Source organism: Lutjanus erythropterus, chromosome 1, assembly GCF_056507025.1.
Source record: "Lutjanus erythropterus isolate fLutEry1 chromosome 1, fLutEry1.hap2, whole genome shotgun sequence".
Classification (NCBI taxonomy): Eukaryota; Metazoa; Chordata; class Actinopteri; order Lutjaniformes; family Lutjanidae; genus Lutjanus; species Lutjanus erythropterus.
The window spans coordinates 22760629-22878847 of record NC_139317.1 but is presented as its reverse complement, the minus strand read 5'-3'; the positions used below and the strand labels follow the sequence as shown (position 1 = coordinate 22878847).

The following is a 118219-nucleotide window of genomic DNA, read 5'->3' as shown; positions in this document are numbered from 1 at the left end:
CGTTGATGTAAGAAAAGTTTTCTTTTAAAGCGCATTCAGGAGAATATCAGTCAGACTGGTGATGTTTATTCATTTTAATATATTTTTTCATTCATTCATTCATTCAACCTTAATTTACTTCTTTGGGATACACTGAGGGGTGGCCCTCATTTTCAGTGATGCCGAGATTACATTAGTCAACAAAAACCGAAATACAACAAAAACAAAACAGGAAAAAACATAAAGGCAATAAAAATAATAATAAAGAAGAGACAATGAGAACTCAAAAACAGTTGGTTAAGATAATACCTTGTTAAAGCGTCTGTATGTAAGAACATCAGGATTTCTAAGTGTAACTTTAAAATCTCCCAAAGTGCATCATAAATTATTCCATGAGTCAGGAGCGCAGAACCTAAAAGCAGTTTTCCCAAGTTCAGAATTGACACGAGGAACATGAAGTGAAGTCCAGTCCTGAGAGCAGCTTCGATAAACTCCTGTCCTGAAGTGTAATAGTGAGGTAAGTTGGTCATTTCTTTAGGAAAGTTGTTTAATCAGATTGTTATGAACGTTGTAAGTGAATTAATCATCAGTCCAGATGCCCAGATATTTGTAGTGTGAGACACTTTCAATAGCAGTTCCTGATATAGTGCTGATGTGATATATATACTGTAATTGATTTTCTTAGCTCTTGTGAATATGGAATGGTGTTTTTCTGTCTGTTTGTAAATGATTTCCACAAATAGAATTGATAATGAATAATGAAGTGGAACAAAATTGCAATTCAGTCTGATTATTGGGTTTGTGTAAAGTTGTCAAGAGAACAAACATCAAATCAAGTTTTATTCCAAGTGTTCCTCGCAAAACAACTTTTCAAATCAGAATCAGCAGGAATAATATCAGTTGACTGACAAATTCAACTGTTAATCAATGATTAAAAAACAATTTCTAGCTGTTTTGGAGCTTTTTAAATACAAAATCTTCCTCGCTTGCCGAGCTGTCCTGGTGCTGTAGATGCGTAAATCACCATCTTTCTGAGCACAGTGTGAACTTAAAGAAACTACTATTTTCCATGTCAAGAATGAATTTTAAAGCCAACAAGAATGAGAATTCCTTAAAGTGCTCAGTCAAACTGAATTTTGAATATCTGAATTTAAACTCGCTCTTCTGAGGAAGATGCCTTGTCAGTGTTGTTTGTTCAGCTGCTGTTTCCAAGGTTAAGATTCAGCTGTCATATTCAACAGTTCACCAATAGTTTGTTGAATTATTTGTATCCAAGTGATTGTACACAGCTCATGGACAGTATGTGAAATGCGGTGTGCTAAAAATTCCCTCTGCCTGCAAGCCAACATGCTACCATTCTGACCCATCAGGGAGAATTAATGCACAGGCTATTCTAGGCTGCAGTTTCGGGGCCCTACGAGTGCGATGGCCCTGGATTATTTTTAATTTTTTGAATTTAATTAACCCATATTGGTCGATAAAAGCATATGGGCCACATCTGCCCAATCATCTGCTGGCTACATCATGTGGTCTGATTCTTGAGGTCAATTTGTTCAGATAGAATACAGCTCCACAGTGAATACCTTTTTTCTGTAGGATTGCTGTTGTATAGTAAAGACTGTCTCAATGAGAGTGTGGGAACCAGTACACCCTGAATGTGTGCCGTCTAATATTCCTGCAGCACTGGTAAAGCATGATGAGTAAGGGGGACCCCACTCACTGAGTAGCCTAGCAGCTCATGACCACCTTAATCTGCTGCTGCTGACCTACGATACTCTGCAGCAGAAGACACGTCACATTGGCTAAGAGAGCACAGACAGATTAACTGTGTTCCAGAGTGAATATTTTTTATTTTTTACGTAAAATATTGCGCAGACTGCGGCAGATGAAGGAGCAGAAGAGTCAAATCAATGTTAGAAAAACTAGCAGGTCCCAATCTTTTGCATACTGCATGCAACAGTAAATACTATGTAAGGATAATGTAGGCACCATGTTTTTACAAGTAAGAAGCATGCCTTGGATTAAAAAAGATAACATCTCTGGCTCTGCTGCTTTGATTTTGGTCCCTTTTTTCCATTGCAAGTGCAACAGTGTTACAGGAGTAAAATGTTAAATCAGCGCAGAACTCTTTTAAAACCCTGAACATCAACTTAAAGCAAAATAACGTTGTTTGGTTTATCTGAAAAGTCTGAAAAACTATCTTGTCATTACTCAAATGAACAAGTTGCAGGTGACACAGACATCTGACCTCTATCTCTGTTGTTATTTTAAGGGGAAAGTTGTCCATTATACAAACATCATTCCGTGGAGGTCTAAAGATTAGAGAGGGATAAATGTGGCTGAATACAATGAAATAGCTCATTAACCTGCCTATTAGCAGTGGAGCTGCTCTTAAGCCACCAGATCAGACTGTGGTTATTTTGGGCAGACTTTGAGTGTGAATGTAACTGTGGAAAAGAGTACATAGTATTGAAACTCCCCTGGTTAAGTAAAAGTTTAAGATATGTTTTTTATCAGCATAGCTACATCTCCACAATGATCTGACAATAGCAGCAAAGGAACGATTAACATTTCCACACAACATAGCACCAAGTAGAGGAACTTTCAGTATGTGCACTGACCTCTGTAACTTTATACTTTCACTGCACAACAGGAAAAATACCTGTTAAATAAACACATTACTGGCATTTACCTGCTTCCTCTATACTAACTTAAAATGAAAAAGTACATCTACGTTATGTTAGAAACTGCTGAGGAATGGACTTAATGCTCAGAAAAAAAAAACATTACTCTTACTTTTAAAAAACTGTCCTTGACTCCAGTTTGTATTGGGTTGAATTTTCTGTACGAAATTCACAATTTAACATTCCCACTGACACTTGCATTTAACTAAACTAACTACCTAAACTACTACTATGACTTTTACTTCTACAACTCCTGTAATTATACTACTATAATACAGCCCACTGTTATCTTTATAGAGATATGTAAAGATTAACTAGAATAAAGGCGTGATCTCTCAGAGAATGAGTGTATACCTGTAGATAAACTCTATTTCATGTGCAAAAGTCATTTAGAATCATGCAAGTCATGTTATTACTCTCACCAACATTGTCTTAAGTGAAGGATGGGGATGTTTGGGTGCATATTTTGAATTATTTCAGCCTGTAATGTTCAGGAGAGAAGCTAAATTAAGTTTATGTACCAAGAAATGCACTTCCTTAATACTCCTTTACAGCCCAAAAAAACTGACAGATACCTTTGCTGATTAATTATCTCATCCATGTGATGTTGTTCGTCTGTCAGCCCTAAACTTTCACAAATAAGTTGATGCACCTCTTTATACAGTACTTAATTACTTTTCATCTTGTTTTATAAGCAACAAATGTGTCAGAGACTAATTTCTCTAACCTTTAATATAGCTATCAGAGCTGTAACAATCACTTGATTAGTTGTCAACTATTAAACTAATTACTTTGATAACTGATTAATCAGATTGAGTTTTTTTTTTTCTAAGCCAAATTCTCAGATTCCAGCTTTTTAAAAGTGAATGTCTTCTGTTTTTTTCTCTGTTTTGCTTTACTGCTCTATGATACTCTATGCTAAACTGAACATTTTTGATTTGTGGACATTTGAGGTTGGGTTTTTGGAAGCACTGATCAACATTTTTCTCCATTTTGCTGACATTTTATGGCCCAACTAATTGCTTAATCAGGAAAAAAAATGATTAACACGAAATGATCATTAGTTAGAGCCCTAATAATTTGATGACTGATGATGTATCAGCGAATCTCTAAGGGCTTGAAAATTTTTAAAAGATCAAATCTAAAGACAACATTATACCAAATATATCTTGCAGCAAAAACACAGAGTAAACTGAGCTAAAATGTTGTCTCATGCCTGAACAAGTTTGTGTTTTTCCCCTTGGCTCTCATCTTTCATGAATTCATAACAATGTTAGCATCAGACGGCGCACTGCAAAGATCCATCACAATTTCAAAATACACAAAAAACTATCTGAACAACTTTTTCTAACTCGATATATATCTTTCAGTCAACTGTTGAGTCTGTATGGAGTGTGTAGACATCTACAGTGATGTAAAGATTTCTTGATCCCGGTTTCCAGCGTTTGTTTCCTTCCTTTTCCTTTCCTTTCCTTACAGTTTTTCATTCAGAGCTGCCATGCATTAAGCCATCACTTCACTGATTCACTTCACTGCGGACTGAAAATCAAAGAATGATAATTCTTCATGATATTGTTGTATATAATTGTTTACAATTAATGTTGCCTTTTTTTTGAAAGTATGTTAGATTTTTTTGTTTGTTTGTTTTTGAGAGATACCTGGATTGCTTTCTCTGCTGCTGTATTGTGTTATAAATATGAAATGTATATGTTGTTACTGACTTCTGACTGTTTATCACATACAAAAGGCTTTGATATCTTGAGTGATTTTAATCGGGTTCAGATTGATTGCCACAGGGATAGGTGTGCAGGTTGTGTGCGTATCAAGCTCGTTTCTGTCTGGTTAATCAAATTATTTTTGCAGTGTAATCATTAAAAGAAAACACCCCACGGAATATTCAAGAACTCTCCCTCTCAGTTCTCTGAAAAAAAAATTGCAATTTAAAAAAAAAAAAAAATAAGAAAAGTTATTTAGCTGTAAATGGTTGTTTAAGCAAATGTTGAAAGTTGCAAATAGCAAATGTAAATGCAGAACTGTTGATCATTTCTGTCCTGAGGTTCCTGAAAGCACCATTTAGCTCATGAATATCTTCAGAGGTACTTCTCTTTCAGTGAGCAGATACTGACCTCTGTATCTCTGTGTTATACCTTTTATAACGCAACTAAAATCTGGTCAATAAAGTACATAATAGAATAAATTCACCTGTGTCTTCTTTAGTGTTAAAAGTATAAAATCGTCAGAGAAAAACACTCTGCTGCTGTGTTAGAATCTGTTGAGGAATGCACTTAGAGCTCGGAGGGCCACTATGCCTCCTTTGACTTAAAAAAAAAAAAAAACTGTTGGAATAAGTGTTGGACAAATGTACTTCACAGTGTGAACTAAAAATGTCCTTGACTACAAAACCAGTTCATGTTGTGAATAAAAGTCTTTATCGTCTGCTCAGTTAATTAAACTTTCAAGTTTTTCAGTATCACAGAGTGGAAAGACCAAAAGCCTCTTTTTTATTGAGGAAGCAAAGATTTAGCTGGGTTGTACATCTGAAGTGCTCTGAATGTCACTTTTCTCACCTTATTCATTAATGCATAATTTAGAGGACAAAAACCAAGTCTCTAGTTTTTCACAAGTATAAGGATATGAAGATATTAAATTGATTAAATATATAATTTACTAAGCCGACACAGTTTGTGCCGGAAAAGGAGAGCTGAAGTTATTCAGAGCAGGTTTGTTTTTTGTTTTTTTTGGTTCATTTCAGAGAAGAGGAAGGTGTCGTGTGTTTCTGCCTCTGAAGCTACGATACAGACAGTTTCTTTACAGAGAAAATACTGAGAGATGTGTACAATATGACTTCAGGTAGTATGTGACACCGAAGGTTCACCGACATCCTTTGATTCAAATTCAATTAAATATTTGAGAGCAGCTTTTCAAAAGTAGTCGCGTTCTCTATGTGTCTGCCTGTTTAACTCTAAAACTCATAGTAAATGTGAGTTTTTAATATTTAAAGTTTTTTTATGTGTAAACACTAGCTTTTTTTTTTTTTCTAATAACTCAGAGAATGATGAGAGCCTCTCAGGGGCAGAACCAAAAGCAAATGTATTTAAAACCTTCAGAAATCAGTTCAAAATCACAAATGAATAATTACGTCTTAATTATCTATTTATTTAAGAATATGCTGAATTCATTCATTAATTGTGCAGTTTTCTGCAGTATAGAATCAGCTCTTTCTTTGCAGAAAATGATGATGAAAAGGGGCTGATTTAGAGCGTTTATATACAAAGCAAGAGACTATACAGGTGAAGAGGGTAAAAAATTAATAGAAACAAACAGATACCAACATGAAACTTCCACAGTTGATTACTTACATTAAGACAGCAATTTTAATGTTAATCTTAAAATTGACTAGTACATAAAAAATTATTCTTGCCTGCTGGGTCTGACCTTAAATATTAAACAGCAGATTTTGTCAGTCACAGTAGGAACAGACACAGGTGGTGCGATGTGACGTCAAATAACTCAGTCAGCCTCTATGAGTTCTGTCATTAGCAAGAATATTTTTGTGATTAGTCGCTGATGCTTTTGAAGGAAGTATTTGAAGGAACTCGCCTCAGAAACTTCATTTAATGAATGTCTTTGCAGCTCTGACCAAAAACAACTCCATGGATAAACACATGTATTGATAACATGATGGACTAAATGTTTCAATTAATTTTAAGAGAGGATAAAATATCCCCAGTCACAGATGCACAGAAAACTTCTTTTATAAAATTAAAGTGGGTTTGGTTTAACTCCACAGCAGCAGTGATGTGGAGCGTGGATTTATAAAACACAGTCCTGCAGAAGCACAAGACCGTGCACTTATCCAAACACTTATTGACCTCTTGTAACTTTTTCATTTCTTCTTCTTTTTCTGTTAAATTACCCTTTCTTAAAAGCAAAAGGAGCAGAATAGAAAACAAGTTATACAGTGACAATGATTAGCATTCAAGCAACAGAGCAATCAGAGCCTGAAATTGCATTGAAATTACAGAAGCTGTGAAAATTGATGAAAAAAATAGAAAAGCTGGTACGAGATGAATCTAAAAATATAATGTCATTATTTTAGCACTTTCACGCAAATCATCCTTTTAAACAGTCAAACACAAATCTCTTAAAGGGAGGAGACAGTCGATGGACTGCTGGAGGAAATAATCTGGATACTATTTAAATATTTCCATTTACATTTCCTCTGAGGAGAAAATTATCTTTACAACACAAAGCGGAGCAAACAGTTAACATTTAAGGTTGTTTTACTTTATATTTTACCCATATTTATAGTATTTTGAAGTTAAAAAGTTATAAAGTAATATTCAAACATGAACAGTTGATTGAGAACAAAGCTGTTCAATTATATAAAAGCAAATATAAAATAAATACAGTCCCACACATAACAGAGGATCACAAAAGCTCTCTGTTTCACACTGACAAATGAACGAAAAGATGTCATCCTCATATAAGACCTCAAATAACAGAACACAGATATAAATACATGTAAGTCCCTGCAGGACAGATGAATGAAACAGTGAAGCTGTCTTTAGTCTGGTGATGCTGCCGGGCGGTCAGCGAGGCTCCTCTCTGTCTGCATCAAGTGCCTGCTTCACTCTGCTCCACTGTAACAACATACTGTAGGAAATGTCTTTTTTTAAAAATGTCATTTATCGTAATCAAAGAGCAGAAAAAAGCCTGTTGTGCATATTGTACTTACTGTACAGTAATGCAACCCTACTGGTTACTGTGCAGATTTATGATTTTACATACAAACAGATTATTTTATAAAATATGATGCATTATTAGATTAAACTACCCAAATAATGTAGGATACAAACGGTAAAATAGTTAATGTTAGCTCCACCTAGATTAACTATAATAGTAAAATGCTGCCGACTGCACAACAATAATATAATATCATACCAACTCTCACAGGAGCCTGTATTCCTGCATTATGAATATTTTTAATTTTGATACTTAAATTCATTTTTGCTAATATTTACATACTTTTTCTAAAGTAAGGTTTTCAATGCAGGGCTTTCACTTGTAATTGAGTGTTTTCAAAGTGTAGAAATGCTACATTTACTCAAGCAAGGGATATGAATATTTCTGTAGCTGCATGAACACATGAAACACATCAGTCAGAGTGCAGCTGCATATGTGATAAAATGTATGAGACAAGCCAATAATATATAACTCAATATATTATCAAATAATAAAGTTACAGTTAAATGACATGTAAAAACAAAATGTAAACAAAAAGATAGAAGCTTTTTGATTATTTCCATCTGTAGCACCAGTCAGATGACACAAATAGTGATCTATAATTATAACAATCTATGTAAGTACAGCGTTTTTAGTACAATGGAAAATGTTTTAGGTAAAACAGGACATAGATAAATGACACAATGTGTGCTAAGACCAAAGCAAATTAGCTTAAAAGACAAAATGAAAGATAAACAATAAATTAAAAATAAAATGGTTCAGTTTCTTAAGTGAAAAAAACCCCTTTTTCTGTGTTTAATTAATTGATTGGAGCCTAAAGCTTTATTTTAACTAAGTAACTCTTATTTATTACTGTTTTTGACTTGTCTGAAAATCTTTTTTTTTCTTTTTCAGTTGCTTTATTCAAACTTATCCTTCTAAATGTGCAAATATGGCACCAAGCATTCAGTAAATATTTCTTAGATCAGCAGTGTACATTTTATTAAGTGAAAGAATGTAGTTGAAGATCCTTGAACAAATCACAAGCCGCCTCTCCTGAATTTAACTGGTGCTCAGAGCATAATACAAACATTTGTAATTGCATTTTTTTAAGCAAATTGGGGTGTTCAAACAGCCTTCAATCAACACAACATAAAATCCTTCAGATTCTTGCTTTTATCCCAACCCCAAAATCCCATCATTGCTAATTTGAATGTGATGCTTTGCCATTGCCGCATTTTTGTAATGATTACTTTTGTGCATCAGGAATTTTACTGCACTGTTTTTTTTTTATAATATATATATATCTTTACAGTATTTCACTTTAGAGGTATGTCTTAAATCTTTGCTAAGTAAAAAGCAAAACTATCTTCATGGCTAGATACAATGTGGGTAACTGTGAAAATATATATTCATTAAATAATTCAATATATTTAATTGTGATGTGGGTGAACTGGTCCTTTACTAAGCATGCCATTGACAATTCTCATCAATTCAAAAAAACAATCCAGATAATTTCATTCAGATATCTCAGAGTGACAGTGAGCTTTGCCAGACCTCTCTCAAACATCATGAAGAGATGCTGTTTGCGCTGCAGCTCTGACACTGACAGACTATGTGAAATATCTGGAAACCAAACGAACCAGTGAGTGAGACAGAGAGGGAGAGGGAGGAGGCACTGTATCCGAATACAACCTTGGAAAATACTACCTGCAGTGCAGAAACATGAAAACACTCCTCTCATTACACACATTTCCATTTGCTATTTCCAGTAAAACTCATCAGTTGGGAGGATTTCTTCCTGGAATCGGCAGCATGTAACTGTGTGTAGAACAGCTGCGACACAATCAAATGTAAAAGCTCGTATAAAATAGGTGAAGCTTAAATCGCTATTCTGGAAAATCAGCTGGACACAGAGAAACAGAAAAAATGTTTTTGCATTGCATTTCACACACGACCAGTTTAGGGGTTTAAAGAGACAGTTCACCTCAAAATCAATAATAAATACTTTGGTAACACTTTATATTAAGTTGCTTGTAATAAGCATTAGTTAATAGGTAATAAGGTCATTATGAGCTGCTTATTACCATTAATATATGACTATATATATTTATATATTACTTATGTATTACTATATATGTTTATTGTTAGATTCTAAGACACTTATAAGTAATTATAAGAAACTTGAAAATAATTTATGCTCAAAAATATAAATAAAAGCCTTTTGAGTTTCTTATAATTACTTACTACATTCTACATACTTAATTTTGTATTTATTAGTTGTTATAAGCAGAGGGAAACGGCCTGACAAAAATAATAAATAAAAAAATAGGTAACTGTTAACAAGTAGATAATAAAGGATAAATTAACCTTAATAAGCACTGATCACATTTTAGATCCAGCACCCTCAAAATTCACAGTTTATTAATAAATGCATAATTAATTACCTGTGGTACTCAAAGTGCCAAATAAAAAATCAAAATACATTTGAAAAACTCAGCAGCAGTGTCTCTTTCCAGAAATCATTACAAGCTTACTGAAGATAATCCACAGACATTGTTGTGAGCAGTTTCATGTATCCAGGGCCTGTTAAAGGTACAGGTTATGTAGGCAGCTGCTAAGGCTGCCAACTTCTGGTGGACGCTGGTTGCTCTCAAGGAGAAATAGAAAATAAATAAATAAAAAATTTGCCAGTGGGCAACCGTCCTCATTTTGTGCCCTGGCCTGCATGTGCTGTCCCAGATGTACAATCCCAGATGGCCCACATCTGGATTGCTTGGAGTTAGAACATAGTTGCTGAAAACATGTGAAAAGACTGTTTCTGTGTTCAGGATTTTTTGGACAGACTTGAAACGTGACTCAGTGACATATCGGAGCCATTGTCGCCCAACACCACATAAGAGAGACGCGAATGACAACGCCTCCCTCTCCCTCCACTACTGCTAACGGTCACCTCAGTGATTCTCAGTCCAAATCAGCCCAGCAGTTAACTTCAGCTCACTTCAGTTCCAACAACCCGACACAGAGGGAAAAAAAAAAACATCCTGTCACCGTCCTCTGGCTCTGGTGGCTCAAACATACCTGGACAAAGCTGGTAGACGGAGCGTACACGTTTCAGGTCTTTTTCAGGCCATAGTGGTGTTTGACACTGAGACAGCAGAGTGGACATGTCCCCAGCACTTCAGAACAGGGAAAATTTATTTATTTTTTCATGATTTTGAGACCTAATTTTAGATATTTAGTGATTTTTTTTTTTTCAATCATTCAAATTTGTCTGGGTGATTAATGACATGTTTCCATGGTGTGACAAACTCTGAACATACATTTATAGTTCCTTTATAGTATCTTTAATAATGAAAAGGTCCAGGCCTTCAGGTAAACAAGGAAAGTGTGTTTTATGTTGACTTTAACATGCTGTTTTGTGTGTAGGCATTTAAATTGTTGTAGTTTGCTAGCCAGGCAGTAATGCTTGATAATGATGCTACAATAGCTGCTTTCTCTGACCAATATCAATGACAATATCAGCGCGATTAGGTTTTTTGTACCAAAAGCGACATAACCAATAGCTCCACATCACGGTACACTGTTCTGCTGATATAGTCTTTGTTTTTTTTCCCCATACAAAACCCATTATACATCATTCTGGAGATGCTTTCACAGCATCCACTAATGCCAGCAGACTTCAAATGTTCTCCATTCAATGTATGTGCTCTTCATTCCTTTTAGCCTACTTGATTAGATATAGTAAGAGAAGTATACACCGCAAAGAATCAATATTTTGTATTTATGATTCTGTCAGAGAAAAAAAGGCAGTGAGATGGAGCCGCTAAAGATGCACCTCTCCAAACCACTCTGTGTGTATCTGGCCTCTCTGGTTAGCCCATGTGTGTCTCTGAAAGGTCATTATTTGTTTAATCTCTCTTGCCTATGCTCCCATGTAGCCCTTAAATCGAGTTTGCAACATGCTGTGGATATAAGTGGATGTGTAACACAACAAATGTACTCCACCATGGGAAAAGTAGAGTTCACTTGAGTGCTAGATGCTATTATTAGCGTACTCCTGTGCATTTGTACTGAGGACATACTTTTTTTTAAGAGTTGCTCATCAACACTAGTGAATATCGCAGCGCATCTGAAAAATGGGACAGAAATTATGACAGATAAATTCTCACATGCATGTGACATTTTTGTTCTAATTTAGCTCACATTAAGATTTTTTTTAGCCAAATGAAGAGTTCCATGTAACCACAGGTAATACAGTGCCTGTCTATACTGGAGCCATCATCAGTTTTATTAGTTACACTTCTGCTGTTCTTGTTATTCATTGATTGTTGGCAAGTGACTATTGTCACTACAGTGAAATGTAACAAAGTGCCTTGACTCAAGTACAGTCATTAAGTACAAATTCAATGTGCTTATGTTATATTCCATGGAAATACTTAGTATTAACATGTTATGCAACTTTATACTTTTTACTGCACTACATTTGCTGTAAACTTGGGGATTTAAATGCTTTTTTTCTGATAAACTGAAGCATTAAGTCTTTCTTTATGGGTTGGGGAAATTCTCCCTCTTAAGACAAACAAATTAAACCTGCCCTGTGATTAGCTGGAAAATACGTTGTCACAAACAGGGTTGGGTTGGATTAATTAGTGAAACAAAATTACTTGCAATTTTTGCAGTTAGTAGCATAATCCATAAGATTACCAAAAAAAGAAAATAAATGTATGAATGCTGCTTCTTTTGTTAAAGTTTTTTGTGGCTGCTGTTTATGAAAGATTCATCATTTTTAAAAGGCCATATTTTAAAAATGTGATTAAAAAATATATATATCAAGTAATCCTGTAATTTAACTATAACCTCATTACACACTTTTTCAAACGTAATCAGGGCTGATTATTATTGTTTCTAATGTGATTACATTACAAACTGGAAACCAAGCTGGTTTTCTGAGCTCATGAAATGTTGAGTTTTCAGATGCACTGCTGTAGATTAAACTACCCATCAGTATATAAAGTGCTGAAAATAAGGTCAACCTTAAAATACAAGTGCCATTTATTTGTAATTCAGTAGTTTCCCAGTGTGGTATCACTACCACTTCCTCCACCACAGGGTAAATCTGATTATAAAAAACTAGTGATTGTTGAGTGAATAAGGAAGTGATTTCACACATGCCTTGCATTTTCCTGATTCTTCCAGAGTTACTTCTCCCTGCTCTGTAGTTTATTCAAGGCAGTATCTCATTCATTCTCTTCGGTTAGTTTGCTTGTTGTAAACCTGATGTTGCCCCCTGATTTCCTGCCTGTTAATCCCGTTACCTGCCTGTTAGTAGTAATGTGCCAGTGTCCTGCATCATCCCACCAGTTCACTGCCTACACTTATCAGACTCCTGTCAGTCTCATCCTGCAGCCGTCCAACAGCCAGTGTTCACTAGTCTTCACCAGCCAGCTGCACTCACCAGGTGCCCTCAGTCTTCACCAGTCAAAAAGTCTCGAGTCTGACCTGCTGACCTTCACCTGTTCAAGTCTGGATGAAATAGTGGTGTGACATGTTGTCTGAACAGGTCTTAAGGTAGAAGTGCTTATACCAAATCAGGTAGTGTCATAGTGGAGGATTTAGCAGCAACAGAAACCCTTTCTCCTAGATAGATATGTTTGTATATTACTAAAATGTTTTCATGATTATGTTGCTGGGGCAAACGTAATTCTTGGCAGATTTTGTTCATAGACAACTTTGCTTTGAAACAATACAGACTCCTGCAACAAAAGCACTTTGGCTAAGCTGCGGACAGATAACCATTATGGATAGTTTTAGGCAAAATAGAAACTTTGGGTAAGGGTAAGATTATCATTTTAGTTAAATATTAATTTTAAAAAAGTCTCAATTCTCAAGTCACGGCTGACTTTTGAACATGTGATGGAAAACAAATGAAATTTGTTGTCAGACACATTTTTACTGACACGTTCAGTATTTTCCAACTGGCAAGGTATGTTAATTAACAACATTTCCTCATTATATTAATATAGATAATATATCTGATGCTGCAACACATTTCCCTTAAAAATGTATTTGCTGTTGCCAATTAGTTGTATATAAATGTAATTTCTTGTCTACAGAACCAGACACTTCCCTCAGCAGATGGTGGAGACCAAAAACAGAGCTAAAAGAAGATTGAATATTCTCCAGGTGACCAAAACATGGCTCTAAATGACTGATCATGTTGCTCAGTAATGGCTGGATGTGTAAATTATCAACTGCTGGCTAAAAAGTTTGCCATATCAAAGTAACAGATGAAAATATGTCAATGTAATGTCTGTAACTTGATTCTGTTGTTCTCAAGATTCTAGTTAAAATTATATATCATAGTTATTGCAGGTATAAAGAACCAGTGTGTAAGAATTAGTCGTGTTTAGCTGTGAGGTTACAGATTGCAAACACCTTGTCTCACTCTCCCCTTCCAAGCATGTAGGAGAGCCTACACTGGCTGCAAAACACACATAAAATGTGAAAGGCTGAACCTAAAGCCATTGTTTTGGTTGTCTGTTCTAGGCTACTGTACAAACATGACGGTATCCAGCAAGAGGACCCTCTCTTTCTATAAATATAAACAGCTCATGTGGGCAAAAAAAAAACAAAAACACCCCAATTCTTATTTTATGTGATTTTTTTTATGAAAATATACTTACAAATATTATAATCATTAGCAATTATATTCATATACAAACTAAAGTAAAGGATCTGGATACTTGTTCCACCACTGCTGTCAGTCAAGTTATGTATTGTATACTGTATTGTATACTTACACCACAGTACTCCCAGTCAATGCAGAAGTGTATTTCTGCTACTGATGTTTCAACAAGACGTGTCATTTTTCTTCTGTGTAACATTCACTTTAGTCATTACGGGAGCCTTTGTGTGTGTCAGACGGCCCCATTTTAAAAATAATATTAGAGTTTGAGCTCATTATTATGACACTGCAGTAACAAGAAGAAAACAATTTCTTCACACATTACAGTGGCTGCATTTATTTTATTATATATGTGTCTATTTATATGTCTTTGGCAAGATGCAACTCCAGGCCTGTTCCAGTTCACAGCATCACAGCAGCTGCTCTTAGTTTTGGTTGAGGATGCTACTATGCTTTGAGCCCTGGATTTCTTGCCAGCCATATCCTCTGACATTTAAGCTGGGATAGTGACAATGCACTTCAATAGCCCATTGTTCTGAACCACTATCATCAGTAAAGCCCAGGACCAGGGAGCTGTGCTTTTTCACCAACAAGCAGAAAATGATCACCCATAATCAGACATCATACACCAAGATGTCTTAAACAGGAGCATTTCCAGCCATTAGGTGTAATTACACTCCTGTATCTGCCTTTATATACCACTGAATTCATATCAAATAAGCCTCTCTGTACATGTGAAGCCCATGGTCCTGTCTGTCCTTTATATAGGACAACAGCAGTTAACAAAAACATGCACAGAAAGGTAAGTCGAGGAGGAGTAGTTTATGTCTATTAGAGCTTCGGGAACTCATGTGTGTTTGTTATTGATTTGTGCTAATGCCACAGAGCAGGAGAATCTATCAGATGTTATCTATGTTCTCCACTATTATCACTCCTTTTTCTGCATTTGGACATGCACATTTGTTTTATGTAATTTTCATAGAAATTGAATCAATTTCACTGCTGAGACTGTGTGCCAGAAATTGTATTTTAAGCCATATACGTGTAATATTACATATACTTATATATTTTTGCAGGAATCATTCCCTCTGCATTTGTCGTATCATACTGCAGGTTCACATGTTTTTTGCCAAATGGCAGAAATTTGATGGTGTACTGATTTTTTCTGACAGTAGGACATAAAGCTCTGTTCTAAAAGCATGCATCCATGTGATATCACAAAATCCTCTGCCTCAGATACAATCTGCGTGCACATCTGGTTATAATCACATTTTAAACATTGGTTATGCAATAATCTGTCTTTAATGTCTGTGTCCTGCTGGCAAAACCTTCTATTGAATAGACAACTGAGCTGCCAAAGAGATAAAGAGATTTGTAGGGAACTAGCAGGTATGCAAACTGTTTAAAACTGTGGCAAAAACACCCAAACAGCTGCTGCAGCATATTGAGACATTTGAAACGGCATTTGTGAGAATTTTATTTGAACTTGAAGGGATTTTTTTTTTTTAAAGTGGACTTCTTTGAGGTATGTACTTATCTACAGTTGGTGTATTACCTACAAAAGATGACGGTTGGCAAGGCCACAGTTTGGAGAGGCAGCAGGAGTACTGGTACAGCTTCTTTACCTTGCTGTCAGACAAGTTTTACCAAAGTGAAACCACTGTTATGTAATCCAGAGTTTTGTTCAGTTAGTTTACGACACATTGAACAACCCAATTTAACCAGTTTATGTGGACAATTTAATGTCTAACTTAAAATATGATTTGATCACAAAATATCATGTTGTCTTGCATTTGATGTTTTTCATAAGTCACTAAGAGATAATGGCAGCTCAACTGCAGGGGAAAAAATCTGGAAAAAACGTGGTTGTCATGATGTCAGACACACATAACTAAGAGAAACCTAACTGATGTGCTCTTACTGAATTAAAAAATAGCGGGTTAAAGGTATGGGATGTAATTTCAAGTTGTTATATAATCCACAAAAAACTGCTTCACTAAAGCAGAAAGCTGAATGGGACTCATTCTAGACATTACATTCTTTTAACTACTACTGAAATACACTTTACTTTACTTTACTTTTTACAAGATATGACAAAAATATGACAGTAATGGAGACCAAAATGCACATTTTCAGGAGTATTGGGCTTTCTTGAAGTAGCCCCCCTATGAGATAACAATACCAATTGAGACTGAGACCCTTGCTTAAAAAATGATTACTAATATGTGGGTTTATTGTATAAAAATTTTGTGTTTTGTTATAACAAAGTCACCTCATATTCAATAAGTCTGCAGTTATGAAATACTGAACTTGATAGGCTACACACAACCCATGACTTCTGTACATTTCTGCACAATGCATCATACAACAGTAATTTCCATTCATTACATCTCTTGATAGTCAACTACAGTCCCTCCTGCTATCTAATGGAGCCCTGCTTAATGAGCAGAGTGGTGGGCACATGGTTATACCACAGACATTTATTATATCTTGCATGAAACAAATGATCACAGGCGGGAGAGTGACTGTTTCGGTCTGAAAGTATGGCATCGTGCTAACAGGCTTTGCTACAACAGGCTTTGTTCATTACTCTTCACTTTGATTTGAAGGCAATCGTTTTGTCCATGCTAGGATCATGAAGGAATGGTCACGTAACGTTTCCAGAGTTGGGCTGCTTATTTGATCTGATCCTTGTAACCTGGTACAAGTACAGCACAGGTTGCCATGGTGACCACAGTGAAAGCAAACCTGGTTGTCCAGGTTCTGGTACTTTTCACTCTTTTAAAAGAAAGGAGTGAAGAGTCTTTAAAGTGACAGTTCACCCCAAAACCAAAATATTTTTCACTGGCCTGTGGAGTTGTCTGCCTTCTCTCCAATATAATGACACTAAATGGCACTCAGCTTGTGGTGCTCAAAGCACCAAAACCAAACAAAACAAAAAAATCAAAATCCAAAATCATGGCCCAGTTACTCATGATAATCCACAGATGTTGTTGTGAGTCGTTTCATGTAAGTGAAAATAGTTCTGGTAGATTCTACTGAAGAAATAAAGTAGTTCCTACATGAAACTGCTCACAACAGGGTTTGCGGATTATTTTGAGCAACTGGAAAGAGACATAGCTGTTGAATTTTTCAAAGGTATTTTTTGGCACTTTGGGCACCGCAGGACTAGTGCCATCTTTTTCTGTGAGTGATACCTTCAAAACTAAACAACTCACACTGAAACAGTATAGATGGTTACATTGCACTACAGGCCTGATGAAAAATATGTATTTTTGATTCTGAATGTTGTGGGTGTAGATTTCAGCCGGGGGGTGATGACGCATTTAGCACCACTTTGTCCAAACTTTTTGAGACCAAATCCCAGACAGGCTCACAAATAGATCCCAGATGGTGCTCAACCACCTGCTCTTTTGGTCTCTGGTGCCCCTCATGAAAGACATTTTTCCCACAATTTCTTCAGTTTTCATATTGTAATTTACAAAAATCACACACACACACACACACACACACACACACACACACACACACACACACACACACACACACACAAAGAAACAAACAAAAAAACAAACAATCAAATTTGGCCCATGCATCAATTCTCAGTTAAAAGTTTGTTGTAAATCCCACAATAGTCCTCAATTAAATCCTGATGAATAACTTAAAGGTAGGCTGGACACTGAGCTCTTAAGTGAACCAGAAAACAAGTTTATACTTGCTACAAGGGGGCATTTCCAGAAACCTTGGTTTGAAACCTTCTATCAATACATCAGTGAGCCTAGAAAACAGCATTTAATTCTGCCAAACTGACAGGTTATGTATGTATTTATAACAGATAATTCAGACTCTTGTAGTAGAATTTATTTGTTTTTAATTTATCAAGACAATTTCCATGATATCTACTCTCTTAGCACATAAAAAAAAATGCTGAAACTGTCAGGGTTGGGTCAGTTTACTGTGGAAAGTAGTAGTTACTGTAATTAGTAACGTAATCCACTAGATTACAAAAAAATATTGAATCTGAATACTTTTGGATTACTTAAAATAAAAAAAAGATAAAATAGAGTCAGCAGGTAACATAATGCTCCCAGGAACATTTATTCCTATACCACCATGTGGTGTTTCGGGCACAAGCCCTTCTTTAGACATTAAACAAACTGAAATGCATTGCACCCATAATATACCAATACCATGCACCTACATATACCATAACAAGGTCATCAGGAAAGATTTATTACAGATATGAGTTATACTTACATGATCGATTATATTTATTGCATTGTTTCACCATTTCCTATATTTCTGTGTGATTTGGGAGAGGTTGAAAATGAAATGCACTTTTTGTTCTATTGTCCATTATATCAGCATTTTAGACTTTTTCCTAAAATGTCTGATGGTTGTTTGGATTTATTTTCCATGTCTGATGAATGTAGACTTAAGCACCTGTTTACAGACAAAGTGTTCCTCTTAGCTCAATTTGTGTCAAATGCCTATCAACAGCACACAAGGGCACTTTTTATTTGATGTGTTAAAAGGCACGGTGATGTGCCCTAGATATGCTCAAGGTATGTGGATGCAATATGTAAGAAGCAGGTCTGTGTCCTCAGTATTTGATTTAAGATTGTTTGTCATGTAGGAAGTGTACCTTTATTTCTTTTGCTCTCATTGTATTATGGTGTTTGCTCCTGATTTGTCTTGTTTTGTTGTTTGTTTGGCGCATGACACTTACCTGAATTACCTTACCTTACCATATATTTCTTTTATCCTTTTTATTTTCTTTGGTTTACCATCTTGTAATCACATGATCTATCAGGTGACACTTTGGATAGGTATGCTTGCTGCACGCTTTTTAAACACTTTACAATTTTTACTCATTACTTTAAAATCAAACATCAAAAAAATGCACCTTATACAAAAAAAAAAAGGATGCTGGTGCTCCACAAATACATTTTTTTTCCCTCTGTGTTGTTTTCAGGGCAAATGAAATGCTTTTTTTGCAGGTCCACATTTAAAGAACCCTGTATATCAGATGTTCTTTTAATGAGTTAATAGAATATTGGATACCAAGAAAAAAGTTTCATGGTTTTAAAAGTAATCCAACTATAATCTAATCAAATATATTTTTCAAATGTAGTCTGGATTGATTAAAGCACTTAGTTTTTGGAATGTGATCACATAATCCTGATTATTTATTATGTAATCTGTTACTGCCTGACCCTGCAAACTGTCATATGGTACAAACTGCAAACTATTATTCAGGCACATTGGCTCATATACTAAGTATACGTATGAAACAAAAATAGATGCACTTAAACACAAATACGCCATGTGAAATAATCAGACGTTCTGGTGATGTGGGCTCCCTCACTCCAATTCATTAACCCAGTAAGTGGCCCTCACTAGTCCTTCTCTTATCTCTGAATAAAGCGAATCAGTGTGGCTGGCTGAGCAGTCAGAGCACAAAGCCAGGGAAGCACCTGGCCTGACACAGCTATCTGATTAGACGAGGTTGCAGGCCAGGCTGAACCAGACCAGGCCAGGCAGTGGCAGCAGCTAGCGGCAGGGCAGATGTGGACTAAAATGAACTGAACCAGGTTAATTCTATTGCACCACGGCCTCCCTGAGAGGCTCAGAGCAGCATGTTCAAATCAGAGCAATGCTATAGCACAGAGCAACCTTATCAAGCCAGGAGTGAGGAATGAGGACTGCTGTGAGAAACTATAGCTTCGCTGGTTCAGAACAGCTGATTGGTGTGCTCTGAAGCATTTAATGATTAAGCTGTTATTATTGACGGTGTCCCCTGAGCTCCCAAATTGGCTTACCAAAAAAACAGTCCTCTGACATATTTTATCTCAGCTGAAAATAACATGACTGTTAAGAATGACACAGCAAAATGAAGGCATTAGTGGGAGAGTTCTGCATGCGCACAAACAAAAAAAGATTAGAAAAGGATTTGGAATTTGGTCTGCTTTTATTTGCTTTTACTTTTAAGAAAAGATGATTTGCAGATGGCGACAGGATGGACCATTTTTCCATATACAGTATAATGCATGTAAAGCATAGAGCTGCTCCCTCCATAACAGTTAAAAAAATCTATAAAACCATAAAAAAGAAGCCTGGTTGGTCAGACATATGCAAGAATTAGATTAGAATGGGTGCAATTTACAGCATGCAACTGACAATTAGACATCAGTAGCTGCATGTAGGCTACACATGGTTTACATGTTCAGATGAAGCAGTGCATGACACGTTTTGAAGCACATTTTGTTTAATACACAGATAGTCCTTGGGATGGTTGATATATTGAGATGCTGACATGCTCGCAAGCAACAACTGAAGGACGGTAAACAAAAATCTTTGACTGCTGGTGGCAAAAAAATTGCAATTAAAGAACAAACCATTGGTGGTTCAAGGTGAAAGACTAGACCAGGGGTTCCCAACCTGACTATGTGACATATTTAATGGATATTTGATATTATATTCATTTCTCCACAATAACAGTACAGAAAAACTAATAAACTGTACAGTTGAAGAGTAAACACAATAACTACAGGAAGATTGTGTAAAACAACTTTTTGAGCTGATTATTTTCTGTGAATATTGCATCAGATATTTTTGGGAACTTTTTAACCAATTCTCTGTATGTCTTATGTTATAACAGTCATACATACTTGATAGGTTTCTTTTTTGACAAGTTCAGCCTTTGTTCTATTGGCCCATTGTTTGTTTTAACTGTGCACTCTTCAGGCAAAGCTGTTGAGCAGAGATTTTTTTTGCTTTATATCTCTTAACAATAACATATCTTGAATGATTTCATTTGGTTTTCTTTATATAAATTAAAGAAATGCTGAGATAAAGGCCGACTGTATATATGTTTTTAAAAAGGTTTTCTTTTATCGCTTAAAATCAAGAAACCTTTGGTGACCCTAGTGGGGTTCAGGGCCTCCAGGTTAGGAATCAATGGACTAGAAAATATAAGGAGACATTGTATATAGATAATAAAGTCTTCAAAGTCAACAAATGATCATTCTTCCCTTGTTGTTCCAACTTCTAAAAGGGACTTCCTACAACCCACTCAAAGAACCATGGTGGTACACGGACCCCAGTTTGAAAACCACTGCTGTACACAGTCATTGGAAAGCAAGTCACGACCTTTTGTTGTGCCTGTCATATTTATTAGTTATAGAAAGTAAAGGGATACTATTAGGTAATGAAATTGGTAGAGGGGCACCTGAAAACATCAGCGAGTAGACAGAAAATGTTTGTTATGACAGTGTTATTCCTGCCTGTGAGGCTGTTTCATGATGGGGTCGCTTCCATTAGCCTGGTTTTGTTCAGTTTGGGGGAAAAAAATTGACCATTTGTGGGCAAAGTGTACAAACAGTGCAGTGTAAGTGCAGTACAGGAGGGTAGAGGTCTGAGTAATGCATCTGAGCGCACAGGGCCTAAGTTTCACTTTTGCATGGGTGGGGGGGCTCATGACCCCAAACTACATGATGATGGCGTCTGCAACCACATCATATTTGTCACTTTTAAGTAATATATAAGTTACACTGAGTTATTAGAGGCCCAGTGTGTAAGGTTTACTGGGATTTATTCACAGAGTATCGCAGAAATTGAATATAGTATACATAAGTATGTTTTCATTAGTGTGTAATCACCTGAAAATAAGGATCATTGTGTTTTCGTTCCCTTAGAAAGAGTCATTTATATCTACAGAGGGCACAGGTCCTTCTCCATGGAGCAGTGCACTGTCATGTTTCTACAGAGGCCGAGAACGGAAAACCCAAAAGCCCGGCTCTATAGGGCCTTTCCTGTTTTCCATAAGCTCCACAGCCACCGTAGGGTCTCCTAATTGCTTGGAAAGGGAGAGTGAGATGAGGTGTTTGTAATCTGTGGATAGTTATTTTTCTTTTTTCTAAAATTTTAAGCAGTTGTTTGGTTTGTTCCTTTTTTCCTGTGTCCTTTTTCTGTTTTGGAAGTGAAGTATCTTTACAAGTTTATGAAGACTGTCTGAACATTTATTTGACATTTGACTCTCAGGTTCTGTCAAAGTGTGTGTTTTCCACAGGTTTACTGTGTGTCAACTGCTTTTTTTAAACTTAACTGACAGTTTGTTTGAAAATGTGCACTACTAAAGCACAGTGTCACCTGACGTGATAAGGGCCTTATATGCAAGTCCTGTTTACCTGATCTTGGGGTCCTGTTTTAGAGAGGCCCCTGTATTAAAATTTGTCTTTATTTTAGTTCTGTACTTTTGGATCATTCTGGATATTCTGATTTTACTGAATTAAATTACTACACAGTAAATCAAGGACTAGCTAGCAGGGGTGGGACCAAGTTATTGTTTTGCAAGAAACAAGTAAGTCTCAAGTCTTTGCACTCAGGTCCCAAATCAAGACAGGCAAGTCACAAATCCTAAACTTTGTGTTTTGAATCCTGATTCCTAATCCTATCCTTATTATGTGCTCTTCATTAGGTGTAATACCATTTTAACAACAGATCCTCAATCTCCATCTGTGATTTTTGTGCCACAAGGTTTTCATACTGCAATTAATTTTGATCATAGTGTAGTTTCTTTTATTAATTAAATTATCTTTGTTATCATCTTCCCAACTGAAGTGATGTGAAGTTTGTTCTTTTTGGTTCTTTCCTGCAACTTGATTGAATACTGTGAGATTGGTTTAGACTAAGCAGGACTAAGGAAGTGAGCATCAACTTGCTGAGAATTAGGAGGATTAATGTACAATGTTACAGGAGGGGCAATTAATTGATTCATGGAACACTTTTCTTTTTAATCTTTGAGTTTGGTGCATATATTTTCAAGTCAAAGACTCAAATCCAAGGGAAGTCACAAGTAATTGGTGTTAAGACCAAGTCGGGTTGCGAGTCATTTTCGATTTTGTCAAGTCAAGTCTGAAGTCATTAAATCTGTGACACGAGTCTGACTGCAGTCCACATCTATGGCAGCTATTCTTGCACAGAAATGCTGCAGCTGTCACACAGAGATCCTTCAAATCCAACACCTGAACTGGGACTGAGTGAAGTTATCCGCCTGATTCTGTGGTGTGCTCAATAACACAAAAAGGAAAGGAACAATAACCCAACAGTTGAAGTCTTACTGTTATCCTCTCCATACAAAGCGCCTTACAGGATTTTAAAATAACAGCTAGACCTATAGTTAAAATATTTATAATAACAATTAAATGCATGCTTCCTATGAAATACCGCTTTGGTCCAAGTGGTGACACAGTATCTGTGTAGCTTTTGAAGTGTTGAAGTAAAAATATGTCAGAGGTGTGTCTGTTTGATGTATGCACCTCCTCACCACCTGTCTCTAATAAGACAAAACATGCATTTGACATGCGACTCTCCCATTCTGTCTCACATTAATTTCAGTCATTCCCTGCTGACACATTTATCTGTCTTGTCTCTTCTGCCACCTATACAACTCAAACCACCGACTGCACAGCTCATGTGGCCACACCCTGTTACACAACAACTGGGTGCATGAACGGTGTCGTTGTACTGTAGGGTGGGCTTGGTGGGTGAGCTATTTGTTTTTTGGTTGCTTTTCTCATTTTCTACATGCAGAAATGATGAAATACAAGAACTGTACAGTCAAGACAGAGGCGAGAACATGAGGAATTCATATATCCATAATTCAACTGTAATCATTTGGCTCAGTAACCTACAAAATGCAGTCCTTCACTGTTGAGTGCACTGACACTGAAGACCTCTCATATAAGAGTTTTTCTGAATTCTGACACACAATTCTGACACCAAGATTATTTTCAACATGTCATGTCATGACATTACCACTGTCACATCTGAGCTCCTGCAGTAACATAGTGAAGATGTCCTAGATACAACTGCCTTTTGATCAGTAACCATTTGTTATTGAGGGATCAACCAAGACTCAGGACAACAGAGAAAGTTGGTGATTTGAGTGTCTAAGGCCATGGTTCAGTCTGATAAAATTTTGTCCCATGGTATAATATTTGATAATAGTTTTGCTTTTACATGTTTTCTTTAAGAAAACATAACTCAAATCACCAACTTTCTCTGTAAACATGTAATTTTAATACAGCTGGGATGCTGTCTTTTTAAAAATCTTTTTAATTATTATACAATCATTATTTCTAAAGCATGTGAACCACTATTAGTAGAGTTATAGACAACATTACAATGTCTATACATATCACTGTGCACCACTGCTAAATTAATACAAACGAAACACTATATGAAACCCATGATCAAATAGTCATACATTCTGTCATTGTGTTACTTATGGATGGAATTACAGTGAAAACAAATGAATTTAAAATGGTCTAAGATATAACATTCACTGCATTTTCAATAAACATAAAGACAGTAAAAATGCACTGAAAGACCGCCCTCCTGTGTAAAGAGCATTTAAATCACACTGCACTTCCCTGTGTTTCTCTGCAGGCTGAACGTGCACAGACAGGTGTTAAAAGGTGTTGATGGATGTCCTCAGAGGGGCAGTCGTTCATCTTTATAGATCCTTTTCTTTTGAAGGATTGGTGTCAAAACACTGGCTTCTAATGGATGACTTGTTCAGACAGGACCGCAGCCCTGTCTTTGACTGGCTTTTCTGTCTATAACTGTTTGAACTCGCACTTGGAAAATCTGGCACACTCAGGCTTTGGAAATAGAAATGCCTGACCTGGTGGCTTGAAATAAACATGTATTTATATTAAAAATGCATTTATGTTATGATAGTAAATGTTTTCTGGAAATACATGGAGAGTAATTTCATTTAGGTGGGTTCAGTTATGTTGTGGAGGGTGATACCTAAACTTAAGCTTTTGTTTAAAGAATACAGATTAGCCCTTATGATGGCATATGCTTAAATTTGCCATCAATCGGTAGTGTGTAATAAATAGAACACAGTGCTGACAAGATAGATTTAAGGGGAAAATATATAAAATGACGGCTTTCAAAGAATTTGTTACAACTACATTCAGTTGGAGACCAAAGTTTGTTCAGGCTGGTGACTGTAGTTTCACAAAGTTTCTCCACACCCAATCTGCATGAAGGCCTGCTCTCCACATTCCCCTCCTCTCTCCTGTTTGAATTTGGCCAGTCTTGTGAAGTCAGCTGTTGCCTTTAAGTCCTGTAGGAAATATTGAATCACGGAACTGAGCGATAGGGCATGAACTAAAGGTGTTATTAAAAAGAGACTTGAGGGAAAATAGCGCGTGAAATAGAAACCATGACAAAAAGTCACATTGTTTGGTACATTTTGTCAAGTCACAGCACAGTTGTTCAGCTAATGATAAAATGAAATTTGGCTGGATGAGGGTCAGTGGCTTGAAATGTAAGGATGCAGTTGTGACAAACATTTCTTTTTTGGTACTATATGGATCTGGTATAATCAGGGTTGGACCAGATTATGTTGAAATATAGTCAGTCAGTGAATACAAATTACATGGCAAATTTTGTAAGTAGTAATGTAATCCATTGAAGTACAAAAATGCTGTCTCTGTTGCTCCTGTTCATTGTTCAAATTGCCATGTTTTCAGGATATAAACCAAAATGTAATCAAGTAAGATAATCCTTAACAATTTAACTATAATTGGATTTAGAGTTGGACCAATTCTGAATTTTTGGGGCTGATATGGATATCAGGGAGTAAAAGAATTCCAGTATCAATATACCAGCTGATAGATATAATGAACAGAACATAAACACACACTTTTTGCAATGATCCCACAAAAGTGGTTAAGACTTGTGAAGATATGTAATGGAGGCAGGATATTTTACAATTTAAGAATAAATTTTATTGGCCAAAAATACATCAGGGCAGTGAAACAGTAAACTTTTACCAGTATTTTTTAATAATTATGAATAACTATAAATAAAAAATGCAAACAGAACAAAATATATGTATATATTAAACATGAATTAAGAAAAATTATCAAATATTCACAGAATGCTGCCTATTAAGCTAACACACAAAAACAATCTATTATATTCTGTTTAAAAAAGTAAAAAAGCGCATATTGGACAACATACGCTGATACTATTATAGGCCAACATAATTGTGATAGACTGGGCTCTAATCTAATTACACAGTTTTTCAAATGTAATCTGGGCTGATTATAGTTGCTTATTTTTTGTAATCTGATTACATAATCCCAATCCCAATGCAATCCATTACTACTACCTCTAATCTTAGAGGGTCATTGATGGGGTGGAAGTAACTAATTACAAATACTCAAATTACTGTAATTAAGTAGTTTTTTGGGTACTTATACTTTTCTGAGTAGATTTTCAAGTCTGTACTTTTACTAGTACTTAAGTATGCATTACAAAATGTAACCTATTTAGTTACTTTCAGTTTGAGCACTGAGTACAATTTGAATTAATATCCAAAACTTTCATCTGCATTTTAGTGGCCAATCAAGTGAGCTGATCACAAATGGGCCAATGAAAACAATGACATATGACTGAAAAATAAAATAAAACGCTGCAGCAACACACATTTGGAGTAAGCATGTTAATGATTAATCATTAATTGATTAATTGTCATTAAGAAACCAATTAAACACGAATTCATGGATATTAATATTATATTTTGACACTGTTTTGTCTGGCAGAGCCATGTGTTGAATAGGGAAAATTAAACTTGGACCAAAAAAAAAAAAAATGAAAAAAAAAATGAAAATGAGTTTACTGTTTCACTGCCCTGATGTCATTTGGCCAGTAATTGTATTTTATAAATTATTAATGATTAATCGATTGTTAGCATTTTCAACTATCTGTTCAGGAAATCGCCCAAAGGTCGCACAGAGGTGAGGGTGACGTCAACAGTGAAATGTAACAAATACCCTGAGTGGTTTTTGAAACGAAAACTTTGTTCTTTCACTTACGTATATTTCTAACACCTGTATTTTTACTTGTACCCGAGTAACATTTTAGCAGTGCAACAGTACTTGTGCTTGAGTTTAGATTTTCGCAACTCTTTACACCACTGGTCATTGATAACTGTAGCCAGATCGATACCGTTGCGAGTGGACTTGCCGGCTGAGGTGGAGCTGTAAAATCTGAGTGTCCCTGAAGGCGTCAGTCAGTTCTCGGGATGTTTTGTACCCTCCCTGCCCCTGCTGCTGCTGCTGCCGCCGCTGCTGCTGCCTGCCGCCCAGGCTGGCTGCCGGTGCTCGGGATGACGCCACCTCTCGCTCCGCCCCGGCGCAAACTCGCTCTTTGCGTTCATTTCATTCCTCTTCTCATTCCGAGCATTCTTCGCATCTCTGTCAGTGCGCGAAGCGATTCACCTACACCTTCCTGGCTGGCCCAGAAACACCAGAATAACTTGACATAGTATCAAAAATACCCCGTAACATCCCATTACCAAAAGAAAGGGACATTTTTATATGAGATATCAATAACGAGGTAAGTTTCAATGGTAGTTGCAGGTATCCAAACTGGTTGTGGACTTCTGTTCGTGGGGTTTAGTTGACGGGTTTGATAATATCGGACAATTTAGTAAAATTGTTGGCTTATTTAGGTGTTTTACTATTTATCCCATGGCGTGAAGTAACGTTAGGTCGTCGCTGAGATAGATGGCCGATTCTGGTCGCTGTTGCAACAGGGTGCTCACTTTGAACACTCACTGTTGCAGCCTATGGCTTTGACATAGCAGCGAAAATCTTTGACATTTTTCACATTTTTTTTGAAAAGAAGCCCGATTATACGCCCCTATAAAAGCCTCAGACGCTCGTTTGTCCCGTGTTGGATCCCCAGAAACTCCCGGCGGGATTCGGGATGAACTAAAAAACACACCGCGCCGAATAACAATTTTTTGGACAAGATGACGGTTGAAAACGTTGCTGTTTTCCTCTCCGTAGTTGTTGGCTCGGCCGCCGGGAGTTGTTGGAGATTTCACCGGAGGAGCATTTTCGGACCACCTCGAAGAAGAAAACACAAGTGTGGAGACTTGTTGCTTCAACGCGTTTGACGGGGCTTTTTTTTTTTTAAAAAACCGCCATCGAAGTTTTGTGTAAGTAGCTGAATGTTTTTTTTATTTTCATGTTTGTTACTTGGTCACTTTTCGGTGTGTGTGTTGCTGCTGCTGCTCTCCATGTTGTTACTGTAACTCCAACCAAACTGAACCCGGAGGGAAAACCCAGAACTCCTTTATTGTTTCAGGTTGATGAGTAACTTATGTCCCAAAAGTACCACTTTTACAAAAACAGTCGCCAATTTTTTATTTTTCTCGTTTTTTTTGCGTTACTTTGGCGGTTTAAAATAGCAACAAATCGTGACTCTAAATTGTTGGTTAACGTTGAGGAGTAAAGTTAGCTGGAAATGTAATGTTTATGGGGCTTTTATTTGGGGTTTCCTTCATTGTTTTCCCTTTGCTTCCTCCACTTTGGGAAATGCCTGCTCAGCTAAAAACTCAACTCCCCCTCAACTGTAGGCCAGCTGTGTGTGTGTCACAAAGTTTTACTCCTCACAATGATTTCATCCCCATAACTTTTTTCTGGACTCTGGGAAAATTACACAGGCTGCTATGCAAAGGGAGGGATAAGAATAAGGCTTTCATTTGCAGCAGTAAAGTTGGCTTAAAAAAATCCCCTTTGTGTCAGACTTTGGTTAAGTGCACAGTAGGGCTGCAACAAACTATTTATTTTCATTATCAATCAATATGTCAATCATTTTTTCAATTAATTGATTAGTTCTTTGGTTTATACAATGCCAGAAAGTGTTGATCACCGTTTCCCAAAGCCCAAATGTGAAGTGTGTCATCAAATATCTTTTTTTGTCCAGAACCCAAAGATAATCAGTTTGCTGTCATAGATGACTGAGGAGACCAGAAACTATTCATATTTGAGAGAATTTTTCTTACAAAAAAAGTGAAAGTGATTAATCGATTATCAAAATAGTGTAGAGGTGCAACAGTGAATAGATTAATCGATAATTAAATTAATCACTAATTATTTTGACAATATATTATATGTTTAGGAAATTTTTAAGAGAAATACGTAAAAAATTTCTCTGGTTCCAGCTTTATAAATGTTAATATTTTCTAGTTTCTTTAGTCCTCTGTGACAGTATTTTTGAGTTGTGAGCAAAACAAGACATTTGAGGATGTTATCTTGGGTTTTTGGAAACACTGATCAACATTTTTTCACCATTTTCTGACATTTGAAGACCAAACAACTAACCGATTAGTTGACAAAATAATAGACAGGTTAATCAACAATGAAAATGATGGTAAGTTGCAGCCCCCCCACATAGTTGGTGATTAATTTAATAGCTGACAACAAATCAATTCATCAACTAATTGTTTAGTCTACACTCTTCTACTCCCTCTGACGTTTCATTGGATATTTGCTGCTTTAAATGGTCACATTTGGTTTGCTTTGAACAAACAGCCCAGTCAGGTCATCAGGCCACAGTTTACACAGCTCAGATATGCTGCTGTGATTCAATCAAAGAACCTTTTTTACTTAAATTTTAAATCTTGATGTAACCTCTGTCATTCATTCTCATGGGAGCTCTCCAGTTGTGCTTTTTAATATCTCAGTCAACTCGCTAGTCACACTAATCTTGACATCTCATGGCTTCAATTGTGTTTCGTATTCACTTTCAGGAAAATAATCAATTGCAATGAATTTTGTGACAGCTGCTGTTTTGTGTTAGGATAAGCTTTGCAGAAGAAGTGACACAATTGAGTAGGACTGCAACTACAGATTAATTTCATCAAATGGTGAAAAATATCAATCAGTGTTTCCCAGAGCCCAGTGTGATATCCTCAAATGTCTTGATTTGTCCTCAATCCAAACATATACATATACATAAACAGTTTACAGTCATAGAGGAGTAAAAAAAAAAGGCAGAAACATTTAAAAATTCACATTTAAAAATCTGGAATCAGAGAATTTTGACTTGTTTTTCTTAAAAAAATGCTCAAACCAATTAATCAATTGTTAAATAGTTAACAACTAATCAATTAATTGTTGCACAAGCTTTAAAAGGAAGTTGAACAAAACCCACTGTCCATTTCTACAACTACTACAAGTTTTTGGCTGCGACATGTGCAGCCTCGCACCTCTTCTTGTTTTTAACGTGAAAGCTGATTAAGTTCTCTGTTCTGCTTTCATAATGTAAAAGGTGCTTTTTCTTACAAATAACTACTGTTAAACATTTGATGTAATTTTGTAGAAAATGAAACAGACAATAAATCATAGGAGAGATGCAACATTTTTCATTTCATTAACATGAAAGGGCTGTTATCATTTCCAGGAATCAGTTTGAATGCAGTCAGGCGAAACCCCAGACAAGTCACAGTGTAAATCTGCTTGCTTAGAAGAAAAAAAAAAAAATAAGGAGTAGAAATAGATGCTTTGTTTTCAGCTTATGCAACCAGTGGACCTGTTGGACGAAAGCCTGCATAACATTTGTGCAAGAATAGGATGTTGTCTTTGTTTGACCGAATGAGACTTTACCTCTGAAACAAGGAGTTTCCAAACTCCCTCTGCTTTTTGACAGAGCATAATGCAGCACATTTAGCATCACCTGTAGAGTCTTAAAGACACTATATCATAGATATGTTCACAGATATTATGACACTGAGCCTCTGTTTTTTTGCAAATTATGATTAATATTTATTTTTAGATAAATTTGCAATTCTTACAAGTAAACCATAACAGTTGTTTACACAAGTTTATTATGACCTACACAAGTACAGTTGTGTTGTTGTGAATATATTGCTACACAGGCGACGTGTAACTTTGATGTATTGTTCAGTCAGGTTTTGTTCCTTTACGCTGCCTTGTTGAGGTCTGAGGGCAGGACTACAGAGAGTGTAGTCTATCTGTTGTGAAGTGTGAACAGAATAATGTGCTTTTGTTAAGCACAGAGTGGACTGTGTTACTTCTTAGAGCAAAGGGATAGACTCTTCTTTTCTTTGGTGGTCCATACTGGATGTTGTTCAGTGTTGTTGTTCAACTTACAAAAAAGCCAGATTTTGGCCAAACATTATATTTTATGCTGTATGGAGGAGTATGGCAAATATAGCTTTTTGCTTTTGTTTTTACAAAGAGAAGATTTAAATGCACCTGGCAATGAGGACACTTCCTACCTTTTACATATCATGTATTTAAATCCTTTAAAGCTCTTGCAGTAGTTGTACCATGACAGGATTTCATGCAATAATAACAGAATATGACATATATTTACTTATGACATTTGAAGATACTTACCAGATATACCATTTAGTATAGTGTGGAGATGAGGCCTGAAATCCTGGACTGACGAGGATACACTGATCTTCTTAGAGATGTTGAGCTCTCAGAGTGAAGGAGGAATCCATACTGTCCCTTTAGCCACTCACATTATCATCATTAGCTGAAATTTTAGAATAACCTAAAATGGTTCCTGACCATTTTGATGAATAGCACATTAAGAGATACAGTCTGTGTGAGAGTCATTACTGACTGCTGCAGAGAGAAGCACCTGTGTAGTCCGTGCTCCATGCAACAGGTGCTATATAGAGCAGTGCTGTGTTTCTCAGGATGGTTTCTTGTTTAAAATGTGGTAGTGTTACATGATGTTGTAATTTACAAATCATTTTGGCCAATTGCCAATTCTGATATATGTCTTATTTTCCATATAGGCCTATTGGCAGGGAACATCAAGTCTCTCTTGGAGTGGAAGTAACATATTATCATACCTGCTCTTATTGTGATGGCCCACTGGCAGACATTAAGATACAAGATACAAGATTGATTTGTGTCATTATACAACAAGGCTGCAGTGAGATTTAGATACACTTCCCTCTTTGCCACTAAAGAATAATACAAAACAACAATAAAAAAACAATGTCTGCAATAATCCTTTTCAAAGTGTACATATTCACTCAGCAAAATAACTAATGCTGACAGGTTTTCTTAGCTGGTGCCTGTTTCTCTTTCTTCTTCAGTAATTTGTTATAATGATCTGGGTGACGGCTCTTAAGATGGGACATTAAATTTGTAGTGTTGAAGGAATGTGATTTGGCTCCTCCTCACATGACTGATGCTGAGCAATCCTTTCAGATAGCAACTTTGCTATCCTTTTCGCGTTGCATAAACATAATCGAAGTGTCATCTTACCAGTCTGTCATATAAGCAGAAATGTTCATTTTGTGCAAATGCGATACTTAATTTTAAAGCCTTTATTGGCTGATACAGGTAACTAAAAACACAACATAAAAAAACTAAAAACGGTATTTTAATTCCAGTAATATTAGTTTAGGATTGATTATTTTTGGGTCTTGCTAGAGCGGACAGAACAGATTTGAAGCAGACCAAATCATGTATTTGTGCTTAGGTTTAGACTACCTTAAAAATTATTTTATATGCAACAGTCTTGAGAATGAAATGGTCACCAGTTTGAGTCAAAAGCTTTTGTAGTTCTCAGTTTATATATTGTTTTGGACAGCAATCCATCCCATGCAAGTATGAATAGTTTAGCTGTGTTAAAAATAAAGGCTTTACTTAACTGAAAATACAAACGTACGTGCAACAAGGCATGTTTTCTAATTGTAGTAGGGGCCTGTGAAATTCCTCATGGGAATGTGAACACATTACGTGTCCCACATTTTTAATTGAGATGATAATACACAATATTATTTTTTGTTATGAAAATCCAGGGCTAGAAAAAGATCTGTGATCTGTAATTGAATCTGGACCCAGAGCCATTAATTGTGTAATTAGATGTGATGTGTGGCAGGGGTAGAATCACATCAAAACATCAGTGTTCTCCTCGGTCAAAGCACGCTTTAAAAAGAGGACACTCCTGCAGGCTTCCAGACTGTGTGTGCCCTGAGGTAAACCCTGGTCTAGAAAGGGAATTTTAGAGTATGCGCTGCTGCTCAGCAGTTTGAGCAGGGCCCACTGAGGCCAGCGGAGAGTGCCACCAAAAAGGAAAAGCTGGCTCAAAGCCACTGACGTCATCTAAGTAAATCTGCTTCAGTACTGCAGCCATAAAATGACTGCCAGCTACCGAATGCACTTTGGCCCTGTCAACCACCTTAGTAAGTGCAACACAGTTTTCTTTTTTTCTCCATCTTGTGAATACTCATGGAAGACAGGCTGTCTTTAAGTCTACTTCTGTTTTGCTCAACTAGTAGTAGTCTTCGCCTGTTGATTCAGAAAGCACAAGCCATGTTTCCAGTTTTACATAAAGCACCAAATGATCGAGTCTCTCTGACCCTTTGAAGTCATACCACTTTAATATTACAGCCTCATAATTTTTGCCATATGGCAATCTCAGTCATGTGTGCAGGAAAAAAGGCATTTAGAAAGCATAATGCCATAACCACTCATTACTGACGTGTAGTGCTTCAGAAGTTATTTAAATGTTGCTGGGATGTGTACTTTTTCTTCCTATTCTTATTTGAATAAAAAGACAAATAAATGAGCTGCCCCATGATCACACGCAGATGAAAAGCAATATGCACTCCATGAATCATTAGATGAGTCAGTTTCTGAAACCACTATAAACATTTTGAGTTCTAAACCACAATGAAAGCAGGAAATCTCAGCTTCAACAACTTCCTTTCTCAGCGCGCTGGCCATAGTAGTGGTAGTGGTGTTCAGCTTCCCACTAGTGAAAGGAAACCCGTGGAACAAAGGCACACAGTCACTTCATTTACTGAAACTGTGTATAATTTGTGGCTTGTATTCAAATGTGGGTTATTCAGTCTCTCTGGCACCGTATTCCCCAGTCGTTGCTTGTAATAAATTCCCAGAAGACCTTTCATCAATGGTCGCTGTATTGTTATCATGGCTGACACAGATCAGGCCGGCTCTCTCTGCCCTGAAGGTGCCCTGGATTCAGTGGAGGCACAGATAGACTGGAGGGTAAGCTCCCAACATTAATATGCAGGCTGTGCCCAGTAAATTAGTTTGGAATCAGATCCTAGACACAGCAACGGAGAGCGGTATTGTCCAAACTGTTCTTTTTTTTTTCTCTGTTTAGTCTGTTTAAAAGAGCCAAATAGTAGGTGTTTTCAACAAGGTTTGGTTTATAATTACATCATCAACATGGGTTAGCTGTGGTGTCAACTAACCAAACATTTCATTATTCCATATTTAGAGAATGTAGTGTTTCTTATCAGATTAAAAGACAAGTTGATGACATTCCACATTTTTGTTATCATCAACAAGCATTAAAACAAATCAAAACCTCAGGTACATTAGTCTGTTTTGCATAGTTTCTGACTTCCTGTTTCATGCCCCAAGTCCATTTGTTCTGAATAAAGACTTAAATCTTAGGCCACAATTTAGGGCTGCACAATTATGGTCAAAATGATAATCATGATTAGTCTGATCAATATTGAGATTATGATTATTTATCACTAGGGATGTTACAATACCAAAAACTCAAGATACAATAATACCATGTTGTCTTTGGCAATAAATATTTGAATTATTTATGTGCAATTGCAGAACAAAAACAATGCAGCAGTCAGTAGCAGTGATTTAATAAAATAATAATAATAAAATAAAATAGTTAACCATGTAATATGGTAGATATCATCACAGCCCTCTATGATAACGAGACATTTTTTGATTCTGATCTTTGATATATTGTTACATCCCTATTTATCACTAATATTTTGCCTAAAGACTGTGTCCCAAAGCTTTTTATTTAAAATTAAATCAACAGAGCACTGCTTTCACTTTCACATTGTGCTGCATTCATATCACGGCATGCTGTAAGCTTCGCGGTTATGGATGTCAGAGTTGACACCGGACAACGACGGGTATTCAGTGAGGTAACGTTAGTGATGTCATTCTTCTCGACCTTAATTGTAATGCAGTTTGTTGTGTTTTTTTTCAGGGGGTTGAAGAAGTTAGTTGTGTCGCTTTGCAGCACAGACTCAAGTCTCAATCACTGTTTAGATATGACTTAATTTTGCTTAACATCAATTTCCCTAAATTTGAGTTTTGATCTAGTCCCTCGAAACAGATCACCCTCCATCATTTGGAGGATGATCTGTTTCGAGTGACTAGTCTGCTCCAGACATTTGATTTTGTTTTTGTCTTGACCTCTAAAATGTCCGTGTTACAAACGTCCATGAATATTTTTTCACATGCTGCGGGGGTAGCTGGTTTTTAGTTTAGGAAGTGTTTGACTTGATATACAGCAAAGTTTTCCATGAGTGCAGCATACATAGTCAATATATATATGTATATATATATATATATATATATATATATATATATATATATATATATATATATATATATATATATATATATATACACACATATGTATATATGTGTGTGTGTGTGTATATATATATAACATACATACATATGCATTCATTTTGAAAAACTGCTAAATAATTTTGTAGGATAGCTGCACACTGTACTTTTTGCAAACATTACTCAAACAGGATTAAGAAGCACATTTGTTGAGGACCATTTTCAGCTGCTGACAGTACAGAGGAATCAACTATCAGACTTTGGCTACACACACAACACTTATTAGTACTATCAATTCATTATTGGTTTTCACATTGTGTCTTGTGTATAGTGTCTAACTTAATAACTGAACAGCCTTGGATCCTAATTTCTTATTACTTGCTGAATGCCCCAAAAATTCCAGTTACAGTAGGCTGTACAAGTCAAGATAACTTTACTTCTGTGGGATCCTTGTATCCTGTCACCTGTGTTTCCTGCTCCCACATGGAGAGCCTTCGTCTTCATACCGCTGTTGAACCAGATGAAAGAGGAATTTGGCAAAGCATGTCTTTCTCTGTTTTTTGCTGTATTAAAGAAAATATTTTTGATTTGGCTTTAGTTTGGCTTATCATGCCAATACCCTAGAGTGGTGTACTTGTGAATAGTGAGTAGGGCAGCTTTAATACAAGTAAGTCATAGGCTTTTGATGATTTCTTGCATAGCTGACTTGATTGTCTTTCAATACAATTTACATAAAAATAGCATAAAAAAATAGAAAATAATTTTGAAACTGCACATAGTGGAAAAGATGAAAAGACAAAAAAAAAAAATCTTATTGTTAAACTGTTTGCAGACATCCGTAGAATTTAGTGTTAATTTTCTTCGGTTATTAGTAACATTTGCCATCCTCTAAATACTTAAATATGTGTTGTTTTTGTCCAATCTGCCTTTTAGATATAAACAAAAAGAATTACAAAAAACTGCTCAACTTCTACTACAACTATGAATGATATTATTGTCCTTTTAAATAGTTTTAATCATTTCTATATTTATTTTAAATTAGTATTTTGCCCAAATTTACATACAGTGTTGTCTGAATTGATTGATTGACTGAATTGATATAACAGCTGATAAGCTATGCTGATTTGTCTTTGAAGTTTTTTTTCTCTTTTGTTTTTTTTCCCTTAGAAACATGCTAGATGATTATTTCAAACATTTTTCAATTTAATATTGCATTTGTGAAACCCCTAGTATGTTGGTGTATCATCAGATAACCAGTAAATGCCTTTACCTGTTGGGTATCATATTTACGTCAGTAATGATGACATCTCAAAAATATTTGTAAATATAGTTTTAATGCACCAACAGTCATCTCCAAAATAGAGCCACATCATAGATATTTACTCAGTACTCTGTAGAGATTGTATTGATTAATCATTAATAAATTAATTGCTGTTAAGAATTATTATTCTATTTATTTTTTTGTGCCTCGTGAGTTAATGTTTCACACAACTGCTAGAATTGTTTAAGTGATGCTTAAACTGACCTGTATCTTATTAGTTATTAACAGTTAATCAATTTTTAATGTGTTCAACTATCGGTTAAGGAAAATGCACAAAATTTAGAGCCCTAGCAGTACAAAAAAAAAACATATTTGATTTTGTCAATTTCACCTGGCTGCACAGCATGTCGTAGGAGGCTGTTTTATTTATGACAGATGAAACCAGGAGTTGCCAATGAAAAAGAAAGGAGAGGAAAAGATGGATCTGGAGAGATGAGAGTGAAAGAAGTATATAAGGGGATAAATGATGGCTGGAGAAGAAGAAGAAAAGAGATGAAAGTCAGTGTGAATTGGCAGAGCCAAATGCAAATGGTGGCCTTCATGCTCATCACTGTGATTTGTTTTTTCATGCCCATTCGCACGCGTCCTGAATGAGCCAGCGGCCAGCCCTCGGCCTGCTCTGCTCTCATAACTGTCAGGAGATCCTTTATCTGACGGACCTTTATTTACAGCTTTAATTTCCTGAGCTTTATGTGTTCCGCTCACACTCCACACCACTGTGACATGGGGTGTATGCTGTCTGGAATGCACTGCAAATTTTTGATAGGCAAATGTCTTCTGAGCTTTCATTACATTTCATGTTTGAATGGGAAATTGTATTTTTTATATATTTTGGTATTACTGGCTGGACATGGATGCGCCCTTGGAAGGAGGAATTTTTGTCTCTTAGATTCACAGTCAATTTTCCCTCTGTTGTTGAGAGTGGCAGACCTTTAGCAATGCCTCTTTTCTGGGCTGCCGACGTATCTGATGTTGTCCAGGTCATGTTGTTGCTACCTGTTTCTCAGTCTGAGGCAGGTAGAGAGGGCTGCTTTGACAGAACCTGTAAATCAATCCTATTCTCTGGCAAACAAAGATTGATCCCACAGTGGCCTGATGGTTGCTGGGCGGGCGGTGGGATCCAGGCCTCAGATTTGAGTGGGATGATATCAGACAGATTCACGGCACCTAAGCCTGCCGGTTCAAAGAGGCATGAAATAAACACGAGGCCATTGCCAATAACCGAGGCAGCATAAGTAAGCTTTCTAGGCTCTCCAGTGGACCTTCGGAAATTGGTATTGAAAACCTTGTTTATTCATTCATCTGTACTCCACATCTGTAGATTTATTCATGAAACCTAAAGGAAAATCCAATGCAGAATCAATAGTTTTGTTCTGGCATTCTTTTGCAGTTTAGTGGCATTGGTTTGGAAATGTTTTTGACGTGATTGTGGTAATTAAAATTTTCCCTGCTATTCACCTCATTTTATTTTCTTAAATGAAATTGCAGGAGCTGAAGTGTGTGCTTCAAAAATGTTTTTTTTAAATTAAAGGCAAGGACTTGTATTCAGTGTCACACCAGTTTAGTTAATTTCATTTCAAACAGTGGGCTGCATGCCTGAACTTTACTTTGAGTGTTAAAACTCTCAAAATAAATTAAATTCAAAGAGTATTTCCATAGAATTTTTGGTTAATTGTATTTTGTGTATGTCTTGTACCTGGATCTCAAGGTCCTCAAAAGGTCTGCTGTCAAAGACTTCATTCCATAAACATGCTTTTCACAAGCTAATTAATTTGTTTTAATGACAAAACTAAATGGAATTTCAGCAACGTCTATCATTATGAATGTTCAAAGTGGGGTACGTGTTGCTCAAAATGGAATACTTTTGACATTGCTGTTGTAATTATGCAAAGGGCCAGGATATGTCTTTACAACACGCTGAAAATGTTGAGTTTTGAAATCACATGGTAATTATAGTTTTACACACTGTGGCCTTAACTACTGTGGGCCATTATGGGGTGCACAAAAGTCATTCACAGAATCATTATTGCACCCTCTGAGATAACGGCACAAAAGAACTCCACATGGAAAATTACATTTGAGACCTCTCATCTGCTATTTCATTACCTTACTCTGTCTGATGGATGAAATGGGTTCTCTTAATTTAAGGAGCTGGATTCCAGCTTGGTGAGTGGTTTATGTAATCTCACGGTAAGTGTAATTTCCCATAATGCCATGTCACAGCTACTACTCTGCTTAGCTACCACATTGCAGGCCATCCTCACCCAGCATCTCACAAATAAGACCATTTCTATGGTGTACATCCTGCAAACACAGAAGTATGCAATTATCTTTGAGCCACAAGTGTTTTCTTTGGGTGACATTCATACCTCCTTTTGACGGACATAATTAGTCCACAGATTCTGCGGCGCTAAGAGACTGTCTTCGTTGACAACTTTGCTAGGTTATTCACATGTTGCACACAGCAAAAGCATCCAAGTGATGACACTGGATGCAAAGAAAGAATGGGGATGACTTTTAATCCTCTATTATTTTGTTCATGTTTGAATGAGGACAAGTCAACACGCCTCATTTCCATTTGGCATGAGAAGATAAATATCACATACGATAAATTATCAGTTGAGGCTTATTGAACAATATATGGGTTAATTTTCTGTTTACTGACACTGTTATGAAAAAAGCATGCACTCACTCTTTACCATGCACACATGAATAACCATACCCCACATCCTTTTCCTCCTTCAATGCAAACACTCATTTCCTCCTTTGTTACTCCACCACATCCCACGTTATACTGATAATAACCTTACATTTTATAAACATCAGTGTAGTTTTGACAGAGTAGCATCAAGGAACAAGAGCTGAATAAAATAAAAAAAGGTGGGGCTTTAATACAACAGTTCATCCAAACAATATAATATCTTGGACTCACAAATAAGAACTGGTTCTGCAGTGCAAAATAGTTTATAATGAAGGAATATCATTTATTTGAACATCATCCAGTGTTATTACATTTAGCTTCATATAACCTTTGGTAGGAATCCATGAAGTTCTCATGATGTTGCCAGTAGTTTAGAATTATATAATATTTGTTAACTAGTAATGCTTAAGTCCATCAATAAATTATTTATGAATAGAAAATTGTTGCATTGGTCTGCACCCATGTTTTATTCATGTTCATATAAATGATTAGTTTGCACATTGTCCAAGCACCTGTTATCTACAGCGACTGAGCTTAAGCTGAATTAGGATTTTCAGTTAAAACAGTGTTAGCATTGATAACACTTTCTGAATTTGTTGAAAGTGTTTTCCCAAAGTGTTTAAGAAAGAATCAGGATGAACATACAGTGGAAATGCAAGACACATGACAGAGAATTTGTGTAATTCAAAGTTCACCATATTTTGATTTAAGGCAGGAAACAATACTCAGATGACAGATGGAAAATGAACCAATGTATTAGAGAAAAAAGGTACCCAAAAGCATATTTTTGACATCTTTTGAGGGCTTTCTGCTGGTTGGATGACAATGTGAGTACTAGTTTGCAAATGTAGCCTAGTTTTTCAAAAATTTCTGAAAACCTTTTAAATCGCAGGAAATCTATCTACCATTCTCATTCCAAAGAAGCTGTGACAGTGTGTAACACAGTTAAAAAAAACAGAATATGATCATTTGCAAGCAACCTGTTCTTCTACAACAGTTTTTCGAAGTATTCCTGAGCTCATGCAATAATACCCTTGATTTGATGACTTGCTGAGCCTTTTGATGGCCCTTTCATACCCAGTCATGGTCCTCTCACCAATTACCAATTAACCTGTTTACTGGTGGAATGTTCCAGACAGGTGTTTTTGGGCAGTTTACAACTTAACCATTTTTTTGTTGCCCCTGCAACTTGTTTGAAACATGTTACTGGTATCAAATTTACAATAAGCACTGATTGTTTGTCAAAAAGGATTCTGTTTTATTTATATTTTGTACAGCATCCCAACTTTTTTGTAATCGGGGTTGTTTGTATAAATGTGCACAAAGCCTATGCCAGGAGTTCTGGACGACCTGAATAAGAAGCACAGTGGCACACAGCCGGGTAGTTCTTGGCCAAAATGTAAAAGTGATTGTTTTAGAATCTCTATGTGGCTTTAAGGTATAGCTTTTATTGCTTCGCTTGGAAAGCTTGAATCCCCTGGGGTCTTGGGAATTGTTGCCCTGCCTTGCACTGATACCTTATTGGGAGCACTCGAACCTCAGATGATGATACAAGAATCAGACAAACAGACAGTTTTGCTTTAAAGAGAGTGGGATGGAAAGTCAGTTTATCCAGCGCTGTCAGGTTTGTTGTGTTATTTGTTTTGGTTGACTTGTTTCATTTTCCCTCAGATAATGATCAGCATCCTGAAGACACATTTGATCTCATATTAGAGAAAAGCCCTCTGGAGAAACATTGTTTATCTGGTAATTTTTGTAGAAAAGATGTATTAATGTTTATCTGAGCAGAGTGATTTGAGACATGCTCAGTGATCTAGTTATTTCAAGATTTTTGACTTTTTTCTCCCCTCTCTAGATGCTCTCTTAGCACATCTGCACGCAGGAATTGGTCAAATAATCGAAAAGGCAGTACACTGATCATGTTATGCTCTTGCTTGAGAAAAAAGCACAGTGTTTCTATCATAATTTAGGGGCTCAGACTAATCAAGACTACAGTAATATTGATGTCGTCCTTACATGAGTGACTTGTTGTCAAATACAACAGTAGGTGCAGTTGAGGTTGAATAATTCACTACATGTTACTGTAGCAATATTCATTTCCTGGTGTGACGTATGAGGAAAGCACCTGCAGAAGAGAGAAACATGAATGTGTAAGAATCAAACTGGTCTGATGGACAGAGCCACAAGGTCACTCTAAGAATCAACAAAACAGCGCTCGTAGAAAAAATACATATTTTTCATAAGACGTGTAAAATGGCATAGAAAAATGTACGTCAATTTATGGATAAAAGAGCACTTGACTTACAGTTTAGCTGAATTATTTGTTTTTCTTTGGGTTGTTTTGAACAAGTTGTGGGAATAAGTTTGTGCTTTTAAAATGTTAAAATATTTAAAGAATGATTTAGCATACTAGACAATATAAAACTTTATTGAAACATACTTGGAGCCGCTCTAGAGAAAGATGTCTTTACAGAGTCATGGCATTTTTAACAGTACTTGAGCTTTTAGAAATACCATCGTGATTTGAGGTGATGAGGATAGAAACAAATATTTTCTTCAGAACCCCGTCTCGCTATGAAAATGTAAGCTGGAAGTGATTATGAGCACAGTTCATCATTTGGTTGGGATGAGAGGAGCACATCCAGAAAGAGTCCCAGCCTTTTAGTGGTTGAAATGGGAATTTTTTTTCCCCTCCCTCATCAGTTTGTGAGTTCGTTCTGCAGTGTCAGCAGTCAGCACACAAAAACGGAATTCAGTAAAAGCTCTCTCTGCTCTCCGGGAGTTTTTTTTTCCCCCAACAGCTTGCTCCCATCCCCCCTTTCCCCCTCATGAACTGACATGCTGGAAGAAACATATGCTACTATTCCCACTTCCTGACAGCTTGTGCTGCTTGAATAGGATCTTGCTCAGGGAGGAAGCAGTTGTCTGGAAAGAGGAGAGAGATTACGAAAAGAGAGAAACCTCAGTGAATTACTGGCGAAGGAAGTAAAACATAAAAGTATTTTTCGTTGTGAACAGTTGATGTTGACAGTAACAATTTGATAGTTGACATAAACCTTGAGATTTCTGTATTTTGGAAGTCAGTCTGTTTCTATGTTTGACCTTGAGTTTGACTGCAAATAAAAAAGTTGCTCTAACATACAGTAGACATGTTACTGAAATTTTACTGGCACATTGTCATCTGTTAGTGTACGTGTGGTTTAATCCCAGGAAACTGGATTTCCTGGAATACCCATGCAAATATTCCTGAGAAATACAATAGAAGGAAGACAGGGAATTTTTTTTTATATATAAAACATTAAAAACATACTGTAATATATTTACAAAATATGTAGGACTACAGTAGATTTTTGTAAAACATATGCAACAGCTTTGTGCATTATAAGAAAATTACGACAATTTTGCGTATTGCTTAATTGTTTCAATCATTTCTCAACCAAAAATGTCAAACATTTGCTTATTCCAGCTTCTTTAATGTAAGGATTCCTGCTTTTCTTGTTATTTATGATGGTGAATGAAGAGTCTTTGGGTCTTTGGACAAAATAAGCTACTTGAGCATGGTAATTTGGGGTCTAGGAAGTTTTGATGATTTTTTGACATTTTATAGACAAACAATTAGTTGGGGAAAATAATTAGGCCAACACACCGCAATGTCTGTTACCAAAAACATCAAAAGATTGAAGAATGAAGATAGAAAGTGTGTGTTGTGTGAAAGAATGATCAAATGTGCTGGTGACTCAACAAGCAGTTTGCTGCGATATATGGAATCTCAGCAAGTTAACTTCCCATGATCACTCTGCTGAGAACAGAGGTGAGCATATTTAACATTTCTTGCCCGTTACAGAAGGCTCATACCAGCGGCCTCAGAACACTAACAGAATATGGAATCTGTCTCAGTTTAATAGAATGACTTTGAAAATGCCAAATTACTTGCTTTAACGAGTTATTTTTTGTTTGTATAATGAAGAATTGTCAATTATCATTTCCATGAGACTTTTCTCAGCTGGCAGAACACAAGCAGTGGACTTGGCATTTCATAATAGGCTACCAGGAAAGTTCAAGCAAAGCTGCACGTGAAGTTCATATTATGTTCATTCTAAAGATGAATAATAATATAAGTGCCATTCTTTTTCCTTCATAATTTTAATATCACCAAATATTACACTAAAGCAGTCATGTTTGAAGCCTGTAGGTTTATGCATATGACCAATGTGTCTTGACTAGCTAAAATATAAAATTTCTCATTTTCAGAAAAATATTAATCCCTAGTGTGAGCTGGGTTTTTCAGCCACGCTGCTGTTGTGCACTCAGAATCACTCACAGCTCAATTTACAATCATGTACTTATTGTGTTTAGGTGAAAAAAAGAGACAAATTACACTTCAGGTCGCACAGTGTAAGTGAAGCATTTACATTACAGACAGCAGAAAAATGCAGCTAAAATTAGTCTAGTAAATGCAGCCTGTCGGAGAATTTACTCTTTAGCAAGTGGTCAAATGAGTCCTATTCCATCTCATGGATGTCTGATACACTTGTTGCTTTGCTTATTCCCTCTGGGAACTGCTCAGAGAACCTGCCTTACAGAAGACGTGCCTTCTTGTATGCCTTTGTGCTCGGTTGTTGTTCCTCGGAGCAAGCTTTTTTAAACATTCACACGCCTGCATGCATAATTTATTTACCCATAATTACGACAGTTTTGTCTTACATGCTTTGAGTTCATCAGTTTGCTTGAACTGTGTCCCTTTTCCTTGCATGGACACATGGACAAATGCAGGTGGTAACTTGTTCGCCTGCATTTGAAATATAACCAATTTGACAAACAGATGGGTAACTGGCAAGATGTGAGAGAAAACCTTTACATATTGTTATGTTATGATAGCATGTATTCCTTTGTAATGTCCAATTTGCAGTCTCTGCATCTACATAGCTGTTAATTTTCAGGTGACTGTACACTAAAACCATACTATTAATGAATATTATATTCCATGTCTGCCATAAACCAATAGAGTCTTGAATTCTACACACTGGACCTTTTAATAAATTTTTCAAAGTGTCTTGACCAAGTGCAATAGCCAAATTACAGAAGCTGCAATATTTCTGATAAAGGAAGTCTTGGGCCAAACTTTGCTAATGCCACTTTGTGCAGAATGCTTTCCATTCATGAAGGCCACACAGTGTATACTGACCGCAGCACTGCTGAATCTCATTTGACCACACACATGCTTCTCTGCTGGCCAGTAAAATGTCATGATTAGTCACATCTGTAGATTCATGAAATTGTAGTGTGTTATAGTCATTTCCCATAATATGTGGGATAGTCTGGTGTTTTATTTTACTGGACATGTAACGAATTCTGCTCCAGATGAAGTCACCGCATAATGATGGAGTCCTCAGTTTATTAGCTACAGATTCACCCAGGAGCTTGTTGGTCCTGTCAATAGCCGCTGGTGAGATGAGACTTTCTCCAGCTGTGTGAGCAGCTTGGTTCTTGCGCCGTAGTCTGTAAACGGTAGTTTTCTCATGATGCCTGCAGGTCTGTAGCCTTTTTTTGTCAAAAAGAAAACCCCCTCTGGTTTCTTTATGTGGTTAGGGTGTCTGCTTTCTATATACCGTCATGGTGTGATGGCTGTGGCTGACCTGTGAGCTCCAAAGATGAGAGGTCACTATGCTTTTCTCCCCCCTACTTTCATGTATGCAGCCTAATCTTGCTGAACATGAGTGTTTTTTTTAAAGAAATGCTTTGCTTTACAATCACAGATTTACACACCTTTAGTCCTGGAAGCCAAAGTCTGTGACTAAGTGCCTCTGTTCAAGGGCAGCGGTGTTAATGAGGAAGTGTCAAATGCTGCTCTTTCTTTTTCTCACCCAAATTTATCACACCAGGAATCAAACCAGCAACTTTAGGATGATCATTCTGATGGGGTTTGTGTAGAGCTGCAAGGACTAGTTAATTTATCAATTACTTGATTGAGAGAAAAGAAGCTAGGACTACACAATTAATCAAAATCATTGAAATAACAATATGACCAAGTGTTGAAGCCAAATTACAGAAACTGCATTTTTTTGATAAAGGAAAAACTTGCAAAGAAAAGGGTATTATAGTAAAGTACTGTAGTGCTGCAGAGATGCTCAGGCCCAAGGATCTTGTTCTTCAGATGTAAGAAAACATGTTTGTTTGGCACAGACCATTTTCTTACCATATTGTGTAGCCCTAAAATTAGTTGCCTAATTTTGATGAGTAATTAATAATTTCAGTCATTTTTCAAGTAAAAATGTCAAACATGTGCTGGTTCCACCCTCTTAAATGTGAGGATTTGCTGATTTTCTTTGATATTTATGTTTGTAAACGAAGAGTCTTAGTGTTTTGGACTGCTGGTTGGGCAAAAGCAATTTGAAGACATTATTCTGGGCTGAGCAATTTTCTTTTCCTTTTTTTGTGACATTTTATGGACTAAATGGTTAATCATGAAAATAATCATTAGTTGCAGCCCTAGGTAAATGTTACAGCTTGTAAAAATAAATAAAGCTAAAAACAACTGCACAAGTACTAAATGAAGGAAGAAAAAATAATTTAAAAATATAAATCTTGAGCCAAACCACCTTGTAATGACTTCATGACTTTTTTAACTGGTTTAGTGGTTTATGACTTCTGTCATCTCTCAGGCATGGAGTACATTTCCTAGGGCTGTGTATCATTTTAAAAATAACCATACTAGTACCAACACCAGCACCCTTAGAGTGATACCAATACCAGTTGAGTACATCATTCAATACCTTTTTTCAAAGGTTCTTCTCTAAAGAATGCTTGTAATGACTAGCTGCAAGCAAAACCTCATAAATTGTATTTTTATTCTAGACCTGGGTAGCAACAGGATTGAATGCTGGTATCATTTGACTGGAGAAGTTTTGATACTACTTGGAGCAGAGTTATTTCAGTTGATACCTTAAAGGTTTTGAGTACCAATACCCAGCCCTAACATTTCCCATTATATTTGATCCCTAATGTAATTGTGTCCTGTCATTTAATAAGAAGGAAGTGCCACAAGTCCATGAAAATGTTCGGTTGTTTAAACCCATAACATCCATTGTAAATCGAGTCAACAACATTCTTGGCGATGTCCAAGCTTGTTTGGCTCCTTCTGCTCCATATTGTGCTCTCAACTAACAGTGTGTACTGTGTTGTTTTTTTGGAAGCAGATGCCCGCTGCTCTGTTGTGTAGAGAGTGATCATTTGGTTGTGTTTGTTTATTTGGGAATTCCAGGTCTCTCCCTAGTCTGCTCCAGGCTTCAGCTTGGAGAGCCCAACCGCCACGATTGATCCCAGCAGCTGGAGCGGCAGCGAGAGCCCTGCCGAGGACATGGAGAGGATGAGCGACTCGGCAGACAAGCCCGTGGACAACGATGCCGAGGGGGTGTGGAGCCCTGATATTGAACAGAGCTTCCAGGAGGCCCTGGCCATCTATCCTCCTTGTGGACGCAGGAAGATCATCCTCTCTGATGAGGGAAAGATGTATGGTGAGTACAGATGTGTGTAAGTGTGAGCTGGAGTTGCATGTTTTTCTAATAGGTGAGAACTGAAGGAGCTCTAAGGAATAGTTTGACAGGTTGGGGAATGTGTTTCTTTGCTTTCTTGCCAACAGCTAGATGAGAATATCGATACCACTCTCATGTCTGTAGCTAGCTAAGCATAAAGATTGGAAGCAGGGGGAAACGGCTAGCATGGCTCTATCTTAAGATAATGTGACCCCCTTGCCAGCACCTCTAAATGTTATATCTTGTTTTTTTAATCCATGCAAAACAAGTGAAAAAAGGAAAAAGTTATGCATTTACAAATGGTTAAGTGTGGGACTATTACCTCCAGGAAGTACCCCCCCCCCCCAAGTTGCTGGTCTACCACTGCCTTGATCTGTTAGTTTGTTTGTGCCACTGTGTGACTGTGATGAATCTGAACCAACTTATCAAAACACTGAAGTTACACAATAACACAAACAAACCAACAGATCGAGGCAGTGGTAGACCAGCACCGCCCATGTTCTGCAAGGTAGAATTACAGATTGTGTCACTGGAGTCTGGTTGGTTTGGAAAGAGTGATATTTGGCTTACACAACGGCAGTTCCCCATTGGAAAATGACTATCTGATGGCAAGGTAAAAAGGTGAAAATATTAACTGATATTGATTGAACGCTACTCCTGCATACAACCCCATGACAGATAATCTGAACTTGTCCCTTTAAGACATGTCATTTTTTTAGTTTGTATGATTCACTGCTGGCTGTAGTTTCATATTTAATGGACATGAGAGTGGTATTGATCTTCTCATTTAAATTGCTGCAAAAAAGTGAACAAGCAAACAAAATGTCAAACTATTCCTTTAAAAAGAAAAAAAAAAAGCATCAATGCAAGACTCTTCCGAATAATGTAATGCAAGACTGTCCATCTCAGATTTATCAGTGATGTGCTCTGTGATGGTGACCATACAGCTACTACTCTGGTTCACAGAAGTGCAAGTTTATAAGTAAAGCAGCATGAACTATTAGTCAGTAGCAGATGGTACTGCGGCTGCCACCAGCTGTGCCCCCTCTCCTCCCTCCATTTCCCCCCCATTCCTGGCTGGGTGATGTCATGGAAAGAGGGAATATTTTCTCTCTGTGGTGTTGGACCGTCTCACAGCCTGTCAGTGTCAAGTGAAAGCAGAAAGCCCCTCAGAGCATTCGCTTGCAGCTGTCATGTGACCCCTCCGGCCAAACAAAATGTAAATTCTAGGAGTTGCAGTGAAACCCCTCAGCTGCCACTACAAAGATGTGGGCTCAGACAACAGGACCCTCCCCACTGTCCCTTCCTCCAATTCCCTCGTCCCCATACAGAACGAGGCTGCCAGAGAAGCTGTCCCTCTGCTGTGGATTAAAGCATAACAATTCAGTTTTTCTAGAGTTACAAATGAGCAGCGCTAAGTGCATTCAAGTTTTCTCTCTCCCTGGACTCCTGTTGCTTAAGATAGATTCAAAACCCCAATAACAAACCTAGAGAAAGTATTTGTTTTTGTGGGCTTGAATCTACCTTAAAATCTGCTGAAGAGACAACTGTAGTGTTGAATAGAGTCTCGTCCTGCCAGATGTGCTCTGTATCTGGTTACACATTGTCTCCCCAGTAGCAGAAACACTGGGTTGTCTTTCCCACCATTACTGAGTCAGAACTGTTTGACACAATGTAGTAAAATCGTTATTCTTTCATGTTCCAGTGTGCAAATTGAAAAGATAGAGTCTGCAAACCTAGTGCCGATTTTCATGTGGCAAAATGAGCTTATGTCTGTGGAGAGCTGTAGAAGGATGGAAGAGATTCATTTTTTTGATCTTTTCTTTTAAGATTAAAGGTGGATTTATGAATGCAGTCCTTTCTCCTAACATTATCAGAGTTTGTTGGGACTTGGTAACAGAAGACAGATTGGTATCAGTCTGATCTATGGGTGCTTTTTCTGGGACTCGTTGTTCAGCCCTGCAACTGTTGCTGCATCACAGTGCCAATCCCATCATGCCATGAACTGTGACAATCCCCACCCAAAGCTAGGAAGGCATTAAAGGTGCCATGAGTCTATCTTGAAGACAAAAAACAGCCACATTTTGTTTAGATTTTGTGTGTCATTTTAGCACTAGCAACAGTGACATGTGGATGCATCAGGACAGTGCTGATGTCTACATTCACTCTAAAGTTAGAAATGTTTTGTAGCCATGTCCCATAAATCATAGACAACAAGGCCATAGCTGTAGGGTGTGGTTGGTTTGATTACCTTACAGTTAAAAACAAGCTTAGTGTTGTGAATCTTTTGAGGAATGTTTGGAATGCAACATTGTGTTCTTTTCCCCCGTATTCCTCTGACATATTTACAGTTTTGTGAGCAAATCTTACAAAATACTTACAGTACTGATGTAGCTTTTGCTGTTTATTGCCTTATTAATCAAAATAAGCCACACATTTTCACACCTGCTATGTACAGGACAATATTATATGATGACATTCTTACATGTTTTTACTGTACCATGTCATTGATCAAATATGTGAACATTTTGCAGGATATTTTTAAGCACTGGCCCGATGAGCCACCAAGCCCTTAAATTTGTAGCCAATGTAAATTTTTGGTGTCCTAAATGTAAACATATGACAAATGATAATTTAACATAAATTAACAGAGCCATCCTTCATTGGGACACTTGTGTTGTCCACTTTTCCAATCAACTGTGACATGGTGTTTCCTGAAGGCATTGTTTCCAATGAAAAATGAGCTAGACTCCTTGGCTAGTTGAAGAAACTGGCGGCAGTGCATTTTGTCCTTAGGTGTGTCATTGTAGCTACTTAAACTCCTGTTTCCATTCCCTCCTACATTTTCATTGCTGTTTTGTTTTTTCAGAATCAGCCTTTTAGTGTTCATGGTTCCTCTGTAAGGAAAACTCATACTTCAGTAGTTCTGACGTATTGGTAGCTAGCTGGCAATGAGTGCTCTTTGCTGTTAAGTGTTTACTGTTTACGAAGAATGTTGAACTAAAAAGAGTAAAGGAATCGGGATGTTGATGGAACTGTAACACTGGGTTGGTGGAGGCTAACTTTATAGGTTTAAAACTTGGTGGCCACAATGGGCCACGTAGCAGGAATAATTGGTGGCTGCAGAATAACCATTTGTGGCCACGTGCCATCAGGCTATGGTTAATGCCAAACCCTGTACTGTAATATTAAAAAACAGTATTGAGTGTCTAATAGCAAAATATTTTTTCTTTATGTTAGAGAAAAAAGTTTGAATTTTGATTTTTAGTGATTTAAGTATTTTGCATCATCTGAGCAACCATGTCTGGCAGGTGAATAAATACAAATCTGTTCTCTGTGGGGTGCAGGAGAAGATGTATTATTGTAGTAAATGGGAAAAAATGTCAAATATATAAATGTAGTCTTACTATTTAGAGAACTCAGCTCGAAAAAAAGATGTAATAAACCCAAAACCTAGCTGCATGCCTGCTATAAAAACAATGCTCTAATGCTCTCTTTGAATGTGTATTCTTTGTAGGATGCCTTAGTTTTGTGCAAGTCTCCTTCCTTACTCTTTGGGATGCCATCAGAGATGATAAGCAACCAATAAAGTGGTCCTCCATGCTGCTACAGGGGATTGATTTGTCTGAAACATCCAGTGATTTGTCTTTTAAGAGGAGAAGGCTTCAGCAAACCATGACTCTGATATAGTGCTGTAATCCTGGTCCATAGGGTTTATAACAGCCATGGACAGACACCACACAAAAGCTCTCGTGGCATCTGAGATGAAAGTTGGCTACAAGGAGACAGGTATTTTGTAGTTGAGAGACCCTGGGGATGGCATAGTGTTCCATACACAGAGCTCATCACAAGAGGAGCCGCCCTGAGTGCCCTTAAGCCCTTTGTTATCCTGGGGTAGAGTGCAGTTAATTAGCAACAGTCTCTATAGCAACTGTGTTGCAGTACAAAACAATTTCTAATTTCTGCTTCTTAGCTTATTGTGGTGTTTACCTGAAGTGTTTCGGATGTGCTGAGACCAGTGTCGGCTGGCGCTGTGCCCATTCTCTGAGGCACGGGAAGACACCACATCTGCATAGACTGCATCACCCGGCACTTGCCACGGCCCCAGAGTTTACTTAGGAGAATATTTTAAAAAGTAAAGGGAAATGGAGGGCACTGGCCCCTTGCCAAAGGCCTAAGACTCTGCACTTGCATAATGCACCTGCTGTGCTAGGCTGCATTCATTTATCCCAGAAATAGAGTTGATAAATGAAACAACACGCTTCACTCAAATTGTATGTTTATTCATTGAGTTATGTATTTGCACTTGCCCTGCAAGCTAAATGACATTGGTGAATTTCTCTCAGTTACTGTTAAAAAAGGGAAGGACTGATTTTGATTCCATCTACTCACAAATAAATATGTAAATACGTACTCTACTTGTAGGCTATACCACACCCATGTAGTGTTTTTCCTGGTTTTGCTGCTGAAGAGGCTAGGCTGAAAGGCCAGTAGTTGCACCTGAATGTCTTTTCAAATGCTTATAGCAGAGACATATTCATCTATCGTGATCATTTTAAGGTACTTTTTATACACTGGTCATCATTATGTCTGTTAAAAATCTGGTTCTGATAAACGGAAGCAGCAATGATGTCATTATCTGCAAATATTTATCCTAACAAAAAAAAAAAAAAAAAGAAATGTTGCCACCAAATAAGTGAAATATCCCCTTCTGCTGTGACATTCACCTCATAAAGGTGGACTGCTGGACACTATGCCTCTGTTCGCACGTGTCTTTTGATGCAAAGCTTTTCCTATTACGCCTCTGCTGTTTGCTCTGCCATCTCGTCAGTGATCCAGCCCAGACCCCTCCTGTGGGAACTAAGTGGCACTTGGTTTGCAGAGATGCCAAGGATGAGTTAGATATAATGAGCAGACCTGGCTTGCCCCCGATGGCCCAGCACTGTGCTCCTCTGGGGCTTGTCTCGTCGGGCCGAGCATGCTCTGAGACAGAGCGAGCGGACCTGATCCTCCCTGCTGGGCGGATAATGAGGAATTCTGGGATCAGCTCAGGCTCCCCGAGTCACCTACATTCACTCAGAATGGAGTGTGAGGAACTTCATTGCAGGAGAGGCATCACACACCTTCAGAATAATCCCTCATTTGTTCCCCTGCCATTGTCAGTGCAAGACTACTGTTTTCACACACATGGTAGTGAAAAAAGTCCAATTATTTTATGTCTTCCTCAAAAGGAGTAACAGTCAAAAGTGTAAATAGTATTGATGTAGGTATGATGAGGGAAGGAAGAAGTCATTTTCAATTAGGATTCGAGATTTTAGGGTCGTGACAAACTGGTTATTTATCTGTTGTGGGTCGCTATGGAGATGACTTCAGCCTGACATGGTGATAAGGGTCAAACGTGCTTATGGTTGATACAAATGTGTCAACAAGCACAAATCGACCTGCTCTTGCTTCTCTTCTCCTGAACAGGGTGGAACACATGTCGGACACCATTCTACTCTAGAGGTGCAACGATTAATCAATTAGTTGTCAACTATTGAATAAGCCACCAATTATTTTGATAAGCAGCTTGAATTTTTTTTCAAGGAAAAAAGACAAAATTCTCTAATTCTCTGATTGCAGTTTTTTTTTTTTATCTATGCATATTTTCTGTTTTCAGAATATAGTTGGGTTGTGGAAAGTTGACTTGATGAGATTTTTTTTTTTATAATTTTCTGACATTTTATGGAACAAATAATATTAATTAAGGGCAGTAAAAATATTTTAAAAAGTAACCACTTACATTGTCACCGGCCTGCTTTCTGCTGTTTACTAACCCTGTTTGTTGGCACATTTGTGACATTGACTATGACAAAACAGGAAAAAAACTGAGGAATACTCATCTACTTGTAATGGGAAAGAAATCAATCACTTATTCTTAGCATATATGTGTTAATTTTGTTGTAAAAACAGCATAAGACTTAGTGAGACAACATGCAAAAGATAGAATAGGGTTTCTGCAAGTCACTAAAAACTAAAATCCAATATTCTGAATTTTATGCCTTAAAATATCTAAAATACAATTTTGAAATGTCATAAAAATGAAGTTAACATTACTTTTCTGAATTAACCTCAGTCTCTCTTAAATGTGTTTTTAGGAAAAAAAATGTTACACTATTAAAAGAAACGAACATTGAACAAATGAAAACAAATGCAAAGTGTGCCATGTACCTTTTTGCCAGAATGAACTTTTACTAGGTCTTAAACTGTGTTCATAAGGATCTTAAAAACTCGTAAATTTAACTTGCTGGAACCCTGTAGAAATTTAGAAACTGTTCAAACTCAATTTTATTTTATCTCATTTTATGTAATGTAAATCTATGTAAGTCTGCTGTTTAGTAGTGATATATATGGAAACAACATTTGCAGACTTTCAGGGATTAACCAGTGACAGGCTGCAGTCTCATATGAATGGTCCAAATCAGCTGAAAGCACGTTTACAAGAGAGTATCATACATGAAGTATGAACGCGTATCAGTTTTTCATCCTGTCTCTCCACTGGTGTGAAACACTCTTTAATTTGGACTAATGCATTATTCAGTCCTCAAAGGCACACACAACAGCTGTGTAATTCAAATAGTTTATGTTTTTATGTGATCTTTTCATGTCTCTTTGCTGACAGTGCTTCTGCACCTGTTGTTTTGCACTGCAAATGAGTTGCACACATGGGTCTAAAATACCCAGTAGACACTAGTCAGAACGTTTGGACAACAGCTGGCAAAAACATCCAGGTAATGGATGATTTGAGATCTAGTTGATTTCACTGTACTTGTTTTTTTTTATTTATTCAATTGTTACATATGGTATTAGCTGATTAGTATTAGCTTATGACCCATGTGTGTCTCTGTGTCTCTGAGAACGTGCAGTTAATGAGACTCAGCCCCAAAATGGATCTACATTTAGAGCTCCCTTGTTGCTGAGCAGCAGAATTGATTTTGAAGTGCATATTATTTCATGGCGGTCTGTTCAGGGGGCAGATTTCAGCTCTTACTCGTGCCCATGTTGTGGTGACCAAGCATAACATGTTGTGACTCGTATATGAGATTCCAGTCTCCTGCCCACAGCAGCTTCATGTTGTCAGGGGTTCACACCTCACAGGTCTGCTCATAGTGAACAGAGGTGATAGAGGGGTGCAAAGCTTTAAGCTGTACTGATGCTGACCAGACTGTGATGAGATGTTAGTGGGAAAGGATTTGAGAGTACGAAAGAATAGGGTTGGGTATTGTTTGAGCTTTTTTTCCCAAACTGGTGCTAAAATAATACTTTAAACTAGGGATGCACCGATCGACCGGCCAGCGACTGGAACCAGTGTGGTTTTCCACATGACCGGCCCTGACCGGTGACTGGCCGGTCAGCATCACATATCCGATTCTGCGCCCGTTATCGTCACACACAAGTTCTGCACGATGGTCACATCATGCGCACAGCAGACAAACTGACCGTGATATCACCACAGCGCTGATCACAGCTACACACACTCAGACACATGCTTGCATGAAGTTGGTATTAGTGACAGATTCCAAGAACAGAATAAAGAGAAGACAGACAGTCTACAACGAGACACAGCAGCTGACAGTGTTGCAGAGCAGTCATAAACTCTCTAGCTCTTCAGGCTAATGTTAGGCAGCAGCAGACTGCTGTTCACAGAGGGACAGTTAAAATCTCACCTCATGTTCTGGCTGAAGAATAAACAACCTGTGTTGATGTGTCTCCTCAAACATTTTCTCATCCAGACTCATTTAACTTCTGCGTCTGTTTGTCTCACAGAAAGTTTCACTGCAGCAAACTGTTGCACCGCGTCAGTCTCCGGTTTGTTTACATCTGCTTCCACAAGAGATCATGTGAAATCACATCCCGCAAAATCCCTTGAGATCATGGAATCTGGCGGGATTTCGCGGGACGTTCACCCGATTCATAATCTTAATATAAAACTATAATAAGGCCTGGTTGTAATCTGGAGGACTTTGGAGAACGTATTTAATGAATATTTAATAGTCAGTGTCTTATTATGAACATCCAATTTAATTTTTACAAGAAAAGTTGCAAAAATGTTTGTGAATGCTGTCAATTACAGTTCTTAGAAAGACTGAAAATCTGAATCGGCAAATGAGACCATACACAAGAACTCTGGCTCTTTCTGTATGCTTATTCTTAATGGCTGCCAACTGTGTCAGATCCTTCTTGAAATCAGGTGATGCAAGCTTGTGTTTACATTTTCCCAGAAAAAAAGTTATAGGTAGTAGTGCATTAGCCAGTGCATTAACACCCTCCTGGTGTTATAATCTTTTTGAGTGAAATACAGCAACACTTAAGATCATTTAGTTCGGTATTTTAACCGTGGTTAAGAAAGCTACTAGCTAAAGGTAGGCTAACATTACCTGCTACTAGAGCCATGTAGCTATAATGTTAGCTAGCGCTGATGCGTCTGGCGATGCTTCTGTTGCCTGTAACATCTGTACTGGGCAACTATTTCGGTAGTGGCACCTAAACGAGACAATGAAATCAACATAATGATTGTGTCTGGTAGATACGGGACATATACAAACCGTCACCGGGTTTCAGTACCCAATCTGACAAAAGAGTGGACTTTCTGAGGCAGAGATTGTAGAAAATTGCTTTCTCGATCAAATGTAGCATCCTAAAAATGCTGCTGAATGCAAACGTGTAGTCCACATTAACGTTTTTGATTATGTTTCAGTATTTTAGGAATTTAGTCCTAGACGACTTTTTTTGACAGCATCTGTGTCCAGGACTGCCTTGGAAAGAAGCCAGACACAGTGATCAATGTGTCTGTGTTTGTGATTTTCTGTCAGACTGTCTATGTGGAAGCGTTTGTACTGAATGGTTGGATAGCAGGCTGTGGCTCTCTGCCTGCCTGCATGAATCAGGCATACATGGGGTGTGTCCCTGCTCTGAGGTCTGTGTGAGGCCCTCTGAGGCGGGCTTCTGGTTTCAGGTTGCACTCTCCCAATTGGCTGCTTTTGTTTGACTAAAACACAGTGAGACTCTGGGCTTCTTAAAGATGCAGTGTCACTTTGGTGCTCTCTCCTCAAGAAATCATCTGTTTGGCGCTGATTACATCATATCCCATTGATGAAACACTTTTATTCTGATGAGATCATCTCATGCTGATGGGACCATTTTGTGTAATCAACATATGAATGGAATCTGAATGCCAGTGTTATTCTCTCATCCAGAGCACAGGGACTACACTCCAGTGCTAACAGAGACAGTCATCTCTTCCTTCGCAATAGAGAAAGGTCTCTCAACACTGAACAGCATCCGTGGAAACAAAGGAAGACTGTTGTCACAGCCATAAAATTATCATGCTCAGTGTTGTGTTATGGTCTGACCCTGATACCGTAAATGACCAGTCCTATTATATTATCCTTAAAATGTAATAGTACACACATGTTTATTATGTCGTGACTATCAGAAGTATTTCCATTAACTGTTTGGAACCTTGCGTCTTTCAAAACTTGGATTCAATTACAACTTTCAGTAAAGACTGCGTTGACTTGTGCTCACTATCACAAAAGAACGCGAGACAGAAGGGCCCATCATAACCACAAAGTTTGACTTTTCATTTATACATATTGGTTGCAGCCACATGTCTTCCTTTGTGCTGAGATGCTGAATTGATCCTGAGAGATTGAAAATATTGATTTGACTCAGTGTCTTACTTTGTTGTGGAGAAGGGGGGTAGAGGTTGGGGTGGGGTGGGGGGGGCTGTGCACCTTCCTGACTGTTAGTGCCATGTTCACACATTGGACTCGCCACACAGCCAGTTCCTCGGGAGACTCATAATTACAGCCGTCCTTTCAGATTAGTCCAGCAGCCTGTCCAACTGTGGCTTCACTCCCTGGTCATTTATTTCATCCCTTTCCCTCTCCTGAGAGGCACACCTCGACACAATGACCAGCTACTACAATAATGTATGTGATGATAAACACAGTGGCTCCTAATTGATAGAGTGATTCAGACAAGGGCTGCCTGTGCAAATTGGTCCCCTGTGAGTATATTGCACAGTGTTGGGACTAGCGGGTTTCAGCTCTGGTCTCGTTTGAGAGGTGTAGAGCGGCGAGAGAGGAAATAGAATGGGCTGGACCTACTGAGTGATAAAGAGGCTGTCTTTGCCTCCTCAGCCCCGTCTGAATACAGGCACAGTTCAGCAGAGGTTGGCTGCTGTAATCCTCTCAGTGTCTCCAGGAAGGCTCAGGTTAGTGACCTGCTGCTTTGTGATGTCTTGTAAGATTTTGAGAGAACACCTCACCTTTAATCCCCCACTGTTCAACTAACACATTAGCTCAACCGCTTCTGACCCAGCCCCTGCAATAAAGCCTTTTATCCAGCTCAATAAGGTCATTTGAAGTTAAGTATTGATTTCTTTTGGTGTCCAGAGAAAAAATGGATTTTTAAAGAGCTGTTAATTACACTTGCACACTGCATTATATAGAGAACTTAATTTTGCCAAGGCTGGATTTTAAACCCTGAGTTGCAGGTCGCAGTAAGTCCGTTTGCATCCATTTGCTTTCATGCACATTTTCAATTTGTGCCTTAAAAAAATGGAAATGCCAGAAATTTGGAAAAAAGTTGAAATAATGCAGAAATATTTTTATGCTTGGCTGAGGTAGAAAAGTTGGTGTATCAATAAAAGCAAAGTAATACAGAGTGCAATGGAAACAGACTTGGTGAATAAATCATGACACACATGAAGAGTTTGACTTCAATGTCCGCTGAAGCTTTTGCTCCACTGGAGGAAAAAAAATTGGAAAAATTGTGGCAGATGAAAACAACAGATTTTTGTGGAGTGACTGACACTGTAACCTTCCTCAAATTAAGACATGAAACCACCATAAATGCTATTGAATCAAATGTAAGTCGCTTGATTCTTTTTTCTTTGTTTTAAACCTGAAAAATGGAACATGATAGCGGTTCCTTTTTGGAATTGAATTGAATGTTACTGGGGGGCAGTCTAATCTGTTCTATGCCAAAACATCAGCCTTTTGTATAGTCACACCTTCCACTGGGATATGCAGGCTCCAACATGTTAACGTGTTTGACCATCCCTTGCCTGGCAGAAATGCGTACTTGAGCGCAATCTTCTAGTTTGCATATTCTTTTGCAGATTTTCAGGAATTTCATTTAAAATTTGCACTAAATTTGGATGGAAACTAGGTCAGTGAAATAAAATGATTTGGTGAACGAATCTGCATATTGCAGCTTTGTATTTTAGGACAGATAAAAGCTGACACAATTGAACACGCTCTCTGTTCAACAGAAATATGTACTTCTGCATTTTTAGCCAGTGTAATATTGTGACACCAAAATACAGTGGCCTTCTGTGCAAATAAAACCACATATGACAGAGAATAAAAACCTTAAGCAGTGTTGTCACAGTCAGTAAATTGATACAAGATATATGAGAAATATTAGTCTATGTATTTTCTAAGGTAAAAAATAGATTGACACATAACAGAAAACCCCATGTAGCTTCTTGCCTCTGTGACTGAGTTCAGAAATTCTCAGGCTTTGAAATAAATAAACTGCTCTTAATTGTAGACTTTCTTGTTTCTATGTCCCAGCTTTTCTTGTCTAAATGAGGACTGAATAGAGTTTCCTGTGAATATGGGAGGAACACCCATGAACATGTGAGGCCAAAACTAAAAGAGCCTGTGAGAATTTTATGAGACATTAAAACGACTGCTATGTGTAAATTAGAGTTATGTTAAAAGACTACCATAATAACTACCTTCCACTAAGTCATAAAAGTGTGAAATTCTATTGAGTTAAAAACCAAATACATGAGTAAACATACTACAACAATGATAAGTTGTACTTATGTGTGTACATGATACTTCCTGGTTATTACATTTACATAATAGGAATTGAAGTGTGTGTGTGTGTGTGTGTGTGTGTGTGTGTGTGTGTGTGTGTGTGTGTGTGTGTGTGTGTGTGTGTGTGTGTGTAGGAGGAGGAGGAGGAGAAGGAGGAGGGATTTCTATTGTGTCTCAGAGAATAGCTTTAGTGTTTGTGAGCACTGTGGCGTCACGCATGCGACGTCTGGCCTTGAAGTCTTTCTTATGGACCCACGTTTCCAGTGCGAAGGTCCAACAATACAGGAAGTAAAGCTCTTGTAACGAGCAGATGGTGAACTGAAGTCAGATGTTATGATCCGCAGACATTCATCTTCTGACTTCCACAAGAGATTTCCCTGCTGAAGGGGCTTGAGTGCGCAGTAGCTCTGACCTACATTATTATAAAAAGGGAGAGAAGAGACTTGTAAATGTGCTTAAGACGGATATATTAGTGCTGCATGTCAGGAAACACCTGTAGCTGCAGACCTTTTATATTTAGCTGTAATTGTTTAAGCTGACATAACTGACATATTGTGTTTTCACCACAGCAGGTATGTGTGATTTATTCCTGTGAAATTATTCACCACAGAGGAACCTAGTTGTCAGCATAGTGTTTGGCCTCTGAGTCAGGGCTAACATAAACTGATAGCATGGTGTTTTCCCTCCAGAAAGGGCACTGTCAGTTTTCTTTCAAGTCACAGGTTCTCCTTCACTTGGCAAGCAGTGGTTTCCTATTGATACCGCAAGTAAAGGGCTTCCTGCCCCGGTCTGCTATTCCCAAAACCTGGGCCGAATGCCTTCATATTGTTGGTTTAGTCTATTGTGATGCTAATGTCTGCCTGAGACCCTTGAGTCATCTATCACGGATGACAGGAAAGCTGGGGCCATTGTGTTGGCCCACCACACACACACACACACACACACACACACACACACACACACACACACACACATACACACACACACACACACACACACACACACACACACACACACACACACACACAGAAACAAACACATACTTGACTGTGGTACACACAACTTTAAAGTGAAAGAAACCAGATAAGTTTGTACCAACAGACTAAATCAAATGTTTATTAAAAATGAGGAAAACATCTTGCAGAAAGATTCTTTGACTTATCATGAACAGTTTGAAGAGGTTCACATTAGAAATATTAAAACATTTTTTTGGTGTATAGGCTACACATTTTTACAGTTTGACAATGTAAGAATCACTTTAGAACCGTTACTCAGTACTATATTTCTTTTTTTGTGAAGCGACTGATTATTTCTTAATCTGTCAATTAACTTGTTGATCATTTTCTTGATAAATTGATTAAGTTTTTAGATAAATAATAGTGGAAAAACACCTATCACAAGATTTTAAAGCTCAAATCTGACCACCTTCTGTCTGAACAACTGTACAAAAGAGAGTGTGGCTCCAGAAAGTCAACATTTGAGATGCTTGAACCCACAAATATTTGGTATTTGGATTGACTGAATGGTTATTTGATGGTTTCAGCAGTATATCAGATATTGGTTGCTTGCTTTAGAAATTAGTGTTGTTCAGGATTTAGCGATGTATAGTAGGACTGAAACTAATGATGATTTATTTGTAAAAAGTCATAAACAAAGAAAGTTGTCCAACACATTGTCCTAAAGCCCAAATTATGCCACTAAATGTCTTATTTTTTCTAACCGACTGTCCAAAACTTGCAAAATATTCAGTTTATAGTCAGCAAATCGATTAATAAGTATCATCGTTGCCGCTCTAAAAAATTGAAAGAATGAATAGTGGGTAACTTTTCTTTTCCAGAGTGGTTGTGACACATCTTGAAGTATAATCTAACAAGGAAAAATGATGTACATGAAATTACACAAGCTAGACAGATGTCATAGCAAACCATGTTGCTGTTATTACTAGGTCATACATATTTTCTACTCACTGTATTTACTTTTTGATAATCTCCAGCCTGTTTAATCATATTCTAACAAGAACTGAATGAAGGGTTAATGACAGATCTGTCCTTACAGTCTGGGCAGCGTCACATGTGTACTCTGTGTTCTGTGAAGCTGCCCTCTCAGACCCTGCAGAGAGAGAGACAGCTGAGTGGTAGAAGCCACACACATGTAGGCAATCTGCCGACTGATTCTCAGCCAGGCCCAGCGCCGTCTCATGGCAGAGTGCTGGGCCAGATGTGACTGTGGTTGTGCCTGCATTAGAAAAAAGTGCTGTTACAGGAAATGGATGCTTTTAAAAGGAGGAAAAGGAAAAAAAAACGAAGCAGAGCAGTAAAGTATTGTTCTTGCAGCTCAAAGGATGTAACCAAGCCAGTTAAATGGTTTAATATGCCATTACTTAAATTAGCCTCAGCGTTTATGTTACACAGGTGCATAAAGGCTTTGCTAGTGAAGCTTTGTGTTTTACATCGGATTACCACTGTAATGTTATCATGGAAATTTAGACAGATGACACAACAAGCCATCTGTGGTATACATTTGCCTTCTCTTTTATTTTATTCCATTTATTTTGTAAAATTTTAATGCACAGATGAAATAGTTTAAGTGGACTGTTCACCCTCTTTGGATTAAAACACTGCTCAAGGACTTGTAGATGGTCACTAGAGAGTATTTTTAGAATAAAATTCAGTTTTATCTTATTCTGTGTCTGATGGCTGACAGGTGGTGTTTATATATTTTTTTTTCATTAACATTTGAAAAAGCTTAATATGCAATATAAATATCCTTTGTTGAGTTGAAATGATTAATCAATAAATTGAATAATTATTTGACAGAAAATTAATCTGCAGCCATTTTGATAATCTGTTAATTGTTTTAGTCTTTTTTTTATGCAAAAGCCAAACATTTTCTGGTTATAGCTTTGCATATATGATAATCAGTCCCTTTTCTTTGTCTTATATAATGAAACTGAATGTCTTTGGGTGTTGGACTGTTCAAACAAAACAAGGAATTTAAATATATCACCTTGGGCTGTGAGTAATTCTAACAAATATTTTTTCATAATTCTCTGATATATCAACCAAATGATAAATAGATAAACTGAGAAACTACTTAGGTCCAGAACATAAACATAATGGATAGTTGCAGTCCCTATATAGTAATTGTCAGGTGATGTATGTCAATAATGTGTGTCGTCTGAGTTAAAAACTTAATATTTCTCTGTAGCATGACAGATTAATGACCAAATGAGCAATGATCAAAGTATGATATCACATTTTCCCAACAGACAAAATACTATACTGATTTATTTGTGAAATAACCAAGGTAAACTTTAAAACGTACAAATTTGTCCAAAAATAGTGGGCTTACGCAGGATTACATTGCTGATAGTAAGACACTGATTGAGAATATAGATAGTCAGGGCCTTTAAATATTTCCAGTGCAGCATTTCTCAGCTATTTAAATCATCAGCTGTGAAAGGTCAGGTTTTGGTGTCAGTCCCTCAGAAATGAAGAGCAAAGGCTTCTGTCTAAACTCACTGTTTAAATGATGCTCAGAAATCACACAGGTTGCAGTTCATTGCAGGAATGTCAGGATGAAGCCCAAATAAACTAGAATGTGATGTAAACATGAACTGTGACGTGTTTATAGTGAATGGTATGACTCTTAGTTTTCCTTTATTGAAAAACCTTGTTCTCTTGAATATGTCTGTTCTACTGCGAGGCTCTGAACATCAACAGGATGATGGAGAGCATTGATGTAAGAAAATGAAATAATGTAACAAGAAGCTCTGTAGTGGCTGTCTTAGCTCTTACAGTTGAACTGACTAATGCTTGAACACAGTTCTGCCTGAGTTTGAGGGTACAAATGCATTTCACAAATACCCACACTGAATCACACCTCAATCAATCCAGACGATGACTGCACTCTTTTGCTGTTGCACTTTTTTTTTAGAGTATGTAGCAAAGAAGGAAAAAGGTTGAGGATGATAATCTCATTTTGTTGTGTTTTAGATGACTGTCTTCACAGTGGACCAACGCTATAAACCTCAAAAATGTGGTGTCGTTACAACTACAGACATTGTTCTCCCAGGTTATTTGAAAGGCACACAGTTGTTAATGATAACTGACATAACATGCAGCAAAATCGAAGAAATGAAAGAAAGAAGAATGAAGTGAAAGCATTTACAAATGGTAAATATTGACCTATGCGGTAACCTTCCAGTGTGTATCATTGTTTGCTTGCTTATGTAGCAGCTCACTGTGCCTACGTCACATGACTCTGTTACTATCAGGTAGGGAGAGGCCAGATAGAGCTCAGCATTTTAAATCCACAGTATGTAATTTCTGTCTGGGGGTCTCTCTCACATTTAAACAAAAGAGAAAAAAGACAATAACAAGATAATGATCTGCCCCCTCGGTTGTTTTTGTAGACTAAGTGTTACGTTTACGTGTTAAGTTTCAGATGCATATAAAGTACAATTTGGTTATTGAAGAACGTGATTAACAGTTCAGGTGGATCTTAAATACACGCAATATTTATCAGACAGTGTTTAACCTTATTGATTAAAGTGTGCTCAGTTGTGACTGTTTTGTGACTACTCTAAATTTAAATTTTCTTTTAATCAACTGAAATTAGTCATTAGGAACATCTGGTTTCAGGAGACATTGTGCAACTATTCATGTCACAGTTTACTGTTGTTGCTCAAGACAGCTCATGTGAGCATCTTGCTTTTTGACTGAAAATAACTTTTTGTGTAAGTTGTAATAATGAATTACTTTGATTTATTGTTAAGTCCTGCATTGATTTTTAACTGCTGTTTGGACAAAACAAGCCTTTTGAAGACATTGTGAAAAGCATTTTCATTGTTTCCATTCATTTTATAGACCAAATAAGTATTTGATTAATAAAGAACATAATTGTGAGATTAACTGATATTGAAAATAACTGTTAGTTGCCGCCCCACTGCAAAGGTATGTTTAAATATTCCCTTCTAAATGGTTCTTCTTGGGTGGAGAGACAGCGGGTGTACAAAAAGTATGTCTGAAGATACATTTTTACTCGACTCCTTGCTTTATGTGTTGTCGTGGTAGTAGAGTTCAGTTTGTAAAAAAGCAGATTTAGAAACTGAAAGTCTCATGGGAAGTTATTTCTGGGTGAGGTGTCTCTGAGGTTGTTCCACAGGCGAATGTGACAATACACTCCATTGTTATTCACCACAGAGGGAGCCTGTCCCAGGTTCCTTGGAGAAAGGATGCTGAGGGCCAAATTGGATTTCTGACTGAATTAGGAATCTACTTGGGGACGGTCTGGAGAAAGTTGAGCCACCATGTCTTTGTGTGGCTGCTGCTGGAGTGCCATTCATATGTCGCAGATCCTCCAGAGTCATTGAGATTCAGAAGAGAGTTCACTCTGGCCAGGTGGAGGACTCTTCCAGCTGCTTAACAGCACAGATCTGCTCAGGGGTCAAACTATAAATTATTAATTCTGTTCCTGCTGCTTTGAGTGACAGGGACACCCCATAAAGAGTTAATTTTCTCAGCTCTCTCCAGACATCGCTGCAGCTGCAGGATTTTACCTAAGAACTTATTTCAACATTCAGAAACTGACTGACTGATGATCTTTCATAACTAATATAAGAAAACATTTCACAAAGACATCAAGGCTAAAAAAGACAGGACTGACCATAAGATAACTCCAGAACTCTAAGTTTAGATCGTCAGCAGGATTTTTTTTTTCCTGTAAACCCTGTTGGAATCATACCAATGACATACTGCATTTCAGCTATTTCAAATGTATTCATGGTTAGACACACTGATCTTTAAAGTGTCATCTTTAAGACAACAAAGTGTAAAAATATTAGCTTAGTCCGTAGGGAGGTAACGATACCAAAAACTCGAGGTATGATTATAACACAATAAAATATCCACAATATAATATTTATTGCAATATTTAAAAAAAAATGTCATCTTCTAAATGATAAATTTGATGTATAAAGGCCTTTATGTTTATATAAAATTCAAAAAATTAGTTTCACTTTGTCTGTTTTCAGTCTACATTAAGAAATTAAATCTCATGCTGTGTTAAACTGTCAAAAACTTACAATATATCTTTTTTATGCTCATTTAGAGCTGTGCTAGCAATTATTTTCATTATCAATTAATCTACTGATTATTTTCACAATTAATCGCTTAGTCTATAAAATGACAAAAAAAAAAAAAAAAAAAGTGAAAAATGCTCATCAGTTTTCGAGAGTCCAAAGACGTCTTCAGATTGGTTCTTTTGTCCAACCAGTAGTCCAAAACTCAGAAAATCTTGATTAACTACCATAAATGACAGAGAATAGCAGCATTTTTTACATTTAAGAAGCAGAAACCAGGAAATATTTAACATTTTTGCTTAAAAAATTACTGAAATAAAATAATTCATTATCAGAATAGTTAGTAAGTAATTCTCTTTCAATCAACTAATTGTTGCAGCTCTATACTCATTAAATATGAAAATGTTTGCAAATTATGGATGCAAATCTCCCAGACTATATGGTGATTTTATTGTTATTCCTATTTCACATGTATTTGTAGAGATACTAGAACTTTTGCTGTTTTGGTCAAATATTAGAGGTTTATGTCTTGGTTGCATCATAATCTACAAGGTTACACAAAATTATTTTTTATTTCACATTAGTTCACAACCCATCTCTACCAAGCTTAGTATTATTGATGGCGTTTGTAGCTCCACTTGACTGCCTGTCCCCCTCTGGGAAAATAATCTTGATTTCTGTTGTTTAGTAGACACTGCAATCACTTGCTAACAAACAGCCAACAAACACACTGTAAGATGTGAAATGAATTTCAAATGTCAGCAGTGTTGGTGACACTTATTGGCAGCATTTCATGAAGAACTGTTCACAGCTACTGTATGTGCTACTGGTGCTGCAGAATCACTGTCAGTGGATTTAATAAAATGCACAAGCTGCCCTTAATGCACGAGAACTCAACTGCAAATGGAATTTATATGAGGACAAAAAATATCAGAATTGGAAATGTCTTGGCGACGTGAAACCGAACATAAATGCCAAACTTGTCAGAGTAGAAATGTTGAAATTGTTGCTGATCACCTTTTCTTTTCTGAAAAAGTTTGATTACTAGTTTTGGAAAGCAAATGTAAATCGTGCATATACTAATACTGTGACGACTTATCAAAGTTCGTATTATAAATGATAAAATCAAAATATCCTCACTATCAACTTTTTAATGTACCACGGAGACAAGAAAACTCTTTCCTATATTATTTGTGGAAGACACTATCTTTATTAGTTTGTGGAAAAATGCATGAATTTCAGGGAGGAAAAACAGAGTTGCGTCTAAAGCATTTTTAGTCTTGAATGTCACATCTTTTTCAGCCATTGTTGTTTTGCAGTGCAAACACAGGGAAGGAAAAAATGCCGGCTAGCCAGGACCCATTGAGCTTTTTTTCCCTGCCTGGTGTAAAGAATGAATTATTCAACAGTAAGCAAGCTTTCAGCTGGCCATTTGTGTGCTTTGATCTAGGAATCAGGAGTTTGCATGAATGCCTGTATTGTCATGTTATGTTTCCACAGTGTGTGAATTATTGAAAATAGTGCAGGCCCCCGCTTCATCTGGTAAAGTTTACACTGCAGGCACACTGGACAGGCAGGCTGGAATTGTAAATCCCCAGATGTTGTTTATTTGTCCTGTGGAGTCACGTGTCTGGGTTCAGTCAGGCTGGCCTCGCCTAAATGTTCAGTGTGAAAAGAGCTTCGGGGGTCAACCTTTAACAACTCTCAACTCAGTGGAACAAAAATGTGTAGGTGTGGCATGCAGACAGGTGCTGCTGCAGGTGTCAGAAATCTCATGTTGCTGACAAGTTTATGCCCCATGTTTTTTCTTTTTTTTTTAATGCACAGAGCCGTGATGAAAGCTTAGATTTTACATTTTACTGTGGTGGCCAAGAGCTTATCAAGTGCTTTATCAGCCTGAAAATTCTTGAAATTTTTTTTAAAGCCTATTTAAATATTTTTTCTGTGATTAAAATCAGCACCTCTGAATTCATTTTAAAACTTTTCTTGCAATTGTTGACCTGTGGCTTCAGAACATAGTACGAAGGAAGCCTGGATGGTAGAGCTGAAAAAAAGGACAAAAGTAAACCTTTGAACTAGGACTGCAATCAACAGTTATTTTATTTACAATTAACTGATTAATTGGTAGTTGAAGATCTGCTATATTGGCATTGACGGGGTTTGGAGGTCATAATTCAAGCTGCTAAACCTAGACCAACCATGTCCTTCATTTAGCACGTTTGAGCAGAAGATCACAAGATGAGGTTTTAAGCTGGCAGCTTTGTGTTCCCATCATACTAACAACCACATAGAAACTCATCTATCAGTGTTTTCTTGTCTATGGATTTATGCAACACATCTGCTCTTTTATACCTTTGGAGATGCCCTCCTGTTCACTGTCACATTCTGTGATAGAGAGAAAATGCCTTTTCTTCTGATTACCTAAGATACGGCTCATTAGCACATGTGCGGTACATTGTGGTTCCATTGTGCCATAACAAAAGTAAGGCCTTTAATTGATAACGAAGTGAATGTAGAAAAATGTTTCATTATGTTGAGGGTTCGGTGCATTTCATACAGGAGTAGCGCAGATCCATGGCATTGGTTGGCTACAGCTGGACACATAATTAGAGTGCCTCCTTACCTATAATTTGTGTAATAGTTTTGGTTGGCGGCATGTTATTACCATATGAAAGGGCTAAGCAGGGGTCATGTGCATTGCTACAGCAATTAGAGCTGAGCTGAGGGCAGAAGAATGTTTGGAGCTGTTGTTAATTGGAAATCTCTACAAAGCTATGCTTTAATTATAATTTAGTCAGAGCTGCACTGTTTTAAACCCAATACATTCAGTTGCCATTATTTTCCGTAATAGTATGAACACCTAGGTCTGTTTCCTTTCAAAGCATCGGGCTTTGAAGAGAATGAGATTGAATTAGATTAATTTGTAAGGCTGTGCTGCTGCAAGTTGTTTTTTTTCATGCTAATATCACATGGTGTTTCCACAGAGAAACTGGATCTGGTTTGTTTAAGAAACGTACATACTTTCTACTTTACATGCTCTCCAAATATGATTATAGACCTTGTAGTTTATGGCTTTGTGTTTGATTCATGTATTACTTCCTACAAAACCTTGTGAATGAATATACTGTATGACAGCTACTAAGAAAAGTTGTCATTAGAAATTGTGAATGAAGCCACACATTAGTCAGCCAGCTTTAAAATTCACTATTCACAGTTTATGTTTTTATAGGTCTAAAAGTATTTATTAACTTGTGGTTTAAAACTTATAAATAAATTTTAATGACTTAATGACTTAATTGCTTAATTTAATTGTTTTTTAGCTGCAGCAAATAATCTGCATTTGACATTTTTTATGCATCTTGAAAGGCAGATTAAGATTACAGACAAATTAATTATTCCTTTATTTTACATTCAGTCACTCAGCTTTTTTACAGTACAACTTAACCAACTGTGAATATCAGAAAAATAACATTTTAAAACACATTTCTGATTTTTCTGGTCACGCAGGTCGAAATGAGCTGATAGCCAGATACATCAAGCTTCGGACTGGGAAGACGAGAACTCGGAAGCAGGTAAGACAAGAGAGGCGTCTTCTGTTGCAGGAGTGAATGTGTGTTGCCTTTGCTTGTGCAGGAAAGAAACAAAACCAAACAAAGAATAAGACAACACTCACACTGCAAACCTTAGTGCTCAGTTTTAATTTGATTTCTTTTGTTTGGCTGTTGACAGTATTTTCTAAATGTGGCCACTATCAGATTCCAGTGTCCAGTCCTGAACTGACCTGCATATACAAAAGAACAATAAAAAAGACTTCACACACTGTCGGACGAAAGAGAACCTGGAGGCCACTAAAGTCTGTGTTTGTGGTTTCATTTATAAGTTGATGTGCAGTGAAAGCCAGAAAATATTAACAAGGAAAGGGATGAGGAGAGACCAATATTTAATATAGCTTTTTGTGAAGCAATGACTTAGACCTCTGTAAGGAGGGATATTTTCACATCTGTCACCATTTTCTCCACAAGTCTTTGGCAACAAGACTTTTCATATGAGTGAGTGACCTGACAGTTGCATGAATTCTGATATGACTAGTCCCAAATTAATCTATATCTGATTTAGGACCACATATGAAAGTGACCCAAATCAGAATCGGAAAAGATAAGATTCCTTATGATTAGTGCTGTTCACATCATTGTGAACAAAAAAAACCCCCATCTGAGTCCCATATAAGCAAAAACAAACAAACAAAATCAAAAAAAAAGATTCCTATGATTAGGGCCATTTTTGCCTGTAGTGTGAAAGTAGCCCAACATAATGCTCAGCTGTCCAGGACACTTCTGAGGCCGAGAAGGTCCCTGTCACTGCTGTGTTGAATGAATAGATGTCCTTGGATTATGACATTATGAAAAATTGTCACTCTGACTTGCACTTAGTACACATATAAGAACAGCAGTTGTAGCAGGTTTGTACAGGAGAAATGAATTCTTTAATGTCGCATTTTTTAAAGCTTTTAGACTCAAAGTTTCAACCTTTCACTTAAAATGCAGCCTTCATTTTAAACAATAAAGCAGCATTATTGTCATTTGAAAAGGGAACATCCACTGTAGCTCAACAGTGCAGGTATTCCTCCTCATGACTAAATCATGGAGGTCGTGCACTTGGCCTCAGTAGAAACCGTCATTAATAGGGTGGAAGCCATAATACATTGGTACCATCTCTGATCAAAGAGACAACTGGCTGTAGTCAGTGTTGGAGAGTGCATCCTGTCTGTGCACTGCAGACACACAAACTCTCACCACAGGGTTGAACTCAGATTGTAAATCATGTAAACGTGATATAAATAATATAGAATTCTTAGTCATTCTATAATATGTGTATCTGTGGGGATTATAGTACTAAAATAAGTCAAATGATACTGTTGATTCTTGTATTCAGGTGACCAGATAATAAGCAGCTCTAAAGGAGCGTCAGTAACTCTCTAAACAGGAAACTCCCTGTATGACCACTGACTTGAGTGACAATGATAAACAAGTCGGTGTCTACAGTGACGTTCGATCACTGTGTGTGTGAATTGATCAGTCTGGACCAGAAAGGCTGTGTGACTCTTCTGCTCGACACAGAATCAGACAGAGAGCAGAGAGAGTTGTTTACCACATCTTCACTGATAAACACGTCTGTTTCTATTGTTAGTTTAAAATGTGTGATGTGTGTGTAATTGCTGTTATTTAATGTCGAAGCTGCAACTAACAAGTATTTTCATTAGTGCTGAAATGGTAAATTGGTAGAGATTAAACTGATGAGCAACAATTTTGATAATCGGGTACCTGAAAAGTCAACTGAAATGCTGATTTTTATTGGCTTTCTTTGTCTTTTATGGTAGTAAACTCAAACCTTTTGGGTTTTGGATTGTTGGCTGGAGAAACAAGCTATTTTAATTTGTCAACTTGGGCTTTAGAAAATTACGGTTAGCATTTTTTTTTGGCATTTTCTGACATTTTTAGCCTAAACAATTGAACAGTTAATTGAAAGCAATCACCAGTTTAATCAAAAATGAAAATAATCGTTTGTTGCAGCCTTAACTTTTATTATCTGTTGATATGATGATCATTTTTTTGATTGAAATATTGAAAATTGCTCAGTATGATTTCCCAGAGCAGGAGGTGAAGTCTTTAAATGTCTTGTTGAATTTACAAATAAATCCAGAAAAAAAAAAAAATCATACTGGAGAAACTATAACCAGACAATATTTTGTTTTTGTTTTGCTTTAGAAATGATTGTTGAAATAATTGTAAATTAATTTTCTGTTGAGCACTGCATCGATTATTGTTTCAGCTCTAGTTTATGTATCAAACTGAATAGCAAGAAAATACTTTTTAACAATTTTTTTAAACAATATAAATATCTTGATCTCACTTGATCATGCCCTTTCTGTTAAATCAACACATTTCTAAAAAACATAAATCCACCCCTTAGACTTATCATTAATACATGTTACTCTTCATTCAGACTGCTGCTTGCACAGCTTCATGTTTCATGTGAGAATATTAAATAATTTTGAACTGTGTGAACGTCAGGGGTAAACTTGGCCGGTGAAATGCCTCGCCCAGCTCCCGTAAGAATACTAGACTAGCCAATTCTCATTCAGCACACAGCAGATCACATCTGGGTGCTCTTAATGTGTGCTAAAGGGGCCTGCATCCTCCTTAATCAGTTCACTTAAGTGACGACAACATCCAGCATAACACTTTATTGGCTGTTAGCTTGGTGTGTGGTTTGGAGATGCTTCTGTTATGCACTTTATCTCCTTCAAGTGTTTTTTAAACAAAGAAATGTATAATCTACTTTGTACTTTTTTTTGTTTTTCTTGTTTTTTATTTTCCGTTTTCTCTTTTTTTAATGGAGGTGTCTAGTCACATACAGGTCTTAGCAAGAAAGAAAGTTCGAGAAATCCAAGCTGCCATTAAGGTACGTCTGGCTCTGCCCAGTTGCAGGGGGCTTTTCATTGCCATGGTTACAGGCTCTTCCTTTGTTTTCCTCCCCTCCCCTACTCCGCAGGTGTCTAGTCACATTCAGGTTCTTGCCAGAAGGAAATCTCGTGAGTTTCATTCCAAGCTAAAGGTATGCGCTTTTCTGCTTTTGGGCTTGTTGGTTGCTGTGCGTCTTAACTTCCTGTTTCCCGTGGTGACAGAGTGAATGCCTGGTGCTCTGATTCCCCCTAACCCAAATCCTTTGCTGACTGATGTCTGTTCTGATTCTCCGACCCCCCCGCCCCCCACCCCCACCCCGCCCTTCTCAGTTCATCCCTCACCCGTTCTCAGACATGCTGTTACTGTCCTGTCTACTTTCATCAACATTTATTCACTTTCCATTACGTGCCTCTGCTTAGAGAGTGGCTGCTCATCATTTACATTACTTAGTATGAAAACAGTGAAAACATATTGTTTTTGTTTGTTGTTTTTTTATTTCCAGTAATAAAAAAATAAAATGGATTAATATAAGGACACCAAAGAAATAATTTTACTGGTACTTTGTTTATTACACTAGAGCCTGACAGATACTGGATTTTTAGGCAAATTCCATTATAGAGAGATAAAAAATCTGACAACTACATTTCAGACTTAATTGAAACAAGAGAATTACAAATTATCTAATTATTTTATTTGCATGTGCCCATAATAAAGAGTCTTTGGCAGTTATACCCCATCATGACGTCATCTTAAAGGGATAGTTTGGATTATTTGAAGTTGGGGTTGTATGAAGTACCTGTGGATTGTCAGTGTATTAGCTACAGTAGATGGCAGTCTACACACCCCAGTTTGGAAAAATAGAAAGGGGCACCAGCACCAATGTTAAGCAATATACTGCTGTGGACAGGATCAGAAAACATATTTTATATACTTAAAAAAAGGCCCATCACAATCATTATCAGTTTAAGTGTACAATATATTTAGAATATTTTCATGGCTTTACTTTGCCCTTAGAAAGCCTTTTCCAATGTAAAATCTAATATTTGACTTATATAATGGTGGTTTCCCATTAGAAAAGGCTGTGTGATGTCAAGTTAAAGTGGTGAATATTCTAAATAATAGTAACATAGATCTTTTTAGATGGGGCTTTTCAAGTGTCTAAAGCATGCTTGCTGCTGAGCGTGTCCACAGCAATACATTGCTTAGCTTCCGTGCTGATACTCCTCTACAGATTATACTGACAGCAATGCTAATGATTTTGATTGCTAATGTTATTGGGATAAAAACTTCTAATGAGCATGGTGGAAAGACCCATGGGCACTAAATGAGATGAGACTGGAGGTCAGTTGGAAGGGAAAGGTTGGAGAGTGATAGAGAGAAAGAGAATGGAAGTAGCTTGAAGATAGTCTCTCTTCCTAATTTAACTTCTGCTTAGCTTCATTTTGGCCAATAACATGCAAATAATATTCTCTTAAATTATTTTATTGACGAATTGAGCTGAGCTTACAGTATGTAGTGGTGTAAGTGATAACAACATGCTAATATGCTCACAGTAACAATGCTAACATACTGATATTAAGGAGGTAAAATGTTTAACACATTAAACATCTTAGATTAGCTTGTTAACATGCTAATATTTGACTTGATGAAGCTGATGGGAATGTCATTACTTTAGCAGATATTTGGTCAGAAAACAAAGTATTGGACAAAGTGAAATTTTGACCCGATCATGGCACTAGATGAAAAGTGAGGGAATCATCAAAGTAATTATAACTCATCCTCAGGGGAACATGAATGTTCAAACCAAATTTCATATCGACGTATCCAATGGTAGTTGATGAATTGACGGACTGACCAACATTGTGATGCCACTGGCTTTGTGCTCTTGTAGAAAAAAAACAGCAAAGTGATGACGCAGTTTCTTATTGGTTACCATATACACCAATACCGATCATGATAAGTTAACACCAGCCAATGACGCAGGCTGGTGTATTTACTGGTCAGGCTCTAATTTTCACTCTATACATATTTCCAGTCATTTAGTAAAAGCAAAATCGGCGTGTGAAATGTCGGGAAGCATGCTGGCACTGGCTGTTGGTGAGTGGCTGAGAGCTGAAGGTCCGAGGAAATCTGTGTGATGGCGGCTGGCTGTTTTCTGAAATGCCCTCTCTGCTTTCTTGTTCTACCTTCAATCTGTTGATAACTCCAGACTCTGACAATGCCATGGCTGTCAGCCGCTTTCCTTCCTCCCAGTTCAGATGTCATCATTTCAGAGCGTTCTTGTCAGTTATTTCAGCAATAGTGAAATCTGTTAAAATCACTGAAGAAAGCTTTTCAGAATGTCAGATTAAAATGGGTGAAAAGCATTGTGAAAGAAGTAATCTTGTATGATATTGACCTGTAATTTAAGGTATTTTATAAAGTAATGCTTGTATATCAAAGAACACTCCGCCCATGTGCCATTTTCTTTTCTTGGGGAGCCGACTATACATTTGGACTTTCACACTTTGCTCCACTCCCAGTATTCAACACGAATTAATGACCCCTCATTAATCTGTGTGTCTGAGTGTGTGTGTGTCTATGTTGAGAAACAGAAAGAGTCAGATAGGCAGCTAGCCACATGAATGCCTGGTCTTTCAAGGGCACAGGCGGCTGTCTGAAGAAAAACAGACAGCTTTTGTATGAATCCCTGTCTTTTCTCATTTAAAGCAAATTAGAGTTCAGGGGCAAAGAGAAATACAAGTGTGCCCTTCATTTAAGGGGGCATCAATGAAAACCTGCTGTTTCTGTTCTTGTCTATGGCATTTTAGTAAAATAACAGTCATTATGTCACTGCTCTGTTGTTTTGTCTTGAGTGATGACTACTGATCAGATTGTGAAAATTATAGAGAGCAAGACATCCCCCCCCTTAGAGCAAGTATAATTTGTAAATACAAATTTGTTATTGAGTGTTAGTTACATGTATGTGTTGTGTGAAGAAGGCTTGATATTCTCCAATTAAAGTAAAATGACTTTTTTCACCAATGAATGGAGCTGTAACACTTTTCATGCATAGCTTAGACTTAAAAGTGATAGTCTGGATTATTTGAAGAGGGGTTGTATCGATGGTGTATTAACCATAGTAGATGGACATGGGCACACCCCCACTTTGGAGAAGCAGTAGGAAGCTAAGCAATGTACTGCAGAGAACAGCGTCAGCAGCAAAATAGATTTAAGACATCTGAAAAAGGCCCATTTAAAAAAATATACATATATCAGGTTAAGTGTACGCAATATTTAGAATATTTTTACTGCTTTACCTTGCCATCAGTCAGCCTTTTGTAATGGGAAACAGGTTATATAAGCCAAATAAAACTCAAACAACCAAACTCCATAGAAGAAATCAGTAATTTTACCTCACAAAACATGGGGGTTGCTGGTCTACCACTGCCTCGATCTGTTAGTCTTGTCTAGACTTTGGTGTCTTTGAAGGTTAATTTGGATTCACTGAAGTCACATAATAACACAACCAAACTAACAGATTGTGGCAGAGGTAGACCAGCAGCTTCCATGGTCTGAAAGGTAAAATTACTGTTTTTGCCCATGATGTTTCGTTGGTTTGGAGAGAACAATATTTGGCTTATAAAATGGCACTTTCCCGGTGGAAAAGGCTGTCCGACAGCAGGGTAAAACCGTGGAAATATTCTAAATATATCATACACTTAAACTGGTACTGATGGGGTTTTTTTTGTTTTTTTTTTAAACATGGGCCTTTTTTTTCAGTTGACCAAAACACCTTTTTTTGCTGCTGACCCTGTCCAAAGCAGTTCACTGCTTAGCGTCCTACAACAGGACTCCTCTCTGCTTTTCCAAACTGGGGTCGTGCTGACTGCCATCTACTGTAGGTAATACACTGACTATGGATAACTACCTCAGAGAACCCCACTTAAAATAATCCAAACTAGCCCCATAAACAGTTTTAAAATGTTGAATTACTCACAATAAATTAATCACAAATGTACAATAAAACCATGTTTGTTTGCATTTAGGTTACAAGTATGGTAAGTATTTATTTTCTGTTTGTGATGCTGTTTCTGCTTTCATTAGGGGCTGCCTCGTCCTTCAGCTGCTAGTTTTAAGTTTGTTCTCCCGCCATAGTGACACAATAGCTGCTTCCCAGTGTTTTCCTAGTTTATTGGTGTCACTTTGTGTCATCATACTATTATCAAACTGTAGCTTGACTTTGCTCCACCAGCATCTGTTGCCAGCATGCTTACCTTTTTAGCTTCTGCCACCAGTGAGTCTGCATGGGTTTGCTAGTGTGTATGGGCTGCCCAAGTATGCACTCTGCTATAGCATTTACACTGAATTTAGCAGGCTCAGTATGACTTTAAAGGAATAGTTCAGACTATTTAATCCATAGTCAGTAGATGCAGGTTGGCACGCCCCCAGTTAGGAGAAGCAATGAACTGCTGTGGAAGGAGTTGGCTACAAAAGGTATTTTAGCTACTTAAAGTGAGATTTTTTGTAGGTTGACCTTTTTTAAGTGTATGCTATCATTAGTTCATTTGCAAACCAACTTAACTCCATAGGCGAATCAGTAATTTTCCCTCTGAGAAGATGGGAGTTGCTGGTCTAATGCTGCCTCAATCTCTTAAATTTGTTTGTTTTTGTGTGACGTTGTTTTAAAAGGATAGTGCAGATTCAACAAAAAGACACAAAAAACAGATTCAGGCAGCAGAAGTTCAGCACCTCACATGTTTTACAAGGTACAATGACTGATTTCATCCATTGAGTTTGGTTGGTTTTTGTGGTATTTGGCTTAGGTAACAGCAGTTTTTCCTCAGAAAATGCTCTCTGATGGCAAAGTAAAGCTGTGAAAATATTCTAAATATAACATACACTATAATGAGTGATTTCTTTTAGGTGGACCTTTTTTAAGTGGCAAAAAAATCTTTTGCTGACCCTGTGCACAGCAACTCATTGCTTGGCTTCCATGCTGGTACTCCTCTCTGCTTCAAACTTGGGGTGTGCCTAAAGGGATCTACTGTAGGTACATTGACTGTTAATACATACCTCATACAACCCCACCATAAATAATCTGAACTACCCCTTTAAATATCTTTGTTAATGTGCATTAACAAACAGTTACGTCCAAAACAACATTCAATGTGTAGGGCACTTCTTCTTCAGGCTTCTGCGTTTCTTTGTGAATTACTGTTCCACTAATTAAGCATTGCCATTTAATGTAATTAATGTAGCTATGGCCTATAATTTCTAAACATCCAAAGATTAAAGAAAATGAACTAACTGAAGCTTCAAAAGACTCTTAACCAATGGGATTTGTGTCCTTCAGTTTAACTTGAGAAATTCTTCACAATGTTTAGATGTGTTTTGACATACAGACAAATGCAGCCTTGACAGAAGTGCTGCTGAATGAGTTTTTTTTTATCTGTATTTTAGAGGTGGATTAGTCAACAAGCAAAGTTTCTTTAAGTGCATACCTCTGCCAACCATTGTATATTGGAATTCATTTGGCATTGTTTGACGCATTCCTTTTAAAAAAAGCCTACACTTAAATAGCAACGTAGATGCATCTTCTTTTAACCTGCTTGCTGTTTACTGTTGTGAGAGGTCAGTGGTGCTTTCAGTGTGTTGTTTGGAGTCTGGTTGTTGCTACCTCTGCAACATGCCCCCCCCCCCCCCCCTCTTCTGTGTGAGTGCTAAGCCTTTTGTGACTGCTGTTAAAGGACCAAGCAGTGAAGGACAAAGCCCTCCAGAGCATGGCCTCCATGTCCTCGGCTCAGATCGTCTCTGCCACGGCTATTCACAACAAGCTTGGACTGCCAGGCATCCCGCGCCCAGCCTTCCCTGGAGCAGGGGTAAGACCCTCGTCGGCACCCTACTATTGATCCATCCCGTCCAGCTTCACCCAGTGCAGCCACGGGGCCAACCGCGCCTACGCCCGGGCCAAATCACATTACACACCACAGCTTTGCACAACTGCCCCTATCAGATAAGCACATGATCAAAAGGAGTGCTAGTCAAGATAACTACATCCACTGAACATACAGCTAAGAGACATTTTGATCTTGTTGCTAACAGCTGCTCACAATTGGATGTTCTTTGTTGTCTATTTATATATCTAGTTATGGCAGGGGATGATATCGACTGGTCAGCCAGGATCCTCACAAGAGTGAGTATATACTTGATCAGAAAAAGACAACTTAAACTTAAGCAATAAGTTGAATGTACTGTGTTATGGAAGTGTTTTTTTTCTTATGACTTTTTATAATTTTCTGTTCCAGTATTAAGCCTTTCACCCAGCAAGCCTATCCCATCCAGCCAGCAGTCACAACAGCAATTTCAAGTAAGAATTTACACAAGTAAAAAGCATTAAAGGAAAAATTGCCCACAATGTACACCGCACTTTCTGCAATTGTTTACTCAATTGGAGGCATTTTAAATTCAACTTTGTTTATCACATCCCCACCTAAAGTCTTTGACAGGCAACATGCACAACACAGTTTACTGTATTCAGTCTCACTCCATCTCCACATGTGTATTTCCCTGCTTGGTGTAAAGCGTTTGAAAGCCTCCACAGTTGTGAAATCTGTTCCTTTAATCTTACTGAGAGAATTGGCAGATTGTCTTGCTGTAAAACAAATGGGTTGATACAGAGAGGTGAAAATGCTTGGGAGATAGCAACAACAATAAAAGCAGCTTTTGATACTTTGAACTCACCTACATTTCCCCCAGAGCACGTTATCTACAGTGGAGCTCCAGGAGGGAGGAGGAGAGATAATGTGGGCATTTGAGGATCTGGTTTGAGATGAAAATTAAATCAATTTTAACAACGGGAGTTTTTAAATCAGTTAAGTTTTGTTTTTTTGAAATGTTTGGCTGTTGGCAGCTATGGTTTATTTTTAGCACTTTTAAGCACCTGATATTGGCCAAATTTCAAAATTTACCCCAATCAATTAATGAAACTGCAGGAAATCCTGTGATGACAGGTACAATGAAATTGTTAATTGCTTCTCTCTGTGCATCAGAAAAATATGAAAATCAAAATATAAAACATAAAGAAAAGCAGAAACAGCAGCTTTAAAATAGTTTAAAGGTTATGCACATTGAGTAGATTCCACAATTTACAGGTTATTTGGAGGCAGCGAGTAAAGATTTGAATAATAGATACCAGAAATAGACATCAAGGTGTGCTCAGACAACCAATTTATTTGTATCCTTGTAAGGTTTTTTGTTATTAAGGATTGATTGTAAATTTGATGGGTGCTGCTGTGTCAAAGTAAAAATAGTAAAATAGAAACATTCTGTTTTAAAACCTGAAATCAAAACACACATCTGTTGATATGTAACTCATGGAGACGTTGGACTTACTTTACATCATATTACGTTATTTTATATAAAATCAATCATGAGGCTGTTCTTTGTTGTTACACTAGAAAACAAATGTTATGAATTGGGATAAAAATGTTGAAAAAACTGTTGCTATATTTTTTTTTTTTGTTCGTATTTTTCCCAGTTTCAGTTGTTTATTATGTTTTATTCTTGAAATAAGACATGAACATTCATTCCTCTTTGCCCCAGTTTTCACCATACACAACTCAAAATCAAACGTATACATTTACAACACAGCAACTGCAAATAAACAGAATAAAGCAAACAAGTCAGAATCAACCAACTAACCTGTGCTTGTCCCCCTTTCCGATCATCCATCCCATATGTGTTCAGTATTATTTGCCAACATGATGTTAAATTTATGCATATTGAATATGTTTTCATTTCATCATTACAGTTGTTCCATAAACCTAACTGGTTTATGGAACCTAAATCCCAACAGATGTCCCTGAAACCTCTCAAACAATTTCTCAAATATGACATAGGGGTATTATTTGTTATAGTGTCTTAAAATAAACATATCCGTGCTGTGTTTTAACACAACCCACATACAGGATGGATGTTTTAAAGTTATTGTGATGTTACTACAGGTTACGAGCCCACTGCCGCTCCAGCTCCCACGGCACCAGCATGGCAGGGCCGCTCCATCGGCACATCCAAACTCCGACTGGTAGAGTTCTCCGCCTTCCTAGAGCAGCAGAGAGACCCAGACTCAGTGAGTGGAGCGTTATACTAAAGCATGAAATATCACTATCTCGCGGTGTTCATTCCCACCTCTTATCACCCGCTCCTTTCCTCTATGAATACACTGGGACATTTTCCCAGGCAGAGAGTCAGCTGAGAGGAGGCCAGAACAAACTGAGAGGGGAGAAGCCTGGCCCTGTAGGGACACACAGCATGAAAACCTGCAAAAATAATGAACGACTGTATATTAATCAGTTCCTTAAAAGGCACGCCAAAACTATATTTATGCTGCAGACTTCAGCTCAGCGAGACTCGCCGAGTGTGAGTTGACTAATCAGCAGCTTCAAGTCTGTGGTCTCACATTTCTTGTTTGCTCTAGCAGTTTTTTAATGTTTGTCCATATTTTCTTGTGCACTTTCTTTTGGTATCAATAGGGCATGACAATGGCCATTAATCTAACGGTCAGCTTAATGCTTGAAATTGTAGCCTTTGCCCTAAAGGCTACATGCTGGAGAGGCTGCTCTGTGAGCTTTTAAACTGAAGCGCAGCCACATGACAGGGTTTCATACAGTCGCAACAAGAGCAATGAACCTCTGAGAATCAAATGTTATTCTCTGATTTGCTGCTTGTCATTCTGATTTTTTCACTATGCATCGTCTGTTTGAGGTTTTAAGGACCACAATTTGTATTCACTTTGTAAAATCCCAATATTCAGTAGAAAAGTTTAAGGACTAGAGCAGACCTAAATGTTATTTTGATAGCAGAGCACTTACCCTTTATTCCATATTGCAGGTTGATTGTAGCCTTTGATGCAGAAATATTGCCTTTCATGTGAGCAAAGACTGAATTATGCTCATCTACCATTAGCTTTTGAGAAAATGAAACCTCAGATTCTTACCTAGATGGATCTATCTCAAGCAATAAATCAAGCAAAACCATACAGTAAAATAATTCACAGTTTCACAAGTCACAACCTAAGCTTGTAGTATTCAAGTGAGGCAGTCTGTTTTCCCTGCTTGGTTTAATACAAATGAGTCAGTTTGTTTTGGACTTTAGAGGAGCAGAATGATATCACTTAATTTGTGCATCATAAGATAAAAAACATGACAAAAACCATGCAGACACCCAAATAAAAAGCAGTCTGGCATTGGATTATTATTCTCATTATCAGAGTGTATTGTTACAATCTAATTCTAGTCACTTTGTGCTCATTGTAGTGGTTATTTGCCATAATTGGTATATTATATGTCAGTAACTGTGAATGATTTTATTGTTATTGATGTGTAATACCTTATGAGGGTTCATAAAGGTGCTGGAAATCCTTGAAAACACTTGAATATAGAGTTTGATTTTGGATGAAGTGCTTGAGACTGCTCAAAATTGTTATTATATTAGATAAAGGAATAAAATAAGTCATATATTGGCTTAGTTAGACTGCCACATCTACTTGCAGACAGGTGACACATTCTGAAACATGAAACTTTGTTGTGTTTTCCTTTAATATGTCACTCCCCTGTAATATAATGGAGTTATGAAACACAATTTTGTTTGTTTACAGCACAGTAACAGTTGATTTATTGTGATGAATAACTGAATTAATTATATTCAGATTCTCAAAATGATTAAGTAATTTACCACAGATGGAAGGTGCTGGAAAAGCTTGAAAATGCATAGTGAAAATTCTTGAAAAGTGCTTGCATTAGACTTTGGAAAAGGTGTAGGAACTCTGTCATAGATCATGTTTGTTACTTTTATTGTTAAAATTCAGACTGATTTGTGTTTTACTTCTTTTCTAAAATCAAAATGATACAATCTCAAACAGTCTCACATTTTAAATTATGTTCTAATGCCGTGTATTTCCTCCTTTCAGTACAACAAGCACCTATTTGTACATATCGGACAGACAAATCATTCCTACAGTGACGCCCTGCTGGAGTCTGTGGACATTCGTCAGATTTATGACAAATTCCCAGAAAAGAAAGGAGGACTGAAGGAACTGTACGGAAAAGGTCCCCAGAATTCCTTCTTCCTTATAAAATTCTGGGTGAGTATAATTTGTCAAGCCGTGACGTTACAGTTTGATTATGTTTCACATGCATCAGTCTTAAATATCATTGTGACCTGGTGCACGTCGTGAATCCTCTTCACTAACAGTCTGTTCAGGTTCGTCTGTAGTGATTAGGTGTAATCAGTCTACACAGAGAAGATTGCTCTCTTAATGTTTGCAGAATGCACTCTGCTGTATTTGGACTTGCATAGCAGGAGAGCTTTTGATCAAAGCACTCACTAATTCAATGTAATATCTCCAAACAATGGAGTGACCTGGTTGCACTCCTAATGGCTGTTTAAACATTGCATGTATTTCCTCCCTGATGCAAAATGCTAACTAGCGGCAGCCAACAAAGTAGGATCGTATGCACTTGGACCAAGTCCCCTCAAATTCCTTTTGAAGTGACCGGCCAATCTAAATTTCAAATGAAAGACAGAATCTGCACAATAATGAATGTATAACTGCTTTGCTTAATGAAGGAGGAGAATGTTGTAGGAGGACGTCTCCTCTTTTTGTATCCATAATGAACAGGATGTTGGTGGCATAGAAAGGCTGCCCTCCAGGAGCAGACCCGTTCAACCTTGTAAATCAGTCTTTTAACGTAACTTCATTTAATCCTCTTTAGAATTTTTTTCCAATATGGACACATTAACATGCGTATTCAGATGTGGCTGAGATCTTCTAATTTGATATGCGATGTACATGGTTAATCTCGACAGCTCTTGATCAGACAAAAGAATTCTTAATGTTCAACATTTTTTAGCTGCCACATTTAAGCCTTTAAAATATAATTCTGACTTATAATGATAATAGGATCTAGGTATCAATCAAAGTCCAACCAGTATTGAAATCAAATATAAACATTATATTGGTTGAATAAGTACAAGAGACAAAATGTCTACATATAACCTTGGATTATAAATGATGATCTAAACTAATTAATTGCATTGTGAGCTAGATGGGTAGGGGTGTGTCAATTGTTAGGAGAGTATTAAATGTTATGCCAACAGATGTCATCATACATGCTCTGAATGCTTTAGTTCTGTCACAGCTGACTATCATTTTATGATTTGGTCTAGTGCAACAAAGAGAATAAAAAAAAAAATTCAAGTAGCTCACAGTAAAGCAACATGTTGTGCTTCAGAGTGTTTACAGACATGCATGACAGTCTGGGTTGGCTAACTATCAATCAGATCCACTTATGTTTTGTTGAATTTTGTTTGAAATGTACTGTTGACACAATTACCAAAGATAATATATAAAAGGTTATTCTCTCAGTTTGCTCAACACAAATATCAAATACAAAAAAATAGTATTTACAACTATTTAAGAAAGCATAGATGAGGAAAATGACACCAAATAAATGATAACGGTGCTCAGTGACAGCTGCATGTACAAATACACAAATATTCCCTAACAAGTTTGATATATCATCACTTTGTAAGTTTGTATGACAATGTTATGCTCACAACTTGTTTCCACTGCCCCCAACTGGACAAAAAACAAACAAACAAACAAAAACAGTTATTACAGGTTTAACCAAGTGTTTAAGCTGTGAGCAGCTCCTCTAGCTCCAATGCCTTTGTGTATTGCATTGTGGGAGAATCAACAGCAGATTCAAAAATCAGGGATATATATGTATATGTCAGTTGATAACACAGTATTGCAGTACAACAGTTCCAAACTAGGTAACAGATTTGAAAACAGTGTCTGCATGACGTAGTTTGTCCACCAGAGAGCACTGACAAGTTTCTCTGTCCAACTACAAAATATCCCGTTTATGTGTTTTGGTCATAATTCCACTAAAATGACTAAGGCATCTATATAAATATGTTTGTTTTATCTGATTTTTTGAAACTTCTATATCATGTTGTTTTTCTCTTTTTGAGCTGACTAATGAATTGTGACATGGGGTTTATTCATTCTCCTGCACACCTGTCTGTGTACAGGTGTGCAGGCAAAGCTTACTTTACTCGAGTGAAATGCTAAAAAATCTTTGGCACAGGTATTTTATGTCACCATTTTAATATGCTGCCTTTACTTGTGTTACCATGGCTTTGTGCAGAGTTTATTTTGGCAAAGTGCACCCTAAATACAAATGTTAATCTTCACTCAAGACCTTTTTTAAATCTGGTTCCCAGGCTGACTTGAACTGCAACATTCAAGATGATAGTGGATCTTTCTACGGAGTCACTAGTCAGTATGAGAGCTCAGAGAACATGACCATCACATGTTCAACAAAAGTCTGCTCCTTCGGCAAGCAGGTGGTGGAGAAAGTTGAGGTAAGAATTCAAGTCTCACCATCCTGTGAAATGGAAGAAACTACTGGTGTGGATTTTGTTTCTCAAACTACTTTAATTTTTAATTATTTTCTCCTTTTCCCACAGACTGAATATGCAAGGTTTGAGAATGGACGCTTTGTCTATCGGATAAGCCGGTCTCCCATGTGTGAATACATGATCAACTTCATCCATAAGCTAAAACATCTGCCAGAGAAATACATGATGAACAGTGTGCTGGAGAACTTCACTATCTTATTGGTAATCATCACCTCACTGGCCTGAGTGGGCGAGATCCCTCTCCAGGACTCTCATTCTTCATCTCCTTTTTGCTGTCAGGGTGTGTTTGGTGGCTCCAGCTGGCTTTATAAAAAACCTAAAAGTGTGGGGGGCTGACTGGGCCTTGAGATGACTTCCTCTCACTGGTCCTACATTGCTCTCATTCCACAGGGGATGAAACACAGTGTGAGGAGCCTCATTATCTGCAGGGGAAAGGGGAGGATAAGAGGGGGCAGGAACCCCTGTTATTAGCCATCACATGGGGTCTTAAAGGGTCACTCACCGCTAGATAGAAAGCAAAAAAAAATAAATAAGAAGACTCATGTGGGGGGTGTGCACACAAAACAGTAACCAGGGCCCAAATGCATCTTCAGGCAAAGATGATCATAAAATCCATCCTACTAATATTTTAAAGATTAGGACGTGTTTCCCAAAAGCATCACAATTTAAGAGATCAATGAATGTCTGCTTCATGTTAGAGGATAATTAAGAATGTCTCAAAAAGCTCTGAAATCTGTAGGAGGAACTGAAAATAACAGTCATGTTTTGTTCTTAATAAACTGCATCTCAATATCTGTACTTTTATCCTGACAATGATGCCCTGAAAAGAGTTAATATAGTAATTATTGATTTGATGTCAAAGGCTGCCATCAAGAAAGCACTGATCAGCATAATGACAGCAGTGTGTCAAAGTAAAAGATCTATACCTACGGCCTCATATGTTCACTTAATTGATGTTCTGTTTTCAATTTTCATATCTTCTCTTTTTAATTTCAAGTTCTGTATTAGGGATGCACATTATGTTTTTTTTTCAGCCAACTATTAATTAAAAAAAAACAAAGAAAAAAAAAACATATTGTGTATTGTGCATGATAACTTAATTACCTGATTCTCATGGTGAAAAGCTGACTGATAATTTCACATATTCAAATTTTTAAAAGTTAACCTGTAGTTTGTGCACAACCAAGGGTAAGAAAAGCTAAGATGTAGTAGTGAGCAAACAGATTTAATGTTGCACAGCTCTGACTGAACTAAATCTAACTGATAATCACTATGACAAAAAAACATAGAACAGTTCTGACTCTTCAAATGTCAAATCAAAACAACCTCAAAAACATACTTTGGTTTTATAAAGTATTTTGCCAGAAACTTTAAATTAAATGCTTTGACATAATCTGTCGAATTAGATATTGTAGCCGATAGTTACTGGCTTTAATTTCATTACCAGAATAATAAATAACAATATAAAATCCCAGCTGGTAATTTACTGTCCCCAATATTTATTGTGCATCCCCAGTGTGTATGTTGTGTGCTATTTGCTCATAAAGCGGTAATACAGAAATGATAACATGCATATGTTCTTCACTTTTATAAGAATATCACTGCTTGATTTCAGGTTTAATATGTGCTTAGCAGTAATGTCCTGAGCAGCAACTAAATCAATTAGTTTACTTTTTCTTAAACTTAACTTTCACTCAGTAGCAAGTGCTTAGGCTACAAATTGAAATCTGTAGACTGTTGACTACACAGTAAGCTAGATTTATTTTTTTTTAAACTCTTGATTGTTATCATGAAACGATGCTTTAAATAAAAATCTACAGTGCTTAACAAATTTATTAGACCACCTGTCATAAAAATGAGCAAACAAATATTTTAGAAATCTTTCAAAAACTTGTTTAAAACTAAAAATGTTAGTTATTTATTTGGCGAATAAACTGAAACAACTAAATAGTCCTTTTTCACACATAACCAAAAAACATAATATTTTGTATGGCCTCCTTTGGCTTTGATAACAGCTTGCATTCTTGCTGGTATTGTTTTTATGTACTTTTTGACAGTCTCTTTTGTTATTGAGTTCCAAATAGTTCCTAGCTGTTCTCATAGACTGACTTTAGATTAAACTTTTGTGCAGTCAATCTTTGAATTTACTAAATCCCACATTTGTTCAATAGGATTCAAATCCATATTTTGACTTTGCCAGTCCATCAGTTCTAGAACTCCAGATCCCTTTTTCTTGGTCAAATAGTCTCTGCACAGCTTTGAAGTTTGCTTGGGGTCGTTGTCTTGTTGGTATACGAACCCACGACCAATCAGATTCAGTCCAGATTCCATGATGCACTAAGATGTCGTGGTAGACGTTCTTGTTCATGATACTGTCGATTTTCACTTATTTGCCTACGCCGTTTCCACAAATGAAACCCCATACCATAATGGAATCTCCACCGTGTTTCACTGTGGGTGCAGTGCATCTGGCATAAAAATGTTACACAGCTTTTCTACGGACATAAACACCAGTGTCCAGTGTTTGTGCTCCCTGGCAAATCTGAGGTGTTTCTGGATGTTTGCAGGCCTCAAGTCAGAAATGAACCAAGCATAATATTCAACCACTAAAACAAAATTTTTCTGTTCAGGAATGCAAGTAAACAACTATAATTTGACATCGTAATCAAGAAATAATAATGTGCTTTACTCTTTTTTTCTGTTTTTTTGTAAAACAGCATATTTGAAAATTCGTGGATAACAATAATAATTATATTTTAGAATTAAAAATATAATTTCGGTTAAAGAGCTTCTACATACTGGTGTATTAACCATTACAGAAACATAAAAAATGATTTTGGTAATTACCAATGCTGTTAATTTAGGGCAGCTGTGGCATAAACCTTACATTGGGTGGTGGTCTAATAAATTTATTAAGCACTGTATAGCTGTGGTTTCTTTTTTTAAAAGGTAGAATTCACACTAATTAAACAATTAAAAATAGAGAATAATAATTAAAAAAATAATAAAATTATAAATATATTTGGTGTGACCTACAAAAACAGTAAGACCACTATGAACACAGCCAAAGATAGCTGATGTTGCACATCTGGATATTCCAAATTTGCTGAATTTTAGTGGCCTTACATACAAGTAAAATATGGAAATATGGCAACACCTTTTCATTCATGTCAAAAGATTACTCTGAGTATAATAATACTAGAAAGTGACCATTTCTTCTCTTGCAGGTGGTGACAAATAGGGACACCCAGGAGACGCTGCTGTGTATGGCGTGTGTGTTTGAAGTTTCAAACAGTGAGCACGGCGCCCAGCATCATATCTACAGACTGGTAAAGGAATGAGAGGCTCTGTGCTCCCCTCCTCCCTCAACTCAATCCCCCTCTTCATAGACTTACCAACCTCAAAACAAGTGGCAGTGCCTCTACCTGAAAGTCACACCTACAATGCTTTTTGGTCATGGTATCGGGTGAAGTCAGTTGTTAGAAATTTGTTTTAATATAAAGTGTTTGTTATTTGACTGCAGCTGTGAAGTGCGGTACAGTTGTTTTATGTTTAAATATGGGAATTCTCCTTTTAAAATATGTTGAGTTGGTCTCTGTTGGGTATAAATGTGGCCGTTCTTAAAGAATTTACTGGATTAATTTGGTAAATGGAAATGTGTGTGTTGTTTCTTTTTGCTTTGTTATGTAGACTAAGAAAAAAAAGGATGCTGGCCTTTTTTATCAGTGGCCTGATGTGGTCTGTGTAATATGTTTGAGTGTGTTTTATATGTCTGTAGTTTATCATTTTGTGAGCATACATACTGTCAATATACAGACATGCACCCACAGCCAATAGATGTTCCAAAGAAACAAAACTAACAACACTACAAAGACAGTAGTTGGAGGCTAAATTACTGCTATTTCTACAAAAACAACTCAGCATTCAGGCGTATATTTATCCCTGTTGAAGCACTCCAAGTCTTATACACTAACAGAATGAAAGCACTGTGAAAAATACTACAAATATTTTGCATCTGTTCCATAAATGTAGGAAGTCTTACCACCTGCTAAGCATTTCTGAGCTGCAAACAGTCTGGTAACACTTTATAATAACCATCATTAATAAATGATGAATTCCTAGATAATTAAACTTGAGCTAAAAGTAATTTCACTGTTAAACAGTATTAAGTATTGTTGAATAACAAATATTTGTAAACCTTTAAGAAATCATTACATAGAGAGATGGACCAAATATTTGTGACACTTTGTTAATGGTTAATTGACTACTCATTGCAGCTCTATTATTAATCAATCAAAAGAAAATTAGTTGTCAACTATTTTGATAAATGATTGATCATTTTAGTCATTTTTAAAGCTAAAATGTCAAACATTTGCCGGTTCTTGCTTCTTAAATGTGAGGATTTGCTGCTTTTCTTTGTCATTTATGAAAGTAAATGAAGAGTCTTTGAGTTTCATACTGTTGGTTGGACAAACAATTTGAAATTTCACTTTGGGAAATTGTGAGGAGCCTTTTTCACAATTTTGTGAAATGATATAGACTAATTGAATAATCGTGAAAATAACAAGCAAATTATTCATGAAAATATTTGTTAGTTGCAGCTGTAGTTAATAATTAGTTTGTAAAAGTTTACAGACATTGTTTGGATTGCTAGTATAAAGCTGCAACTGATGATTAATAACTTTGACACGATATATAGGTGTATTACATATTACATTACTTCATTCTGATTGGTCAATTACAGCATTCTAAGGTCTGTTATTTCTTTATAACAGACTGTTGCTATGGACACGGTTCACATCATAGACACTGGAGGAGCCATAAAATATTTTTTAATCAATAATATAATTTTAAATTATTATTATTAAAATAATATTTTGTATCAAATTATTGCTTTTCAAAGTAAGTAGCTGTGTAATAAATAAAGGATAATGTACAGTGAGCTTAAGTAACATACTCATTCTAACACAAAGCATAATCTTTTCCTAAACCTTCCTTACTTGTTTTGTTGCCTTCATTTTCAAAGTCTTCCCAGACATAGCAGATTTATCATTGCTAACCTCATAGCAGTGCTAAAATGACCGGATGGTTACTGTAAAGCTACAAATGATATTTATAATAGTTAGTAAATGGTTGATAAATACTGTGTAGTGCATCTATAAATTTAAAAATTATATTATTATAAAAAGCTGCAACTGTTGTGTCTACACTGTTGTGTGTGATTTTATAAAATCTATATAAACATTTGAATGATTGTTAAAAGTTAAATTAACTATCAGTTCACCATTTAATAATGATGGTTATTATGAAGTGTTGCCATGAGTCTTTCCTAGGAGAGTCTATTTGAGGAGAATAATTTGGTGAAATTTGAAGCAGTCTTAAACTGACTCAGACTCTCATCTTGTCCAAAAGCACTTTGTTTCTATCCCTGAACTTGCCTTAGAGATGCTTACTTTTTATTCCCCTGTTAGGTCTGTGGTTTTAGAATAACATTTTAAATAATCCTAACATTTAATCACTCGTAGACAGCAGGCCGTGCTCGGTATGCTGTGGCTTCTCCATCCTAACCCTGAACAGACTCTCAGAATATCGTTCCCCTCTGGGATCGCGGTGTAATAACTCCAAGCCAGAGTGTTGCTGCCTCCACATTATGTTCACATGTTTCTGTGGCCTACGCCGATCCCCAGCCTTAAACATGTTCCAGCTGTGTGAACTCCAAAAGATGCCACTAAAACTGTGATCTCCACGCAGGAAGACTCTTTATGTGTTTGCTTTGTGGAAGAAATTCACAATCCTATCTGCCAAAGTGTAGATGTACAGTGCCTTAGAATATACTCTAACATCACCCTTTGCTTTGTTTTTAAGTCTAAAAATCAGTTTTGTGGATGAAAAAGGCAAAAATAACTCACCGTTATATTACTTGGTACATCTGAGAAATCATGTTTCTTATAATTGGTACACTCCTAGAAATACAGTTTTTGTTTTTCTCGTTAAAATTAAGTTATAATAACAGTAACAGTTATAATACAGGTTATATTTTTCTCTTTAACACTGTAGTATGTTCCTGAAACATCAGCCTTTTTCAGAGAGTGTACTATAAACACAGACTGACTGCCTTTCCTGTTGTAGAAGACCAAAAATACAGAGATACAGTCAATCTTTTGTCATGTCCTGCATGGTAGCAAGGAAGTGCCTTTAGTTTAAAATTTCCAGCTTCGAAAAGATCAAACAGAAATTAAAAAATTAAATGTTGCTAGACCAAAAATGAGACATAAGTGAAACCAATCACCACATTGCCTTTTTAAAGGATTGTAATGGCAGCAGGGGAAAGCTGGTTACTGGTTAAGATAAATAAATGATATATTCATTTTTATTTACATTGTAAATTGATTTCACAAATGATGTATTTGAAAGAAAATCTATTTCTTTGCTTGAGGTCAAAGACTGAAAAGACCTGCTGATAACGTACAGCCGCTGACTGCATGCAGGATGTCAACTCATAGAAACACTGCAGCTGTCTGCTCCGTGCACACTTGCAGGTTCAAGTGTTTTTTTTTGTTTTTTTTTTGTTTTTTTTTAAGAAAAAAATGTTTTGTTTTGTTTTTTTGAAACATTATGGTTTCCTATTTCCCGCGACCGCACGCTCGCATGATGTGAAAACCACAGAAAACATCACACTTTCACAATGTTACCGCTGATGATGCAGACACAGCTGTGATGTCGACGAGGCAGGGCGCGACACAAGCTTTTTATCGTTTATTATCTTTCAGAACAGAAAGTGAAAGTTTATTTAAGAGTAATTCTAACAGTTTTTAATGTGGTTAAATCTGTTTCCAAAACCTGTTTGAGATCATTTTTCACAACTGCTAACGTGGACGAGGCCGTCGAGGTTAATACTTTTCGCTGTTAAGGACCATAGCTACTCAAACATTTACTGTTTCTTACAAAAGAATTATAATCATCTAAAGTATTTTAACCGAAGAAGCTCTAAATAATTGCAGACAATGTCTCTGGTGGATGCAGATAAAGCTCAATCATTCAGTATTTTGCCACAGTCCTGTGGACACTGTGGACTTTTAATAGGCTTTTTCTTATGTTTACCCTGTGTATCTGTTCACATTTATTGATTACTTAGTGAGATGTTCCTGTTTTCTTATTGTACTTGTATACAGTTGTACTTGGTTTTGTGATGACATTGTCTGTATATTGCAAGCCCAGTAAGATGGTAATGATGTTGCTGCTGCACTGCTGGTACATTTTGACATGTCGTTTCAACGCTAAAAACAGCAGGACTGATGCCTTTGATGGCACGAATGTCTGGTGGACCATTTGAAGAGAAAATGGACACGTTAAAAATGAAAAAAATAAATAAATCAGCTAAGTTGAGGAATCATGCTACAAACATATCAGCAGTTTAGCGCTTGTTATTTGTAATTCTGTCGAAGAGTAGGTACTGGTACCTTTTTTTGTTTTATGACCATTTTCAGATGGTGGCTTTAAAGTGATTTTTCACATAGCTCACATATAGTTATCATACACACACATTTTGGGTTTTGTGTGCAGACTTGTTTTTGTAAAAAGGTGCTTTGTACAAAATTATATCTTAGCTTTTCTTGGTACAGATGTGTGATATCTTTTCGTATCCATGACAGTAAAAGTGTTGGAGCAAAGGAGAGAAAAGAAGCTCTGCAATGTTTCTGTGTTCTGCATATGGTCTTGTCTTTGCTCCGTAACATTATGATGCCTTCTTGATAATAGTAGATATTTTGTAGCTTTCTAGATACTTTGTATGTATGCAATATTGAAGTTAAATAAATCAGAAAATATTGCCTCCTTTTTGTCACTTTAATTAAACATTTAACATAATTATTGTGCCGAAGTTGTGAGTATTCGTGTAGCCAACACTATTACAAACATGGTTCTGTTTGGCATAGACTGAGGAAGCATCCATTTAACTCTTTAACTGCAAGAACCTCAGATCAACAGCAGATGGAGCCTCTCACTGGCTTTATATTTAACTGTCCCACATGTAAGGGAACATATTTAATGTACAGCACTGCAGTAACATGGAGCATCACCAGAGGGAGACATTGTTTAATTAAAAGCAAATGCATTACGAGTTCCATCCTTTTTAACTGAACCTGTTAGTTAAGGCACCAGTAAACTGAATCATAAATTGGGAAATCAGTGTACAGTCACAAACAACATTTGAAAGCACATCTTAGGCACTTTAATCACTATATTTTATTGCAATTACAAATAGCTAAGATAATAAGTTAAAAAAAAGCACAAACAACACTTATTCTGCCCATTTGAACAACATGTATCAGAGGATATTGTGTTTGTCAACTAAAAATTGAAATATTAGCCTGTTTTCCTGCCTGTCGGAAAATAAACTAGCAATGTTAGTAAATTAGATTTTGTTGATGTCAATTCATAGCGTCTGAGGTTCACAAAGCAAACTTCTATTCTGAAAATTGTGATTGTGGAGGTGATTATTACATCTGGGCTACAAGTATTCTCACAGCATACTGCTGATACTAATTCATCTTGTGTAAGGGCTCAAAACTGAATGTCTTTCTGCAGAACATCTGAAAAACTACTCAAGAGAGATCAATAAAAAGTGTTTTCAGAGTTCAAGAAAAAAAAGTTTTTGGAGTGCATACTGCCACCATGTGGTCATTTACAAAGCCTTTTACACTTTCATTAACAACTTCTGGACTGTGAGGGTTTCAAGTAAAATCATGGGTCCTGGATTCTGTAGTTCAAACTTCAAAACCACCTTTCTGTGCACACATTGTGTACATGACTGACTGATCCTACACATTCTGAGAATATTTTACTAGTAGGTGGCGCACACAATAACATGATGCATTTAATTGGCCATAATGCAGTCTGACTTAATTTAAACTTCCCAGTAAGTATTTTTCCAAATGCCAGAATGATTGTTTATGTTCTCGTGTACTTGGATGCAAATCCAGATGAAGATTTTTAAAACATTTCATTTTACTGATTATAATAATATGGGTTTGTGCACATTAGTAGAGGTGTGCTCTCTGAGTGCTTTCTAGTTTAGTGTCTCGTTTGACCTGATCTGACGAGGCTCTGTACAGCAGTCATTTCAATAGAATGGGTCAGGACCCACAGGTATTTTATTTGGGTCTCCAAATAATAACAGAATGGAAGAAATTCAGCAAATTTAAGATTTATATCTGTATCAAAGCATTTAAAGTCCTCCTCCAGTCATGTTTTAACTTCTACACTTTGGCTGAACGATTTTGAAAAAATATCAAGTTCTGATTATTATGACAGATATTGCAATTGCAATATGACTTGCAATCTTAGAGGTAGTGGTAATTTTTACATTATTATTCTTATTTTGATTGAAAATGTCAAATAACTATGGCGTTATTTTTTTTGCAGGAATCTAACAAATGAAGACTTTATTAAGTATGTACAATCTGATTTGTAGGACAGGACATCTCTGCCTAATGTCATTCATTAATTTAGAAGTTTTTTGACAAACATTTTGCCTCTCAAATATTGCACCTCCTGCAATTTGAAAACTGCAGAAAGCCATATTGCGATATTGATAACATTTCAATTAATTGTGTAGCCCTACTCTACACCTTGCCTTCATTTGGTATTCAAGGCTTCTCCAAACCCTATGACCCCTACCCCTAAGCTGCATCTGGCTTCTCCTCTGTTTCACAAGCTAATCACAGTAACTTGCTACGTCCAGTTTCTGCTGTGAGCTGGGCATCACTGCTATATATACAGGGTGTCCACAAAGTCTCTTTACAATTTAAAAAATTTATTACAAAAGCAACTGATGAGATATGTTAATTAGATTTGTTCTATGTACTCAGTGGTTATCATCAGTTTTTAATCACATTCATGCTTCACACATGAAGCAAAAGATCACTGATGTCATTGCCACCATTGATGAGGTGATGCTACAGCGAACATGGCAAGAAATCGAGTACCGTCTTGATGTGCATAATGCAACTAGAGGTGTATTAAATGAGGCAAAAAACTTCAATATCTACTTTTCATTTTGTAATTATCTCCACAGATTTGTCTAGTCATTTGCTTTTGTAATAAATTTGTTGAATTGTAAAGAGACTTTATGGACACCCTGTATATAGCACCACGCTCCCAACTAATGGGATTGGTTCCTTACATTTATGATGTCATGTACCCAGCCTCACTGAATCTATTTTTTTGAGACTGCCTTTGCTCACTGCAGTTTCACTGCTTATTTCACTCCTTTCATGGAGGACAGGCGTGTCATGGAAGACCAGGAGAGACATAAAGAATGAAACAAATGAGTATGTAGGGGAAATAAACACGAGTTTGGTGACTCTATCCTGCTAACCCGACATATTAATCCTTTTTTAAATTTTTTATTTTAATTAGTTCCATCCCCAGTTATTGTTAATACTTGATAAAAAAAAAATTGTGGGGTGAAGGGCACAAACCTGTTTTGGCTTCTGAAAGGGGGGCCATGCCAGAAAAAAGTTTGGGAGCCACTGCTTTAAAACAAAGATAAAGACTTCACCAAGAACTAGTCACTGACTCTCGCACACAAACAATCCACCAAAACTTTAAGAACAAGACTAAAACTGCATGTGCACAGCCTCGCACACTTCTTATCCACGAGTTTTGATAAAAGACACAAATGTTCATGACAATGTCCCTGGATTTATTTGCTACAGAGCAAAAACCCTCCTGCAGGGATACATACAGCAGCACTGACAACCCAGTAAAACTGCAGGTAACGTCTGTCATCTATCAGACATTAGATAGACAGAAGTGAGCAACAGTTTGCTCTCTTTCTTTACAATCAAAACTTATTAGTTCACATCTCTCCAAGGCCATTGGAAAGCTGTGAGGGGAAATTGTAATCAACTAAAAGCTAAAAGAGTCAAATTGATGAATCAGTCATCTACACAACAATTTAAATAGACACCACTTGCCTTTAAGTATCAAGGACAGACCAATCAAAGCAGCAGTTACAACACTCAGTTAACACTCAGCCATTTTCCCTCAGTACTTTAGCGCAATGTTTTTAACCCTTGCGATGAACTTTTAAATCTCTGACCACTTGTGCATCTGAAGGTGTCATTTACACCATCCAGCATCTGTGCCCACTCACTCATATCAACAAAAGCAAACTGACCCTGAATGTTCACGTCAATGAATACAAATCCAACAGACGGAGAGGTCGCCACTGCTCCACTCAGTCCTCTCAATGTGCTGCTGGATTTTTTTGTATCTTTTTGTACCTACCAGACAGCCTTGGTGTCTGCAGCAAATGTGAAATACTATCACAGTCTGCTCTACAGTAAACTCAATACTTTTTTCTCATGTGTCTGAATTTATGTAATGGTTAGTCATTATTTGAATAGTTGGTTTAATGTGGAAACTTTACATACAGAATTTCAGTGGCTACATCAGATAAAATGGTTCAGGGATCAAGTACAAAATCTAATAAAAAAAACAAAACAGATACTTAAATCTCAGGGTCCCATTAAACAGTATTTTTCATGTGCATAAAATCACATGCCATGTCATGACAGTGAACTCTTCCAGATGGAGAAACTGTTTTAGAGGTGACATGCCTGCATACAAGAGTGGACACAAACACCAACAAAAGACTTCATGTCATGAATGTAAAGAGACCACAAGGAAACAAAGAGGCGCCTGGAGGAAGATGACAGTAAGACATGGAATTACTCGTAAATTCTGATATCAGTCCGAGTCTGAGATGTTACACAAACACAACACAGGCCCAAACAAAGTGTGTTAAATCACTTCTTAAAACTTTATAACCTTTTAAAATGGTTCTACATAGGCCCCTATGTTTTTGCTTTAAATTTTAGCTATTGTATTATTTGTGTATGGGGGGTATATTTTATTCACTGTACTTTAATTCGCTGGATTTTATTTAATTGTGGTGCTTAAGTATTTTAATTTAAAGGTTCAGTGTGGAGGATTTCTTGGCATCTAACAGCAATCTTACAGATTTTAAACAGCTTGTCTCACTCTCCCCTTCCAACTGTGCAGTCTATATACAGCCAGTGTTTGGTTTGTCCATTCTGGGCTACTGTAGAAATTTGGTGGTTCAACATAGTGGCCCCCATCAAACAGGATCTGTGCGCTCTGTAGATATAAACAGCTGAATCTAAAGTGATGAAAACACAGTGATTCTTATCTTCAGGGGATTATAGATGAATGAAAACATACTTAGGACTATTATATTCCATTTTGACATATTCTGCCAAATAAATCCCCATAAATCTTAGATTGGACCTTTAACTATGGTGCTTATTTGTTTTAATTTAGTTTTTTTCCTTTACAGCACTGTTTCAGAAGGTTCAGAAGGTTCTATGTTTATCATTATTGTTATAATGCTAGCTTTAACAGCCATGTCCTGTCTACATTCACTGTTTGTGGCTAATGAACAAAAACTCCCTTAGGGATGGCAGACCAAATGAGAGCTAAAACACCCCTAAAGAAAAAAAAATGTTTTAATGCAATCTCCCACTGCAGCTTTTGTAATAGTGTAATAGTAGTAGCTTTTGTAATAATACAACTTTTTCCAAAATTATTATTTATTATTTTATTTAGTTTTATGTGTTGTATTGTCTGCTGAAATTTGAGTGAATAAGTCTAAACAGATATTTACATGATATTATTATAAATACTGAATAACTTTATTACTAAGCAGAATATTTAAGTAATAATTTAGCTGGTGAACAATACTGAAACCGTCCTGGCTCCAGCTGGTGGCTCCTCTCTACACAGAAATCTAAATATTAAGTTCTCTGTCCCGACACTTGCTCGTGGCAGTCATGTGATCACAGCAGTCTCGTGAGGGCGCAAGAGTGTTTCGTTGACTGGTCCTCAGTGAGATGCACAGAGGGACACATGGAGCTCCAAACTTACAGAAACTCCTCAGATGTGTCCGGGACGCAGCGCGCAAACACACAGAGGACATGAGTGCGCCTTTTCTCCATGTGGATTTAAATCTACTTTAAGAATGACTTTTCTCTGATTTTTATTAATTGACATTCACGATGGACTCGGTGGACAGTAAAATTTCAGTGTGGGTCTGCCGGGAGGAGAAGCTCGTCTTCGGCTTGTCAAAGCGCACAAGCTGCGCTGATGTTGTCAAAGTGCTTCTCGAGGACCAAAACTCTACGCCCGGCCTCTCCGCAGCTTCATGCCCACAATCTTACTGCATCGTGGAGAAATGGAGAGGCTTCGAGAGGATTTTACCCAACAGAACCAGGATTTTAAAGCTGTGGGATGCGTGGGGAGAGGAGCAGAGGAACGTGAAGTTTGTGTTGGTGAAAAACGAGGCGTCTCTGGTGAACCACGGACCCCGGAGCGCAGAGGCGCGGGTGGTTCTCAGCAAACACAGCCCCTGTGTCACCAATGGTACGACAGCGTGGTCTCCCATGGGTGGCATCTCACCCGAGAAACAGCGCAGGATTGTCCGGAAAGCTTTCAGAAAGTTGGAGAAGATCAACAACAGAAAGAGGGTGCAGCAGGCGGCGCACAGAGACGCGTCCAGTGCGGAGAAGATGGAGACTCTGGCTCATCTGGTGATCTCTCAGGATCACACCATCCGTCAGCAGATCCAGAGGATCGCAGAGCTGGACGCAGAGATTGAGAGGTTCGAGGCGAAGGTGCATTTGGACAGAATTAAAAGACACGGGGTTAATTATGTGCAGGACACATATTTAGTGGACGCTGCTGCAGCCTCCAGCAGAGAGGGAGATAAGCTGTGTCCACCTGAGACTCTGGCTAAGTTTCAGGAGTATGTCCAGCAGTGCGAGGGGGTGGTGAGACTACAGGAGGAGCTGTGGGAGCAGGAGGCGCTTATAGACATCATCTCCATGCAGGTGCAGGAGGAGCTGAACCACCGCTGGATGCAGCGGAGGACAGAGGAGCTGCGGAGCCAAGACGCAGATGCACCGCTCCCCTCCATCCCCGCGGCGGACACAGCATCAGAAAACGAGCTGCTGTTGGAAGGAGAGAGGATCAGGACGCAGCTAGATGCGAGTTTATACATCGGTCTGCGCCTAAACACGGATTTAGAAGCTATTAGGAGCGATTTGGAGCTGACCCAGGAGATTTGCGCGGCGAGGGAGAAGGAGATGAGGGATTTGCTGGAGAAAGTGAACTCTTTGGACATAGAGGAAGACGAAGGGACGGCCAGGGAGGAGACGTGTAGCCACGGGGCGGGTGATAAGACGGGGATGATGAGCACTTTGGAGAGGAAGAGTGAGTGGGTGGAGCAGGCCAGGGGTCTGTCTAAAGCTCACAGTGTGAACGACGACGACTCAGACACTGGCTTAAGTTCTCTGCACAGCCAGGACTCAGACAGCCACCCGGTGTGGGAGTCACTGGTTTAGGATTTTACCAAGAAGGACGCTTATCTGACTGTTGATCACTTAAAACACGAACTTCTACAGTCTCAGGGATTATAATCACTCTGAAGCTATCCAGACTTCACTATAACATCTCCACAGATGACAGCAAATTTAAACTGAACTTATCTTTGTATGGCATTATAATATCTCCCATCTTGTCCTATATTTTTTATAACATCCTTCCTAAAGTGGTTGAAGAGCTCTACAGTTACTTCCTCACCAAGAAAAATGTTGGTTTGACACAAAAAATAAAATCTCTTTTAAAGCTTGAGTTCATTTGTTTCTCTTTTCTCTGCAATGACCCAAAACTAGAGCTGCAAGGACCAGTTAATCGTTTTGAGACATGTCCAAATTCTCTGGTTTCAGCTCCTCAAAGTAAACATGTTCTACTTTCTTTGGTCCTCTATGATAGTAAACTGAATATTGGGACAAAACAACTGTCTGAAATCTGAGGATTTCTTCTTTTGGGAAACACTGATCAACATTTAAAGGACCAAACAACTAATCAGTTAATCAAGAAAGAAACTGACAGATTTTTAGACAATGACAATATCGTTAGTTTCAGCCCTACCCAAAACTAAAAAAATGATATTTAAAACCTTGTGCTTGTAGGGACAGCAAATTAAGGATGTAAGTTAAAGATAATTATGTTGATATTAGATGCCCTGTGGACAAAATCAGTAGTTTTTCCACCATAATAACCACAAAATATCATGTCAAAAATAACATTAATTAAAGAAAATTCTACCCGATTCTTTTCAACTGGCTAACAAACTACTCACTGCAACTTTGCCATGAAAAATGTAAATATAGGTCTGCATGCTGACCTGCTGGAAGGCATTAAAGGGATAGTATGGGTTATTTTAAGTGGTTGTATGAGGTAGTAATTGATAATCAGTGTATTAACTACACTAGAGGCTGATCAACACACTCCCAGTTGGGAGAAGCAGAAAGAGGTCCCAGGATGGAGGCTCAGCATTGAACTGCAGCAGGCGGGGTCAGCAGAAAAATGTATTTCAGCCACCTCAAAAACAGTCTGTTTGCTGGCAGACAGCCCTTTACTTTGGCGCTACATTTTGTCAACTGTAGTACTTCTGTATTCCTATGCATAACAGGGCCTATGTGTGCTGCCACTACATTATGCATCAGCTGTTTGGGTGAAGAAAGTTGCAAGGTCAGACTGATGCATGCATATTTTTTCACTGACCTATTCAAACAAACAAGTGTCCTGGTCACCAAATACATTTCACTGTGTTCTCTTGGGTGATTATTGGCTTTAGATTGGCTAGTTGCACTGAATAGAGACATCAACACTCAGTGTGTAAGACTTACAACTCTGCATTTGCAGTGATTATTTTTCTGAAGTGGATTATGAGAAACTAACTCAAGTCTCCCTCTGCAAAGGTTCTTCTGTATATTCGTATGGATATCCTCTTGTCACCAAAGTGAAGGGCATAATCACTCATTTATGTTTTTGAATGTTTTGCCTCTTTCATGAACTTCTGTAAATCTGACACCTCAAATGACTCAAACAGCTGATCTGCGGTGCACACTGCACAGGCAGGTACAAAAGTACTACAGTGGAGAAAATGTAGTGCCAAAGTAAGGTGCTGTCTGATGGCGTTTTTCTGCTGACCTCGTCTGCAACAGATGAGTCCTAGCATGAAGGCTGACCTGTTGCAGGTTAGCCTTTGTGCTAGGACTTCTCTTTGTTTCTCCAAACTGTTGACATGGTGACCAGCATATACTGCAGGTAATAGACTGAAGGAGGTTTGTATGAACTAATAGTCAAACAATCTGAACTATCCCTTTAAGAGTAACGATACAGATTCAGCCAGTCTTCTTGCTGATGGTCTTGTTTGATTATGTAGGTCATATAGAGGCATCAATGTTAAACTACGGCTGTTTCATAACAAGTTAAAAACTCCCTGTATTACGTTTGACATGAGAGTAAATTAAGAAATGTGCCAACATCACTTTGTGGCATAAGCAGATAATTTCCACAACCTCTGCCATGGTAATAAACACCTTAGAGACAGCAGCCAAAACACAGAGTCAAAGGTCTTTGGGATTATTCTGTGAGCAACATCTCAGCTTTCACTGTGACCCAGACACTGAGTGATAAAGAAAATCTCTTCACTGTGAATCAGAACAGAAAGTCATAATAATAACAATATGTGAAGTCAAAACAGAGGCACAGAGCTCAGGAGGTCTGTGTTCTCTCACAGATAAGTGATATTTCATACACAGCTAAACACTATGACTGCTTCATTGCCATGTGGGTTAATGCAGAATTATTGCCATTGAAAAACATCAAGAGAAAATCAGGGTATTTCCCATGAATCACTCAAAGTTGTGGGACAGCAACACACAGCCTCCACACTTTATCTGCAAGCTACTAAAAAGAGGTTTCACCCTCAATTTCCTCCAAATAAAAATAGAACATAGTAAAGGCCAGTTTAGATCTTTGATGTCTTACAAATCCCTGCACAGTGTGTCTGGGATGGCTTTGGTGGGGGGTGAGAACAAAATCTTCAAATCCACAAAGAGTCAGGAACAACTTGTATTATTAAAAGATCAAAGATGTACTCAAAACTCTTATGTAAAGACAATTTTCATGTCAGCTTAGCAATTATATGTTCAGAGGTTTTAGACAGATGATTTTATTACTTCACAATCATTTTACAGTGAGATTACTTCCCATTTGATGACACGGTGATGCAATCTGCGGACTATAATTCTATAAGGCCAAAAATAATTTCTTTTCTGTCTCCTGACGTCCAGTGAGCTCCATTTCATATAATATTTTAAGTTCTGTTGATCTAGGACAGTTCACCCAGTCTCGATGTGCAAAAACTCTCTTTTCTGTAAGATTAATGGTTCTGTTCAACAACCAAGAGTAATGAATCTTAAGACACAGCTGTCCATATCAATAAACCAGGCCTCATGTATTGCAACAGTTAACTGAAAGCCCTTTTAAGGCTTTAGCAATCTTCAACGTCCATTTCCCAGTGAATATCATGACCCTCCAAGCACATTGGTAACTAAGGACGCCAGATTGGTATTGGTGCTGATATTGGCGTTAGTAGACAGCAATAATGAAACCAATCTGGGAACTCATTGGCTGTCGTCTGACGGCAATGATTTAGCCAACAGCCAGTGTTTCAGGGCTTCCGTTGTAGTCAGGATATCCAGGCCAAGATGTCCTCTTCTGTGCTGGTCAATGTTTACAGCCCAATTAGCAATGTGAGACACAAGAATGGAGTTGGAGGCTAGCTTTTATCAGGTTTTCTAAAATGTATCTGCATTTATATGGAGATATTTATTTATAGCAACTAAATCATCACCAGATGATGGCTGATGGGTTCTAAGATTGCATTTTGGACAATGTGTTCCACCTCTTTTTCTCTTTATGCAGATATTTGTTCATAGAGATTATGAGACTGATGCACATTTAATACCATTTCTCTATCTATCTCGTTTTAAAAAACATCACTTTTTTCAGTTATATTCATTCAGTCACAAGAATGCTACAACAAACCCTTGCTTCATATTATTTTACATAAGATACTTATCTAATCATCTATGTAGAAATGCTGTATAACTGTATTTGTGTCTCACTTTATTAAGAACAGTCTAGAGGGTCAATTTGAAAATGCTTTAATGTGGTTCAGCACTTTAATTTGATAATTAGCTTGTGCACACAAGCTTTAGACCTTAGGGTCTCAATAATGTACACATTTTAAATGTTAGAAAAAGAGAGCACGGCCATGGGATCAGTAGATGTTCTTAGTTTAAGTATTGTAAAGTACTAGAAAAGAAAAACTTGGTCACTGCCTCCTTATTAATAACTAAACTTTTGTAATTATTTCTGCATGCATAAATATAGTCTAAGTTTTACAGAAACTGGACTGAATTGAGCTACATACGTGTTTAAAACAGTTTATTGTGATTTCAGCTTTGTATCATGGAACCTGGTAGATTTATTTTATAATATTGTTGTTATTGCATTGACTGAACCACACTCGCACTCACACTGTTTGATGTGTAGCACTGAAACATCATCCAAGGCCGTCCACATGAACAGAAATGTTCTGTTAATATACAGCGTGGTATGGTACAGTATGTGACATCCCTGCTGTCTCTGCAGCCACTGAAATTCACGTTCCACCAGGAGTTAAGACAGAAAATATGATGCTGCTGCTCTTTTCTTAAGTTATTTACTGCAAGTAGAAGTTTCTAGGCATCAAAAAAAGCAGCACTAAAAACAGTATTGAGTTTCCACCGTTGATAAACCCGCCCATGTGTTGCTTTATAACTGAATACACAGTGATGCACATGACAACACAAAGGTATACATTACTGTGTGTCCTGGGAGGTGTTTGCCTACTTTAGAAATCTATTGAAGTATTCCACATAAGAATAAAAAATGAGTCGAGTGGTTTCTCAGCATATACAGTGACTGAGTTACACAGCAGAAAGGAAAATGTTATATAAATCCCATGTGTGACTCTTGCAGGATCATTTGGGTAAAGCTTGTGTTCCCTGTGCAGTCTTACATTGTGATGTGGGTTTGGTATTGTTTAGTATCACAATGATGTTTTCACTCTAGTGCTCCTCAGATACTTTCTGTTTATTATTTTAAATTATTGATACGCTACATCTTAAAATCACTAGGATGTGCCATAAATCCAGACATGTGTTTAAAGTTCCTGTTTAAATTATTAGCACAACAAAGAACAAAGTTTTAAGTGGCACAGTTTCAAACGTTTAAACAGGGAGTCAGATGTACAGCTCAGAACAATATTTGAGCATCAGGCAAAAAAATTTTTTCAGATTTTTGTGTTTTGTCAGCAGATATCTTACAGGCTTAGTTTATTCTTGGATATCTAAAAAAAAAGCTGCAAAATGTTTTGAAAAAGAGTACAGACTGAAACTGAATGTTTATCCTAAATGCAAATGTTAAAATACATATTAACAGTAAATGCCAAAATATATAAAAAACTTCAAATAGGACTCCTTATGTGTTTTTCACTTTCAGATCTCTTCACATCTCTTCAGATCTCTCCTAACCCTGTTCTATAACGTTTGATCTGCCAACAAGTTGCCAGCCTGAGATTAGGAGATTATTTGTACAAGACTCATTAATAAATCAGACACAGAGAAAAACATCAGTTGCACAAATGTTTGGAACCCTTCTTAGCAATAATTGGTATTTGCATGTAAAAAATGAGTGAAATGATGTGTCCACAGGATCTAAAGGGCGGCTAACAACACAATCTTCTCCTTATACTGTCAAATGCAGTATATGCCCTCACCCAAAAAACAACTGTAGAGGTAATCTGCCATTAGTGGCTTATTATGACCCATACTTATGTTTAGGTTATTGTTAAGCGGCACCCTCTGGTGGTTGTAGTAATTATGATAGGTGCAGAGGAGAAAGTCAGGTGATGTAGTAAGGAGGAGGTTGGGGTGGATGGATTGGTCCAACACATCCAGACTTTCATCAGGAGACTGCTGTGCAATCAAAAGTCAATACTGACCTATTTTAACTCAAATACGTAGTGATCTTGCTAACCAAATAATGATACAGGTCCAGTATGCTTTTTTATTTTTTTTATTCTGACTGGACAGTGTAGTGCAAGTTTGTGATGGTGCAAAATGATAACGAAGTTCTTTGTATGTTCTTGAAGCTAAAAGGTAGTGAAATACTGTATAAACTTTGGCATGTAACTGGAGCCTTGGTAGTTTTTTGTGAATAAAGGAAATGTCATGGATTAGGGCTACAACTACTTGCATTATCAGTTAGTTACTGCACAACATGTCAAAGTACTGGGAAAAAAGTCCCCAACATGATTTTTCACAGCCCTGATTAGACTGAGAGGATAAATATACACAGCATGATTGATTTGCATATCGAATTACACACAACCATTTCTCTCTTCATAATAAAACTGTACTGCTAGCTTCTCTGGCTAAATCTGCAATATTGAGAAGAGACCTTTGCAAGAATAAAACTCACAAATGTCACAGACCAGACTTTCTTAACACTAGTGTCGACATTTTTTTTTTCTGTGTTTTGTTTATTTGAAAAGGACACAGATATTATCCATAACTCTCAGACCAAAAAACCTGCTGTGTTAATCCACCGTCAAAGCAGCAGATGTGACCTACAGAAACCCAACAGCTCCTCACAGCAGGAACTACATCACTACCTCCAAGGTGAAACACATCTCTCCATCCTGTCAGCAGCTTGTAACCACCTACTGTTAAAGTGGTGTCTTCTTCTCTCTCTCTTCAGATTAAAGTAATGTAATCACTTCCAACAAGCAATTAGAAAGATTTTGCTGCGCCAAGACAGTTTTTCTGTCGGCTGGATGAACATATTACCAAGTCTGATCACAGAAATCTTAACACACTGGGTTCTATCTTCCGCCTGGGGCAAAGCGATGCACAGCGCAGTGCAGCTGTCATTGCTATTTTCTGATTGACACAGTTGACATTTTATTACCCGGTGCCCACATTGTGTAGGCAGCAAATGTACTTGCACTCATCTGTGCACCCATGGCTGTGTTGGTCTTAAAATGAGATGCGGTCAGGTGCGTTTCTGGTGCATTGCTATCTTGAGGCAGCAGAAAGCATTTGCACCCTTGACTGACAAAAACCTGGTCTGAAATCAATAATGCAGTATTTCCCTGCTATTTAAGGATGCATCATTCAGATAGTAAGGTCTGCCTACATAGACAGGTTCATAACACTTGTACGCTCTTCTTCTAGGGCACTGCAGGCAATCCACAGGACATAAAAATTAACTGATAAATAGCAGATGATTACAGGGGGGTGAAAGAGGATGAAGCTGTGTGTGCATAAAAGAGAGAGAGATTGCACCAGTTATGCACAGCAGTTTCAACTTCATTCATTGTTTAAATTCAATAGGATTGGTCAGGATCTAATGTTAATGTCCTGTGCTCTTCTCCACACCCAAAAGGTCTCACACATAGTTGAAGTTCATACAGTGAAATTCTTTAGAGTAAGGCAGCTATATCAATCCTGACTTCCACCAGGACTGATTAAAAAGTTATTTCCTCTGCTGAGTTTGCTCCGTCCTGTCTGTTTATAACTACAATTTCAGTTTTTCTGCTTAAATGTCAACAATATTTGCTGTAGTGACCTCTAGTGCCAGCTTTTGAGGTGATTTCTTTATTGTGTGTTGTATTGTCTTTAACAATTTTCTTTAATGATATGAAAGGCTACTATCAGTAATTATACTGCAGTAACATCTCCATGTATGCTGTACTGTTACAGCAGTCTTCCAATCGTTCTGTGCCTCAGATTGTGTGTAAAGCACACACACAGTTGCCCAACCTGCTGCCCATCTACTGTTAATCATAATGTTAATTTTGTACATTTTTGACATGGCCCACCCAATCCACAGGTTAACCACAGGACATGAACTGGGTCACTTTAATATCTCTACTTGCCAAATTCATTGTTTAAATAGCAACGCACCAGAGGCAGGTACACCTGGGAATGGAGACAAGACACTGATTCGTTTCATTCGTGGTAAACAAAACACACCTATGTTTAAGAGACCAAATACAACCTCTATGCACCATAGTATGCACCCAGATTATGTGATAAGCAGAGTGGAGTTGAACTCATCCTAAATGCCCTTGTGTCATGCACCTTGGACCATGTGTTACAGTTTGTCTAAATTGGGCCCATTATGTTCACGAGGCAGCTCATTCTGACAGACAAACTAACACAGGTCAGGGAACGTGAAACATCTGACCTTGTACTGGTATTTCAGATGAATGTGGTTTATCAAAAATGCTGGCACCTTGAGACTCTGTACACAAAATTCCTTTTTGAAATTCCTTTTTCTGTGTAGCTGTTTTTAAAAAGTGACAAACTAAAAAAAAATCATTACCCACAAAAATAACACAACATTTCTAACTTTTAAAGTGTATAGCTTACAGTTTGTGGAAGAAAAAAGAAAGCAAAGAGGAAGTACAACAATTTAACTAATTATAAAAGAAATCATTGAGCTGGAGAAACAACTGGCACAACAATATGAGAAGGACAAATTTATGAAAATCTGTCAACTAAAGTTTAAATTACACAAAACATATATTAGAAAGGTAGAACATGCATTGTTTAGATTTAAAACAACTTTTTTATAAAAATAGTGAAAAGGCAGGAAGATTACTGGCAAAATAGCTCAAACATCAGGATACAAATAAAGAGATTATTACAGTTTTCAACATTTTTTACCCAGACCTGTAATCATCTACTTCTATAACTAGACCTGAAGAACTGAACACTTTCCTCCAGAACATGAAGCTACCAACAATTTCACAAAGAAAGATCATTTGGATGCTGCTATAATGGAAGCTACAGTAAGAACTGCTATAGAGGATAAAAACTGGGAAGTCACCTGGTGTAGATGGCTTCCCAGCAGAATATTATCTGAAATCTATAGATATATTGACAGAGGTTTTCCAAGAAGGACTGCAATGTGGTTTGCTCTCAAGATGTTTCAACGAAGCCATAATATTGCTTATGACAAACAGTTACCAGACCCAGCGAACTACAGACTTACCAGCTTAATCAGTGTTGCCAAAAAGGGGCATTTCAAAGAAATCAGACTGCCCTTTATTTATAATCGTTGTGTTTCTGCATCCAAAATATAAAGTAGTAAATATTTCAGTCCTGCTTGTGGTTGTTGTACTGTAAAAACACCTGAGGAAGATTTCATGCAGTACTACTACACACTAGTGAGGTCTGAAGTACCTCTTCTATAGTGGGACTCTCACGTACAGAATATGTTCCCTTGCCTCCTACTGGGGCTGAGCCATTCATCAAAATTTTAGCGAAATCACAATATCGCTGGTTGGAATGTTCAAGTCGCAGGAGGATGCAAAGATGTCCTAGCATACACATCATATTCTACAAAATTAAGAAAATGTCTTTGTTTGGTACAGAGCCCCACAAAAATCCCACCATAATGATTGTGATATGATTTTCTATGAAAATGAGAATAACAACGTAAAAATTATCAGTCCCACTAATGACTAACTGCAAAATTATGATATATGATATATAATATATGATATGAATGATTCTGAAAAAATATCAAAGCTATTAAATGACTATGTTAATATATAAATATTATGTGTGTAATACTGTTAAATCGTCATGATTGTGACAGCCCAGGTACAGCCTACTTCTAACATTATACATCTTTGGTCATCCAACAGATATCTAAAATTGTTTTAACAATACCCAGCCCTAACCCTTATAGGGCTCTTTCAAGGAGTGAGGACCAGCCAAAATACCCACAGCTTCCCTAAATGTCTGAAACTCAAAATGGTCCTCACAAAGATAGAAGTTCAATATAACCAACACACACATACAAGTCACCAAAGTGTCTTCATTGTTTGAATTTAGGACAGCATCATTGTCAAACAAGGGGAAGTACTGTATTACACGTCCTGTGAATGGCAGCCTTCCTGCCTCTTGACACACACAGCAGCACTCTCCTCTGTGCTCGACTCTCTCATGTGACTCTTTTCATTTGCCACTTTGTTACACACAGGGACATAAATTAGCCTGACCTGATACAAGAAAAAAACCCCTCTTTATCTCACATGCTGCAAGAGTGAATATAATACGACGTACAGTATTCTCAGAGGAAAACACGAGCACATTCTTTGTCTATTGTTTCACAGGTGAAGTCTGTATGGAGTGTTTCCCACATTGCTGAATGGGGTTGCATAAATGTCAAGTTTTGATTATGTGAAGAGTGCCCAGAACTCTGGAGCCACTCGAGAGGAAATTCAGGAATCTGAAGTGTCCTTATCTAAAGCTTTTCACTGAGCTGGCCTGATTAAAAGAGACAAAAGGTTTTGAGGAATGTCGGTCAGAAGTTTGAACACTTTTCTCTCTGGTATGCATTGCAGTCAGAGCTTCTTGCAGCATGTGTGATAGCCTCTTTGTCTCCATTATCACACAAGAATATCCAAGATTTTGTCTCTTATTACAACTTCCTGACATGTACGTAAACACGCACAACTCACATCTTTGTGCATGCCAACAAAAAGATGCCCGGGCCCCAACAAAGACAACGTCACAGTCTTTGTTCTGGGGTCAGTACAGGGTTCACAGGTCATATTATCAGAGGTTAAAGTTACTGAAGCATCGCTGCCATCTGACTCTCTCTACCGGGGGGGTCATGAAGGTGAACAGTAGGGGAGTGGGACTCAATAAAGGAAGCACGCTTTAAGCAGCAGGACTCCCTAACTCTGTCTCTTCATGGACAGAGCAGCAGGTTTCATGTGGTGGTACCAGAGGTCTCTGCACAGCCACTAAATCATTATGTCGCCTAAGTTAACGCCATAAAGAGCCGTGACTCTTTCCATGCATCACTTTCACATGTCAGCAGGTGGTGTGTTTACATAAATGCTGATACTTAAATGTCTTGTGAATACCTCAAATGAATTATTTTTGGAGGTCAAATAACACAAAACATTGTAAAACATCTGGATTACCGGTTAACAATAATCGGAATTTATAGAATTCAGCAATGCAACCAGATGAACGAGTGACACAAAAGTCAAGTTACAGCCTATGGTACCAGCAGGAAGGTTCTGTTATTATAAAGTGTACTTTTTAGAGCATCCTGGTGGTCTTGTGGTTAAGACACTAAAATACTGAATAATAGCTGAATAATTGCTGACCCCTGCAGTCAGCAATTAGGTTCAAACATGGGCAATTTTGTTTTAGCCCTGTGCCGTTTTTGGGATTTTTTTCTTTAAGATTAAAACTGAACTCTTGAACTAAAAACTTGAAAGCTGATGTCATTTTTTTCCATAAGCTGGTGACTGCTGTATGCTTTGTGCTGAACTACTTAAATTATAATCAATAGTTTATCCATACTCAATAGAGTTTCATTCAGGGCCTGCAGGAAACTGTCTTTTGTCTTAACAATATTTCAGACAAAAATCATTGATTTTATGTTTTGCTACAAAGTCATTTTTATTGGGATTTACACAAGCCTGTTATGTACATAGTTACTTTAGTAGATCTCTGTGCAATAGTTTTAATTCAAACTATGAGGTGGGAACCAAAAATTTGTTGGATGCATTGATTTGGGCCATGGGTTGCTATCTGCTTACCACCGCCCTGTGCATACCAAATAACTGATTTAATTCTGTCTGGTGATCTTTGTTAGATGTAATGGCCCCCTATTTATCTCCATGTTTCTTCTTTGTGTCTCTACTGTTCCTTCCAAAAAAAGGCAAAAAGGCTAAAAAAGATTCTTGTGGTCATTTATATTTTTCTTGTATGTATTTGTATCTCGCAAATAATGTCCTTTGTTAAAAACTTTTCTCAAAAGGTAATTGTGGAAACTGACTGCACCTAGAATTTGTGGTTATTTATAAGTCACATGACTAAATAACCTGACACAACCCCAGACACCACCCTGATGAAGGGAATGAAAGTGTTGTGGAGAAAATTCAACAGTGAAGCAAGCAAAGCAAACACACACGCACTGTGTTAGAGTCAGGTAAATTTTTCTAACGATTTCATGTGAACTTTCAACTTTTAAGACCGCCTCAAATGTGTTCGGCACAAAAATGCTTCTGATATGGTGAAACATGTCAACACTACTTCAAACCACATCAAACCGTTGAGCGGGAGAAAAATCACCTCGTCAAATTAATTACACTGAAGTTTATTATTTTTCCTGTTGTCAAAGCAAATTTCTTACATGTCAGGAAAAGAAATGAACTTCTTCTAATGGCACAACCTGCCAGCATCCTCTAATCCCTGGAATGTGTCACTTTGTGTTCCTCGGAGCCTTTGTTCGGCCTCAGAGAGTGATCTGCCATGAAGTCACTAATGAAGGTATTGACTCGAGAGCCAGGACTTCAATGCCAGCGCTGAGGTGTGAGCCACTCAGAGAGCACTTGGCCTGCTGCTAGCAGACTGGGGCCGCCAGTGTGCGCTCATTAGACCTCATTGTGCCAGTGGCAGGTGTGTTAATCCTGTAAGGCCGGGTGCTGACCTCAGGACCTTGCCTGTGGGATACTGTACAACCTTTTTCCGAGTGTCTCAAGGCCTGTCACCTCATGTAGGAGTAGACGTAGCCCAGATCTGTCAGCAACAGGCTCATTACCCTCCAATAACCCTCTTCAGAGGAGCTAAATCAAAGCTAGTGGAGTGACAAACATATTGGACCATTTTATGCTACTCTTGGTTAACCAAACCTCATTTCAAATGGTGCTAGATAAGTTTTGAATCCAATATGCAGGCTGTGCTTGAAACCACTACCTTGTGTTCTCATTCACTCCTCCCTGTATAACAGCCGCCAATAAACTGAGATCTTGGATGTTTGATAACCATCATCATTTTGCATCATAACATGAACAATAGGGTTGCGATTATTTTGATTATCGATTCATCCGCTGATTATTTTCCCAATTAATCAAAAAGTTGTTTAGTCCATAAAATGTCAACAAAAAAAGAACAAAAAAAAGAACTCACAATTTCCAAGAGCCCAAAGTGATGTCCTCAGGGCTCTTTATAGTGGGCGCATCTCGACACTCAAAATTCAGACACAGAAAATTGTGCACTATATAATTATCAGGAAGTGATTTTAGTCAAAAACTGTGTTGGTAGTAGCAACCAGTACAGACCAACATCAGCTTAACTGACATCGTTATATCCACCATAGAGTCAGATCTGTGAGCGAGCACTGACAGGCAATCTTTTATCTACTCCCCAGAAAACTGTAAATGTACAAATGTACAAAAGACATCAGTTTGTCTATATTACTTGGATGTTTTGTTACAAATGAGAGATCCGATCACAGTCCAACTGAGTAAGTGCGATGAAGACATTTAGGCTTGTAAACGTTTTGGATGGTATGAGGACAATTCCTGACCTGTAGCCTGCAAACCATGCTTTGTATATCATAGTTGTGTAAAAACTGAAGACAATTATGTGATGAGAACCAGATATCATTCAAAGTTATGTGAATGCATTTGAAGCTTTGAAAAACACGTTACTACATTTGCTGTTGTAGGCCACAGCTGGCAGAAATGCACCTGAACAATGGTGAAAAAGCAATACCAGCTGATGAGAATGTCATTTTGTTGGTGTACTTGACAAATCTAAAAGATGACCTGAGGTTGGTGCTGAAGAAACATGAGGGGATCCCCAGAGTTATTATAACTCAGGGGAACAAATGTCATGGCGTCAAACTGTCACTGAGACATTTCAGTCTGAATCTAAAAGGTCAAATTGTTGGTGATGCTAAAGAAAAATTCAGGGGATCAACACAGGCAGATGCATCCTGGAGAGACTGTAAATATCTGCATAATATTCCTTTGCAATCCCAGACATATTTTATTCTGGACTGAAGTGAACTGACCCACTGACTGACTAATATTACCATCACTAGAGCCACTCAGCTGACACGGGTAATATAAAGCTTCTTGGACAAAAAGAATTTGGAAAGGCAGAGAAGTCTGGTTGTAGGGTATTACTATAGGGGCTCTCATTACACTCCCTCTTAGCCAAACTCGTCTCAGTTGGCTCTTCATGGCTCCTTGCCTGCCATCTCTTGGTGGCACTGTGTTCACTTTCAATTAAAGTGTTTCAGGGTTTAGTGAAACGATACACCAAATCACATCTTACAAGTGTTCAACAGGTTCAGGTTGTCTCTGGCAAAAGGTGCCACACCCACAAGTCTATTACAGCTCTGCATATGGGCTCAGTTATCTCCTCCAACAACACACAGACATTCTCTTATCATGCATAACAGAGGGTTTCGTGGGTGTGCTTGGCGTATCAGTTACAGAAAAACTCATGAAGACGTCTGGGTGTTTCTGAAATTCACTGAATTATCTTCCTCTCCATAAAAGTGAATGGATTCTGCTCTAGGCAAACATAACAAGATCTTTTCTCCAGAACAATTGCTGTAACTCCCCCTCCTTATCACCTAATGGGAAAGTTTGGCGTTGCATACAATGGGCATGGATTGTGTTGCAGGACTTTTGTGGGTCACAGCAATTCCCCTTTCGAACACAAACACTGTGTACAGTGGAGACTGAAATCGGATCAAAACAGCAAGGATGTGGCAAATTTTGTTGCACCTGTATTTTGTTGCACCTTTTCAATGCAAGGAGTATTTAAACAATGGCATAAAGAACTCGAAATATCTTTTGGAGTGATTTGACAATTGGGGAAAACTGTCTATGATAATGAAGATGCAACAGATATTTTAAATACAGTTCTAAATCTACAGCACATACTGACCTGACAATAGAGACAGGGTTCTAATACTGTAATCAAACAAACATCATTATGGAGCAACACTGTGACCAAGGAGAGCAGTAAAATCAATGAGCAGCAACTTTCATTTGTCAGAAAACTTTTAGCCGACAAATCACACAAAAAGCAAAATCCATCCCAGCAAATACTGACCAGGAGAAAAACATACACTTAATTCACATACACCACAAACTGCTTCTTCTAGTTGCACAGCCAACAGGTCAACCTCACATACATATGCCACCTGCACCTCTTATCCTCATGCTTAATTGTTCCTTTTGTTAACTTGTTGCACAATTATTTGAAATGCAGAGATGCTCTGCCCTCCAAATCATGTTGTTCAAATGTAAGAAAAATGTTTATTTGGTACAAACCCCAACAAATGTCACATCATCATAGTCACTTTTTTTACCCAGTAAAAATGAAAATTGTGATGCAAGAATAATAATTCCTACCAACTGTGAATCATATCGCATTATCTGTCAAAATAATCACAACATGATATGAAATGATGATATTTTTTACTATATTGTGTAGCCCTTTTTTTTTTTTTGCTATATTCTGTATTGTGTGTATGGTTTTGTCAGATTTCATACTATCACTATTACATATACTGTTCACATGTATATTGAATATTTTTATCAACACATTATTTTTTGTTGTTTTATGTAACACTCAGGCCATCACTGGCACATAGCTTATAACATACGCCCTTTGGTGTCACTCATGGCAGAGCCCAGGATTCAACCAGATGCGAGGGATAATCAATTAATTCTCTCAGTGGCGATAATGCCCATTAACAAGGTGGAAACGCAAAAAGTACAAGTTTGAGTACAACTTAAAATCTAGTTTTGATTATCATAGTGATGATGTAACACTTGAGCTTAAAAAAACAGCTGCATCTACATGTGACTATACAGATTTTAAGCACAGCTGAGAGGGTTAAAACTCCCATACAGATGGTAAAAAGGTAATTCTCCTTCTGACATGCATGGTAATGGACTGAACCTTTTTTCTTGAGCTTTTTTTTTTTAAATTTCTTTTGTGCTCACTGCCTTAGCGAAGGAGTAAAAGAGGCAACAATTATTCTGCTGTGATTGGTGGTGCTCCACAGATGGTCTGGGCATGCTGATTAGCATTTAGAAACAGCTGACAGGAGCCCACAACAGAGTTCAGTCACACTGAAACGCTCTCCATCTTTGGAGGGGAGAGCTGAAAGCTCTTTAACAGCACTGGGGTCACATCTAAAATTTATGTAGCATGTCTGGGAGGCTGGAGGCCTGTTGTCTATTATTGCTGTGTATAATGAACGCGTGCACTTTCTTAAGCTAATCTCATAATAATAAAGCCTGGGTCCTCCTGAATGAACTGGCTGATGGAAATGAAGTTGCTGGTTGCTCATTAAGAAGACATATAAGACTTATTAAAAATAAATAACTGCTGTAAGTTAAGTGCGTACGAATGGTCAGTTAGTTGTGCGTTCACTCACTTCTCAGCCTCATATATTAAATGTTATGCACATTATTGTTATATTCACAGTTTCAGAATCTAAATTAACATGCATGTCAGAAAATATCTGCATTATTCAAGTGGAACAATTCAGATTTACTTCTAATTTACTTACACTTACCCACAGTGCTGTCTGCTTTTCATCGCTCATCTTTTTTGCTGTATCAGTTCTCATGGTATAACTTCGTTATATTTGTCTTTTAATAAATTTTATGCCCTCAACTTGGGCAACTTGCTATGCTATGTATCAATTTTTCCGAGGTATCGAAAATGGATGTTATTGAGGTACTGTATCGAAATGAGAAATTCCAGGATTGTGACATCATTTTTTAACCTTGACATATTTTACCGTTACCACAGGATTACTTTTATTTGTACGTACAGTATAATCAACTTCTGAAGCAAGATCCTGAGTGTTTTTAAGGGAACAAAGCACTTTAAGGTCAAAGCTAAAGCATAATGTCAATATGGAAAGTGTAAACAGCAAAATCATTTTTCAAGCATCAGTGGCCTCCACAGTCCAGAGCAGCGTAAGACAGCAATTTAAAGTACACATGGATATGACGAGTTAGATGGAGACTTGCTGTGGATGAGACTTCAAAGCGCTACTTTCTTTCAAAGCCTTCTACTTCCTTATCCCAACCACAACCCTTCCCCAAGTTAGTTTCATGCTGTTGGACACTATTCCAAAGATAGAAAAGCAAATCAGACCCTCAAAAATAAGTTTACTCTATCTTAGGAGCCGCAGCAGCCCCATAGCCACACTCACACAGCAGTTTGGCTTTCAGCTCACTCCGTAAATAACCCCAAAAATGGTGCTGATCAAAGACGTATCATCAAAGATCATATGTCCAGACTTTGAAGAAAGGACTCTACTCACTCTCTGGTGCAATCCCTCTAAACAGCCAAAATACAGCTGTGAGGACAGAAAACCGGACAACCCTCAGTTTCCCTCCTCATTATTTCTGTGAATATGGAAAAATGACAGATCCTTATAAGGTCACTTTCAGAACTATCACAACTTTAAATGCTCCAAGGATAAAATCTAAAGAAATGCTGAAGACAGCTGCTCATTCATGAAAAAAAAAAGTCTGCTCAGTGTGCAAATAAGGAGTTTCTAGGCCTGGTCAATATGTGCAGGCAGGCGAGCACTCTTGACTCTCAAGTGCAAACCTCCCTAAATGCAATAAAAGGCGGGGCCTATTTTGAGGTGAAAAAGAGCACGGGCGTGGAAACGAGTCATCTGGATCCCTGTGGGAACCAAAACTAAACTCTAACTAGACTCAAAAGATGCTGAGAGGAGAAGCCTAATAAGGAGAAATGTTAAATCATGTTTGCCTTGGTGCTTTATTTCAAATTGTTTTCATGGGGGGTTCTTCATGTTTCAGACCAGCATTCATATATTCTATTGCAAGTGTAGGCTAAAACTCACATTTTATTTGGGTCCAAAGAATAAACTGTAGGAGGACATATTCAGAGAAGAAGCGGCGAAGTAATTTTGGCACATTTAAACCACAGTGACCAGCTGTTATTTTATGAGCAGCCAGTTAAACCCTGAAACTAATAACTTATTTTAGTAGTCAGCCAAGTCATCTGAAGACATAAGATATAATGTAGGACAATGGATCATTTTAACAACAAACCATGTGGGATTTAGTAGGAATAGTAAACTTGATGTTGAGCTGAGCAGAATAGAACATTAACAATAAAAAAGGAAATATTCACACATCATAGATACATGTTTCTAATGTATCCTCTAATGCAAAAATAAGTCTGTGACTAAAAATTATATTCATCATCAATCCATTTGCTGATTATTACAATGATTAATTATCAAATTATTTGTCAATTATCAAATTCTATTTGTCAATAAAATGGTGGAAAATTGCCATTATAATTTCCCAGACTTATTCAAATTGTTTGCTTTGTCTGACTTATTTGTCCAAAACAGATTAATCACAGGATACAGGACAAAGAATAGCAGAAATTCCTCACAGCTCCTAAGCAGCTGGAACCAGCAGTGTTTGACAGTTTTGCTTGTAAAATGCCTGAAACCATTAATCAGTTATCAAAATAGTTGCTGATTAATTTTCTGTTGAACAATTAATCCTTTCAGCACCACATACAGCAGGTACAGATCAACGGTGAATACTAACAACATCCACTGCACAGAGGTTTCAGATTGATCAGAGAGTATATAAAATACAGTGTTGGTGTTTTTGCTTGAAAAGTAACTGAATCCATTAATTACCCAAACAGGTAGAGATTAAAGGGATAGTTCATGCAAAAAGCGAAAATTCAGTCATTATCTATTTGCCATCATGCTGACTGACGGTCAAGTTTAGTTTTTCACTATTCTCCTGTGACATTCCAGCAGACTTTTGTGGACTAAAAAAACTAACTAGTCTGTCCTTCAATCAGCACAAGGGTGAGCAGATAATGACTGAACTTTCATGTTTGGGTGAACTATCCTTTTAATTTTCTGTTGACTGAGTAGGTTAATCCTCTCAGCTCATATAGAAATATATACAGTAAACCGGCCACTAGGTAATGATTAGCACTGAATGCTAAAAACATCCACAGACAGAAGTTTAAACTTTATCAGTGTATCAATGACATGTCTTTGGTCTAAATACACTCTCAGTCATGACATACAACAGCCTACAAGGCCTACAGCAGTCTAGTTATTAAAGTTCAGTCTAAGTATAGGCCTGCAGCACAGCCTGAAAACAAAACAAGGATGAAAAAATTCTCACAAGCAAAAAGCAGACCTGCACAAATCACTGACCATTAACAGGTTACTAAACGACCTGTAAATTCAAAGTTAAAGCTTTGTCCCTTTAACAATAGATAGCAGCAATAACACACAAGCTTCAGTGTCCAGATAAACACCACACATTACAGAAAACCTACATAAAATAACCAAGAACAAAGTAAGGAGCTAAAAACACACCTACAGCCACTGACAGACATTTCACCATTATGACAGACAGGTATGTTTGACTCACCTCGTTTGATGTCAAGCCCACTTTCCTTTTCTTCATGGAGGTGAACTGGTCCATATTCTGACATATTAGACCCACAGCACGTCTTGCCATGATGGCCTCGTCTCTGTCCGCCATCTTTGCTGGCATTTTTTTTTAAAACGGGAACATATAAACAATAACACCGTGAAGCAAGCTAGCTTGTAACATGTAGCTGTTAAATGATGTTGCTAGCTCTGCAGTTCACTTTCTGTGCGACGGTTTACCCGTCAGTTTCCCATCCAGAGCCCCTGACCGTCCACAGCGTCTGACAGAGACCACATCCGACTGTTTGTTAATTTCTGTTTAATCAGTTTCAGCAGGATTCACCTGTTGACTCAACATGATTGTCTCCACTAGACGCCTGCAACTCCCTCTGTCACCACACGATCCAGAGGGGCGCTGTTTCACTCCTTTGAAAAAACTCAGTGAAAACCAAAACCACTTTTTATTTTCCTTGATAAAAATTAGCAAAGTAACGGGAGTGACAACGAAATACAGTTGTCTGTTAATCCGACAAAAAAAAATTATGAAATATTTTTTACATTAATTACAATAATAGTTCGGTTTGCGCTAGAACTAGGGAAAAAACTGGTAAAAAATATTAAGTCCATGTTACTGAAAAATGCAATGCTTCTTTGTGTTTTTTCAAGGTTTGTATTTCTGGTCTGTTGTGTTTTATTTCTACTTAACTGAAACTTAAACAGATTTTTTGGCCAGGCCTCACTGTGAGCCTATATGTTATACTATTATTCCTGTGTATATTATTGCTATCCATTATACATGCATGGACCACCCCGGGAAATGAATAAAGTTTAAATAAAAAAATAATTTTAAAAAAATCTGTCATCCTTGCTTTAGTTAATAACACAAAACACCATTGCATTTTAAAGGGACCACAAGGGAGTCAAGTCAAGTCAAGTCAATTTTATTTATATAACCCAATATCACAAATCACATTTTGCCCCAGGGGGCTTTACAGTCTGTGCAGCATTTGATGCTTGACAAGGTGTTAAATGTAATTTAATCAGGTAAACAGATGTTAGGTTTCTGTTACCTGTCAGGTGGCCATATTCTGGATGACAGGACATTAAGTACTGAAGAACTCATGCTTTTCAAAACAGCACAGTGCAATATGTTTTAAATAATTTTG

General features: G+C 37.4%; 2 protein-coding genes and 1 long non-coding RNA gene across 5 annotated transcripts; 2 read left to right on the top strand and 1 right to left on the bottom strand.

The window, feature by feature from the left end:
• The first annotated feature begins 27285 nt into the window (after nucleotides 1-27285).
• On the top strand, nucleotides 27286-88224 carry tead1b (TEA domain family member 1b). 3 transcript variants are annotated; one of them, XM_084717092.1, is made up of 13 exons: nucleotides 27286-27498; nucleotides 27954-28105; nucleotides 46590-46842; nucleotides 68326-68390; nucleotides 71218-71433; nucleotides 77012-77143; nucleotides 77411-77457; nucleotides 77570-77631; nucleotides 79268-79392; nucleotides 81232-81405; nucleotides 83553-83693; nucleotides 83799-83951; nucleotides 86978-88224. In XM_084717092.1, the coding sequence occupies exons 3-13, from the start codon at nucleotides 46686-46688 to the stop codon at nucleotides 87089-87091; spliced, it is 1386 nt and encodes a 461-aa protein (XP_084573218.1). In that variant the 5' UTR covers nucleotides 27286-27498; nucleotides 27954-28105; nucleotides 46590-46685; the 3' UTR covers nucleotides 87092-88224. The 3 variants fall into 3 exon arrangements, with proteins under 3 accessions (XP_084573218.1, XP_084573227.1, XP_084573236.1); XM_084717110.1 differs by having other exon boundaries at nucleotides 27290-27498; nucleotides 71371-71433; XM_084717101.1 differs by lacking the exon at nucleotides 27954-28105.
• On the bottom strand, nucleotides 79227-117425 carry LOC146332901 (uncharacterized). Its single transcript, XR_014769977.1, has 3 exons — nucleotides 117052-117425; nucleotides 79452-79582; nucleotides 79227-79365 (listed from the first exon to the last, which is right to left on the bottom strand). It is a non-coding gene; the product is annotated as an uncharacterized LOC146332901 (long non-coding RNA).
• On the top strand, nucleotides 96151-98465 carry rassf10b (Ras association domain family member 10b). The gene has a single exon (XM_084724238.1). It carries the CDS (start codon nucleotides 96833-96835, stop codon nucleotides 98174-98176), a length of 1344 nt encoding a protein of 447 aa, XP_084580364.1. The 5' UTR covers nucleotides 96151-96832; the 3' UTR covers nucleotides 98177-98465.
• Nucleotides 117426-118219: the final 794 nt, after the last annotated feature.

Coding starts and splice junctions, on each gene's coding strand:
- tead1b (XM_084717101.1), top strand. CDS start 46,686: ATGGAGAGGATGAGCGACTCGGCAGACAAGCCCGTGGACAACGATGCC. Junction 77,458..77,569: donor CAGCCAGGATCCTCACAAGA/GTGAGTATATAC, acceptor TTTCTGTTCCAG/TATTAAGCCTTTCACCCAGC. Junction 79,393..81,231: donor AGCAGAGAGACCCAGACTCA/GTGAGTGGAGCG, acceptor TCCTCCTTTCAG/TACAACAAGCACCTATTTGT.
- rassf10b (XM_084724238.1), top strand. CDS start 96,833: ATGGACTCGGTGGACAGTAAAATTTCAGTGTGGGTCTGCCGGGAGGAG.